Here is a 140,453-nt window from a genome sequence, read left to right on the forward strand (position 1 = left end):
GGCAAATCCCTTGGGAACAAAGGGACTCCAGTGTAGTCTCTGCAGAACCCTGTTTCTTCCCAGGGAGGGAGCACATGAGGCTCTCACCCTGCTTTGAGAGCCAGATGCTTGCAACATTCCAGCACTGGGCAAAAGGTGGGGCAGGGCTTAATTGCTCTTGGGACTTGTAAAAGGCAGATTTTTGTCTCTTGCCAAAAATGCAGAAACCTTACTGAGTCTGGAAGATCAGGGTCTTTAGCCTCCATTCACAGCTGGGCAAAAGTACAGCCCAGGGAGTTGAAGGGACATAAACCTGCTCCTCTGTCAAGTCAGGCACAGAGCTGGGAAAAGAATACAACCTTAAAAGAAAATGAAATCACACCAGTATCTACTTCGAAACACAACATTTAGGGCATTTCCTCAGCCAAGGCACTTAGAGTCTTGCTGTAACTTCTCTGATCCCCAGAGGACTTTCTGGTCCTGCAGTCACTGCTCTGTCTCTCAACACTTTTTCTTGTCTATCCTTTATCCCTCTCCATGGGGAGGGCTCAAAATTATTCACCAGGTGGTTGGCTTCTGTTTTGCTGGGTACCTGTCAAGGCTGCTTCCTTGGAGGCATCCATTTTCTTTATCAACCAATGGCACAACCAACTATCCCCTATTAATTGCTGGGAAGGGCTGAGATCCACTTCCTGAATCCAAACAGGGACTGTATACTCCTCCATAGAACTTACTTCTCTCAGATGATCAGCTAGCAGCTGGACATCAGCAAACAAGGAGCAGGAGATGTCCCTGGGCAGCACAAGGGCACTGTGGGTTTCTGGGAAGCCTGTGGATGGGGCAGCACTGGCAATGAGAGAGCAGGGCTGGAAGCAGCCACATAGGGGTCTGTGCTCAGAGTGGTGGCAGGACTGTGTAGAGCTGTCCTCTCTTCTCCCTGCCATCCCAAAGCCCCGGAGATTCGACTTATTCAAAGCTTCCTTCTAAGCTGCTGAGCAGGGGTGAGTTCACAGCCCACACACCTCTGGACAGATCTCAGACAGCCAATGTCTCTGTCTCCTCTGGGAGAGGATGACCCACTGGGAGACCACCTCGTAGGAGGCACAGCTGGAGGGTCATGGGTGTGGGACATGCCAGCCTTTGGGCTGGACACAGCTGTGCTTCCTCCTGGTACAACTCCTCTTGGTTAGTGCTGCCCGTTGGTGGAGGGAGTGTCTTCTGAGCAGTCCTATGCCCCATCAGACAACAGGCAAAGCTGGCACAGGCTTTGGGAGTGGGCTGGGTCCCTGGCCGTTGTCCCATGAACAGCCTGCCAGCACTCAGCCTGCTCCCAGAACAGCATCTCTGCTTCATGGGACGGCAAGACCCTAGTGCCCTCTCAGAGGCAGGCACAGGGGACAGAGCAGCCATTGGCACTTGCTCGTGCTCAAAGAGGCTGTTGCATGATGAAGGCTCCAAAGGATTTAGCAGAGAGCAGGAATGCTGGGAAGAAGGGCATATCCCTCTGGTACCTCTTCACAAGGTGTACAAGATTCGCTGCAAATCTTGCTCTGGGCATAGCACTGGGAGCTTACAGAAATGGTAGGGAAGCGAGAGGAGAGGTGGCCAGTCTTTTCTTTGAGGAGACCTTAACCTTCTGGCAGGGACCCCAGAGGGTGCTGGTGGTGGGGACACTGGTGGCACCCAAGCACCCAACCCCCGTGCAGGAGGAACGCAGGCCATTCCTGCCAAGGAGGGACGTGAGCACTATAAATAGTTTGTTTAACGCACTGCGGCCAGGCCCTGGAAAGCCCCAGCCCATGCACGTTCCCTGCTGTTGGCGCTGAGACAGCAGCTGTTGGAAAAGACCAAATCCAGCAGCTGCTGCCTGGTACTCCTGGCCCCTGCCCCATGCCCGAGTCCTCCCAATCCCCCTGTAGGGTGACTGAGCCCATAGCATCCTTTGGCACAGGTGCCGAGGCTTGCTAAGATGATTCCAGCTCTGTACTGGTGTTGGTGCTGCTTCCTGGGCTGGTGGTGGCTGCAGGATGCTGCTGGTGTCAGAGGGACAAGGAGGATGGGGAGAGGGCTTCCCTCCCTGACAGCCCTTGCAGTAGTGGACACGCCACTGAGCCTGGTGGGAGCTGTGGGGCCATGCCCGTGTCAGCTGCTGCCCACCCGTGTGTCCTCAGCTGTGGCTCTACCCAGCCCTGGCTTGGGATGCTGGGCTGGGCCCCCCACACCCTGTCTCCACTTGCACAAAGGCCCCTTGTGCCGACGACGGGAATGACATTCCTGAAGCCGTGGGCCCAGCGCAGAGTGAAGCATAGCCAAGGGGGAGACGGGGCCAGAGCCCAGCTGCCAGGGCAGCTGGTGGGGCCAGGTGGGGATGGGCTGCGGTTCTGGCCCCCATTCCATGCCTGGGGGATGGACATGAGCAGCTGGTGGGAGAAGGGGAAACCCCAGGATGAGCAGGCAGCTCTGGGCTGTGGGAGGCAGGGGAATGGGGTGCAGAAAAGACTGCGATGTTGGGGAGCTGAAGCAGCAGTGCTGTGCACCCATGGGTGCTGCTGGCCCACCTTATGCACTCCCACCCAAAGCAGATCTATGGGATACGTGTGGGAAAGGCAGGAGTGGATTGGGCTGGCTCTCACTGGCTAGTGCCCGTCACAGGACAAACCCAAAGCTAAGAGCAGTTTTGGTCACATCTGGCCCCCTTGCTCCTCACCTCACACCACCATTTAAGGACTCTGCTGGGCATCCTCCTTGTCCCATTTGCAAGGAGGAGGATGAGCCAGGCCACTTCTTGCAGCATTAGCTGGCAGCTGGGGAAGCCCCCCCTGCCTGCCACCCCCCTGTGATCCTGGGCCTGCCAGATGCCAGGCTGCAAGGGAAGGGATCTACCAGCTGGCACCCAGAGGGAGGGAGGGGACTTCTGGTAAGGCTATGCCAGGCGCACCTGTCATCCCAAAGCCAGGATGTCACCATGCCCTACAATGGGGCCTGTGTGTGTGTGATAAGGCCCTGCAGCTGGGACAGCAGTGACAGCTCTGCATGCCTGCTCCTGTGCTCCATCCCCACCTGAGCCCTTGTTTCACAGGGGCTTTGAGGCTGCATGGAGGAGCAGGAAGGCTGGGCTGGTAAGCCCTACAGTACTCCCACCCCACAAGGGGCAGCTCAGCTCACAGGTAGTCAAGAGACAAGTGCAAGTAGCCCACCTCTATCCAGCCCTAGGGAGCCTCTGGAGGAGAGGGCAGCCCTGGAGGGCAGCTGAGGGGTCATTTCTTCCAGCTGTCACACCTCTGCCATCTGTGCTCTGAGCCAGGTTGGCTTGTCCCAGGGCTGGGTGCTGCTATGCAGTGGGGAGACTGGTCCCAGAGAGCTGGGCTGGTCCAAAGGGCACCTATGTAAGGGATGTTGATGTTGGGATGGATAAGGTATGCAAGGTCACTCTTCTTCCAAGTGCTGAGCACCGCTGGGGCCATCTGGGCTTCAATGGCCTTCTGGGGTGTGAGCAAGGGGCAGGACACACTGACAAGTCCTGCTATGAGCCATGCTATGAAAAGTCTCACCCCACAGCACTCCACTGTCGTTTTTGTGGAAGGCTTTTGCTTCCAGCTATAACTGGCATGGCCTCAAAGAAAGCAGGGGAAAACATCCACCTCCCACAGACTCGACCCAGGGTTACATTACCTCTTTCAGTCCTTTTCCAGGGTCCAGAGTTCCTGGCTGCCCTCCATTCCCAGATCCATGGTTAACTCCATCCTATCCAAGTGGATCCTCTTTCCCCTCAGCTTCCCCAAGACACTTTCCTTTAAGAGCTGTGCTCCCTTCCATCCCTCTTACGTGGTGCTGCTCCATGTGTCAGTGTTAAGACACCCGTGCAAAGGAAGAGGTGACTTTTCTAAAGTCCTAGGAGATATGGGTCCCCTCCATCCCCACAGCAAGACCCACACCTGGCAGTGCTCCTCCACCCGTGCCCCAGGCTGGGCAAGCAGCATGACCTGGGCTTGGCTCTGCATCTCATCCCCCCAGCCCAGACCATGGTGAGCAAAGGGAGGACGTGATCCCCAAGTCACTGCCTGGACCACACATCTAACAGATCTGTTTATTTCTGGAGTACACAGTGAGCGGGGTGAGGAAGCAGAGCTGCCGGGCAGGCAGCAGTGGTTATTGCTGCAGGCGCATCCTCCAGTGACAACAGGGGTCTGGGGAAGCTATAACTGCCTGCCTGCCTCTACAGGGCAAAGGATGGGCCCTCGCCCACCGCCAAGCTGGAGCCACCCCATTGCCCCAGAAGGTGAGGGGAGTGAGGAGCACAGAGAAGTGCAAATATGTTGGCACTGGAGTCCACCTACACTGGGCAAAGGAGCGCAAGGGAAGAGGAGAGTGTAACAATGTGGGAGGATGATGGATTGGGAGAAAAAACCCAACTGTGTGCAAACCCCCCCTCGCAAACCACCATCCCTCCTCTCTGGAGGAAGGCATTTCTTCTTGGGTGCTGTGCCCCCCAGCCCTGCTGTGGGCCATGACCAAGGGCAGCAGATGTCCCAGGAGCTCTCAGGGATGGGAGGGGAGGCCAGGCTGCTGTAACCATGTAGAAAAGAGGAGCTTCTGCTGCGGCACTACAAGGTGGCATGTGTTCATATGGTGGGGGAGCCCCAAAACATTCAGTGCTTGAGTTGTAGGATTTGATCCAATGGTGGGCATGGGCAGGGGCATGAAGATGGGAGGGATGTGTTGAAGGCCACGCAGAAAGAGCCTGTGGGCTCCACGCTTTGGTCGCGCTTAGTGGTGATAAGTACAGTGCAAGGGCTTCAAGAAATAGAGCATGGCCACTCCTCCTACCAGAAGGCCATGACGGCTCCCCCAGGAACCTGCTGCCTGAGCAAGGCAGTATCTGCTGATGCTCCCAGGTGTGCGTGCAGGGATAGACAAGAGAGGATGGGACAGCACTAGAGCAAGCAATATGAGTGTCCTCCCCCTCATCTCCGTGCAATTCCTGCCTCTCCCTGCTCTGCAGCTGGCCCCCAGCCTGCTACTGTGCAAGAATTCACAGGTACCACATGATGCTTGCACTCTTCCTGTTCTGGGGTGGGAGAGAGGAGTGGGGAGTGGAAAGAAGCCCAGCCCAGAAGAGGAGAAGGGAATCCCCTGCCTGCCTTGACCCCTGGTCCACTGGAGAAGGTGGTGTGAGGCTTCCTGGGAGGCAGGGCTGGTGGCTCAGCATGGAATGGAGCAAAGGGAAGAGTATCCTGTGTCCATGGATCCAAGGGGAGGCACTTGGAGGGGGCCTGGCCCGTTGGGGTGTCCCAGCTGCAGCAGGTCTGTCATGGCTCCTAGCCACACATTGTCAGCAGCAGCCACTGCGAAGGAGAGGGAGAAGGGATAAACAGGGATTGGCGCATTTTTGGCATGCCCTCAAGTGCCAGCTTTAAAAGCTCTCCAAGAAACATAGGGCCTGCAGCAATCCCCTTTTCTTATCTTGATCTTTTATGGGTTCTTGCCCTACCCAGGGGGCTGGAGGGTTTTCTACCACCCACCCCAGGTGCCCCATTCACCCTAATGCCTTGTCCCCTTGTTTCCCACCCCACCTTCCACTGGGCTGAGCTCTCACCTCAGCGAGGTTCATGACAGCAGTCCCAGTGCCGTCAGGGTCCATACTGCGGAAGAACCCTGCAGGGACACAAGAGCAAGGTGAGCAACACATCCCTCTGTTCCTGCCCTCCCTGCCCCAGGGCCATCACTCACTGAACATGGCCTCCAGCTTCACAAGGCAGCAGACAAAGTTGTCAAAGTCCACACCCATGTTATCATCTGCATAGCGGGCCACCACCACCTGATGCAGCTTGTTGTTCAGCTTAAAACCTGCAAGGCAGAGAGAAGTCAGGACCCCCACAGGAGAGGAGGGTGTAACTGTTAAAGTCCATGCACCCACACAAAGGGTCTACCAACCCACCCAAGGAAAGGCACCGTATCCAGCCTCAACAGAAAGAGGGGATGCTCCCCCTGCAGCCATATGACTGGTTAGCTCACTGATCCACCCCAGGCCTCTGCTTCGCCAGGATGGGATTCTGCAGGTCAGAGGAGGACAGAGGCTGGGACCACCTTGCATGCGTCCCTAACTCTGAGTCTCCAGCACTTGGCACAGCTGGGATGGAGAGAGCCTGGTGCATACATGGGCCACATCTCACTACAGCAGGTTGGTTCCAAGCATGCAGTATAGGCAGGTTACACTCTTCTCCAGTTACTTAGGACAGGACTCTGACAGCAGGAGCCCCTTACCCAGCCCTCATCCCAGCCCCATCCGTCCCCAGACCTACCCGCAGACTCCAGAGCCATGCGCATCTCATAGGAGCTCATGGTGCCAGACTTATCCAGGTCGTGCTGGCGGAAGATTGTCTGCAAAAGCATCACAGAGGACATGAAGGACAGGCTCTCCTGTGGCCTCCAGCCTGGCTGTCCCCTCACCCTGCTGCCCCAGGAGGGGAGCTACCCCTGTGCAGTGCACCATGCCCCTCTCCTTCTCACCAGCCAGCTCCGGATCTTGTTCCACAGGATCTGGAATTCCACCAGCCCGAGGCGGGCACTGCCATCTTTCTGGGGAGCAGAGGGTCAAGGAGAAAGCAGCCAGCAAAGGGAGTGGTGCAAAGACAAAGCCATCAGATTCCAGCCACTTGAGGCAAGAAAAGCCTGGCCACACTTGGCCTGCCCAATTTTCCCTCCAGCTTCCCCTCTCTGTCCTGCAGCACTGGCATGATCAGGGACTGCAACCCAACAGGGAAAGGGCAATGCTTGCACTACCTGTCATACCACTCCCTGGGAGCAACTGTGCTGCTGCTATAGGAAGCAAATCACTGTCCTAGGAGCAAAACTGGGTTGGCCTGCAGCAAAAAGGGCTGTTGTAGGGCCAGGCGGGAGAAGGGCTTGGAGGTGCTCCTCTGTCCTTGCCTGACCCCTCAGCTGCATGTCCTTGTGCAAGCATGACACAGGCCATGGCTCCTGTCACTTTACATCTCTCATCTTCAACAGCTGGACAGGATGGTTTAGGTGAAAGAAGCCCAAGAGTCCTCATTCCCTTCCAGGAGTGCCTCAAAGTCTGGGTGGCATGGTAACACGTCAGGCTGGGGAGCCCGTGTGAAGGGAAGCACAGGGAGCTTCCTCCTAGCAGGGAAGGTAGAAGGGATGAGTGGGACTGGGCTGGGCTTCTGGTGGTGGCAGAGCCAGGACCCAAGCAAGCATGGGCACTCATGGCCCTTTTTTTTTTCCAAAAAAACCTGCTGCTAAAGCCAAGGGGTGGTGTGGTGGCCCTGAAGCCATAAGGACCCTTTCCTGTCTTCCCCCCGTTGAACAGCCTCAGCATGGCTGGAGAGCCAAGCCTCAGCTCCCACAGAGAAGACTTGCTGCTGGCAAGCAGCAGGCTAAGCACCAGAGAAGTTGGCCCCTGCCCACAGCACCAAGAGAATACATCCATCAGGTTGACCATGTTGCGGCAGGAGTCCACACTGAACCCATCTGTCTTCAGATCTTTGTCTGAGGAGGAAGGAGGAGGTTGAGCACATGAACCAAAACCCCACCTGCTGAGCAGGCCCAGGGCACAGGGAGCAGGGGGTGGGAAGGGCAATGCTTACGTCTAGCAATGACTCTGTTCAGAATAGTCCGGAGCTCAAAGACGCTGATTTCCATGTCCTGTAACAGAAGCAGAATTAGCATCACCCCTTGCTTGCTCTCCACCCTACTTGTGGCCATTCCCCCCCTCCTGTCTAAACATCTCTGCCTTAGTCACAAAACATGAAGGTGCAATTACATTTCTTGCATGCCCAGAAGAGTTTAGGTCACAGCTGGATGCCTCTTCCCCAAATCTGCCCCTGTCACACCACCCCTGAGGGCAGCTGGGCTGAGCTGTGGCAGAAATGGACCTGTCTGCAGGATGGGACTGAGTGACCGTGGACTGGGCTGGAACTCCCATGGCTAGGGATCCCATCTCATCCCCTCCCCAGGCCAGGGCCTCCAAGAGCTTGGCACAGCCATACTCACCTCCCCTGCCAGCTGCTGGAACATGTTCTTGAAGCCATCTTCTATGTCATCCTCAGTTATTTCCTCCTGGGGTGACACAGGCCAGAAGGAAGAGGTTAGTGGTCAAACCCAGGCTCTGCCCTGCCTCCCAAGCTCAGTAAACCTCAACTGGAAAAAGGAAGCTCTTCCTCGTTCTTCTCATCTTTGTTAATCCTCACATCCCTGTTGCCCTGACCCCGCCAGCCCCTCTCTAGCCACAATGATATCCCAAACTCAGACAGCCACCTCCTGCCTGCAGCTCCCCCTCCCAAGCCCCAGAGCCTCAGCACCAGCTGAACCAAAGTGGCAGCTCCTACCTCATCTGCCAGGTCTGCTGAGATCTCCTCATCCAGCTCCCTGGGGTAGAAAGGAGAAAAACAAAGCGATGAGCAGGGTCCCCAGCCAGCAGGCTGCCTGCAGTGGGGAAACATCACCCCCCCCTCAGACACAGGGTGTCCCCTCCCAGGCAGGGACTCACGCTGTGTCAGACTGCTTCTCAGTGAAGACCCGCAGGACGAAGTCGGCCTCCTTGTGTGGCTCGAAGGTGGAGGGCACGACGATGTACTCGCCGGGGGGCAGACGGATCTGGTTGCTCACCTCCCGCAGGTTGATGAAGGTCTCAGAGCGTGCCCGTGACTGGTTTCGCAGGAAGAAGTCCTTCTTCAAGTGCACGTTCTGAGTGCCCTGGGCCTGGGGGAAGGAATGTGCTTGTGGATCACAGCCCCACAGTGGGGAGCACCCACGGGGAGTGGTGGGACCAATGCCAGCCCCCGTCAGGCAGGACATCCCTGTCCTGCCCATCCCAGTAGGAGCCATCCCTCCCTCCCACATGGAGGTGCCCAGCACCCACTAGCACCCTAGCCACTGCCCATGACAGTGGGTGCATCCAGCCATTCTTGTCCACTCTTGGGGTCCCCTCCAAGAGGGGGTAGGCTCCAGCAGCTCAGGACATACCTCCTCAGGAACCTGCAGAGGAGAGAAAGAGGAAAAAATCAGAGTCCCAGTATCTGCCCCATCCCTTACAGCCGCAGGGAGCACAGGATAGGGAATATTAACTGATAGACTGGTCAAGGCAGGTGGAAAAGGTTTCCTTGAGGACTGGGGTTGAGGCAGGACTGGCAGGGCTGAGCCTGTCCCAGGGAAGTGGCATCGGGACTGGCAGGGGTTACCTCATAGACAGCAAAGCCGATGGTGTGCATGTCGCCTCCCACCCGCCGCTCCCGCCGCCGGTGCTTCTGCATCAGAGCCACCAGGAAGCTGCAGGCCACCTCATCATCCCCAGGGTCGTCATCTTCTTCCAGCAACTTGATCTTGAACTGGGGGTTGATCCAGAATGTGGCTGACAGGAAGAGGATGTGTGGATGAGACACTTGGCTTCATCACACTGCCAAGAGCAGAGACGTGGAGGCCAGAGGTACCTGGGTGATTCCTGCAGCCCCCAGCAGTGCTTCCCCGGCGCCACGTGCCCTCGAACACCTGTGTGTGCCATCTGCTGAGCTCGTCCTTGGTGAGGGCATCGGGGGTCAGGTTGCAGATCTCCAACCTGGAGAACTCCCTCATGAAGTCCCGGAAAGACATCCTGCAGGAGGTGGGTAGGGGATGAGGCCAGGGCACTGCTGTAGGGAGGGAGGACAGCACAAGCAGCCCTGGGCCCAGCCAAGATTTTGGGAGAATTAAGTGACAGTAAGATCTTTTACCCTAAACAGTGATAGCTTATTTAAAGCCTTCTGCTGGGTTTGGGAAAGAAGGGATGTTTACCCTTCCTAGGTGTTTATTTTGCATTTAGTTGGGCTGAATTTCCTTGAAAGGAGGAAAATTATTAACTAGATCAGATGAGAAAACACTGGCAAGCTCTCCAGTGCTGGAAAGTCAGCTCATAAAGGCAGGTCATGCGCTTCAGGTGAAGCATGACTGCAGGATCTCTTCCCAGCTCCTCTGCTCCTTCCCAGGCTGGCTGCTGAAATAGAGAAGCACTTTGCCCCGGCACTCACCAGAACTCTCCATCCTCCATCTTCAGCTGCAGCTCTTCCCTTTCATCAGGGTCAATGTTGTTCCATTCAGAGGAGCTGGAATAGCAGGAGAGAGACAATTAGATCAGGACTCCTCAAGGTGAACTGAGCACTTTGGAGCTGACCCTTAACTTCTCCCCTTTCCAATGCGAAGGGTACTGCACGCTGCCAGCTTCCCCTCAGCAGTGCCACGCGCTCAACTGCTCTGTGCACAGGGCTTGCTGGCCTGCCAATGGAAGATTGGCACCCCTTCTGTCCTGCTTACCCATCACTCCAGGCTCCAGTCCACTCCACCTGACCCCAGGGATTCCTGATGCGGATGAGTTGTTCCTGCTGACCCCGGTAGTTCACCTGCCAGACACCAGACACAGGAGGTTGAGCCCATTCCACTGTCCAGGCTATTATCACTATTAAAGTCTAATCTAGCTAACTCACGTCTCTGAAGGCTGTGACAGAATAGGCATGGCCCTTCACCAGCTTCTTGAAGGTCACTGCTTCCATATCAAAGGCGCTTGTGATCTGAGGAGAATGTGCAAGCTCAAGTCAACATGATTAAATAATGTAGTCCTATCCCTACCCCTTCCCTCCACTGTGTGGAGAATTCCCCTTGCAAAGAGAAGTAGCAGGTGGCAGCTGCCTGTGCTCATGGACTTCTGGCTGAGGACAATTTAAAGAAGTTTCCCTGCCAGAGGATCCTGAAGATCCATCAGGGAACCACCCAAGGAGCCCGTTCACAGCAACCGGGCTGCAGCACCACGTGCTGTGCCCCAGGGCTGCCACACTGGCTCTGGAAAGGGTGCTCTGCTAAGATGGGGAAGAAGTAACCTCCCAGCGAGGGGACTGCTGATACAACCTTGGGCTGTGAGGCCTCACTTTGGCCGCTGCAGCGGCAGAACCCCAGCTCATCCCAGTGCACCACTTACGTCGATGGAGCAGCCCAGCAGGGACCCCCTCTCCAGCGCCTTGCGGATGATGTGGCCCATGTTGCGCGGCGGTCGCTTCAGGTCGTACATCTCTGCCACGCCGCCCGTGAAGTCCTCAAAGCCTTCGGTGGTGCTGCCCCCCGAGAGTGACTCGTAGCAGCCGTTCAGCCTGAGCGGTGACAGGGGCATGTGAGGAGACAAGGAGGTAGCACACTGCTGCTCCCCAGGCACCCAGCACAAGACGGGCCAGCAACAGAAGAGACTCCCTTCCCTCTGCCCCGCACAGTGAGGTGCCCTGTCCCCCACCTGCCCACATGCCCACCACAGGGGTACCCACTTGGCATAGGCCTTCTCCAGCAGAGCACTCCAGAACTCGGTGCACTCCGCTGAGTGGACAAACAGAAGCTCCCCATCCTTGGTGGGCAGCTGGTCATCCACCACCACATCCACCCACTCACCAAATTGCCAGATCTGGAGGATGAGGAGAGAGTGGGGTGAGCTCAGAGCATCACATGGTTTGCTCATCCCTATCCCAGAGGGATGCCCTCAACCCACCACCCTCTCTTCCACCCCAGCCCACCAGCTGTGGAGGGCCAGGAGCCCCCAGCTCACCTGGAAGTGGAAGATGCCAGCATAGTCCTCCTGGAAGCTCTGTCCATGGGGCACCACGCGGTGCAGAAGCTCCTCATTGAGTGTGAGGGAGCCAATGGCAGCCAGCAGCCAGCAGTCACCTGGGGAAGGAGAGGAAGCCAGTGTGAGCACCCATCACCTCTCTATCTGGGAGAGTAGGCAATGGATGTTTAGGAGCCCATATTGTGCTCTCCTTGCAAATGTTTGGAGTTCCCCAGATCAAAAAGTACGTGGGAAAACCAGAGAGGGTCCAGCAAACAGAACAGAGAGGCAGGCTTGCTCATCCTGCCCTCAGAGAGTACTAGCTCAAGGCAACATGGAACAATCTTCCCTGACCTGGAGCCTGTGTCCAGAACACCACATAGTCAGCCTCAACAGCCCCTTCCTGCAGCCATATATCTAGACCCTCCTGAAACTCATTCATATGACTGCCCTCCATATCTCAGACAGCAAATTCTGCAGTGGAATTACACTTTGCATTTAAAAAGCCATTTTATCAAGCAAGAGGGTTAATGCTGCTGTCTCAGCTTCTCAATTGCAAGCAACGCCACCGCCCTTTTCCTTCCAAGTGCTCTTAACCACAAGTGCTGCTCCAGGCCAGCACTACGCTTTAAATTCTTTCCCTTGATTCCTATTTCTCTTTTGCCTTTGAAGCCTTTCACACCTTAGCCTTGAGCCTGGATAACCTGTAACTGGGCTGTGGTTTGACAAAATGGAGTTTCAGATTTTTTAATGACCAGTTGAACACTACCACAGTGCTCTGGGCTGTTATGTGCTCCAGTTACCACCTCAAATTTGTCCTAATTACTGTATACATTAAAAGGTCAGCCCTGAAACCAGCATGCTATGTGTGCTTAGGTATAGGATACTGCCAATCAAGTGATCCCAATCAGGACAACACTCTCGGTGGTACCAAGATCTGTTTCCAATGACCACTCTGCCAGCCTACATAGCCCATTAACATTTCTCTTCTTGTCTCAGTGCCTTTGCCTTGAGAGACACCCCTGGAGTGTGGACAAATCATCACTTGTACTCAATAGCTCTCAATTCCCTTCTGCCAGACTGCATTGCTTTGCAACCACTTTGTCACAAACAGCACATCCTCACATCAATTTGTTACTGCCATCCAGCTGCCATCCCTCATCATTTACCAAAGCAGGGAGCTCTTTGGAGCAGCTCCTGGCATTGTTGTCAGCATGTGTCAGGCATGGATCCACCCATCATCTTGCCTGACCTCAGCATGGTCAAGCTGTGCAGACATCAACCCATTTTCGTGGAGCCTTAACCTGGAGCCACCAGGAGGCACAGGATGTCCCACACCTTCCATTTTCCAGTGCACTAAATGGAAAGTTGGGCCAGCCATTCAACCCTCCCCAGTCACTACTCTCCCAGACCAAGGTCCAGGGACAGAGCTCAAACACTCACCCAGAGCCCCCTGGCAGATGTCCGTCCGCGTTGCACCACCAACGATGAACTGAGGGTCATCCACTAATTCCTGCAGAAGAACAGGATCAGATGCTGGAGTTTGGCAGGGTCTGGGCTTCAGCAGGGCTGGCACCCACTGCAGCTCTGACTCAGGAGAAATGGTATATGGTCCCTGCCATATACCATGGCACCCCATATGCCCTCTACTAGGGAAGGCTGCTTGACTGTAATTCCAAGGCCATCATGGTAAGGCAAGGCAAGATCTTCTGCTGTAGCCATGGGAAGACAAGGCTGGATAAACAAATGACGTTCCCCTTGCACTCGTGGCACCAGGGGATATATTCTCTCAAAAGCCCCAGTCACTGAGGGTGACACATCCATGCCATGACACCTAGAAGCAACAACAGAGCCTGCCTATTTTGGAGCCCACAGTCTGCTGTCCAGAGGAAGCTGGGCCTGCTAGGCACAATGCTTTTCTGAGCAGACACCCACAGGGCATTGCTCTGGGAGCTTGGGAAGGGAAGCTATGCAGCACTCCAGGCACTTTGAGCACTAAGGGGAGCCAGCCAGGGCCAGGCTGCAGATCAGCACACCATGTCAGTGCAGACATGCAGGACAGAGATGCCAGCCCAGTCTGAGAAGCAAGCCCAGAACTTACCGATGGACGCTTCCACTCCACCCCCCGTGTCTTGCTGGAATGAGGCCCCAGCTCCTTGAATCCAAGGGCAGTGGGGCCAGCTGGGAACTGGGGATCCCTGAAGAGGGTGCCGCTCTCAATGCATTGCTGCTTGAGGGCCTCATAGTCCTGGTTGAGGTACTTGATGGCGTTGTTGTGCTGGCCAAGCCCCTCGGCTCTCAGGCGGTCTCTCTGTAGACGGGCAGCCATCCCTCCAAAGGGCATCATGGCCAGGCACCAGCAGCGCTGACTTCAGCTCCACTCCCTGCAACAGAACAGGCATGGCCGGGCTGAGGCAGAGCCTGGTACCTTGCACTCCTCTGGGGACATCAGCCATCTCACAGAGCCAGGCTTGAAGGCTGGATCCCCAGTTCCCCACCAGCCTCACAGCAGGGACCGTCTCCATCACCAGTGCCCTGGGTCAGTGAGCCCAGCGGCACACAGAGCACCCCAGGGTGGGCACACGCACCAGGGAAACCTCCCCCGACCCCATTCCCTAAAGCAGCCCCGTTTTGAGCCCTGTCCTCCAGCCCGGCCATCACAGTCCTGCTGTCTTTAGGGGACTCCAAGGAAGCAGAGCGGTGTTGAGGGCTGGCTAGGAGGAAGTAGCCCACCAGCAGCTAGGTCACGGATCTCCCGTCCTGTCCCGTCCCTGCTGCTGAGCCCAAAAAGCTGAGCCCGGAGGATTTTCAGGCTCTTCCCGCCCCGTCAGCCTCTCCTCCCGGCGCAGCTTTCCGGGTCCTTCCCTAGTCCCGGCTCCTCCTCACCCGGGAGGGCGTAAGCAGCCGCCCGCAGCTTCTCCCAGCCCCGGGCGCCTCTCCCTCTCCTTCGAAACCCGCCCCAGCTGCCTGAGCACTGAGTCAATAGGGCCGGCTAGGGAGGAGCCCAGCGGGGCGCAGATAGCTCTATCTATGGGGCCGGAGGAGAACTGGGAAGGAAGAGGCGGGACGACCCTTCCCGGCACACACACACGCAGGCAGGATGACTCAAGGCTCGTCGAGGGCCAGTGGAGCAGCCTGCTGGGAGACACCGGGATGTGGGATGCAGCGGGGCACCCCGGCAGCAGGAGACTGGGGCAGGCCATACACCGCAGAGCCCCCACACCGCACCGGTCCCTGCCCTGGCCTTCCTCCCCGGGGGTTTAACCAGTAGCTCACGGCCAGGCGCTTCAAACCAGCAATGACACAGCTGCCAGGCATGTCTGGCCCTGCAGCCCTGCCCCACCGCTGTGGCGGCAAGTCCCAACTCCCCTCCCAGCACCCAGCTGCCATCAGCCCCGTCCAGGCACCATGACAGCAGCCGGCGTTCCACCCACTGCACCGCCCAGGATGGAAGGGGCCTCCAGGGGCCGTCTGGTCCAAGCCCCCATGCAAGCAGTGTCACCTGCAGCAGGGCCATGGGGAAGGTGCCACCACCATCAGCCCACCTGCATCTGCAGCTCAATATGCCACACTCCCCAGCCATCTCAGCTCCTGCTTGGCAGGGCTGGTGCCGAATACTTCAGAGGTTTCTCCCTGTGAGGGAGTGGAACAGTCCTTGGGTAAATAACCCTGGAGCCAGCAACCCACTCAGAGCAGCCAGCTCAGATGCCAGCACTGGCCAGCAGCCTCCCTAGCACCCAGTCCCAGGGGAGTGGGGCACAGCCTTGCTCTGAAGAGGTGGTTTTCCTTGTCCTGAAGTGCTATGATAGCTAAGGGAAGGCAGGGAACAGTGAAAAGCTCTTGGCACATGCACAGGGCATAAATCTGGCTGCAAACTCATGGGGCTGCCCTAGCCAGAAGCTTTTCAGAAGAAAAGTCTAGTCTTCCCCATCATTCCGCCTGCCCTGGGATGCTCTAAACCCACTATCCTTCTCCAAGGCAGCGCCAGCCCTTCTCTCCTCTACAGTGGCCCCAAATCAATGGAGCTCCTCCCTCCAGCTCCTGCTCCGCAGCCAAACACCCTGGCAGTCTCTCCAGCAGCAAGGCACTCATTGCCTGCAGAGCTGGTGGAATAGCTTCTCCAGTCCCAGGTGCTGCCCAAAGCCCAGGGATGGCTGCAGGAGGAGGAAACCCAAGTGCAGGCACCCGCACCGCCTCCAGTTCCCACCTCACCACCTCCCCGGCACTCACAACACAGCCTGCTGAGGGCCAGGGAACTTCCCCTGCCCGCAGCCCCTGACAGACTCCCTGCACCCTCTCCCACCCTACCTACCAGGACGGGCCATGGCTGCGGACATAGGGAGCTGTGTGCCGACACAGGAGCTGTATGAGTTATTCTTAGATCTGTGGCTCAAAATACTCGGAAGGCTGTGCTCAGCGGCAGACGGAGGTCACGCAAGCGCAGAGCAAGGAAAAGCATTTCAGAACCCAGAATGGGAGAGGAACCACATGGGTCCTTAAACGACAGGATCGGCTGCTGACACCTCCCCAGGATGATGCTGATGGACACTGCAGGGTCCTCCATGGAGGAGGAAGGGGTGTGATGAGACAAGCCAAGCCCCTAGGGCAGTTTTCCACAGCAGGTGACATCCAACTACAATAGGATGCTTTCCAGTATTGGAGGTACTTCTGATCCCTCCCAGCTGGGAGCAGAAAGATATGCTGGTACCTGCAGGGTCTCAATACCTCATGCACCTTAGCACACAATGCAAAACCCCTGCGCAAAATCACTGCTGAAGTCCAGCCAAAAATCTCTGCAGACCTCTGTTTTGTCAGCTGCTCTTGCAGATCAAAGAAAGCAGGAAGTTCCCTTCCTCGAAGCCAGCCCTCACACACAGTATCCTGCCGCATACTCAGCTCGGGGCAAGAAGCCACTGCCGCCCATAGGGTCCCACACGGCTCAAGCAGCTCTCAGGCCCTTGCCAGCTCTCCGGAAGACAAAGATCCTAATTTCCCACAAGCTTCCCTTTATGTTCCTGCACCCCTTCAAAGAGATGCGGCGTTGGCTTTGGGGTCGGCAGCGCATCCTGGGTGGCCGCGGTACCCAGTTTACTCGCCGCCCTGACTGGCAAGCTACTGGGTCTCTGCGGATGCGTCATCTAATGTAAAAATCCCCACGGACAGAAAGGGGATGGGATAGGCAAGCCTGGAGAAGCTTAGAGAACAGAGGAAGCAGCCGGGGGAGGGGGGAGAGGCCAGTCGTCGGGCGGGCAGGGCTCCACCGCCGCGGGGGCGTTCGGAGGAGCCCCACCTGCCCGGCCGTGGGGAGGGCCCCGGGTACTTAACCCCGGGCCGGGGTCGGATAAGGGTGAGGATGGGGGGGATGGACTTACGGGAGCTGTCGCTGCCGCCGCCACCGCCCTGCCCGCTTCGGCCCGGCCCAGCCCGGCCCAGCCCAGCCCAGCCCAGCCCAGCCCAGCCTGGCTCGGTACGGCCCCGCAGAAGGTGGAGTTTCGGTGGGCAGGATGTGCGAGCAAAGCCGGGAGGGCGGTGGGAGGGGGAATTAAAGGAGCAGTGACAGCTCACAGACACTAGAAGGGGATGTATCGGGGCTGCTGGTGCGGTTCTGTCTGTTGTCACCCTCCCCCAGCTCCCGGGGATGGAAGGGTACCGCCGGGATGGGCCCGCTTCTTCCACCATTCAGAGTAAAGTGTTCGGTGCACACGGAAACCGCGCCTGGAAGGAGAAGAGGAAGCAACTTTCCCGTAGGAATGGTTTTGGGGGTGACTGCCTCACACTGCTGGCAACTCAGCTTAGTTGGGTGAGCTCTATACTGCACCTTGTCCCAGGGCTTATTGACCTTCTGGTGCCATGGCTGACTATGGTGGTCCCAATGGGTTTCACACACTGTGGGGTCCCTTCTTCTTCCCTTATGTCCGGGAAGGCTGTGCCTGCACCACCTCACTCTCACAAGCCCAGGGACTCATGGCTGGCAACCCTGACACCAGCTGCCCTGGCTTCCCCCCCAGCCATGGCAGTCATGGCTGGTACCCATCCCACCAGCTGCTCTCTGTTGCCGGGTGCCAGCAGGGAGGTCCCCCTGCCCTGTGGCTTCCCGTAGAGGGGTTGCCCCTGCGTGCCCTCTGTGACTCATGGTGCAGCAATGCTGGGTGGTGCTGTTCCAGTGGGCATGGCCACAGCAGGGCTTGGCACAGCACTCTGCAGCCCTGTGTGGTGCAACATGGCTTTCTCTGGCATGGCATGGCACAGCTCGGCCTGGTGTGGCTCAGCACAGCATGTCTACCATGGCCTGGCCTGGCATGACTAGCTCAGCTCAGCCTCATTCCAAGGAAAGAAGCTCTGCACTGCCATCCTTCTGCTGCCAGGGCTGGACAGGATGATCCCAGCAGCCATGGGACTCCTCCTCCCCTGGTGCCTGCTTGCAGCTGGGGAGGCTGTGCCTGTACAGCCTCACTGCAGCAGCTGGCATTGAGCCTGTGGGAGCCCAGGCTTCACACAGCACCTACTTCCTTACTCACCGTGCCTTGCTCCAGGGGGTAAATCCTTGCTAAGCAGGGAGTAGGTTGCACATGGGTATAGGAGCTGTGTCCCTTGCCTGTGGGAAAGGCAACCAGGACATATAAAACTGGCTGTAGCGTGGTCCTGCTGCCACATCCAAAAGGGACCACTGCGGCCCTGGCCAGCACCCACCAGAGCTGCCCTGTCCCATCCCTACCTAAGGGGAGCCTGTCACAGGCAGGTTATTCTGCCCACCCTGGTGTAAAGGAGGCTCTGGGGTGCCCTGCTCTGGGTTGTTGCAGGGGCTGCTCCCTCTCCTCCTCAGCCAAAGGCAGCTGTGTCAGTGCCTGCAGGCTGGAGACATAGGGAGTTCCCTGCTGGGGTCACCCTCCAGCTCTGCACGGAGCTGCAGGCAGCACCATGCTTTCAGACAAGGAGCAAGAGGCTGGAGCAGGAACAAGCACATTGCCTGTGCTTGTTCCTCCTTTGGACTTGTGCCCAAACAGTTCTTCCAGCTTTTTCTCTGGCCTGGACCACCACTGACCACCGTGCCTGCTCAGCTCCACCCAGGACAGTGCCCCTCCTTGTTGTGACCCCATTCTCCTGTTTATCTCCTGCCCTTATTACCCCTCAGTGGCCTCCAAAGCTGCTTTCACAGCTGATTCCTGGAGCAGGAGACAGCTCCTACATAATCCTGTCACAAAGGCTGTCCTGCATCCTGCCCTCTGTGCTTGGGAGCAGTTTCCATAAAACACCTGCACAAATACCTGTTCAATTTCATTGTTTCCTTTCCTCAAACTTCCCTTTGCAGCAATGGCTGCAGGGACTTGGCAGCAGGCAAAGTTTGTCTTTCAGTCTTCAGTTCTCTTTGTTCTTAGGCATTGCCTCTTCCCTATCCTTTAGCTGTGGGCTGCCAGGAGGAGAGTCTTTTGTCCCCTGCTGATGCTGCGCCACTGGTACATGAAGCTACGGGGCTTGAACACAGCAAGGTGAGAACAGAGCTGGGGTCACTTGTCCATCTCTCAGCAGCCTGCCCCAGGCCTCGCCTCTCCATTGTGCTGTCCTCTGAGCAACAGCCACTGTACACAGTGTAATGAGCATGCAGCAGTTGCCTGGGAAGCATGCTGGATCCAGCCTGCACAGAGAGCAGCAGGGAGCATTCTGGGGGCTGGCCCAGCACTTGGGATGGCTGACCTACAAGCGGCATCACATGTCAGGAAAGTGCTCCCAGCCAAGCTGTGCTGCAGAGGTCTAGCACCCCTCATCTTTTCCCAAAGGCCTTAGCTGTCCACCCAAACCAGTGTCTAAGTTTCTGAATGGATATGGCAGGAGTGGACACGGAACTTGCTACTGGGACTGTAGAGGTGGGCTGACATTTGCTATTGAGGCTACCAGCAAAACTCCCCTACCACACCATTCCCACATCATCTTCCCCCATCCCAGCCTCAGTGCATGCAGCTCCCCATCTACCTGCTTTTCGCAGTGGTGCCTCTGCAAGCCAGAGGAAAAGCTCACTTGTGCCAGGAGTGCCTGTGATCCAGGGCTGGATTCTTGGCAGCAGGGCAGCGCTTGTGCTCATACATGATCCCCCACTCCTTTTGCACCACACATGCTCCTGCAGCCCTGCTGCAGCTGGGGTCCTCTCCTCCCAGGTCCCAGCCCCCAACCCGTTCCACAAAGAAAAGACTTCAAGAACAATAGCTCCTTTTTTTCCTTTTTTCTTTTGTACACAAATATATACAGGGTATTATACACATCTCTACACAGACAGTGCCACTCAGAACACACAGCTCTGCACGGGCAGAGCCCCGACAGGCGCAGAGGCAGCCCCGGGCCATAGCCGTACCTACAGAGACCAGAGCATCCCAGCCCACCTGCTGGAGGCAAGGGCAGTAGGTGGGTGCAAGAAAGGGAAGCAGGATCAACATCCCCCCTGCCCCAGCCTGAGAGTGGACCCCAGCCTGAGAGTAATCAGCTCACATGCTCATTTCATTCCTAGCCAATAGCTGGAGGGGATGGGCGACTCTCACCATGCTCCTTCGCACCCACGTGTGCTCCAGCCCCAGCTGAGCCCTGGGAGCTGGGGTGGCCTGCCCTCCCCATGCACTGAAGACCCACATCTCCTCCCCTCCATCCCCTTTCCTCTGGGCCTGGGATTCTTATAGAGGAGGCATACAGGAAAGTCAGCTACATCCTCCTTGTAACAGCCCCCACATGCTCTCTCTGTGTCTGGCTCCCTTCCTCCAGTGGGGAGCAAGGAGGGAAAAAAGCCATGGGATGTGACCACCCTTCCCAGCAGCTGAGGTGGGCAGGGCTGACATTTCACTTGTTCAGGCCTATTAAAGTGCTTGGAGCTCCAGGGCCAGCATGGGTGATAGAAAAAGTAAATGACTGTCCACTTTCACTCAGCCCCATGAAGCCCTGGAGGGCACTGCTCCAGCGAGCTGGTGCAGCACCCACAGATGACAGGCAAAGGGAGGGTGATAGTGTCTGCAATGAGCACCAAACAGGATGGTGGCAGGGTTGAGGGAAATAAATATAGCTAAATAGCAGGGGGATTTATTATTTTCCTTTACATTTTACACAAGGGGAAGGGGGAAGCAATTGAGGGCAACTGATCCTGACCACAAAAGACCTCACGAAGAGCCTTTAAACAGGGTCAGTCCTCCCTGCAGGTGCCAGGGGCTCCAGTCCACCTCTCCCATCCATCCTGTTCTTTGCCTGCCTCTGGGACAAAGCTATCAACAGGGAGGGGGCAAGGGCAGAGGTAGGAGAGGAACAGCCCCCCTCTCTGGCTGGGTGATGGCAGGGGAGCCTACACCAGTCAGGGCAGGTGAAGAAAGTCAGCACAGCCCAATGAGGCTTTTGTGCTCCTGAAGATGGTGGTCTTGGTTGGAGAGGGCTCCCAAGGGCTGCTTTCCCAGGGCTCCCTCCCTCTTTGACCACCTCAGCTGGGGGAAGACCCTGCAGCAGCTCAGGGAAGGCAGCCCATGGGGCCCTATGACAACCAGGCAGTGCTGACCTCACAGCGTGTTGAGGGTCTGCAGTCTGAGACCCTTTCTCCCCTCTCCCTAGCACCCAGGAGACCCCCATTACAGCCCCTCCACCCCAAGCCTGACCCTGCTGTGCAGACACAGGGCAGCAAAGGGAGGCTGCAGTACCACATGGGGGTCAGGTTGATTTCTTTGAAAGAGGAGTAAAATGTGCAAAGAAAAATGCCATTTAACATGATGCTGCAATCCCCTGCACCTGGGGGAGGAGGAGACAGGACCTGGGGAAGAGGCTGCCTGCGCCTCCTGCTGCCCATAAGAAATGCCCTCAGCACCCCTCATCCTGTGGGGCGATGCCTAACTCATGCCAGCCCTGCATCCCTTACCTGGGATGATGTCACCCTTGACCATGAAGCCAGGCTTTACCGTCCCTGTGGTGAGGGAGAAGTCTGTAACAACCCCATGCCTGGACCAACTCCTGGCATGCCCCACCAAGTGGATACTGCAAGGGGTTGAGAAAGGGCACACGCAAGCACAGGGAGAAGGTGCAACAAAAGCCACCCCCTTCCCTAGGTGGGGTTTCCAATACACTGATTAAAGTTTTTTGTTTATCACTTTCCTGCAAATCTAATACATTATTAGTGTTTCTCACCAGGATGACAGGCGACAAAGTGGCCTGCTAAGAAGACCCCAAATGTTCCCCTTATGCCCCTTCCCACAAAGCACCCAGCCTTGCAGGTCCAGGGCAGCACTGTAGGGGTCTCATTCCCCTTCCTCTCAAGCCCCTAGGATTCTGGGGTCCAGGGACATGTTGAAGAAGGTAGCTAGTAAAGAGCATGCCTGCTGAGCAGCCGGGCTGGCACAGGGGTGGAGGGGTAGGGAGATGGAGAGCTCGCAGCAGGGCCCCTGCCCTCACTGAAGGCAGCGTCCCTGGGGGGCGGGCGGGCAAGGGCAGCGGCCAGCACCCTCGGGTGCCTCTCCCCAGGTCTCCATGTGCACAGCCTGCCCCGCTCCTGGGCCTCCTTCCCCTCCCACCCTTTGAGGTCCCTACTGGTGGATCTCATTCTCTATCAGGCTGTCCTCACACGACTGGAAATCTGTGTCGTTCATGCCATCGGCATTGATGAGCTCCTCATCCTGCGATCCCTGCTCCGATCCCTGCTCCTCCGACTCTGTTGCTTCACCTTCTGGCGAGGAGTCCTGCAGCACTTGGGCGATGTACTTCTGTCAGGGTCCGGCATGGAGGAGGAGAAGGGTGGGGAGAGAGCAGAAACACAGGTCAGTCTGGGGAGCTCCTCCTGGCAGCAGAGCACAACACACAAAGCACCATGCACGAGGCTGAGCTCGGTGATACGCTGGGGGAGTGAGGAAGGGTCCAGACTCCATGGGATGTACCAGGAGAGGGGAGAAGAATGGGGCTGGCTTGGCTCTGCAACACTGGATGTGCCAAACCCCAGCATTCTAGGACAGGGAACCTGGGCTGGGCTCTTTGGAGCCCACATGGAAAACTGTACTGCCTTTTCTGCCAGTGGATATGTTCTTCTGAGGCTCTGTCTCAGAATCCCTCCTATAGGGATTCTCCTTTTGGTGATATGTTGCTGCCCTTAGGTATATGGAGATTAGGAAGAAGCCTGGATTACGTGTGCACACCCTAGCCCTGCTCTCCCGAGGAAGCAGGAGGGTCTGCTTTACCCCATCTCTGCAGCTCTGTATAGACCCCAACTGCAAAAACCTCGTGGAAGGAAGCAGTTGGAATGAGCCAGTGAGCCAAGGAGAAGTTCAGAAAACTCCTCTGGGATCTTGGAGAGTTGGACAGGGGAGAGGAGAGTCCCCAAAGCACTTCCACAGCCTTCAAGGCAATGCCCATGGAGACGCCTTTGCGTTGGCACTAGGAGCAGCCTGGTGGGTGACGGCCGTTGCTGGCGAGCAAGCGTGCAAAGATGCAGAATGAGAAGGGAGACTGACCCAGCTGGATTCACTGTCACAGCCGAGAGAGAGGCAGAAAGTAAACGCACAGCATCTGAGGAGCAGTGGGAAAGGGGTGTGTGTGTGGGGTTACACTTCATCACCCAGAGCAGGTGAGGGGCACAATGCCCAACACTTGCCTCCCACCCTCACTGGGAGGATCCAAGTGCTGATTCAGAAAAATGAGAAGTGAGGAGTGAGGTACCTGGACAGGGAGTTACCTCCCCCTTTCCAAACCCAGGTAAGGAATGTGCCAGGGCATGGAGATGGGGACAGTGACTCACAGCTGACTTAGGAGCTGGCAGATTGGTAGCAGGTCTCCCGTTCTGCCTGTTGTCCATGGCATCCACCTCTGTGTGGTCAATCTGGAGAGGAAAGAAGAAACTGAGAGACTGCCAGGGCAACACGCTTGCTGTCCCACCTCAGGAGCAGCACACAGGCAGCAGGGACAGCCTTGTGACTGTGTCCTCTGTGATGCCAGGGTTGAAAGGCTCTGCTGAAGGGTAGGCTGGGACACCCTCAGAGCCTCTGCTGTTTTAAGGCTGAGCTGCCCTCTCAAGAAGGAGGGTCCCACGCCCAGCATTCTGCCTCACCTTGTAGTTGTGAGCGCTGAGGTATTTGAAGTGCCCAAAGCAGACGTGACACAGACAGATCACAATGGTGATCACGAGGACCACAAAGGTGAACATGGAAGTGGGGGCCAGGAACCCTGGGACAAAGGAAAACCAAAGTGGTGGTGTCAGAGGGATTGTGACTGTGCTCTGTGGCTGGGGGCTGCCAGGACCAGAGCCTGACCAGGGAAGTGGCTCTTTAGGAGGCCAAGGGCTGGCATCCCAGCCCAGTGCTCACCTATGCGCACGGTGGAGAAGAAAAGAAGCCAGAAGAGGCAGAGGATGGGGGCTGCCACTACCTGATTCACAGCCCCTGAATGGATCTTCTTGTCTAGCTTGGCAGGCAGGTAAGCATAGTACAGGTTGTATCGGTCCACCAGGTGCTTAAGCAGCATGTACATGAGCCCTAGGAGAAAGGGAAGGATGGCAGCAGAGTGGGGAATTAGCTTCTTTCCTAGACTGAGAGAGACTATCTCCCCCACATCAGCCTTCCTGCCTCCTCTCTGTCTCTGACACAGGGAGGCAGAGTGGTATCATTTACCAAAAGGGACGATAATGGGGCAGGTGATGCTGTATGTCATGACCACAGTGAAGACGCACATCATCCAGGCGTAAGCAGCTCCAAACTGGAACTCATAGGCTTGGTGCTGCAAGAGGGAATGGAGACCCATCAGCAGGACCCTGGGAGCTGAGTGGGTATGTGTAACATGCCCAGTTCTACACACACCACTGGGCAAGCCCCATCAGGGTCCACTGCAGCAGTCCCATCCCTGGGTGCGGGCCACACCCCATCCCCTCATCCCCGTACATACTCGTTTGACGTTCCTCCGCTCGGCCGCCGAGCGGGCCAGGCAGAGGCGTATCATGTACATGAGCAAACCAGGGATGCGCAGCAGATCCATGGCATTCCCGATGAAGGCAGAGGCGATGACATAGTTGACAAAGAAAGCCCCATTGTCCGGCAGGAACACACACCTGGGGAGGTGCAGCAAGAGTAGGCTACAAGAGGAGCTCCCTCCTTGCAGGGTAGCAGCTGGGAGCCCCCAGTACCTTCGGGTGCCAACAAGAACCATTCCCCACTGTAAAGAAAGTCTTTCTGCTCAACTCCACTTACTCAAATCGCACGGCGGCTTCAGCGAGGAACTTTTTGTCAAACAACCAGCGGAAAAACACATCCAAGCTGTGGGATAGGAGGGCAAAAAGAAAAGAGGGACCATCAGAAGCAGCAATGGACAGACACGTACGTGGCAAACATGTGGAAGCTGCTCTAGAAGGATCAAAAGCTCTGACCATAAACTATTTTGTTCCCTCTTGGGACGTGTCGCCAGCAATTATGTAAATCAGACACTGGAAAACAAAACAAAGCAAAACAGTGTAGCACTCAAAAAGGGATGTAAAGCTTCCCGCTTGTATGTTCTTATCCCTTTGCCCTGATCCTATCAGTATCTTCCTCTCTCCTCTGTTTGGGCACAACATCCATGCAAGGAACAGGTGACTGACTCTACAGAAGAATGTGGTTAGGTACAAAATACCCTCCAATAAGAGATCAAAGAAATCCCTTAGGAGAAACAAATCCCATTTTCCTAAATTCTGATTTTTCAATATAAAACCATCCCATCCTCTGGCACTGGTGGAATATAGAGTTCCAGCGGCAACAGCAGGGGTATTGACTCCTCAGAAGGGTGGACAGTCTCTTTAATGGTCAAAATGCAAATCTTCCAAGAGCATTTACCCGCCTAAGTTATAAGGTTACATGCAACTTGAAACTGATGGGTTATATTTTAGTTAAGTTGTGGTTGTAGTGTGCTGGGTGCTTGAGTGAAATTCTTCTCCTTGGTTGTATGCTACTCCTGTAAACCTTTTGCCAAAATGCCTATTTTCTCACTAAATTAAAAGAAGTCTCTCAGGAAATGCATGTAGTGTATTCTCTTTATGTGAATTCAAGGTGTTAAAGAACTAAAGGCTCTGCAAGAGTTCTGTTGAGCATAATCTCTTGGAGTCTAAATGTAAGTCAGTCACCTGGGAAGAGTGTGGCTTGACCTGGGGCTTTACACCCGCAGTGTGTAAGGAACAAACTATCACAGTGAGAGTTTCCTGTCCCGCATCCACTCCCCAGTTTTTTCTTCCTCGTGCTGTTCCCCTACTTGGCCCCTGTTCAGTGCTCCAAGCCCACACCAATGGCTGGCAGGTGATGCAGTTTCCCACACGGCAATTCTATAAACTGTGCAGGAGATTTGGGGCCCACATCCAAACAGATGAGCAGTGCTGCACACCCACTATCCCACCCAGCCAAGCAGTGCAACCTACTCAAGTTCTGGCTCAAATAGAGAATTCACTAGCTTTGTGCAAAATTCAGAGTGCACACTGAGCACAGAAGTGGAGAGCGCCTCCTTCACCAGCAGACCCTGAGTGGACTTTTCATATGCATCCACCAGCCACGCCAACTTTTGCTGTATTATTTGTAACACCATGGCACACGTCACTGCACCTGCAGATTGAGTCAGTAAGGTCCTGGAGACCCAGACACGTATGGTCTGGCCTGTGCCCCCCAACCAGAACCAAACACATTTTCCCAAGGGGATGGTGGCCAGGGCACCAGTGCAGTGAGGAAAGAATGTAATGCATATAACAGGAGAACAAGCAAGGGTGCATCTCAACCCTCCCCATGCTCCAGGTCTCTGCACTTGCCTTCCCAGCACCCCTACCTGCTCAGGCCCAGCGATGGCAACAGCAAGACCATGAAGATGAGGAAGGTGTAACACTTGTGCATGGTTGTCCTATTCTCTCCAGACCTGAGGGTAGAGAGGAAGCCATTAGCCTTTCACTGTCACCCCACCAGCCCCATGAGCTGTGCTCCTATGGGATTTTCATCAGTACTTCCCAATCTCTAATCTGATTCCCATCCTGTCCACTATTGGTACATGAGTATGTCCCTTTTCCCTACAGTATGTTTGAAATCTGTTAGCAAGTCCCAGTTCCTTCCCCCTTGTCTCACAGGCTGTGCAATCATCTCCCTTGACCTGCAATCCTCAGAGCTGGTGACAACCTCCCCATCAGTCTCTGCAACAGAGGTCAGAAAACAAAGCTTACATTGCATGTCCTGTGGGGAATATGCTTCACGAGCAGCTCATTTCTAGTGATCTGCACTTTGAATACCTTCCCTGTAGCCAGAAGCTGGAGCAGTTGAAACAATTTTCCCTTGGAAAAGCTATGACTTACACATGGGTACAGGCATGCCACCCCTGCCTGCTCACCTGAGCCAAGACTTCCTTCTCTACTAGCATTTCTCACAGTGACCAGCCCCAACTCTTCCCAGCTTTTTCTTCTTGTAGACCTATGTAAAGCTCTGCTCAGACAACCATGCTGCACAACAGCAGCTAAAGACTGGCAGAATAGCTGTCCACAGCAGTCCCCAGGTGTGGAAGACAAAATCACAGAAGAGAAGTTCAAGCAGAAGGATGTACCAAGGAGCTTTACATCAGTGAGAAGTGTCTAGCAGCCACACAGCTTGCTGGTATGACTAAAAACAGGTGCTGGCTGTCCTTACCTGGTCCAGTGTGCTTCAAAGAAGGCAGAGTAGTATACAATGGTGGGCAGAAGAGCAGAGAAACACCACAGCAGCAGGGTGGGGAAGAACTGGGTGATGATTGGATTCTGCAACAAGGCAGAGAAGAAATCAGTGTTACATGGTGCTGCAGCTCTTGTGCCAACCACAGGTACACCTGCCTTTGCTGATGTCAAGTCCCCAGCACTGCGGCTGCCACTGCACCCTGGGCAGGTTCAGCACCTCCCTCGTGGTCAGGCCAACAGAATATGGGGAATGCTGACAATCTCTCTGCCTATCAGTGCTGCAGGGGATGTTGTGCCTTGAGGTGGTTCCTATGCTACCCATCCTGTACACATTTCCAAAGTCCTTACATTGAGGTACTCCACGGGCTTGGTGACATTGAATTTGTCCATAGTGGTGATGATGATAGCAGGGGTGGTGAGGAAGAAGAGTAGGATGAAGAGGATCACATTAATCACGAAGCAGCGGATCCACCATACAAAGCCCTGGACGGAGAGGTGTTCCCTGGGAAGGAGAAGGAGGGCATCAGGATGGCTGCACAGGGTAGAATACCATGCCACAGCCTGTCTGAACAGCACTTGGGGTGCCAGCCCAAGGCTTTCCCCCTCCCAGTCAGCCCTACAGAGCTGCTCACCAGTAGATGTTCTGTGGGTCAGGGGCATAGCTGACAGTCCAGTTGGAGACATGGAGGGACTCACTGCAGGAGGAGGCCCTGGGCTCCCCACGGCACGCACAGCCCTGGCACTTACAAGCATTGAAATCTTTGAGGATTCTGAAGAAGAGAAAGAAGGACATGCTGATGCAAATGGCTGGCAGGCACAGGCTGAGGGGGTGCCTTAGTGCTGGCATTCTTCTGATTTAAGGCAATAGCTGGGAAAGGTCACCTTCTTGGCGAGGGCAGCACCCTTTGCACTCACATGGCTGTGATAGTCTCATTGTGGAAGGTGACAAAGGCCATCCCCAGAGGCTTTTCATTCACTTTCTCCTTCTCCCGCTTGTAATCATCTTTGAGCTTCTCCTCCAGCTTGGTATAGTACTCGATGGCCTCCACCTGAGTAGGAGGACAGAGGTCAGAGGGGAGATGATCCGGGCAACAAAAGCCACCATGTGCTCCACCTGCTCCATACCTCCAGCTTTCCCCTACCTCCTCGCAGCCCCTAATGACACAGCAGCACAGGTGGCCGCAGGGCTTGGGGTTGATCATGGTTGTGTGGCTGGTCTTGCTCTTCAGGTTGGTGAAGTAGATTCGCCCGCGCTCAGCTTTCTTCCTGGAACAGGAGAGCGGAAGGGAGGGAAGGCTCAGAAAAGCTCTGTGGCACCAGACTTGTGAGTGAGCCAGCAACATTAGCCCACTCTGCCTTCTTTCCCAAACTAGGAGTTACCTCTCTGCATCCAGGAACATCAGCCGGGCCACATCGTAGCAGGGACGGGCCTCCAGGACAGTGCAGTTGGCATAGGCCTCCCTGTGGATGAGAAGCACCAGTTCATCACACCTGGCTCCAAAGGCCGTACTCTCAAGCAAATCCAGGACTTCTCTCCTGCCCCAAGAAGAGTGTCCTGGGCTGAGTGTCATGACACATATCAAGAGTTTGCAGGAGAGCCTGCAGGCTCTCTGCCCTTATAGCAGAAGCAACACATGGGGCAAACGCTATATCCTCTGGCCTTTGGCACAAGGAGCCTCTCTGGACTTCTGCTCTGTAGCAGCACGGAGCCTCTCTGACCCTACACTCCCTCTCTGCTTTCACAGGCTTGGGATCAGAAAGAGGCAGAATGGTTCACAAAGGTTAAAGGCATTTCTCTTCTACCCATGGTGCTTCTAAACGTGGCCTCGAGAGTTTATTGAGATTCTGACAGAAGAGGAACTTAATTTTTTTGTTAAAATTATATACAGGGACTGTGATCAGGGCAGCAGCACAACATCCCATAGGAACTGCTTGAGCGCCTCCTGCCTGTATCTCATCTCTGAACTTGGCCACATCTCAGGACATGCCCTGTCCACTGCTTACTACACTGACCCCCTATGGCTCCGCAAGAGATAGCTGGGCATATCCCAAGGCACAAAACCAAGGATACTGCACATTCAGGTAAAAATTTAGCACAAAAATAACAGCAAGAGGCCCAAAATAAAGGCATTTGCCAATTTTGCCTAGCATTCTCTATTATTGCTATTCCAGGTAAAACTAGCACTACCCTACTCCCTGTTATGGAGCAGTCTTTGGGGACACAGTGAAACTCACTCAAAATGCTTCTTGATCTTCTCTGGCTCAGCGTATTTTGAGATCCCATTGATGAAGAGAGTTCGCTTAACCTGGAAGTAAGAAAAGAAAGGAAGGAAAGAAAAGAAAAAAAGAAAGAAAGGAGGCAGGTAGGTGTGGATGGTGTAAAAGACCAGACTGCAGCAAACCCCCTCCCAAGACCTGAGTGAGTGATGAAAAAGGGCAGCCTCATCACTTCTGGCAACCAGGACTCCCCCTCTTCTATGCTTCCACTAGCTGTAGTCATCCTGTATCCTGGTGCACTGCAGATTGAGAGGCTAGGGACTTATACTGCAGCTGCCTGAACAGAAACAGGGCTACCCTTAAGAAATGAAGAAGGCAAAAGCCACTGCAGCACTCTTGAGGAAGAATGGAGTCCTTCCATATATTTACCCAGTGCAGGCCTCTCCTGTTTCCCCACAGGCAGTCAGAGCTGCTTCTCTGGAGGCAATCTGCCTTTGGCCCGGCAGAATAAAAGAACAGCCAAAACATGACAGTCCCAAATTACTGTGGGAAGTGAGGTGCTCAGCACTCTCTCCAAGGCTACCTGACTTGACCAGAGGGCATAGGAAAATGTGCCTGAGAGAGTGGCCAGATCCTGCTCACCAAGTCATCCTCTTTGTAGCGCATCTTGGAGGTGTGCCGGCGCATGCTGATCACTGTCAGCAGCAGGTACAGGAAGGCAAAGATGGTGTGCAACCACAGCAGGTGATTCCTGTTACAAGGGAGACCACAAAGGTAAATGTAGTGTTGCCACTACAAGTCTGTGTGTGGCTGGTCAGGCCCTGAAGGCACTGGAGCCACGAGCACACACATGCCTTACAACCATATTCCAGGAGCTCAGCTTAGAAAGTGGAGCAGGGATAGTAGCCTCACGGCAAGGGCAGAAATGCAGCCTTCAAGGAGGTGAGGCTCTGCAGCACATGAACCTTTACAAAACACCCCTTGACAACCTCAGTTATCCATCCTACCCCTGCCTATACATACCTAGAATTCAGGTTAGCAATTGTTGTCCTCCCAAAGCTGTAGGCGTTGTTTTCTAGGGAAAAAGAGCCAGACACAAGCACGTTCAGTTATACGGAATGGCACAGAACACCACTGGGGTGAGCTATGGCAGGAATCTCACCTGCAGAACACTTCAAAACCAAAGCTGCCTGGGGATGACCCTGTGGCCGCTCTACACTCAAAGTGAGGCAGCAGTCACGGTTTGTCTGTGTTAGTCCTATCCTGCCCTCCACTGCTACCCAGCGGTCTGGAACGTGGTGTTGAAAGCAGCTCCCCCAGCCAAGCCAAAGGCTCTTTGCTCTCACCTAGCAGGTCCCCTGAGAAGTTGACAGGTAACACAATGCCCACAGAGAGCACACCCACGACCACCAGCAGCCCGATGATGTGCCTCTGGAAGGACAGGTAGTGCACTGCATCAACCCCGCATTTGTCCCGGATCTCGTCATCCCTGCCAGGGAGAGAAAGGCTGTCAAGCAATTTTCTACATTCCCTCAAGTGCTGGGGAAAAGGACTGCTCCCCTCCTGATTTAAGCCCACACAGCACCCGTGGTTCTGCCTTGCAGAGCTGTAACTAGGTTCCAGGGTAGGGAACCCAGCACTCAGTCTTGAACCAGCCTGGGCAGAAACCTGCCTGTGCAATGCCTACTCAGGCCCATACCCCATGGTCCTTCCCTCTGTTCCCCAGGACAGGTAGCTGGACACACACAAACCCCACCTTATCCTCTGGGGTGGGCCTTGTCTTCTCTGCTAAGATACAGGATGGCTGATGCTATCCCACAGCACTCTGAAGCCAGGAAGTGCTTAGGAGACTACTTCTGAGCATTATTATGCTGAGGGCACCTCCCTGCATTCTCCTGTCCCCTCCTCATAGCCATTCCCCAGAGGAGTGCCCCTAGCAGGAGTCCCAGGGAGAGGAGAATCTCTGCAGAGCAGTGAACAGTGTTTCTGAGATGGGACTGAGGTGGAGAAGCCCTTGGCAGGGTGCTCTTCTGTCATTCACTGTGTGACCTTATTTTGCCTTTAAGACTCCTCATCTAGTCCCATCTTTAATTGTCCTCTTCAGAGAGGGGGCTGCAGGAAGGGCAGTGACTTCACTCAGCTGTACTGCACTGGGTGACCCAACAATCCCACAATGCCCCTCCTTCCCCACGTGGGTCCCTCAGGAAGGTCCTAGGGCACTTACTTTATCCTGAAGATGGCTGTTAGCCAGGAGCAGAAACCCTGTGCAAAAAGAAGACAGGACAGTCTCACATCACTCTGTGTTCCCTTATCCCAGGTCCCTCCTTCAAAGGCTCTGGTGACTAGGCTGGTGTCCTTGCACCTTCACTGACTTGGCTCAAGGGGACAGACCATGAGCACACAGATGTGCAGAGCCACAGACGGGTCAAGGTGAAGGAGGTGACAGTGCTACTCCATGGAGCACAGTACAGGTTGGACTATGCCATGTGGCTGGCCCCTACCAACTGGCAGTTCAATCTCCCAGGCAACCCATATGCTCCTGGCTAATATGGGAGCTCTTCACTGCCTGGGGACACCCAGAAAATCTACCATACAGGTACTTTAGCCATCATCCTGGACAAGAGAAGCTCTGCAGGGACTGGTAAGGCAGGCTGGGCCAAGGCAGTGCTCCTCAAAGGACACCAGGGGAGCTTTACCTCCCATCCATCACACCCCTGTTATCCTACTGAACTGTGCCTCCCCTTTAGCAAGGAAAGCTGCAGTAGAGGTAGACTGCAGTGTGAGGAGAAGCTGGCAAGTAAGTATTGTTTGTAATGCTGAGATTATAGGCTGGACAGGTGCCTGTTAAGTCACAGGGATGTACAGCCTATTTGTTTAAGCAAACATCTAGAAGCTGCATAGTTATGTAGCCTTGAGCTGCACACCATACTCACACACTACAAGGTGTGGGACTTAAGGCCCAGGAACGGGCAAAAAGTGTTTCTTCTGAAGAGCCCTTTGTTCAGCCAAGCTGTGGGCTCCTGGCCACTCAAAGGTAAAGCATCTGACTCTTGCTGCTACTCACGTTGTCCCTCTGGTCGAATTCCACAGAGCTGGAGACGGAGGTGAGGCGCTCATAGCGGTCATGGTTGTCAGAATGCAGGGCGGAGGCTACGCTAAAATGACAAGTGGGAGGCGAGGGAGAAAGTTAGAAGATGTGAGGAGGCAGCCTGGCCAGGAACCAAGAGCACCCAGGAGACGAGAGGTTAATTCAGATCAGTTTGCACCAGGTGAGATGAAGAGAGACAAGATCAGAGAGCAGAGGTATCGGTAAACAGAGACCCCTCCTCAGATGGCATGAGGAGACTGACAAACCCCATGGGCTTGGCCATGGATCTATTTTTTCAGCACCTTCTGAGAGGCACCCATGTTATGTGGCAGCCCCTGCAAGGAGAAGCTGGCAGAGGGTGCCACAGAGGAGAGATGAGGTCTGTTTAGCACAGGGTTTAGACAAAGGAGAGGAAGGGAGAACCAGAGGGTGCCGCAGCCCTCTGGCTCTGGCATGGCCAGAGAGGCACTGGCAGTGGCTCCTGTCCTGGAGGGCCTCACTTGCCTTCAGGAAGTGGAAGGGTAGGAGTCTGGTGGGCTGCATCCTGCTACATCAGTCCTCCTCACCCTTAGTGCTTCAGTGCAGGAGGAAGAATGCAGCTGCCTGGAGCCAGGCTCAGCACAACCTGCTCCACAGCTTCAGCTGAGCCTCCTGCCTGGAAATCCTTTGAGTAGGAGCAGGGCAGACAGCTAGAAGTGAATGCCCACATGCTAAAGGACAGAAAGGCAAAAGGGGTGAATATCCCAGACTACTTTACTGTGGGCAGAGGCAGAGACCTAGATGAAGAACCTGCAGCAGAAGCATCCAAGACTGACAATAGCCCCCTCTACAAATGGAGGCAGAGGGAAGCTGGCAAAGGAGGCAAGAAAATGGTCCAGAGACCTAAATTAAATAGCACTCGCAAAATGACAACAGCAGGCTGGGACCTCAGAGGTGCCAGAAGAGATATGGCTGACCTGAAGGCTAGAAACAAAGCAAAAAAATCAAATGAAAACATGGTCTCCCTGTAATCAGTACAGGCTCAAGGAGGATCAGATGGACAAGAACACCAAGAAGCAGCTGCTGAGAGACAAGTGCTAGATATGAGGTAGATGATACTAAGGGAAGGAGAACAAGCAGAGACCCTTGTGAATCTGCTGAAGGAAAGAGGATGGGACACGTGGCCTCCCTCAGAGCAGAGCAGCACCTGCTGAGTCCCTAGCTGGAAGTAACAGAGAGAGGGGAAAGGAGATTAGCTGAAGGTCAGGGGATTACAGCAGTGCAGACTAGACAGCGGTGTGCAACCTTGCAACTGCAGAGCCCAACACCCTGCTCTGCTGGAGGGACAGAGTGAGCTTCAACCCAGCTCTCAGACCTTCAGCCCTTTAAAATCAAAGGCCTTGCAGCTGGGCACATGGAGTGAGGGTGAATTGCTGCTGGGCACAGCCCTGAGGAGAGCCCAGCAAGATGACACTGTGGATGACTCTGTGTGCTTTTGGCTTCTCAGTACTGAAAAGGCAAAGGGCAGAGCAGAAGCCGCACTGGAGGGAACAACTGAGAGGAGTGCAATGTTATGAAATGACCAGGATAACTCAGCTCCATGCAGGGGGATGCTGAGACAATAATCACGATGACCTGCAGTGCTGAGGAGACAGAGGATGCCAAACCTTCCCAAGGATGGAACGCTGAAGAGGGAGCTCCTGCATCTGAATGAAGACTTTTTAACACGAGTGGGTGGAAACAAGACTGCCCTAAATCACAAGATTAAGGTGGGACCCTGCACGACGTCCTGAGTTTGGTGCAGACACTGCCCAGGGAAGGAGAAGTACAGGGTCTGAGGCATGAACAGCCTCAGGCCAAGGGAATCACAGGCTCTGAGAGGGGAGGCCAGGCATGGCATGGAAAGGGCTTGCTGCAGTGTGAGGCTGAAGGTGGCTGCATGGGTGGCAAGCCCCTCAGGGCTGTGATTACTTCCCTCACACACAGAGGTGCGGGTAGTTTGCTACAACCTCCCAGTGCAGACTGAGTCACCACTTAAGACTGTTGATGGCTACTGCAAGCTCTGGCAAGTGGCAGGACAAGGGTACTTGCTGGTTCTCATGAAAAGGGAACATCAGAGGAGGATGCCCTTCCCCACAAAGAGCGATGTACATTCAAGGTCTGGGAGCATCAGGTGACATATGTGCGTTCCTAACCACCTGTCACTGCACCCCAGTGGAGAACAGCTGGGATGGGAAGGTGCCATCAGCCTTGGAGGAGCACAGCCAGAACGAGCCTTCCTCACTGAGCTCCACAGGTTTTTGAAAGCTTCTGGCTACCAACGCTATCCCAACTCAAGCAATAGGTTTGGGGGTGGTATGTATGGTGTATGTGTGTCAGCAGATTGTTCCAGCAAGCTCAGATGAAGAAGAGGAGCAGGAAGAAGCAGTCCCCTGGAAAGAGACAAGCACTCACGATGACAACTGAAGTGGGCCCCCGAAAAGCCTCAATGCATGATGGCTCTGCCATCTCCCCTCACAATTTGTTAGCAGTAAAAAGTTGCCAGACACACCTGATGCAGGGCCAACCACTAAGTTAAGCACTCAAGCATGAGCGAGATGTCCCCTCTGTGCCATGTACCACAGCTACCATCAGTTCCACTTTCACAATTTCAATTGCTCTGCTACCGAGTGCAAGGAGCACCTACAAAAATAAGAGCATTCTTGTATCCTCTTAAGGCAGTAGCAGGCCCCTGCTTTGCAAGTGGTGAGGCTTTGTAAGTGAAAAGTGAGGCTGCAGCTTGCTGCCTTGGCCTCAGACACAAATCAGTGTGGCTGGAGCAACCACTGCAGGCTCTGCACTGCCAGCTGGTCACCTCCTCTGCAGCATGTACCATCCAGCCAGTAAGCAAGGCATGGATGATGCTCTTTTCTCAGGCATAAAAGCAGCAAGAAAGAGATAAAAGCAGGGAGGGACAGTCCATGGCAGGGCTTGATGGGCAATGACGGGCCAAGGTGCTGAAGGATGCTCTCAGGAAGTTTATTCTGCAGGGGAAGAGAGAAAATCAAAGGTGCTGCCTTGCTGGGCACAGGGGTAGGTGGCAAGGGACAAGGGCCAACAATTGCCCTGGTCCCAGGAGCCTCATGGGTTAAAAAGACAGAGAAGTCTTGCCAGATCCTCTCTGTGTACACAGCTACCCTTGCAGCTGGCATGGGAACAGCCCTTGTGGCACCCTGGCACAAGAGGGACCAGGCAAAGGAGCCTCCCCTGCACCTGGGTGACCTGAGCATGCTGTGGGCTCAGGCAATCAGGTTTGTTTTCTTCCATCATAAGGCAGGATAGCTGGACACAGGCAGATAGAGCAGGGTGTACGATATGGCACCCTCTGCCCAGGCCAGGACTAGGAGCTCGTTGGTACTGCTGCCCTCAGGGAGCATTTAAGGGCTACTAGGGGAAAACCAGGGTGCATTCAGCTGTGGCAGTGGATGACACAAAGGGGAGGGAAAGAGAAAAGCACAAATCCACCAAGAGGCACAAATCCATGCCCAAACTCCCAGCCATTTAGATTAGTTCAGAAGCAAGACAGAAAACTGCAAGAGAAAAGGAGAGAGAGAGGTTGTGAGCAAGAAAGAGAGAAGAAATGAGACCCTGAAAAAACAACATACTATTCCCGCTCCTCTCTTTCCGTCTCCCAGCGTCGGCGCCTGGGGGCACAGAAACAGAAAGGGAGAGGTTACAACCATGGGAGTAGGTGCTGGGTTTCCTTTGGGAGCTATGCACCCAACACGGCTCCATATCATCCTGAAGAAGAGAAACCTGCCAGTGGTCAGGCTGGAGAAGATCCTCCTTCCAGAGCCCAGCAATGCCTCCGGATCCAGAGCCCCCACTGGCCCAGGGGCAGAATGGTTTGCTGCCAGCTAAGGGGAAGTTGGCTTCACTGGGAAGGTGGCCTGGCTCCACACCATGGACATCGCAGGGAGCTCCTGAGGGGCGTAGGAGAGACTGTCTGGACTGCCTGGCTGCTGTCTGAGTTCCCCATCCATGTCTCCTTCCCATCCAGGCAACCAACACACTTGCATCCCACTCTCCCAAAATTCTCATCCTACCCCACGGATGGGCCAAGCCGCAGGGGCTTCTCCCTGGGATCCCGGTCCTGTTGATCCACAGTCCTTACCATGGTCATGCCGTCCCTCCCCCTGTGCTTATTGGCTCTCCCTCTCCAAACAGCTGGCACCCCTCTGCCTTTCTGCCTACAGCCACTGCTCCCATTCCCTTACACCCAAGGTGCTCAAGCATTGCCTCCAAGAAAGTCCAGCCCTCTCTCCTCACTGGAGGCCAGAGCTGTGCAGTCCCTGTAGCTACCAGTCAGCACCTGGGTCCAGATTGTTTAACCCTGAGAAGCTGCTGCCCTCTGCCCATGTGAGGTCTTATATGGCTATCCCTTTCTCCTCGTTTTCCCTGCATTGCCTCTGCAAGGCTGATTTCCCCAACCAGGCCAGGAGAGGAAGGACAGAGGAGCCACAAGGACACAGCTACAGCTGCTTATCTAACCCTATTGAGGACCACTTATCTAAACCAGGAGAGTTCCTGGTTCAATGGCGGAAGAAAATTACTCTTTCCACTGCTGTGCAGGGAGTGCTGAAGAGCAGCTTACTTGACCTTGTATTGTCAAAGGAACCAAAGTGGCTAGAGCTCAGCCCCATCCGAGCCTTTGGGCAAAATGAGTTCATGGAGCTGATTAAGATGAAGGAAAACCTACCAGAGCCAGCCTTCAGAAGCCACACTTTGTCTCCAGCATGTCACAAAGCACCACAGACACAGCAAATCTCTCCCCTGGAGAAAGCTGGACTACATGCACAACCCCTCTAGCTCAATCAAGGAAAGTTCCTTATTTCTGCACTGGAACAAAATAATCACTGTCCTTCCTGCTGCTGACAGCAAAGACTAGAACTGCATCTCACTCTGCTGTGGAGCTGCCATCCACAATGTGCCCTGGCTTTTCCTGACAGATACTGGAGCCCACAAATGCACCAGGCAGGAAGGATCCACATCCAAACCCGTTCCTCAGCACTCGGGATGCGAGCTAAACTCATGTCAGCACAGCAATACTGCACTTGGAAATGCAGCATACCACTTTCAAGTGCTCTTAACAAGAACTGCCCGCAGCAGAGTCACAAAGACACCTTCAGAGGCTTAACAAAGCCTTCACTGTGGCAGCCTTCACCCTTCCTGTGACTTTGTGTTCCTCTATCCTCCTTCCATCTGCTCTTCTTCTGTAAGGGGCCCTGCACACTTCTGTTACTGTAGGGACATAGGTGATATGGAGCCAGTGGGGACCACTCCATGTGTTGGGAGAAGGATGCTGTAAGAAAAAAAGCCAGTAAGCAGGGAATTTTTTCCTGTTCCAGTAGCTCAGGGGATGCAACCGGCACGTTTGCCTTTCCTCCTCAGCTGCACAGGCACACACAACGGGATTTCTCTCTTCTGCCTTGTAGAAAAGAAGGGTACCACTCATACCTTATTTCCCTGCCCCTTTCCCATGCATACCTGTCAGCATCTGTCACCAGGGCCAGGCGTCCGTAGTCCCAAGCAACTTTACGCAAAATTGAAAAGACAAACAACAGTACCTGGAAGAGACCAAAAGAGAAGCTGTGAGAAAAGGCATTGTCCAACTCTGTCCTTGTCCTCTGCATGCAGAGCCATGGGAACAGGGAGGGGACGGAGTCCTCAGCTAATAGCACACTGAGACTGCAGGACAGCACAAGTTCCCCAGGACTGTTAAATCAGACTGTCTGGATGGTTGTAGGAGGCAAAGGTACAGGATGCAACACACAGTAACTAAGGTAGCCTCACAGGATCAAAAGGCCCCGAGGTCTCTAGGAGTTGAAATTATGGCTATAGCATCTTTGGTCCCACAGTTTCTAAGGAGGAACAAGCAAAGCCATTGGGTGGGTAAAGTTGCAGGAATTTGGCACCATAAGTGGGAGTTCTGGGATGCGGGACTGGCCCACTTCCTTAGGGCTGCAACACCCTTCCATGAGGCTCAGTGTGGTTGCACTGGAGTTATGTCAATAGTGGCTAAGCCCGCAGTGGCTAGGGTACACGATCAGGGCCAGAAAGTTATCCAGCAGCAAAGTCAGAGATGGTATTTGGGGCCCTCAATTCTAACCATCTGACCACAGTCATCCATTCTTGGTTAATTAAGGGAGAAGCTGCTGAAGAAACAGCAGGCAGACTTACAAGAAAGCACATAAAGTCAAGGGCTAGGACGGTGGGCACCCCGCCGAAGGGCAGTCCCTGCAGGACAGTGCTGCGGATGCGCGCACTGTAGCAATAGTCCTTGGTGCTGTTGTTGTTGTTGCATGTGGAGGCTTTGCAGGTGGCCCCTGTTGAGCCCAGGGTGGCAATGACGTAGGGAAGCATCTCTACAGCTTCATCGTCTTCCCTGAGAAAAGGAGAGAAACAGTTGGTTAGACGCACCATCCAGTGCCAGCTGGATGACAATGTAGCCCTGCTGGAATTAGGGGCCAACCTTGCCCACTAGCTCAGGCTTCTCTGCGCTACAGGATTTTCCTGGGACCAGTGTCCAGGGACAAGGTCATCTGGAGAAGCCTGCTGAGTCTGGGAGCATGAGAAGAACCCAAGTTCTTCAGCAGCTGTGGTCCCACCATGCACAGTCACAGAGCTCCCTTCCTTGTTTGCCCACTCTCATGCCATATAGGTGCACCTCTTTCCCCAAAGACTACTCTTCTTCCTGAGAACACAGTGTCTCATCTCCCGCTCCTCAGCAGGGAGAATATTTAGGTGCAGGAAAGAACGAAAGGGTGGGGTGGTGGGAGCATGAAGTCAGGTCTGAATGATGGAAACAAACTGCTATGGGACAGCTGCAGCATGATGATCCCACAATTTCGTTTGCCTGTCTGCATAAAGCCATTAGCTTTATTAGGCTGAATCATTCACTCTCCACTTACTGAGGGCCTCAGCCTCAAGCTCCCAGGGTACCCCTCAGGGGTTGGTCACACCCCCTGCTTGGTTTCTTTCCATCCTCTGATTTGGATGCATTTAGATGGAACCACACAGGGCAGAGAGGAGGCTTAGGCTCCACTATTTAGCTGGTCAAATATTTTATTTATTTCAGTGCCCTCCCCAAACTGTTACAAGGACATGGGGAGATCCTCCTCCTGTACAGAGCAATTCCATGGGAAACACAGAGAAGACCATGCTAGGGATGGATAAATGCAAATTGAACATCACTGAGATGGTCTCATAAAAGGACACTAACCAGAAACACAACCACTCTGTGGAACAGGGGAAAGAAAATCCCATCAGCTGCAAAAGGAACAGTGATAACAGGAAGATCTACTCAGGCTGCTGATCCCTAAGCCATTCCTCTTATCTAGCATGCACAAACCACCCCAAATCCTTCACTACTACTATGAACAGTGCAGAAAGGCTGGATAGCACAGTATCATTTCTGGGCAATGTTCAGGGGTTTCTTGCCCAGAAATGTCATCCTGGTGGGCTAGGTAAAAGAGCCATCACTTGCCCAAAGGATAAGAAAGCTACCACCATCACTGCCCTGTGCCGGTTTCAGCCTCTCATCCCACCAGCCCTGCCCTTCAAGCTCTGCATTGGATGGTGACATTAGCAGAGAGGGTGCAGCTCCAGCTCACGGGTATATCCTGGCAATCTCCTGCCTGGCTGCAGAGATTTATCAGCATCACAGCACAATGCTAGCTGGATAATGACCACAAAACTATTTGCTGCGGTGACCTAGAGAGCTTGGCTTCAAAGTGATCCCTCCCAGCTCAGCTGGTATGGATGCACAGCTACAAACCAGCTGAAGCACTGATGACAAAGGGCAGACTGAGGAGCAAAAGCCCATCTCTGGGTACAGGCATTGAGAGGGGGGCGGCCAAACTGGAAAAACCACAAAGCAGTCTGTTAAGAGATAATTCACAGGTACAGAGCTGGAGCAGGGCTGCCAAGAGCAAAACAAGGGCGTAGAAAAGCAGGAGAAAAAACCCAAGCCATGATATCACAGTTGGGAACAAACTGGGAAGCCAGGGAGGATAATTTACCTTGTCTGAATTAACTTGGAAGCTCCAGGGGAGGGATGGGAAAAAATGGTGGGATAAGACTCAAAGGAAAGTCACTCATTTTGGAGCATGAATGGTTACACTCCTCTGTAAGTATAGCCTAGATGGACTTACTGAAAAGAGAAATACCTCTCAATCCTCTTTTGGGGAATCTTGTAAACTTCTAGGCTGGAAATAGTATTTTGCAGTAATGAGTTCCAGACATTGAATAAAAGACTGTAGTCCCACTACAACACCACAGCCTTCAGTTCTCCTTGCATAGTGAGAAAGGCAAAGAAGAAAAGTATTTGCTTTTTCTAGACCTACTCACTCTAAGTGCCTTCTCCTTCCCAGGACACAAGATGTCTTCTAGCTCTAACCACTCTCACCACATATCCTCAATATACCCTCTCTTCTGACCCTACAGAAAGGTGACCAGAACTGCATATAACATCCTGGGTACAGAAACGACCTTGACTGCCTGAACAGCAGATCCTGATGCTCTCAGCATCTCTCCTTATGCGCTACTCCTCGTGTGGCTGAGCATGATTTACTTCTCTGATGGCATCTTTGCATACTGAGGAAAAGCATCTTTGTAACCAGCCTGCAATCCTGCTGCCCTGAGTAGCCACAGTAAATTAGAAGCCAGCCATGTTCCAGAGCAAATCATTCCTTCCAATACAGCTGGTTGCATACTTGTCATCTTCTCACACCACTTTGCTTCACATGGTGTCACTCTGGAGTCGCTTCATTTTGACAAATCTGAATGACTCCAGGGTATCAGCAGATTTTTGGGTACCTTGCTGCAGATTACCTCTTCTGAATCATTAATAGTGAAGGGCCTCATCCCTCTGCTCTTGTCATACTGAAATTGCTCATTCATTCCTTGGCTTTGTTTCTTGGGACCTCAGCCAGTTTTTGATCCAGAACTCTACATCTCCTCCAGTGGACAGTTTTCTTAACAGTCTTTTGTGAGAAATTTCAGAGGTTTTCTGAACATCCAAGCAAGTTACACAAGTTTGCTGAATACTACCTATTATTTTACCACAGTATGAAAGACTTGCAACAGATCAGGGAACTATGATTTTCTTCTGCAGACACTCAACTATTTACCTCATTTCTGCATGTTTTATAGCCCCGTTTTCTGGTTGTCCTTCTTAAAAGAAACCAGGCTCATATGCTCACATTGCCCACAACCCTATCATAAACATTATTTATACAAACCATTACACGTTGAAGATAAATTTCGCAAGCCTATGGGTAATTTAAGCCACATTTCACAGAGGCAGGGCCCAGAGACATATTTTTCCCTGAAGCCTGGAGGATGGACTGGAGGTAAACCTTCCTAGCCTCTCCAGTAACCCAGCCAGAACACCCAGAAATGGGAAAGATGTGGCATATGCCCTTCCATCAGCCCAGTCAGGTGGCACAGCAGCAGTCAAGCACCATCCTTAGGTATGCAACCTCCCACCTAGCTGGTAAGCACAAGGGGCTCCCCACGGAGACTGGAAAAGCTCCCAGGAAATGTTCAGAACACTTCTGCTCTTCCAGCTCCGTCAGCTGCAGTAACATCTGGCAACAGGCTAGAGGTGACCTGCCATCACATCACTTTAGGTCAGACCCCACCAGGGTTATTCTGTGACTGCAACACCAATTAGACAACCAAGAAAGATACTTTGGTAACAAACTCTGAAGTCTTGATCAACAGTGCCTACCTATCATCCTTCACCAAAGGCCTTTCCCAAGAGCCTTTCAGCTGAGCAGGAGACTGGCTGCTTTTCCCAGGCACAGTGCAACCCATGGGCCTGGCAATACCTCTGTCCTTGCATCGGTTTGCACTTTGGTCTCAGATACTCACTCCAGGAGACGCTCTGCCTCCACCCTCAACCAGGCAGGGCACGCTGCAATGTGTCCTGTGCTGCAAGGTGCAGGGCTGGTCCTGGAGGCAGCTGATGTTGGGTGCAGTGTTTTGGGCAAAGCACAGGCAGGGAGGAAGGGCGGCACTTGCAGCAAGCACAGTCTTGTGGTGCAGCAGCATACTTCCCAGTTACAAAAGGAAATCTCTCTGCAGCGCAGAGGAGATGGGGATTTCTCAAGCAACAGCTACTCCCCTCCCCAAATACACATCTGATTCCCTGCCTCCACCAAAGGCAGGTTTTGCAAAGCTTTCTGTTCAGATCCCACTGCCTGCTTCTAGGGAAGGTCCCTGCATGTTTTCTTACACTTTATGCTGCCACCACAGGTAAGGAAGCCCCTGTGACAACACAAACATTGCTGCACTGAGACATGGTTAAAGGTGCCTTTCCTGGTCCCTCCTTCCCCTCAAAGGCTGTAGAGGTCAGGGCAAGCTTGGATCAGCTTGGGCTGAGATGCTAACATCAGCATGAGCTCCTAAGCATTCAGAGCCACGGCACAGGGAGCTGGTGGGAAGCTGCTCTGAGGCTGCTGCAGTGGGAACCAGCTCAAGGTGTCCAAGCCCTTTCCTGACCATAAGTGCAGCTTCTCACCACAGCAGATATTGGAGCCGAAGAGGCAGCAATAGCAGGACATCAAACTAAGTCCCATGTGAGCCTAAGTCTTCCCTTCCTGCACTCTGAACATTTAATGCTGACTTCCTCAAAACAGCATGAACAGCAAAGACAAATTTGCCAAAAGGCATTTGCAGCTCTTATTCAGCAATATTGGACTCCATCCCCTTCTCGTCCCTAGAGAAGCCTGCTCCCTGCCCTGCACCATAGCCCCTACATCCCCAACAGGACCAGCATGTCCTCACTGTCCCATGTTTTTACCCACACTTGTCAGGAGCAGAGGCATCCTGCTTCCTAGGTGAAGTACCTAGAGCACATCCCACCAGGTGCTGCAGCTCCAGCTCCTGCCTGCTAAGCCCTGTGCAAACAAAGCCCTGGGAACCACTGCTCTCGAGGGCTTGGTGGCCTCAGCAGGGCAGGGCAGGGCCTCTGCTCCTCGCCTTTGTCCTTGGCTTGCAGGTCAGCACAAATCACTGGGTTTTCCTCTTGGATGAGCACCCATCCAAGCAGCCAAGCAAGCCTCCACACTCCCATCCATCCATTGCAAAGAGAAAGAGGGAAGAAGGCAGAGTGAGGCTGGGAAGACCAGGATTACATGCCTTGGTCCTTTACTGCTGTGACTCAGCCTGCAGAGTGGGTATCAGGATGCTTACGGAGTCATCCCGCAGTCTGGGCAGAAGGTGACATGCAGCAGAGGTCTGAGGGGCTCTTGCAGGGCAGGAGACCAGCCTGTTGAGGAGGCTGCCTCTCTTAACTCTGCTGTGTCACAGTGTAGCCGGGGCACACATAAAAACAGCACTGCAGGCCCCCCTGAATGGAGCATTTCCAACTCTCCTCACCAGCTCACCCTGGAGTCTCTGCCTCTCGCACTCAGCACTCCAGTCCTCTGCCAAATCCCTGGCACCAGGGGGAAAGAAGAAAAAGAAAGCACATCTCTTGATGCAGAAGCTGGGCAGCCAGCTCACTGGCAGACAGATGCACTGACATGGGCAGGTGTCTATCTGTGTTCTTCCAGCCACACGACTGATGTCAGCCAGACGTGAGGAGGTGACCCGAGAGACACTTGCAGGAAAATATAAATCAATAAAGCATATGCCTGAGCTTGCAGCCGGAATGATGTAAGCACAAAAGCTACGTTCCTGTGTTTTCTCACCAGTAAATGTTAATAACTCCATCTGTAATTAGAAAAGCGAGATTGTGCTCTGGTAGAGACCCATTTCTTTATCAGAATGTGACAGTCTCACAGCAGGCTGGAGGTGCAGAGAGGGGCAACCAGACACCAGCAGGTCTGAGGTTACAGTACCAGAGATTTCCAGATTTAAAAAAAGCAACTCAAAACTTGCTAAATCTCTGGGGCATGGCATTCAGGGACGTAAGGTGTGTTTTGGTTCTCAGTCCCAGAGGGTGCTGCAGGCATGGCCAGTACCTTGCAGACCTGCTCCTCTAGGCTCCTCTTGGTCTCCCAAGCACCATAGGTAACCCTTACTGTGACCCAGGGGACCTGAGCCCAGAGGATGTGGCACCCTGAGCCCCTATCCGCCAGGGCAGCACAGACCTGTCTGCACTGGGCACTTGGGGACCCTCATGTAGCAGCTGACACCCAAGGTTGATGGAGCCTTTTCAACCCCCAAAAAGCCACCTCAGTTACCTGCCCCTCGATGGCACAGTCCAGCAGAACTCTGTACAAACTGCTTGCAGCCACAAACAGACCATAGGAAGACTGACTCTTCACAAGCAAGCAGGGAATGGCCTCTGGAGAGATGGGGAGAAGGAGGCTTGCAAAGTAGCTGAAAGCCTTTCTAAGAGTACAGCAGTTAAAAAAAGAGGGAAATAGCACTCTTGCTGCAGACACAGCAGTGGGAAAACTGCTCTATGCCATGCTTCAGACCTGGCATGGGGCTTCCAAGCAGCTGAGGGCTGGAGAAGTGCTGATGTGATGGGTGCAGCAAGGAGGAACACCATCTGCAGGCCAAGGGAAGAAGCAAATATGCTACCGGTGCATTTCCAACAAGCCTGGGCAAAGCACTGACAAGCATGCAATAAGGATCAGTCCTGTGTGACCAGGAAGGAAGAGGGCCTGCCAAAGTCCTATGTCTCTCTGCCTCCTTTCCATCTCCTCCAGTCAACATGCAAAGCTCCCTGCATACTTTACTGTCTGTATGAGCTAGCCAACCAGACACTAGGCCTCCAAAGCTTTGATCTGGCAGGCTTGGCTTCTTCAAAGCAAAAATTAAGTGCACCCTTGCCCTGAGTACAAAGTCCTTCCATCTGGCTTTGCACCAGGCCTCAAATATCTACAAGCAAAGAGCATTACACCTTTCTTTTGTGCATATCAGCTCCCAGCCCTGGTGTTGGCAGGTACCGTCACTATCACGGCCAGCCGGCCCCGCGCTGCTCGGAGCACTGCCTCGCGGCAGTCCTGCACTGCTGGTCGTGTGCATCCCGCTGCTCAGGAACCCCTGGTCCTGCTCCCAGCACAACTGCAAGCACTGCAGACCACACAAGTGACTCTGCTGGGATGGTGCCCGGCAGGGATGCTAGTAGACTGTAACAGCAGGGAGCATTTGGATCCATGAGAAATCTGGGCTTTAGTTTCTCCTAAATTCAGAGACCTCCACAGAAAACTTCAAGAGTAAAACAGGACCGAAGCATGGCTTCCCTACCTGAAAGGAGGAAGAGAACTTCTCTTTACATTTCATCCTGAACCTGATAAGAGGGTGATCCTGGATGGACACATACTTTGGATACTCTTGCTTACTTCCTGGGGCTCAGTACAGAGATGTTCCTTTGTTTGAAGAACTCCCCTCCCTGGGAAAAACCAATCCACAAGCTGGGGAATCCAAGCATCAGGCAAATCTTCAAGTTTCAGGTGAAACCAAGCCATTTTATTTCCACAACTTCATCTTGACAGTCCTCCTTTGACCAGGCCATGTAACACTTCTTATCCCTTGGAAATTTATTTTCTCATTCATGCTTTTCATTAAGAAGAACTTTTGAACGTTAAGTTTTATAAAGGTCAGGGAATCATTGATTTCACAACTCTGTCCCTTTTAAAATCACTCAGGATAATCAATCACAAAGCCTTGCCTTTGCCTTTGAACATCAGCAAAACCCTTCATGCTGCCTTCACCCACTGGAAACTGTCTACCTTGCCAAGTGATACGGATTTAGCTCCAAATAGCTACTTTTTTTTATGCCTGTTTTTTACAGGAACTCCCTCCAATCTGCTGGTAGTGCTTTCAAGTCGTATGGTGCCCTGAACATAATGTACCATGCCAAGAAGGGCTGTACCATGGCATGAACACTGTGGCTCATGCTCTTCTCATCTCAGCTGGCTAATCTGTCCTCAGCCTAAGGGCAATTTGGTGTTTTGCTCCCACATTGCACACTGCTGCCCTCCTGCCTCAATTTTCAAATCCCTTTGGACTGGGTGCTCCTGGCAAGGGGTCTCTGCCCCTGTCTGGCCATCAGGGAAGGGCTGATGGTGTCCCCTTCCCCTCCAGGGAGGTTTGGTGGAACAGTGGCACCCACACAACACCATGCTGCAGCTCTGCTGCAGAGAAGGCAGGCCAACTGTCTCCACCAGGCTGCAAGGAACCAACACAGCCATGGCATTTCTGCACCATGAAGGAGAGGTTCCTGGTCCCATGTTGTCTGCCTACCACTAGGGAGTCTTGATGCCACATGGACATCCCCAGTGATGTCCCATAGGGACCTATCCATGTTTCCCATCCTAGTCCATGGTAAGGACTCATCTCTTCCTCTGCCATCAAGAGAAAAACCCAAACCTATCAAACAGTTCTCCACATCAATCAGCTCTCTGCCTGCATGGCAGAGTCACAGTCACTGTGATTTACATTGAATTTTGAGTGTTAGATTTCATGAGTCACCAAATCAAACACTTTAGTTCCAAATATATCTACCTGTCACTTTCCCTTCAAGCTCCTGGGCTGTAAATCTTTCAGAAAGAAACCAAGAGTGTCTGCCAGCTTGTACTTTATAAAGAAATACTGCTTACTGTTTGGCTTCCCTTGTTTCCTGTAGGCATATGCTGACAGTGATCCAGCAAATGCAATAAATAATTTGAGCGGTAAGACTGACATGCTGGACTTCATGTTGTATATTCTGCAGAGCAGTGGATACATGGCGATCAAGTCACATGGTTGGGAGTAAGCCCCAGAAAACAGGGCTTCCTCACTTATCACCCAACACCCCAGCAGCAGCAACTCCACCAACTCCCAATGGACTTTTAGCAAACTCAAGGATGGAGACTTCACCATCTCTCTACACCAGTGGTTTTCAGCTTCTAGTTTATGGATTCCAGTAGCACAAGGGCTGTTCCTCAGAGGTTGCCTTCTTACTTGTCTCCTGCATGTCTATTATTATCACTTACACTACCTGCACATGGTTTGCACTTTCCCTACAAAATATCTGTGGGCCTGCCCCAGGCTGGCTCTCTCATACTTCACTTTTTTAGGTGAGAGTGAGTATTTATACCGGATATTTACTGCACAAATATCACTTTGGCTTTCAAGCACTGTTAAGGAGAGCTGTTCAGGTGCATGACACCTGGTTTGGCTGAAACATGAACCAATCTCCCTGGTGATCTTATTTACTCTGAATTTTTTCACGCCTCCTCCATTTCTCAAGTGAACAAATGCCATCTTGTCCCTTTTGCACAGGCACATATTTTTAGCAGGAGCTCTGCACCTCTTATTCCTTTTCCTTTTGTTTATCAATAAGCTACCTCATCTTAAGGCTTCTTGTTTATCTCTGATCTTAATCCTATTGTGCATAGGGGAGTATTAACATACTTGTCTTCCCTCAGGCCTTATATCTGTCCCCTACCAGTCACAGACTGGGTATTCTCATCTGCACCCAGCTTTTCCTCTTGACTGAAACATATGTGTGTGTCTCTCATAAAACCAGGTTTTTAGCTAGTCTCTCAAGGTCACATTGACTGTTTTCTCCTCCTCACTTCTACATGACAGAAGTCTTTACCTCCTTGCAGCACAACATTCAAAACTAGAAGAATTTTGTTCACTTTGCAAAATTACAATCACTTACCTATGCAGTATGATCAGCACTTCCCACCAAGGAAATCGTTTGGTGATGCAAGTCACCAAGTAGTGACAAGGAGCATCTCTCAGAGTAGTCCAAGTCACCTCTCAGGGCTCCATAGCTGGTTCCCCCCCAGGAGTGGCAATGCATCAGCCCTGGAAGCATCCCTACTCCTCACTCTGCAGCATGCAAACTGCTTGAGCACTCTGCAGTTATTGGGAGTAAGCTTCTTTCTTGCCTAGTCCTTCTGCCCCAAGCACCGACAACACCACACAGGATTAGGGCATTACCTCTCTTGGATGCTACTTCAGAAAAGCTTCATCTCTTCTTTTAGCAAGTGCTCTGTATGGACATGCAAAAATTGAAACCCTGCATCAATTCAGGAACAGTGGCAAAAAGTGGGTGCATGTGCTTAAAAGTAGCATCTCTGGAGACGGTGTTTAGTGGCACACACAAAAACCCTCCTACACATCAGGTGAGGAAGCTTGGCACTAGCAAGGAAGGGCCCACCAGCCTGGCTCTCTCATCCAGCAGCAACATCCAGGATGCAAACCAGGAAGCCTAGAGGGAAACCCCTTCCCTTTTGGGCACTGAGGGACAAGCTGCCAGGGTGTTGCCAGGGTGCTACCAGGGTGCTGCGCCCTTCCTATAACAAATAAAGGCCGACTCTTTTCCAAGGTCCTTAAGCAGATTGCAGCCTCAAGTGTTTGCAATTTGCAGGCTGGAGATGTTCTCACCTTTTCTCACCATCCTTATAGCATTCCTAAGGTAGTGCTTGCATTGCAACACTGATCTACAAAGGACCCACAGCACAGCCAAGCACCAAAGGTCAAGGTAATCACAGCCCTGCAGCAAGCAGAATTGAGCTCCTTTTACAACATCATGCTGAGTTGTAAAGAGATTTGGCAGCCACAGCAGGAGGAGGAAAGTCTTCAATTGTTCCTCAAGAACAGCAGACATCAGCAAAGCATGCTCACAGCGAGAGGTCTGGATACAGCCAGCAAACCAGGACAGTTATGGGAGAACATCTAGGAATTTGCTTTCTGCATCTGCTGGGGAAATCACAACAGCAGTCAGAGCTCCAGCAACAACAGTACAGCCCAACCCATGGCACAGCACCAGGGCAGTACATACAAGGTTGGCATGGCACCCAGTACAACAAAGTGCAGCACGGCAACCTTGGCCACAAGCATGTCCAAACTAGGACACTGTGACACTGGAAAAACCTTGAGGCTCTACAGCACAGAGTTCCCCTAACGCACTTTGTTCCAGCACCTACTGAACGCCATTAAGAGACAGATGTTGCTGGAGACCAATGTTGAGCTCCTGCTGGGCCCTGAATAAATAACAAAGGTAACAGGAGAGTGAGATGGAGTTTAAACAGTCCTTGCCCTGAAGCCCCATGCTGCAGAGAGATCTGCTGGACTTCACTGGCACATCAAGGCCCAGAGATGTCCCAGTTCTTCTTCTGCAGGATATTTGCTCTGATGCTGCCAGAGAGATCTAACATAGAGACATCTGCCCAATAACTTTTACCTGCTGGGAAAAATGAGAGTTGAACATCTACCTCTGGGTTTTCAGGGCAGCTCTGCCTGCTTCTGACTGACGGGGCTGGGGTCCGCAGGCAGGAGGCACTGGCACACACCAGGCTGGGGATGCCAGGCTCTCAGCCAGCCACCAGCACTTGAGAGATGCTGACTGAGCTCTTCTTTTCAATGGTTTCTCTCCACTCCATGGGGCTTGGCAAGAGGAGCTGGGCCTGGCTTGGGAACACAGGGAACAAAGCGCCGGTTCGACGCTGGGCACAGAGACGATGGCATTCAGCAGAGACCAGGAACACTGAAGTGGTACTTCAAGGCAAGCAGGCCGGCTCCCAGACCCGCAGATAAAGGTGTGCGAGATAAAGTGGCTGCTTGCGCTTGGAGGAGGACACTGAATTTTTGGCAAGACACGGCAGTGCGAGCCTCAAGTCATCCAGACTCTATCTCAACATTAGGACAAACAAAGAAAGAGTACTTTAACTGGATGAAGCTGCTCTGAGTCACTGTTTATCCATGAAGCACAGCTCTACAAGAGCAAACATCAAGCCTATGAGAGTCCACTGAAGACCTACAGTTAGTAACCTGGGTTCCTCTTGCCTGCAGCCCCAGCTCAAGCCAGGGTGCTCATGTCTACTAAGACCACCAAAATCCTAACTTGATATGAAGCAGATGGCTGGGAGGTCACCTCAAAACCAACATGGCGCACACCAAACACTGTGCACCAAGGGCTTCCAGAGGTGAGGCCATGAATGGCCCTCCAGACCAGACACACCAGCATCACACAGAAGACCAGATAGACAGCCACCTGACGGCCCCCTCAGGCATGCCTGCCAGGTGGCTACAGCATTTCCTGGGCTCTGCTGTTCCAGGCTGTTGTGCTGAAAGGAAAACAGAAGCAGGTGCTTTCTATGGGCTTGAGTCTGGAGAACACTCAGGAGCAGTTAAACATCGTGGCCTGGAGCTACTGTAAAGCAGCCTGCACATCTGAAGGCTGCTTTCCATAGAAAGCACCGCCCTAAACAGAGTGCAAATCAGTGGGGAACAGCCTGCTGGGAGCCATAGCAGCAGCCCTGAGAGGGACATGCTCAGAAAAGCTGTGCTATTCCCATCCTGCCACTTCCACTGCCAGGCTAAACCTTCAGCCTCAATCCTCATGTATTAGTGAGAGCCAAGACCCATCCCTTATTCTGGCCATGTTTCCTGAGACCCCCTTTCCTTCCTAAAGCCTTCTTTGTGCTTCCAGATGTCTTCTAATGCCGAAAGAAAACAGCACGGTGGGTTCAGGTTCCCCAAGCCTGACATGAATCTCGTCTCTGACCTTGCGTGAAGCCTTGAAGGTCACCTTGTACAACCCTGAACCTTCTCCGGGTACCAGCAGACAGCAAAACATAGGCAGGATGCACTGAAGCATGCCATAGATTTCTACCAAGGAACCACATTCCTGGCTGTTCATCTTCTGTGGAAGGGAAATCTGCCTGTATGGACTGATTTGAAGTGCAGCATCACAGAGACGGGCAGGAGGGGCAGTACATCCAAATAAAAAGGAACCAGCAGACCCCAAAGGCAATCAGGGTACCTTGAAACAACAAAACTGATTTTTGGTGGTTCACATGAGTGAACATGCTGCTCCATACCTCATTTGATGATCAAGACAACATAGCACATGTATTGCATAAAAAGACAAGCCACCCAAAGCTGTGGCTGAGGCCTCTGATACAACACAACAGAACGACAGGCAGTTCCTCCAGAATTTTCCTTATAGGCATGAAGTTTGCCTGGCCTTCCCAAACACACCACAGGAGCAAGAGCATAAAAACAATTAGTAGATTATGGCAGTCTGAGATAAATTACTAATTAATATCCCAGATGAGGTTAACACTTAGTATTTCTCCCAGTGCAAATCTATCTTTGGCAGCTTTTTAAGATATTCCTTGAAGAATCTTCATATAAAAGAAATGACCCCTGCTCAGGAAAGCTCCTAAGTACATACTTTTATTGGAACACCTTCACTGAACCCATTGTAACATAAGTACATGGCTAAATTAAAGTGTTTACCCAAAAAGGGACAGACTTGAGCACTGTGCTCTACTTCAAGCACCAGCTCTTTTTCAAGACTATTCTCTGAACTCTGGCTATGTGCACCAGTTACCAACCCAGCCCCAGCTGAGTGTCTCAGGGTAGGGGCAGCAAAGACCAAGTATCTTAATCAAAATTTTTCTTTGATGATGAGAAATAGGTTCCTGCCATACACATCACAGCAACTGGTTAAATGAATGATCCTAGACCAGAAAGCTTTCTTCCCTTCCTGGGGAAATGATTTTGGTAGGCTGGAAAGGCACACCATTCCTCCCAGTTCTGCTTCCAAATTTCATTATTTCTTCTTCTTGCTGCTCCTCCAAAAATACTTCTCCTCCCTTCTCATGAAGGGGATGGAAGATTCCTAGCTCCTGCCTCCACTCTCCTCAAGCTAAACCCTGTACACCTGTAACTTTTCCAAGCACACCTCTACAGCCTCTGTTTCCACAGCTGATGTCTGTGTGCTCAGCATCCTTCTAGCCATATTTTGCCCAAACATCCAAAGCACAGATATGGCTGGAGCCAGAGGGACAATGGTACTGTGGTCTCCTTGCTCTGCAGCGCAACCTCTTTGCATTCTGAGCCCGAGAGGCCAAAGGGTTCTCTTTCAGTCACATCGTGGCCAAATATCTAAAACCCAACACCCTGTCATCCTATCTCATCCTCTTGCTTCCCATTTCCTTCCGGCACAGCTGCTTCCCGTGGTGCCCAAACTGTCCACAGAGAGAGGAGAAAGCTAGCTTTTTTTTTTTGATTTTCAAATAAACATAGTAGTTCGACAAGTGTCAACTGTTATATGGTGAACTTCAGTTTTCCCATTTATATCAACAAACATCACACTTGTCTCATTTTTACAGAGAGGGACACACCTGAATCTTGTTGCCAGACTTGCAACTGATCATCAGCATCAGGGCTTGCCTGGCTCTTGGGAAACAAACACAATCAACAAAGCCTTTGTGTCTCCATTTTTGTTACAGGGTATTTTGAAAAGGTCTCCTGCACTAAAGCACTCAAGTTCCCTCAGAGTTACCCAAGCAGCTGTATGATCCAGAGTCTCCTGCACTTCTAATGGAGCAGGGAATCTACAGATACCAAAGGCAGAGGCAAACTCCATTAATGTATTATGGAGGAGAGACTTCCTAACATTCACTTTTCAGATCAGGGCACGGAAAGATGTTCTACACACTACAGATGAGGCAGAAGTCTCTCACATGGCATTTTGCTTTTTATCAATGGATAAAGTGCATGATACTGCCTCATTTCACATGCCAGTCAGGCTATTCCTGGGATGCCTTTTGCCTGGCTCTTCCATGTCCCAGTCAGCTCAGAAGAGGCAGATCAATACTTCACAGGAAAGCCCTAGGCAGATTTAGGTGTACATGGCTTAAAACACAACCCAGATAATGCAGACAACACTGCTTACTTGAGCAGCAGGCTCCACTCCTCAAACTGGGGAGCTTTTAGATTCAGTCTGCCCTGAATCTAAAAGCCACCACCATCACCCCCCGAGAGCTCCCTGGCAAGCCCAGCCGTTCTTTTCCCCAGTCACCCTCCTGTTTAATAGGGGGGAAGGCTGCAAAGTCAGCTGTCCTTTGCCTAAAATCACCCAGGCATACCAACTCACAGCTGCTCCTTGAATCACAGCCTCCTGCAGTGGGTACATCCTGCCTGCACCCTACGCTGCTGGGGCTTTGAACATACCTCCCAGACCAGCATCCAGAGGGAAGGCACGTGGCTGCCCCCAGAACAAACCTGACAGCCACACTTAGTCCTCCAGGGCCTGAAAGGGGAAAGTACAGGTATGCAGGAGAGCAGCACCTCTTCCAACCTCTCCTCCCGGGCAGCCAGCACCACTGCTGCTGCCCTGCCCACCTGTTTATGCCCAAGGCTTGCCACAGCAATCCTGCTACAGCCCTGTGAGTGAGGAGGCTGGAATTTCACAACTGGCACCCTGCCCTCTGCTTACGCCACTTGACTGGCATCCCAGTTAAAGACTCCGAGAATCCCTACATACGGAAATCAGGTCTCCATTGAAGCAGTGGTGCCAGCCACCAGGCATGGCTGCTGGGAACTGACTGCTGGGTCTGGTGGCAGGGACACACGTCCTGTCAGAGTCAGTGACGAGAGCTCTGAGATCAGCTCTGCCACATGCAGCTCTGCTGGGCTCCACCTCATGCACATACACAGGGCGTGTGTGTGTGACTCATTTACTGCAGCTCATCAGAAATCCACAGCCCCAGCAGTGTTTTAGGGTCAGCACTTGCTCTCCAAGTGGCACAGGCATAGGGATGTGTGTGTGTGACTTGACAGCAATGGAAGAGAGATCCCTTGCTGGTGCCTTCCACCCAGCAGCCCGGTGGGCACTGGAAAGCATCACAGGGCAGTTACCTGCTCATCTTGAGAGAGTCACACAGATGCTGGCTATTACACCTTCTCCCAAGTCAGGCACCATCTCAACAGGAGGAAGATGACATCTATCAAGCCCAAGTTTTACCCCATTGCTTGCCAGTGGCAGTACATCTGTCACTACATGAAACACCTGCAGACCCTCAGGGATAACTGTAGCCCAACACAGCCATATGCACCTCACTCCTTCCTCCTGAATCCTACCTGCTTTCTAGACTCTTCCAATACCCCATCCACACATCATAGATTCATAGAATCATTAATGTTGGAAAACACCTGTAAGATCATCGGGTCCACCCATTAACCCAGCACTGCTGTGTTCACCATTAAACCTGGTGTCACATTCACACGTTTTTTGAATACTTCTAGGGACAGTGGTTTCACCTATGGGCAGCTTGTTCCAATGTCTGGCCACTCTTTTAACAGAGAAATTCTTCCTAATATCTAACCTAAACCTCCTCTGGTACAACTTAAAGACAATTCCTCTTGTCCTATCACTTGTTACTTGGGAGAAGAGACTGACTCCTACCTGGCTACAAACTTCTTTCAGGAAGGTTCAGGTGTCTTGAGCCTCTGTTTCTCCAGTCTAAACACCATCAGCTCCCTCAGCCACTCTGCAAAAGATCTGTGCTCTGGACCCTTCACCAGTTCCATTGCCCTTCTCTGGACATGCTCCAACACCTCAACATCCTTGTAGTGAGAGGCCCAGCAGGGCTGGTAGGGGTGGGAAGCTGTGGATGGTTTCCCAGGGCCAGGGAAACAAAGCTGGAGCTCAGGAAGCATCCCCTCAGCCATACGCACAGCAGCCCCTTGATGAGGGGTCACCAGTGCCCCTGCATGCCTCAGCTGAGCTCAGAGCTTCCAGGCACAGTCCTTCTAAGCCTGTGCTCACCAGCAGAGAAAACTCCTTCCAATATAGCATCAGTTGCCTATTTATAACATGCTGTTTACCAACACCAAGCACTCTCTCCTTGGAAGCGGAGGATGAGATGACTCAATGGAGCATGAGCAAGGGAACTTTCTTCTGTCATGGGAAGATGATGGGACCATGGGAGGGTCACTAAGGGCTGGGTGCTGCAGCATGGCTGATCACCTGTAGCTCTCTCACCAATGCAAGGAAACTCAAGGGCACACTTAACCTTTTTTAACATTAGACTCTTAAGCTCTGGGACTATCTTCCTGTGAAAGGATGAGATCAGATCCAGCACAAATGACTGTGCCAACATCCCCTTGCTGCCTGCTCTGTGCTTGGGAAGCATTAAGTGCCAGCAGGTGTTGAAGTACCAATTCAACATGAAGTCTCTGAAAACCTCCTGACAGCTCCTATGCCCCTCTTCCAGCAGCTCAAAGCACTGCTGGTTGCTAAAGTGCTTTGACAGAGCTTCTTCAGGCAATACGCATCTCCAGGCGAACCATGACCCTGCCAGCCAGCTGTCTTCTGGCAGGTGGGTGGGAAGGCAGCCCCCACTGCTTACCCTCACCCACCTCAGCTCTGGATGGTCACTCTGTCATTCCATTTGCTCAGTGCCCCTCGGAAGAGTTAGATTAGCAGGGCTGTATAAAGCAAGGACACCTAACCGCTGAGGCATTAGTGATGCCAGCCTTCAGCAGTTGGCAGAGATGAGCACTACAAAGTTTGCTATGTGTCTCAAAGTGGGGTAGGGGGAGGAGAGGGATTACAACTCCAGCTCCCCAAGGCACTGTCCAAGAATACACTCCTGAGCAACAGCAGGCAAGAAACAAGTGCCTCCTAGGGCTCCTTAAATTTTGCAGACTTTCTCCTGTGTCCAAGCTATACCCCTTCCTGGGTGGCTAGGAAGAGACCCCACCAGATGTTATTGAACTGCACAACCATATGGTGGCAGATCAGTCTTGAAGTCCTTCCAGGTGAAACAAACAGTACCAATCCTGGCTCCTCCCAGAGCCATCACCGCATTTTCCATTTTTCCCTCGTGGCTGCATCCAGCCATCTCCTGATGCCAGGAAAATTTTTAGTGTCTCACATTTTCCCCTCTATCTTTAAGAAAGTTATTGCTTTCCTGTCCTCAAATAGCCAACACCTCTTCCATCCTACCAAACTGGTAATGGACCTCCTGGCTCCATTCCCCTCTGTCATTTCCCAGATCTATCTCCTATGCCATTGCACTTACCAGCCCCAAATGGGCTGACTAGGATGCACATTTACATTAAGGGGCTGGATCAATTTCTGAGTTTTTAACCTTTCCTAACGGACAAGGGAGGGTTGGTGTCAGGGACCTTACCAGAAAGCCTCAGCTGAGCTCTGGTGCATGTTCAGCCAAGGCCTGGAGTCCAGAGGCATGCCTGGAGCACACCACCTCAGCTGCAGGAGCACGGGGCATTGTCACACATAGGGCCCAGGAACTGCTGGTCAATTGCATAACAAGTTTTGGCTATAAGCCATTCACTCAGCTTGCCCTCATGTGCCACCATCCCTTCAGCATGGTTCCTCCTCACCAATAAGCCATGGGCTCAGTGGGGGTACAGGCTTCTGCACTCCATCCACTGCCAGAGGTGAAGGCACCAGCAGCGTTGCCCATGCCTAGGATAATCCTTTGCTCTTATTCATCCTCCTGGGTCACCTCGCTACCCGCTGCTGGGTCCCCACTCTCTGCCAGCTTCCCACACATCCATGTGGCAGCTCCCGGCCATCCCCACCCATGCCCCAGCCCACTCACTCCTCCCAGCACCGATTCACCCACCCCCAGCACTGAGTCACTCCCCACTGCTCATGACCATGCATTCAGCCTGCTTCTGGCATCCCCACCACCCCGAGACAGAGGGTGAGGTTGTCAGCACTCTGCTTTAGAGAGCAGCAGTGAAGCAGAGTGGATCCATGACACAGGAGAACCTGGCTGTGTTCTGCATCCCACACAGCTGCATGACTGTGGGCATGCTGGTCCATGCCTCTGTCCATCAGAACCACATACAACTCCTAGATAAGCAACACTTGTCTTGTAAGTAGCCACAGGATTATAACCAAAGATGGTTTGGGATTGTTTCCCAGTTGCTTGCCAGGGTAATTGCAAGAGCACAAGCTTCACGCTGCCTCCGCCAGCTCGGTCATCTCCAAGCACCCAGGGAGGTGCCAGGCAGGCAGCAGCACACCTTACAAAGTTTTGCCACTGCTAGTTTAATCTTCCATCCAAGGTCAGCACTTAGACTCTTCAGGACCAGGTAAACTCACTGCCTTCAGGGAGGGGGCAGTGGCACCAAGCAGCAAGTTTGACTTAAAGAATGAGAAGAATAAAACACTCCCTGTCCACCTCTGGCCTGAGTCACAGGACTCCCTGCCAGCCCTGGCACAGCCCCTCCTGCCTGCAGGCAGCATTCACCTTTGAGTATCTGCAAGGAGCAGTGGGGCTGCAGGGTGTTCAGTGCACCCAGCTGCTGCTCCCCATCCATGGACTTTTCATTGTACACATGGTACAGCTATTACATGTCTCCTCCTGCTACCTGTTGCTTGTTTCCACTGTCACACCTTCTCCCTTAGTTCTTTCCCACCTGGAGAGGTAGGGTTCAAGTTCACACTAGGGCCAGACCAGTCCCCAGCCCTCTGGGGGATCCCAACATGGGCAGCACATACACCTGACAATTTTTCTTTTCCCCCTATATCCACAACCATCAGATTAGGAGAGTAGAAACCACATCTTGGTTAGTCCCTCTGGTATTTGCTTTAGCACCACAGTGCGGGGGAAGGAGCGGGAGGTTCTTCCCACATAGCACCAAGCCTGTCTGAGTTCAAGTTTGGACAACACTCTCAAACACAGTGTGATTCTTGGGGTGTCCTGCGTAGGGCCAGGAGTTGGACTCTATGATCCTGATGGGTCTCAGCATATTCTATGATTTTATGCACCAGCAGGCCCTCCTCCTAGACCTTTTTGCCTGCCTGCTTAGCAAGGGATGGGACAGCTGTTCCTGTCCCACCCCATCCCCTACCTTAAGAAGAAGGGGCACATAAAAAAAACAAGCCAAGAAACCAAAAAAACCCAAACTCAAACCACCCCCCTCCAACCATATTTGAGTTTCAAACCCTGTTTGATACTGAAATCTGCCTGGCACATGGTTCCTGCAGGCAAAAAGGGTATGAAAATGTACACCTATCTAAGCAGGTAGGCAGAGCAGGAATATCAAGGCTGCCAAGCCCTGGTGCTGGGGTAGGAAGAGAGAGTGTTGCTCCAGAGCTCTGCTTGGAGTCTCCAGAGCCAGCTCAGCAAGGAGAAGCTAGTAGGAAGGGCGGGCTTCACTATCAGAAATGTACATTCCAAGTGAAGGGATGCTCTGAAATGTTGGAGTGGGCTGGGAGGCAATTAGAGGTTGATCAGGATGACTGACAGGATGGAAACAGCCAGGAGGCTCTATTTACCAGCCACACATTTCCAGCAGTGCTTTTCTATCCAGACATCAGTCGCTCCCATGTATTTTGAAAACAGGCTCAATAAAACCGCATACCTCCTCTACTTTGATTGCCCCATCTCTTGTCTTCCCTAGATTTCCAAGCTCCATCTAGAGATCCTGTTTGATCCTTTGTACCCAGCCAACCCCAGAGACATCTGCAAGCACAGCTGTGTCAGACACAGAGACAAAGACCCAAGCAATCAACATGTCTCCACAGGCATAAGTCTGCTGATGGAGGTGCAGTTATACTGGCAAAACTGCTTCTCAGTGTTTTGAGGTGGTGGAATAAAACCAGACATTAGAAGCAGGAGCATTTTTTGCTAAAATAATGTATCAGCAGAGCAATCAAAACAGGTAGTCCTACACATCAAGAGGCCAGAAGCTGCAGGTGTTGTAAAGGAGGTACCTTAGAGACAAGACCCAGCCCATGCTCAAGTACTGCCACCACACCACGTTTTTTATGCCTTTTACTTGCGAAGGTGCAATCCTCACCCCTTACCCATCAGAGGAAAGCTGAGCTATGGCTCCTACTCCACAAGGCCCTTCTGGAACAACTCCAGCTGTTCCATCCTGTAGCATTCGACTCCCCAGAGGAAAACACAAAGGCTTAGTGGGGTTATTCCCTGCAAACCAAAGCTCTGCTCTCATCAAAATGAACACAGCATTAAAGAAAACAAAATAAAGAAGTGAAACGCTGGGTTCCCCCCCCACCTTCTTCTTTAAAGCACATCAAAGCATTTGCTTTCCCCGACTTGAAACCATAGTCAGGAGCTATCTACTAGCTTTGAAATTCCCCTTCTACCCCAGGCAGTAATAAAACATGAAGACAGAGAGTGTAAGATTCCAGGAGCACTAGGCAGCAGGAGAGATACATCCTGTCAGGCACACTGGATCATTTTTATTTTTAACAGCATTACAACGTTAGTGGGTGAAAGGGAAATCACGGATGTAGCAAGATTTTAGTGAGCCATCTGCTCCGGCATCTCACCCAGTCTCCTTCTTGAGGTCTCTTCACTGGACTATGGAAGAAATGTCATCTCATGGACTGCAAACAGGCATAATGACCCTAAATAAACCAGCAGCTCTACGTGACAGAGCACTGCAATACAGGCTGTCAGGAACCAGAGGCAAGGGTGACGTTTGGTTTCATTCATCATTTTCACCAGACAGGGTGCTGAGTTTGGATGGGTGTTAGGTACTGGCTGCTGCCAGGTACCGGTTTGGCAAAGAAGCCACGCACCACAGAAGAAGGGATGCTATCAATCATTTGGAAGCAGATGACAGGCTGGGGCGAGGAGAGGCAGGGAACAATTCCAGAGGCACATACACAGAGAGCGGACATACGTTTGTCAGGGTGGCACCCTACATTAGCTGGGGCCAAGTGAGCGCTTTCTTTTACTGGAGATGTCTCCTCATAAGGTAGAAGGGTCTCAAAGAAAGACTTTAGACAGATACTATGACAGGAACAACAAGCAAGAAGAACAAGAAGCCCAGAGAACAGAGGTGCACTAAAAAATTAACAGGCAAAGACAGGGATCTCCACATGTGCAAAGGGAGAAGGCAGAGCTGGCTGCATGGTTCTGAAGGTGACTGCAGTTCTAGCATCTCACCACGGGTTTTTTTTTGCCACTGTTCACGGTCTGTCATTTCTACCCTACCAAGCTATGATACACAGTCATAAGGTATGTTATGCTTATGTAGGATAACCAAGTCTCACCTTAATCTTTTCCTTGATTAGATAAACAGATTGATCTCCTTATGATTCCCATGATAAAGCTATCTCTCCAGCCTCAGATTATCTTGTAACTCCTTTCTGCATTCTCTTCAATTTTTCAGCAGCCTATTCTGAGCACTGACACTGGATTTAGACAGCATATTTTAGTATCAGTCTCCCCAGCATCACCTACAGCAGTAAAGTCTCACTCTTAGGGCTGCTCACTGCTGCCTTTCCAGGTGTAAAACGTTTCATACAACTGTCAGGCTTGAAGGGTCCTTAATAGGTCATCTGACAAGATTCTTTGCTTGAGGCACAGTCAGTTGCAAGTCATCCATATCTACAGACTTCTAGCTAATTTGTCCCAAAACAAACACACCCCCTCAACTCCACTAAAAACCCTTCAAGATAGTCTCAATTTCCGCTTCAGTATCCCAACTGATATTACAGGAAACCATTAAGTTTGGACTCCTTCATTACAGGTAAAGTGAATTCCTACCCTGTCTTCATCACAACTACAGACTTCTACAAAAGTACATTGCTGTACATTCTTCAAGACCATGAAGTTCCCTCTTTCACCTTTTCTTCCTCAGGCTACACAGCCCTACTTATTCTCATCCGTCCTCCCACAACATACTTCTAAAGACCTTAATAATTTGTTGCTTTGCTGGATACTCTGTTGTTTGCACACATCCTTCTCCAAGAGTTGCACTACTTCTGAGTCTGGCCCTTCAGCAACACCTCATCTGTGTAAAGGAGAGCACTAATTGCTTCCTGCACCTTAGAGGTCACTCCTCACATGGCCTGGCACTCCTTGTGTTTTTCTGCTCCCCAGAAAAGCACTAATTCACCCTACTCCCAAACTTTGGCAATAACAACATCTTCCCCTGCCCTGCCTAGCCAGGGTCTCCTTATCAGATAGGAACCTTTCTGAGTACAGCTTTGCAAGTAGATGAAGGCCTACATAAGGGATGCTTCCCACCTCCTACCCCTTCCTCCTTTGTTTACAAGGCTGACACTTGGGGCAGTGACACAGACTGACTTAATTCAAGATCTATTACATCCATCGCCCCCGCTCAGCTACGAGGCAGGCCATTCTCTCAGGCAAGGGCGTTGACCGACCTGATACAGTACGTTCCAGACAAATGCATGCTGGTGGATTTTTAAGCAGCGTATTCTCCCACCTCCTTAACAGAAGAAACACTAACTACTTAACTGTTTATGCTAGATTATTTAGGCTGAATGTAGTCCAATTCTTTTCCCCTGCACTTCAAGAGATCAAACCTCAGAACCCCCCTTTACTAAATGGTGTCTCAGGTGGCTGCTCACCATGTAAAAGTTGCCTTAGTCTATAAATACTTTCAGGGAAATTTCATAAGGTTTTGCCCACATGACCACATCTAATTTACCAAAATGGTCTCGTCACCTGTTCTGATTTGTGCTTGGATTTACTTTTAAAATTAACACGTCACCCCGATCTTCTTTGCAAGGTGAAGACAGAGTTCTCACATTTTATTTGTTCCTCTTTTCCATGTAGCCAGGAGCTAATTCCTTCTTCTACCCAATAGTTGCTTAAGCTCATTCTGCCCTAGCTGGGAGTTCACATGAGTTTTGCATCCACTGCAAACCCAGTTCCTTCCTCTCAGATTTATAACTTTGTGACTAACGCCAACTCAAGATTGCCTTTTCTGCATTGTGAGTAATAGCAAGTCCCTGGGCAGCTACCGCAGTTCAGCAGACACACAATAATTCACTTCCAGGTCTATGCCTCAAACATAGACTTAAAGCCCAGCAAAATCACCAACTTGCATACACAGTCATCCTGGAGAAGATGTCAGCTTTACCAGCATCACCTGAGAGCCTCGAGAGCTCAATGGCTTCACACAAAGGCAGTATAGACCATTAGCACACAGAGCAGAGGGATGAATCCCTTTTAAGATCTTCCTTGGGACCCCCAAAGGCACTAAATTTTTGGCTCAAGAGCCCAAGTATCCTGAGGCCATCTGCAGAGACCATCCCCAGTCTGGTTCACTGCCAAGTACTCTCTACCCTCCAGCAGAAGACATCAGATGTTGATAATCATTTCAAGCAGAAGACAAGGCCTGCTGCCATCTGAGTTTCCTCTAAGTACAAGATCATGCCAAGATTCATCCCCCCACTTTGAAGGGACTTGCAACAGTCTACTAAAAGCCACTGTTTAATTGGCAAAAGCAGGGCCAGGCCAATACACAACTCTCCTACTAAATGCACTCTCACGCGAAACTGCACTTGTAAGAGTAGCATTCTTCCCCCTGACCCATGTCAGCAACACATCAGGAGAGAGTTGGATGATTTAAGAGAGCCTGTCAGAGCAGTTCTTCCATGCTGGTCAACAGGAGAGAGCACAACATCTCCCCACAGGCAATACCACATGATCTCCTTGCTGGCGTGACAGAGCCAGAGGTCACATCACTGGTGGCAGCTGGGTGTCTGCAGGGTGATGCTCTGCACTGAGCTGGGAACAGAGACCTGCACAGAAACCAGTGATGACATCCCTAGGGGAAAGGGAAGAGGGTGTCAGAGCAAGCAACTGCTCTGCACGCAGAATTACAGGGGTGCAGAGAGGATGAGCACATCCAAGGAAGGGATACAAGTAGCTCTGGCAGCATACAGTCCTTCTAGGAGGTGAGAGGGAACAGAAGGACAGGAAAGGTCTGCAGTAGCCACTCTTCCAGACAGAGAAAGGCAGGGAGGTTTTTCAGCTTGCTGCTCAGAGGTACGACGGCTGTGGTGGTTCAGGAAATCAACTGCAGAACATACTGAAAACAGGCAGCATGAATCCTGCCTGTGACCGCTTTCTCTTGTGCTGATGCAATGTGTCACCTTTCGAACACAGTCCCTTAAGAGATCCAGCCCTTTTCTTTAATGCAATAGCACAAACAGCCAACACAAACGGGAATCTTCAAAACCTTGCTTTAAGCCAGACCTGTACTACCAACTGCTAATTTCTCTGGGGAAAAACAGCATGCATAAAACAAGACCTCTCTCTCTCTTCCCAGCACAATAACCATGAGGGCAAAGGCTGCTGGCATCAACAATTACACCAAAGTACATCAAGAACAGGAGACTTTGCTCAAAAGATGCAGTGGGCTATGCCAGCATAGCCCTATCTTGCTCATATAAGCTGTGTAGCCACTCTTAAGAGTTTAGCCTGAGAAGAGCACTGAGATACTGGGAAAGCTTTTCCACTCCCTGGCCTGGCTTTATGAAGGAGGGGAGGAAGGGACTTGAAAACAAGAGGAAGAATGGCAGGCAGGCAACACCAACATGCAAGAGCCATGGGGAGAACAGAAGCCTTTCCAGCACTGCTTAGCACTGTGCTGGGAACACATAGGGAGCATGCAAAGATAACCCTGTAATGGTCAGCAAGCGCTGTGCAGAAAAACATGGAGGAAAGGGTTCTGCATCTCACAAGCAAGTCTCGCAAGCATCTCACAAGCAAGTGAGTCCTAGGCTTCCTGCAGCTAATCTGTATTTGGAGCAGAGGGCAGACACCCAGCTCCATGCTGGAAGGACATGAAGAGAGAAGGCAGTGCCAACCACAGGCCTGCAGACTCAGAGAAAAGCCATTTCATACTGTAAGCCTTTGCTCTACAAGCTCGGCACTGACTTCACGCATCTCACCCTCTCTCTGTTGCAGAGTGCGTACGCACATGCCTTTCTTTTTCCTTTCTTGATTTATATTTTTCTCCTTTTAACCAACTTTCTAGGCAATGCATCAGGCCTGCCCCCTAACTCATTACCCTGAACAAACCAGAGGGCTGCTGACAGGATGAAGGCTGCAGGCAGAGAGCTGACTCCCAAGAAGGCCATGCTCAAGGCAGCTCCTGCACAAATCAAGTCCCCATATGGATAGAGAGGTGAGCAGTCCTTCCCAGCAACAGCCTGAGCTGCACAAGGCACAGGAGACAGGGTGAGGGCTGCAGTTCCAGGCAGCAGGCACTCCCACAATGAACGCAGAGCTACCTTCAGAGAGGCCAGCTGCCCCACAGTGTGGTCCTTCGGAGCTAGAGCATCAGAACTTGCTAAGATCAAAGTGGCCGAGAGATGCAGGGACTCCCTCCCACCCCTCTCCCTTCCTGGAAATCTGCATTTCAGTTTGCAGTTCAGCCTACAAGCAAGCTCCAAGCTCCCCAGGTTCATTTCCAGAATAAGGAGGAACAGCAGACAGCTGTGTTGAGACCAGACATAGGCAAATCTTCCTCTGACTCACGCAGCATCTCAGAAGCCATGGCCCATTCGGGGCTCTGCCGCTCCCTGTCCCCCCTTCAATGCCTCTTGAGCCATCAGGCAAGGCCTGGGACCCTGCAGAGCCAGTTCAGCCAGTAACAAACCTGCTCCTTTGCTTCAAAGCTCCAAGCTGGGCCTCTGCCTCCTTGTGTGAAAGGCAGCATGGAGAAGAGGCAGTGGGCTTGGCACACCAGCCAGTTGCTGCAGGACCCACCAGGAGAGGGGACGGCTCCCAGGCTCAACACTGTGGGCTGCCCAGCAAGCTCTCAGTGGCAGGAGCAGCAGGAAGCAGAGTACCCTGCCACCAAGAAGTGCTTGGTTCCCAACCCCTGAAAAGGAGCACCTAGATTAAAAAAGCCTTTACGGTGCTGTCACTCAAGGACATGGAGACAAACTCCATTTTCCAAACATTCCGTTCATCTTCAGCCTACCACGAAAAGCCTTGAGGAAGATCTGGCCCCAGCTTCCAGCAATCCTTATCATCCTTGCCCATCCCTACCCACGGCAGAGCTCTCAGATGCTTTGATATGCAAATCATGCACAGTACCCATAACCAGCACTGCCTGCAATTAGCAGCACACACGGAATATCCTACATGCAGGGCCTCCTCCCTCACGAAGCCGGCGCCCCACGGCTGCGCACGCTTCACGTCAGACACAACGCAGGTCGCAGCTGCCTTTCCTGGGAGCGGGAGGTGCTGCCTGCGGAGTCCTTGGGACTTCAGCATACAGCCTCACCCTGGCTGCCAGGATGGGGCACTTATAGGAAGGATGCAGGCTGGCATTGCCCCTCAGTATGGACAGGAAGGTGTCAGAGGAGCCGCTGGCAGGACGCTGCAAGGCTCACCATGACAGGAGGCTCAGGGAAAGTGTAACTAGCAACAGACAAAAAGGAGGGCCTTGGCACTGCCAGCTCTCAGGCTTTTATTGCAAACCTTATGCTACCTGGGATTTTCTGACAGTTCTAGTTCCAAGAATGAAATAATTTCATGAAGATTTTTTTTTTACAAAAACAGTATTAGAAAACCCTCAGAGCAAGTTCCTAACCCACTCTGTTGCTGAAGAAAGCTAAAAAATATAACCAAGGATATTTTAAAAACCCAGAAAGAAAAAAAATTTTATAAACTCAAACAAACAAGAAGCAAAGCACACTCGGTATTTTTCTTTTCTTGGCTCAACTCATGGCTCCAGGACAGTTCAGGATAGTCGCACTGCACTCTGGTCAAAGGGCAAAAAAATGGAACATTGCAAAGCCTCACGGCAACGTCTTCTTGACAAGAAAACCGACACCCTCAGAAAATACAGTAGCTTCAGTTCCTTCCAAGGTTATTGAAGACAGGAACAGACAAAAATAGAGCAAACTTAGCGCAACAAAACATACTTATGAGCCAAACCAGAGCCTCTTCCCAACCCCCTCAAAGGCATCTTCTTTCTGTTTATTTTGCTCTTATGGTATCCAGGCGAAGACTGTAGAATGGACTTCTCTCCCCATAAAGATAGTGTATTCCTACTACTAAAAGGCTCGAGAGGAAAAAAGCCTTTCCTAGGTAGACACCAGCTAATTGCAGTCATTAGAAGTAGTCCTTAATGCTTTGCTATTTCTGGCCTGAACAGAGTCCTCCTGGAGTCAGTTAGGAGCCGAGTGGTTGGCTTTCCACTCTCTCAGAAGCGTTAAGAGAATAGAAAGCTATTAGGGACCATACAGCAAGAGTGTTTGGAGGGGAAGGGTACTGGTTCCTGCAATACACTTGCAAAGGCTCTGTCCCACACTCAGGCGGGGTGTCTGCAGGATCATCCAAGGAGCACTTGTGCCATGCAACCATTCAGTGGCTTTGCTAATGGGACTGCTGCTAACGGGATGCTCCTGCCCTGCAACCCCTGGCTTTCCATGTGTGCTTACTCCAGAGCATGACGTGATGCACAACTAAATTAGCCACCCTGAACACACACTGATAGGCCTTTTGCTTCTAACTACTTTCATGGGGAGAGCAAGGGAGGGAGGTGCTCAGAACCCCAAAACACATGGTCTCCATCCAGCTGAGAGCTACCAAACCTTCTATGGACACCAGGTTGACTGCAGCCACCTTGCAGATTTTTGGCGTGATGCCTTCTCCAGCAGGTAGCTACATACAGGGCGCACTCTAGGACAGGAGATAAAAACATGGTTTGCTGATGCGGAGGGGCTGGCAATCGAGACAAGAGCAGAAAGGGGCTGCTTGGCTACCTGGCCAGGGACACGAACCCCATCCGACAGCCCTTCGCCAAGTATTCCAGGGTAGAAGAAGCAGGGCGGTATCAGAAACCTGCTCGACACATCCCTGCTGCCTCGCAGCTGCTCGCCATGGCAGCGGCGCCCGGACGAGCGGCAGGGAGGGGGGGCAGCAGCAGCTCCCCGAGCACGCACAAAAGCGGCGAGAGCAGGCGAGACGGGGCCGGTGCCGCCCCGCGGGAAGGGGGCCGGTGACCCCCGGGGTGCTCAAACCACGGTACCCAGCAGCCGCGGAGCAGAGGGACGGCAAAGGACGGGCGCCTGCGAGGCGGAAAGAAGCCCCAGCGGGCCCTGGGGGACGGGTGGGGGAGGCCAGGCCGCCGCACGGGCGCCGCACCGGGCGCGCCCCCCGCCCCGCTCCGCCCCAAGATGGCAGCGGCGCCCCCCGCCCCGCCGCCCCCGACAAGGGCTCCGCGCATCGGCTCTGGGGCCCGGCCCGGCCCGGCCTCGGCGCCACGACCGCCCCCCCCGTCCCCCGCCGGCAAGCCCCCGCCAGGCCTAGAGGAGCCGCGGCAGCCGCGCCCCCCAGCCGTGCCGCAGGTCCCCGCTCGCTTACCGGCGGCCGTGTCAGGCGCGGACGGGCTCCCCCTGGGCCGGGCGCTGCGGTACCGCGCTGCCCCCCGCCGCGCTCGGCAGCGAGCGGCGACTGCCCGACTGCGCTAGGCAGGGTCCGACGGGGCTCGCCTCGGCTCGGTCCGGCGGGGCTCGGCTGCGCTCGGCGGGGGCGGGGCCCCGGCGGGGGCGGGACCCGCAGCCGCCGGCCCTGCAGCGCCGCGGGGGGCGGTGCCGCGCGTGCGCGCGGCGGGCTGCGGCCGGCGGCAGGGCGCGCGCTCCCGTCGGAGGTGCGCGCGGTGAACCCGGGACGGGACGGGACGGGACGGGACGGGACGGGACGGGACGGGACGGGACGGGACGGGACGGGACGGGACGGGACGGGACGGGACGGGACGGGACGGTGGGAGCGAAGCGCAGCGCAGCGCGCTGCGGTGCTGTAGCGCCTGGCAGGGCCGGTGCTCGGGAGAAGGGAGGGCCCAGCGACGGGGCAGTGCTGGGCCCGCCTGGCCCGGCGCGCTGGCCTTCCTCCGGCGCTGGCGCTAGGCCCTCACCCGGCCCTGCGGTCGCGCCTCTCGGGGCGCGGACAGCCCCTCTCAGCCCCCGGGCGCTGGGGCTGTGCCGTGGCCATGCTCGCCTGTATGCTCTGCGGCGCCGGGGCTGGCCGGGCCCTACCTGCCCCCGCGTCCCGGCCCTGCCGCCCGCCCCTCGTAGGGAGCCTCTTGCGGGGTGTCCCTGATACTCTGTGCACAGGGCCTGGAACGTGTAAACCCTAAGCGTGGGCTGCTGCTCTGAAGGGATTGAGAAACTCTCTCCCCGAAGATGCACGGGGCAAGTTTGAGTGGCACGTGACGCAGCAGAGTGGTGACACCGCGACAAAGCAGCTGGGAGCCGGAGCCTGGGCTGTGCCGAGCCTGGAGCCCTTGTGTCGCTTGCACTCTGCAGATGGCATGACTGAGAGCAGCACCTTGTGCTCCCTTGGGCTGCAGTCCACGCCCTAGCAGTATGGCCTGGGGGAGGGAGGAGGAAAACCCAATTCTGAAACTCCTGCTCGTTTGTCCTTCAGAGAGTAGAGTTTCTTTGCTCAGAATTCATGTGGGGCTGCATTGCTGGAGTTAGGCTTATGTGGGTATGAGTAGTCATGCAGCAAAGTTAGGACCAAAATTCCTGTGTCCTGACAAGTGTGGCATTTACTCGTGTTGTGTCATGGGGACTCGGGAAGTGTGGGCACTACTCTGCTTTGCTGGTTGTTCTCCAAAAAGCTCCTTTGGGGGTCCTGTGAGTAAGGGGAGGCAATTTGAGGGAGAAGAATGTGTGACAGATTTCTTAAAAGTGTGAATAATTCTGTAGTAAAGGCGGTGGGCAGCCAGCCTTTTTAACAGCGGTAGATAGATGCTCATCTGAGCTGTCTTCATTTACCTGGTTCAAGAGTTCTCCAGGCTTACCTGGGAGGGTCTTGTTTGGAAGGAGAGAAACCGAGTTTAGGGGAGTTTCTCACATTTAGGGAAGTCGCTGAGTGAGAAACAAGGCTTGTGCCAGCAAAGCTGCAGGTAGCTCTGTGCTGCCTTTGATGCAAACATGCCTTTGTCTCCAGGTCAGATTCCTCTTAAGCCTGAACTCTGTCATTATTAGACATGCTTTTCTGGTGTAGCTTTATCAGGAAGGCCCAGAGCAACTGCTGCTCTTTGTTCTGTGAACAACTAGCCTAGGTCAGTGGTTCTTGACTTTTTTTTTATGGTTGAGCCACAGCTGCCCACCTTCTCTTCCTTCTTGTTTGTGTCATTCTTCCTGCCCCAGCTCCCCCCAGCATGGTTACTGCTATCTGGGCACCTTGCTGGTTGGTTCCTGGTCACGCAGGTCAGGGCCAGGAACAGAATCTGAGCTTGTGGCTTTCCACCATTGTCCTGTTCTTGAGACCCCAGTACTTGTAAAACTAGTAAAGATACATTTGTGGGCAGCATTAAGGTATGGTAGTGTGGCTAGTTCTCTGAATTCATATGTAACTCCAAAGGCAGAGAGGGACCTTTCTGGGCTTCACCTTGAGCCCCACAGATCACACCTGAGCAGAGCCTCTGGGGTTAACCCAGCACCTGCTCTGCAGCTCATTTCCTTTGACTTCACACAGGCAGTTGTCCTCTCCGTAGCTTAATTTTGTGGTGGTGCACTGGGAATAATCCCTCCCTATTTTGGTACAGTGCTGTGAATGTGAATATATAGAATGGCTTTAGGTGTTTGAATACTAAAACAGTAAGTGCCATAATTACTTTACAAAAGTTGGGACTTCTGGATACTTAAAATATCAAAAGTAAGTTTTCTTTTAAAGGTATTCAGATCTCTTTTTATCTGCCATTCCTGATTGTGGTCTGGAAAATGAGGTTTGTTTTGCTTCCAAATTGTTAACACATGTACCTATAATGAGTTTCTGATGGTAGCTTGGATCAATAAATATCCTGTTTAATAGCTAATCCTATTCATAAACAGAGTTAAAAAAGACTTAATTCCTCTTTGTGAATCCTGGCCTATTTGTCTGTCATTAATGTAAAGCCAGTTATGTCTTGGTAATGAATAGCTTGTGTATTTTTAACACACAGCCCTTAATCACATTGTTTCCTTTATGAGGAGAGCTGTGAATGGATTGAGTCCCATAGTTCACATTTGTAGTTCACCCTGGCAGCTGGTCTATAAATAAACCTGCAGTGGCAGAGTAGGGGTTTAGGTATTTGCATTGCATGTACTGTCTTGGGTTTATTTCCTGTGTTTTAATGATGGATGACAGATGCAGTTCAAATCTTTATGGTGCCTGGAGCATCTGTTTTGGTCTTTTAGAAGGATAAAGGTGATGTTGGTCCCCACTGTTTGTGCAGATCAGGCTACTGCTATTAAAGTGAAGAATATTTTTCCCTGTTTTATTTTGTGTATTTGACAGTAGGCTTTTGGGTAGTAGGCCTCAGCATTTGCTTTGCAACATCCATTGGTTTTCCATGGGGCCTATTTTTGTGGATGAGTTACTAGCAGAAAGAAGGAAAAGAAACAGCCGAATGGTTATGGAGCTACAGGTCTTGGGAATATAGGGAGCAGGTGTCAGTTTCCAAACTTGTGATTAAAAAGGAAAGTAATACTCGATTGCTAGGCAACAGCACTCTTATTTAAAATTGCCTTCACCCTAGGATGCAGGCAGGGTAGGAATGGTTTTTAGGATATGCGCCACTGATAAGACCTTGGTCAGAGCTGTTGCACTGGCCTCTTGAGTGCTCAGACACAGACCTTTTCAGTGCTCCCATGGCCATGTTAGTAGTGCAGATTCATGCAGACCATTCTTGTGAAGCATGTTGGTGTTTGTGCTGTAATGAAAGAGATCCTTTTCTTGTCCAAATCTCCTTGTGTTTCTTTGGAGATACTGTCACCACATAAGCCTGGGTTGGCAGAGAAAGGAGAAGTCCCAGTCTTGTGTTTTGCCCCCAGCATTCACGTGGCCACAGGTTGAGTTGGATCAGGGAACTGATCTAGCTGAAAACTGTCTGATTTACATAAGTGCTAAAGCCAGCATAAGGGAGGTGCTGGAAATGTGTGATGGGGGGACACAGGTCTTCCTTTCTTCGTACTGTGTGCCCTGATGTTCATTCAAAGTGAGTACGTAATCCTGCTCTCCTTATCTGGAAGATGCCCTTGCTTTATATCAGTTCCCTGAGGTGATCTACTCATGTGTTTGCACACATTTGACGAAAATACTGTATGCGGCCCAATTCTGTTAGCTGGGATGAAGTTTTCCAGAATTTCTCCATTCAAAAACAACTAAAAATTGCAGTAAATATAAGTTAGCTCTTTAATATCAAGAAAAAAATAGTGAAGGCGATAGCTTTAGCGCTTCAAAATGGTGCAGTGGATAAATAACTTCCAGAGGTTTATAACTGGTGAAGAGTTCTTTGTTGTGCAGTGTTGGAATTTGATGTCAGTCTGTTGCATTTAATGCGGTAAGACTGAAGGGCCCTTGAGAAGGGAGTGTTTACCGCAGCAGGTTATTGAGTACTCAGACTTATTCAATGAAGTAGAAATTGGGTCATTTTAGTGAATATTTGATTAACAAATTCTTCACCCCTTTCCGAATCTTACTCTGAGCTCTTGTCTGAGGTCTGTGCTAACTTTTAACAAATATATGGAGAGGGGCCAAGTGTCTCTGTGATGCTGATTTAAAAAAATTAGTCTAACTATGAGATAGAGCCACTGCAGCAGGGTAGGAACTGGGAGAGAGGTTTCTCTGCACAGTTCTTTATCGCTGCTTTGGTGCAGCTATGAGTGGTCAATGTTATATCAATCTTTGTGTTAGGCCTCTCATTTGAGGATAGTGTCCATTTAAATACTGCCTTTGCCTAGCATGAACAACTTGGGAATTAATCCTGCTTGAGCAGGAGATTGGACTAGGTGACCTCCAAAAGTCCCTTCCAAGATAAATCGTTGGTCTGGGATGTATTAGTGACTAAGTACTAAGCAGTGGTGGTGTTTTGCCTGTCCCAGGGTGTTGTGGGCTGCACTCCTGTATCACTTGGGCAATACTGACAGAGGCAATACTCCCAGGCAAGACTACTGGGAATTCTTGCAAAATTTCCTGTGCTTGAAGGTTAAGGTGTTACTCTTCCCATACACCCCTGAGCACTGAAACCTGACGACCTGGGGAGAGCCACCTTCAGAAGCATACTCGAGTCACATGCATTCCCCGTGCCTGTGCTAAGTGCAACCTCTGAGCCTTTTTAAGGCCTACTGGTGTGAGGCAACATGTGTGCTGGGGCCGATGGCTGTCATCAATTTATAGAGGCTCTTTAATTTTGGCACCACCTCGGAGTGTTCGTGTGGCAGGACCGAGTGTGACAGAGTGAAGGGCCTCTGTGCCCTTTGGAGTTTAGTTATTTAGTAATTAGCCACTTCACAGAGGGGAAAACTGGGGGCAGGGGAGATCAAGGTCACAGCCACAAGAGAGAGCAAGTTGGGACTGGGTCTGGTTGAGGAGCACCTGGAGACAGACCCAAACTATTGGCTGTTCGGTTCTAGAAAGGAAACTGGCATGTTATGATAGCTGAAGTTATGACTCATTCTTTGTGAACCCACTTGCACCTTTGAATGCTGTACTCCATGCCACAGATGCATTTTTCTCTTCCCTCCACCCTGAACCTTCCTGCTAATTGGAAGCATCCCCCCTGTTTACTAAGTTCCTAACAGGATGCTTCATACCAAATAATCAATCATGTGAAGTTTCTTAGCTTGTGACACATCCTAACGTGCCGAGAAATAATTCTTAGCTAAGAAAGGGGTACTGAGTCATCTGGAAAAATAAACAGTCCTTAGACATTTAATGCTCTTGATGCTTCTGCTGGTAGTTTTGTAACTTAAAACCTTCACTGCTGCCATAGGGTAGAAAAAACCAGTGACTCCACCCAGGAACGAGGAGAGAGTTCAGAGTTTAAGCAGCACTTTAGGACATTTTAGATGTGCCTTTAGCATATCTGGCTATGCTGGTCCTGATGTTGCTGTCCCTTTGACAGCATGTGCCTGTGCGTGCCTTGCCATGAGCCAGCAGAACCTCTCCTATTGGTCTTATATAGTGGAGAGGATGAGCAGACCCATCCTCTCCAGCCACTAAGGCCACCTTGCCTGCCAGGAAAATAGAGACAGGTGACAGTAGCAGCTGGACTCCCCAAGAAGCATCCATCAAGGACACCAGAGAGGCTGACTTGCTGCTGCTTGTTTCGGTTTTGTATGGGGATCCAAATACTCAGTGTGATTCTCGAGGAAGTAGGAGCAGTATTACCTTCTGGATTTGAATTTCATATGGGAGACAGTACACCCAAGAGCAGAACAAGACAAAGGCAGACTGTGGGCTTAAGCAAGTCAACGGAGTTGAATTTGCTCAGAAATCCAAGCAGCAGCAAGGCCCAGGTATTGGACCTTGGTTGGCAGAAGAGCTCTAAATGCCCCAGGGCCTTGCTGTCGTTAGGATCATGCAGCTAGGTAAGGAACTGTGGCATAAACACAGCCTTCTTGGAGTCTCATTTCAGAGAGGGGACAGTGTGGGAAAGCTCTGAACTCATTTGGTGATCTACCCCACAGAAAAGTGGCTTTGTTTAGTAAACAAATCTAAGCTTTGGCTGTTGCTGTTCTCTTCCAAACCTGCCTGCATGACAGGCGAGATGGTTTGCTACACATTGTGTGCTTTGCTCAGGAAATGCTGCTCAAAGCTGCTGTGGTGCACATCTCATGCTTCTCATCTTGCTCTCAGGTAACACTCGCTCTGTAGAAAAGCTGCCAAGTAAGCAAATGCACTGGAGGAAAAAAACAAGGAAAGAGGGAGTGAAGATTTAGGCTGGACTTGGTTGTAATAAGAAGAGCTGTGGCATTGTCTGTCACAAGGCTCTGGTTAGTTTCTTCTCTCTAAAGAAGCTAAGCTTTGTTTTTAAAATAAAAGTCAAGAAAATGGCTTTATGATGTATTGCTATAGTTTGGCCCAAAATTCATCAGAACTGGCAAAGAGAGATATGAGGTCAATGGATTTTTAATGTTTTCTTTAGAAAGGAGAGAAGCAAAGTCTGTGTTGGTTACACTGCCAAGGTCACAGCAGTACTGTCACATGACAGTAGTTACAGTCAGGTGCAAAGTCTTAGCTGTACCTGAGCTGGCCTGAAAGAGGACTGGCTTTAGATCTATGTTTTCTCCATTCACTTGGATCTGCCAGCATAACCACCTGGGTCAGTGCTTCCTAATGATGTCTGGGAAAGTGATCCAGGTTCAGATAAGCCTTTGTGGCTGTGCTTGCAAGCTGGTCCCCGTCAGTCTGACAGAATGAGGTTAGGGAACTGCTGTAGATGTAGTCAGGTGTACTCAGGGTGTGGTACTCAGTCGGAGTAACCCAACTCAGCTGCATTCGGGGGTGGTGTTTTGCTCTGGGTTGAGTGAGCACTATAAAGTTACAGGGAACTGTTCCCCCAGGCAGCCTGAACAGGGCAAGATTGGCAGCAGTGACGCTGTGGTCTGCAAAGACAGCCTGCTAAACACCTTTATATGCTAAGAGGGAACATGCCCTCACCAGCAGAGCTCTGACTTGCTTCTTGTCTGGCAAATGTTTTTTTAAAGCTCTGATGCCAGTCTTCAGAGTATCTCGGGATTTTTGCTTGGTTTTGCAGATAACCCTGGTAGCATTTACAAGTAATCTTGATGGCTTTTACTGGACACCACAGCCACTAAACTAGTTAACATCTGAAATTCGAAACCTGCTTCTTACATGATTCACAGTGCACACAGAAGGGCCCTTACCTTTGTGCATAGGAAACTGCAATGCAGTAATACTGAATCCAGCTTTGTAGTATATATGTCTGAATTACACTGCCTCCTGAAGTCAGGCAAAGGTTGTAGATCTGCTTTGTAGCATGCTGTGAGCGCTGCTACCACTCTCTGCTGTGGATTGCAGCCTTTAAATAAGTGCTGAGGCTCTGGTGTGTGATTCACGTAAAGGAAAGGAAGCAAACCAAATTCCATCCATTTTCCAGAGTTCATAATTCTCTTCTTTCTTATGCAGGTTTGTTACCAGAATCCACATGGCTCTCTTGAATAGACGATTGGTTTTACCCTTAACCCATCTAAGCAGTGCTGTGCTCCAGCGACAGTTCAGGTAATCTTCAGATTTTGCTTTTGTTTTCTTCAGAGCATTTCCTGTTTGAAAGAGATGCTATTAAGTAGGTCAAGCATAAGATACAGTGTTTGTAATTCAAATGAATAATATAATAAATAAACAAAAAAAATCTCAGAGTTGTCCCTTCACTTGAAGGTTGAAAAGTAGGCCCAAACACTACTTTTACAGATTCTTGGCAGTCTGAACTCTGCATTTTCATATGTAGGGAGGCTTTTAAGCATTTGAGAGCAATGCATGGGCCTGCAAGCAGAAGTTGAAAGTGTCTGTGTTTCTGATGGACATGCAAAAAAAGCCAGCTCCTGCTGATGCAGACCCAATTACATCCTTAAAATTATTCAAGAGTTTATCATTAGAGTTATTTAGAACAAAAATAATCAGAAAAATTACTTTCTCATACTTTAACAGTGTGTATTTTGTTATTTTTCTTTAGTTTCTTGTTCCAGGCTCAAGGCATTTAAAGCTTCTTAAATTTATGGACTTCATATTTTACAATACCTTGTACAAAGCTTAGAGCCTAATCCCACAATACACTCATCTGGTATGGTGAATCTCTAGCATGTAACTCTTTGAAGGATGAGGACTTCAGTTTAAAGGATGAGAATAGTAATTCCCGTGACTGTGGTCTAGAGAGGGGATTAAGACAATGCTCAAGGCTAGGTTATGTGATAGTCCCAGGAGCTAACTCGAGGAGGTGACCAAGTCTTCCTGGCTTTCTCTGTAAGTGGGCTGCATGAGAGCATTGGCCAGTAGACATTTAAAACATATATAAAAGACAGCAAGACTGAGGCGAAGTCCAGTCCATAGAGATAAGCAGGACTTCAACATTCTTAATGGGGAAGCCTTTCTTTTGGGGTGGAGTTTTGCTCCCCACGGCAAAAATGAAGAAAGAAGAATAAGAAAAAGTACTCCTAGTGCAGGTACTCTGCATAGATCTTTGCTACTTCTGTGTAGCAAAGTGTGACACTCAGTCCCACCTAGGTTTTCCCTTCTCCTTCCTGTGACAACACTTCTCCCTTTCCAGCCTCCTCCCTTCTGTCTCCCCTGCTGTGCAGCCACAGACAGCAGGCAGAGGAGAGTGTGGTATACCACAGTCCCTGCCAGTGGTTGGAATGGGAGGGAGTGGCTGCTTGCAGAGGTGAGTGACTTTTGAGAGAGACAGGAAAGCAGGGGTATGCCTCTGCTGCAGAAAACAGATCTTGTAAGGCAGCGCTTGACCTCTGGAGCAGTTAGACTAACACAAACTGACTCAGCTGGCCTTCCCTCACTGTGTGTAAAAATATCTGCTTCAACTCATGTCCATCCACACTAGGTTTGGTGCTTGTCTTCTAGGCAGCTTTGCAAATACAGGCCCTTCATCTTCCGGAAGGGATGATGGTCCCTATTAGTCTTTATTTACTGTACAAGCTTCTGCTCTGAAAAACAAGGTGAATGATTAGGTTGATTCCATATGCTGTCTCCTGAGTAGTTCAGCTGACAGCAGTTTGGCATTCCTGCAGCTCTGGCCAGCATGTTTCTATACCTTAATGCAAAGCAGTCGTTTAGCAGTAGAAAGGATTTTTCTGCTTTTCCAATGGTCTGTGTTTGGGTGTCCTTTGAAGAGAAGCAACAAATCACTTAAGTTGGAGCTCACTGAATAGAAGAATAGTGGTTTCTGTAAGGGAGTTTATTCCTGCTGTTCTCAAGCATATTCTGAGTCAGATCTAACTATTTAGTATTGTGCAGTTTATTTCTGTTGTTCCTTGCTTCTGATAATCCCACAGAGCAAACACATACAGAAGAGACTGTATCTTTCTGGATTCCTCCCACATGGGAAAGGTGATGATCTCTTAGATTCTAGTTGGTGACAGCTTAGCACAGCCACAGCAGGTCCTCAGAGATCTTACTGAGAGTAGAATAAAATGGGAGACCCTCACAGACTTTACTGAAAAGAAGATTGGTCATAAAAGTCCTTATTGCTGGGGAACGTGTACAAGATTGAAAGAGCCTGACTTGAGTCTTAGCTTCCTGCAGGCTGTTTGTAACAGAAGCAAGCACATTTTTTTGCTTGTAAATTGAAGTTGAATCATCTGCAGTTGCTAAAGAGCCCATGAAATGCAAGCCACTCTTCACGCCATCTTTTAGTCGTGTTTCAGAGGAGAACGGTCGTTTTATGTTTGACATTTAGTGACGAGTGTGCAAAGCCCAAAGTAGCATCTGGCTTTCAAAGAGCACATTGAATGCAGTCAATGTGTCAGCCATATGGTATGTATTTATTGCTGGCGCCTTCCGAGTGGTTTGTGTAATGACAAGATTCTGTGCCGAGTTTGCCCTTTCTCCTCGAGGATTATTGAGGAGATCTGTCTCTTATTCTTTCCTGTCTTATGCTAGTACCACTGGAGCATGCCGAGCAATACAGAAACTCACCCGCGTGCGAGTGGTGGACAACAGCGCCTTGGGGAACACGTCCTACCACCGGCCACCAAAATGTATCCACGTGTATAACAAGACCGGAGTTGGCAAAGTAGGAGATAAAATCCTCCTGGCTATCAAAGGAGAAAAGAAGAAAGCTTTAATTGTAGGGCACAAGATGCCTGGCCCCACCATGACGCCTAGATTTGATTCCAACAATGTGGTACTCATAGAAGATAACGGAAATCCAATCGGGACTAGGATAAAAACACCAATACCCTATATCCTGCGACGGAAAGAAGGCGAGTTCTCCAAAGTATTGGCCATTGCCCGCAACTTTGTGTGAAAGCTAAGAGAGTTCTTTAGCAATCCTGTTATATCCTTTCATACAGTAGATGTTATTTGGTCCTTCTTTACAAACTGATGAAACATGAAAAAGTTGAGGTTCATCAAGAGTCTCTCCTTCTCTTTAAGAATTACAAGCAACCAGTTTAAATGTTGAAATAGTTTCTTTTTCTCCAAAAGAAGGTTGATTTATTTCACAGAACATCTGCAGTTTGTTTGGGAAATGGTCCTTCACCCTTACTGTCCCTGTGGTGTTAATTTGGTCTGTCATCATTAAAATGAGAACATGAAAATCCTTGTTCTGTACTGCTTATGCTCTCTTTTCCCTATTTCTACCTTTCCCAGTTCCCCACAAGCAAGACACAAAGTTCAGTTCCTGGTCCAGTGACACTGGGGTCTACAAAATGGATTCACAAGTAACAGAGTAGGAGAGATACAAAATGAACTACTGATGCCTTGGGGACATTCAATAAGATTAGTTTCTCTGTTTTTTCCTAAGAAAAGTATTTAGGAGGAATCAGGATCAGGAGGACATGGTGGCCTACAACTTCAGCAGCGTGTGGCTGAACAGGGCATGCAGAGGTAGGAAGGGGAGCTGAATGGGGTGGGTTTGAGATGCAGCCTGTGCTCTCCACCTGACCAACCTCTGAAAATTGTGTTCTCCGATTAATGCAAGGGCTGAGTTCAGATTGAAAGGTCCACAGAAAGAACCTTCCTTTTGTATTCCTTTTTGGGACAGTTGTCAGACATTGTCTGTGATGTTATTTGGTGAGACTGGCTGTTGTCCAGCTTCTTAAGCTCAGGTACAACAGCAGGCAAATGCTAGTGTTGCTTTCAGGGCCAGCTGTGATCCAGGAGCCAAACAGCTATGTTTCTGTGGAGCTGAGCAGAGAAACTTCGTGCTCATGGCTGGTAAAGGGACACTGGGGCAGAGCAGTCCTTGATAGAGCAGTGCTGGGGAAGAGGGTGCAGGGGGTGCAGTCAGCAGGAGTCTGGCCAGCTTCAGCCATCGAGCTGACTCCTCACAGGTCTGGTGGCTGTGGTGGCTGGCTCTGCCTTGCCCTTCTCTTCTGCTGGGAAAGCTCCTTACCTTGGCACTACGTTGCCCCCTGTGTGAAGATCTGAAGAGTGCAGTGCTGAGCTATTCCACACTCCACGCCAGTTACTCCTTGCAGATGTATCTGCCCCATGCTTCCCACTGTGAAATCCACATCACTCATGGAAAAGGCAAGTCCTGGATCCCTTTGAACTCCATTATTCCAGGTAATGCACAAAAGATGATACTATAATTTCAGCGTTAACCTTTAAGTTATAGCACTGTCCCACTCAGTAAAACTTCTCTGTGAACTCAGTTCTGTGGGAAAACAGAATTATCTGCTGCCGGCAGCACGTTCCTTGTTCGCTGTTGTCCATGGGCCAGGGAACATTGGGTCTGCTGTTCTGAGTCCTCTGAGCCCTGTGGGCATTGCCTTTAAGCCCTCAGCCTGCCTCCTCCATAGGTGTCTGCCCACTGGCATAGCAGCAGAGCAGATGCTCACCTGAAGTCAGTGTTTCCAGCCTATCTGAGTGCAGTCAACTTCCAGAACTGTCCATGCTCAGAGGAGGTGTTTATGCTACTTTTCTAAGTGGGACAGCGAACTCTGCGTGCCAGTCACCACGATAAGCATGACTGGCTTCCCTCCCTTGGGTGGGGTTTGCTTCTGTGTCACAGGGGCATGGCACAGCCTGATGTCTCAGACATTATCCATTGCCTTTTTCCCTGGTTAAATTTGTTCCTGGGTCAGCATGGGATGCTGCTGGTGCTCTTTTTTGTTTTTTTGGGATAAACGCTGGCACCAGCAAGGGCTGCAGGTGCTGAATCTTTCTGAGTTTGGCTAAGAGGTGGGAAAGGCAGCATTGTGCCCTGCCATCAGTGGATCAATCTTCACAGCCCACTTCAGGTGTGGTTTTAAGCTTTTTCAAAGCTCATCCCAGTAGTAGACTAAAGTATTTTGAGTAGAAAAAGAGTACATGATTTTATGCATTTTTAGGGGAAGTGTTTATGCCACTCAACAGCTCTGCAGTCTTGCTTTAGAAAACCTTCTACAACCTTTGAAACTCCTCCAGCCTTGATAAACACATAAACAAATACTTCTATAGTTTATTAATAAACAAATCATAAGCAAATTGAAAGGTCTGTCATGACCTTCCTGCCTATGACAGATAGAAGGAGCTCAGCCTCCTTCAATGTAAATCCTTTTGAGAACAGAAGAAGAAGATGGCTTCCACTAGCACAGCGCTGGAAAGTAGAGTTTCAAATGGCACTTGTATGGGGTATTTGTTTCTGTGCAAAGTCTGTTAGCAGAGTGGAAGTGGGGTCTATCCTAAGCTGGAATACCTCGGTCCCAGCTAGCCTAGTTTATAACACATCTAAAGGGATGCTTTACTGTGAGATTTTTGCTTGGCAACAACTCCACTTTCAAAGCATCTACCAGTAGGACCTGGGGGCCTGCAAACAATCCTTGTTTTTCTTGTCCTGATCATAAGGGCTATGAATCTCTCATGGGATGCACAGATCCTGCTGTTTGGATATTAAACAATTCACAGAATATTTGCTAATAACTTTCCAGCATTTTTCTGAGGAAGAGGTCATGGGGAGAGGGCATGAGAGGAAGTGGGCAAGACAATGCAGCATACTTGAGATTGAAATGTGAAGTGATGCTTTAGTTCTAAGTAAACTGATATGTGGAACTAAATCCTTAATCTCAGAGCTTAATAAGCAGACATGCAGACAGCTAAGCTAAGCATATCCTGTAGCGCGTCTCCTGCAGTTTTTACCTGTCTTGCCTCATGAGGAACATAACCTCAGCAGAAATCCCTGGCCTGTGCTTGGCACAGAGCCACAGCTCTGTGCTTGGCAAATTCCAGGCGCTGCCTGTGGCAGTATCTCTCTGAGGGGAAAGGGTCAGTCTTGTGGATGAGCCCTTTGCCTGCTCCCACCCATCCCACTGACTTTGGCTCCACCAGGGCTGTGAGACAGTCAAGCCCCTGACTGTTCCAGTACTGCTCCAGTGCTGCTCTGACTGCAGAGCCTGTGCAGGCAGGGTCAGGTGGATGGGGCCTTGCCAGCAGCCCAGGCTGATGTGGGTTCTCCAGGCTCTCTCTCTTTTTCTTTGAGCGGGTCCTGCTCAAGACTCCTCAGTTCCAGATCCTCTCTTTTGTTTTGGCCTAGGGGATGATAACCATTTGCTTTCAACTTCCAGGCTGCCCTCTGCTCTTCTCCAGATGTGCCCTTGCTGCCTTCTGAGCAGCGAGGCAATGATGCAGCTGCTGGGTTTCCTGGGCTTTGGCTTGTGGCATCCTTCTTTGGGATCTGCCGGAAGCCCAAATAGGAGGTTTTTCCTTGTGCATCCATCCTACCAGGAAAGCAGATGTGATTTCCTCTGCATAGCAGTTCTTCCTGCAGGTCCTCCAGGATGGCTGCAGGCAGGTGGTATGGTTCCCTCAGAAGAGGGAAAACAAACCAAAACACTACCTGTCTCAGCTGCTGCCAGAATGTCATTCTCTCCCCTGTTCCCTGTTTATGTTTATTATTCTGCCATTAACATGATTTTATATGTTAAATGGAAACATTTCTCTGTGTGAGACACGGTTAGGGGGAATTCCCTCATCTGAGCAGCCTCTGGGGGAGCTGCCACCCACTGCAGAGGGATGGGGAAGCCAAAGGCAGAGTCCTCCTAGGTTCTTCTTGCCCCACTGCAAATGTGCCTCCCTGGTCAGCTTTGACTGGGTCCCTGGGTTAGTGTCTATTCTTGTGCATTTGGATATGGGGTTTGCATCAGCTGAAGCTCCCCAGAGGGTGCCTGTTCATCTGGTGATGGTGGGGACTTTGTGTCCAGACATTCTTCCATGGGGGTTGGGGAAGAGGGGTCTTTTCTTAGAGCATCCTGCATGGGTAGGGAGAGATAGCCTTTGGGGACATGCTTGCCCAGAAAAGAGTTGTGATGAGGCTCTCTGGTGAGGACTGGGGTCTGGAAAGAGACAGGCAAGCACTGGGGATTAACTGGCTGTGAGAAGGGGTGTCCCTGAAAGGAAGTGGGTGAGACAGATTATCGTGGAAGGATGCATCAGGGAGCTGATGTCTTCCATCTGCTTGGAGACCATGACTGGGAGACAGGCAGCCCTGTCTCGTGGCCCTGTGCCAGCTGTGTGGATCGACCCCACAGCTGGGGGAGGCAACCAGTGACTTTGGGGGCTGGGAAAAAGGGGAGATAGCTGAAACCCCAGACGAAGTGGGGGTGATGCAGCCAGAAACAGGGCTTTGGTTTAAAGCGAGCATCACTGGGTTGGCAACGGTGAGGGCAGTGAGCTGCACATCCCAGAACAGGAGGCTAGATGGCAATGTGGGTGTGATGGTGTACCCAGCAGCCTGCCCTCATGGCCCCTGCCGCTCGGTGGGCCCCTAAGCCTGACTGACGCGCCGAGACAAAACCTCCCTTCGTCAGCATGTTCCCCAGCCTCCGACCCACAGCAGGGCAGCGGAGCCACAGCTGGCGAGGAGGAAGATGGAGACTTTGGGGTGTCTGAGCCTGACCTCATCCCTTGGGAAAGCCAGGGGCTCTGACTGAGGTTGAACCTTGTCTCTGGAGGGTTGTTGAGCTACTGGCGGTGTCAGGGTCACATCTGGGTCACTGTTTTAGTGAGGGTGAGCTGGGCTAGGAAAATTACTGGGAAGATGGGTCTGCAAGCAGCACTGTGACTCCTATGGGGCTGGTAGCTGCCTGTGTTGGGCAGAGGAGGGACATGATACCCTGCCCAGCTGGCTCATGGATTGCTGCAAAATAGGGGGCAGAGATGGGCAGCAGGGAGGCACAGCCTGGCTCTCCTGGGAGCCCCGAGCTGGGCCACTCTTCTGATGCAAAGCAACCCCTCAAAATGCATTGTCACCCCTTGCCAGGGCCTTTCACCTAGAGCAGATGCCAAATCCCCTTCCCTGAGGGAAAGGCATGCCAAGCCTCAGGTATGCAGGCTGAGCAGCATTTTCCAGCTGCTAACAGAGGCAGCAGCAGGACCCTGCCAAGCCCTTCTGATAGACAACTGAGGGCTGTCATTTTTTTAGCTGTCTGCTTCTCATCTGGACTTGGCTGTGCTGTTTAGGATCAGCATGAACCAGGGAGAGCAAAGAAGACAGGGAAACAGCTGGACCTGGGGTCTTGCTTGTTTATATCTTGCAGCTACTGTTCAAGATAGACATGGGCAGGGGAAGAGTGTCCATCAGGGAGACTGTATGGGCTAGACACTTGTACCGGGAAACCAAGAGGGGCTAGAGGGGGCAAAGAGCTGCTAGTGAGGGAACGGGGCTGGGTCTGGCACCACTGCCAGGGCAGAGCCCCAAGGTTGAAACTTGTGCAGTCGCTGCTCAAAGGGCTCTCCCCTGTGTAAGTCAGCACTGGCTGCAGCCTTGCCAACTTGTTTTCTGAGTAGTTTCTCCCATTCTCCAACATAAGAAATGGGGAGGTGAATGACACTGAATCGAGTCTTAATGCTGTTGCAGTGGTGAAGCCTCAAGTGAGCATGCTGGGCTGGTCAGCTTATCTCAGAAGCTGTCAGGGGTAGAGGATGGAAATTTTCCTAGGCTTGTTGCAGATAGACCCTCTAACAAAAAAATAGAATTGGAAAGCTCAGGAGTGTCTAGCCTGCAGCGAAGGAAGAGTAATGAGGGCTCATGACGGATGAAAAGAAGGATGTGGAGAAAGGACATCAGGCACATCCATTCACCCTCTCTGAGAGTACAGAAGCAACGTTCAATCGGAAGGGCTGTTGGAGGAAATAAAATTAGCTTTTTTTCATTTCTCCTTTTACCCAAAGCACAAGTTGCTCCACAGAATTCATTGCTCCAGGGCTTCACTGCTTAACAGAGCTCAAAATGAACCTGGACTCTCACCGCCATGCTGGCTAGAGTGAGTGTGCTCAGTATGAATAGTAAATGCCCTCACCAAGACACTGGGAAGTGATGTGCCCAGTTATTGTGGTGTAGACACCAGAGAAGGCTGTCACTTGGGCCTCTGAAATATGAGCTTGATTTGAAAATTTCTGAGGGCTGTAAACTCTATGAACCTAATGTGGTTCTTTAAAAGTAAACATGCAAACGTGAAGGTACAACATGGACTAAGGCAGAGGCTGTGAAGCACATCCAAGGTCTTTTGGTATAAGGCCTTACCCCAGACCCTGCTCGTTCTGTAGCTCAAATGAGCTGCTCTTCATAGCTATGGCTGTGGGTGTGGTGGGGCAGGCACTGGTGAGTATTCCTCAGGGCCAAGGCCAGGATGTGGTGGTCCCACAGCTCCTTAACAGTGAGACTAGCCCTCTGTTTGCCTGGAGGTGTGGAGGGGTGAGCTCTGCCAGCGTCCTAGCTGATGAAGGACTGCAGCTCTGGGAAGGGCTCAGCAGACATCCTGTCTGGGTACTGGGGGTACTTCCAGTGGTGACCTACAGCAGCTGTAGCCCAGACTGCCCATGGACTGTGGGGAATTGGGAAGCTGCATTGAGGGCCTACCTGCCCTGAAGCTGCTCTTTCTGCCAGGATCTACCAGGGCAGGGCGGGAAAACGAATGAGCTAGGGTTGGGCTATCACAAGAAAATTCTAACCTTGGGCAATGCTTTGTTGGACTTCCTTACTTCTGCTCTAACTTTCCAGTATGAATGTGAATGGTGGCTGACCTTCTGCCCTTGAGAGCTGGAACCTCCCTGGTATGGTAACTTCATCCTGTGACGTCCACCCCTGGCCAAATAGGGCCATCACGTAGCTCACAACCGTGGCCATGTGGCCCAGTCTCTGAACCAAATCTCTTCCCCTGATGGACCCCAGTTGTGACCATGGAATCCCAATGTAGTTTCCCATATTATAGGATTAAAGGATTTGTTGCTCTAGCTTGTAAGACTGCAAGCTGACCCTGGATAAGGAAAAAATAAATCTTCTTCACATTTCTGGGACAATATGGTGCAGTAATTGAAAATCATGGTGGTCCCTTGGCTCTGAAATGAGGAATGTTCTGTGAATTGAGAGAGCAGCAGTCAAGCATTCGGGGTGGCATGTACTGCTGGCGAAGGTGTTCCACCTGTTGCATTCAGAAGGTGAGAAGATCTCAGGTGTTCCCTGACATTCTGGTCCTGCCAGGCCTGGTCCTGCTCACTCAAACAGGCACCCTATGCTGGGACAGGATAGGGGAGGTACAGTGGGGTGAGTGATGCCTAACCCATGCTGCTTGCCCAGTAGAAGCTCCCTAGAGGCACTGACAACAGCAGACCACTCATTATTGTTTCACCAGGGATAGCAAAAGCTGAACAGGCCAGAGTGTGTTTCTTATCATCATGCTTCAAGCTGCTGTTTTGTCCTGACTTTCACACTTTTCCCCATGATCTGGTCCAAGCTGTCTGGGATGCACAGGAGGCTTGAGAAGGTGGTACCCATCTCCAATGCAGGAGGGGCTATTACTTCTGCAGGATGAGCTTTTGGGCTTTTGCACTCACACATGACTGGAGCAAAGAAAATGGTTGTGTGCTGCCCAACCACCTGAGCTTTGCTCCTAATTACATTTACTTCTCTCTTCAAAACAAGGCCTAAGATCCCCTCTCTGCATCTGGAAAGGCTCCAGTTCACTGGAGGCACAAAACTCATCGCTTGGAGGGGTAGATATAAGTAAAGAGATGGTAGGATGGTAGATGTTATCTTTGCCCTTGTTTTCTGAGCCTTATGTTTGGCTCTTAGCCCTTCTTCAGGAGGCCCTAGACAGCTCTAGAAACCCTCCAATCTGTGTTTCATAATGTTAACAGCAGTAAATAGCTGGTTTAACTGGCTTCACAAGTCCAACACTTTGCCACAGCTCTGCCTTGTGGAGGAAAGATGGGTCCCCAGGAGGCCTCACCTGCAGTGGGGTGAGCTGAGGACACGGGGACCTCCCTGGCGGGGAGAGGGAAATCGGGCTGGCCTCCTGCCTGTGGAAGAGGGTCTACAAGCATCTGTCGGGCTCTGCAGGGCAGGATCTGTCCTTTCCCTAGTCCCCAAGGTCCTTCACTGCTGGTGTCTCCACTTTGCTAGCCTGTATTGCTTGTGGGCAAACTCAATGGCAAAACACTCTGCCAATGCAGAGTGGTGGTGGTAGGTAGTATCTTCTGTTTCTGCAGAAATTTGAGCAAACCTTAAGACCTTAAGAATGGGGAAGTACAGAGTTCATGGGCTGTCCCATGCAAATTTTGGGCTACCTGAGGCTGGACTGAACTCCATTCTACAACTCCAGCTTCTCCTGCATGTGGTGGTTGAACAGCCCTGAGATCCTTGGCAGATGGCATCACACCAGAGGGAGTGGGACTGTAGGGACAGGGTTTCAAGTCAAAAGCAAAGGGGCTGCATAACCTCGGAGGCACATGCTGTGGTTTTAGGGCAGGTATAGGCTGCTCTGGCAGTGTGCAAATGCCAGGTTCTGCTAAGAAGTAAATGGACTACTACCCCAAGGAACTTGTGAGCTGGTGTGAGAGGTTTGTATTTCCTGCACTTCAGCAGCCAGACTTTTACTGACTGAGGACAACAGATCCCACCTGAATTCTGCCATAGCTCTGCTTTTTCTTACAGGGACAAGATGGGGTGGATAGGGACTGTTTATAGTGTCTGGGGATTATAGTTATGTAGTTTATGGTAGGGATGCTACTGTGACCCTTTAAACTGTGCAGAACTGGACACAAGGATTTGTGTGGTCCTTGGGGAATGTCTGAAGTACAGGAATGTTAAAAGAGTTGTAGATCGAAATCAGGCTGCATTTATGGCTCCAGAATCTGCCACTTTGTTACAGGGTGGTCAGTGGATTTTAGCATGTGAGTGAGACCTGGTGTTTGCCTTTCTTTCTCCATCTTTCAGCCCACCCCTTACCCTAGGTGCTTTCTTCTGCCCATCCCATTCAGCAATGAACACACTCAAACCAGGCTCAGGCACTGGTGGGACAAGCCTGTGTGATTAACCAGTCCTTCCTGTGCATCCCTCTGACCTCTGCTTTCACTAGGCTGTGCCTTAAGCCCACCCCATTCTCTCCCCCTCTAAATCACTTGTATCTAAGGGACCATTCAGGCAATAAGTCAAGTCAGATGGTTCCTGTACCCGTCTCCTGAGATGCACCAAATTTCAAGACAAGGTGAGGAAGGGTTACATTGCAGAGCACATTAAAGCATATACTTTAGCCTTGGGCTTTCTGGTCCCGGGGAGGGCAGCAGAAGTGCTGTGCTGTAGTTGTGTCCCCGCTGGTGTCGCAAACCTGGAGCAAGGCTCCCAGGGCTTAGCTGACTCAGTTTCACACACACCTGACACTGAATGTGAGGGGTGGATAACTTAGCTAGGGCTGACAATATCCTCAGCCTGGGGGCTGAGTTTGTTGACCCAATATCTGTAAGGTCAAGTGCTTACCTGGTGGTGTAATGTAGCACCACTCGCTGACAACACAGCCCCTAGCCCTGCCCAGGCTCTGCCTCTGAGCACTACTCACTGGCCTGTCTTTTTAATTAAGAGAATCTAGGCATTTGAATGGGCTTTGTATTGACTTTCTGTAAGGTCTCAGCCTGGCTTGGGTGCTGGACTCATAGGTGCTGACATCTGGTGGGGCTGTGGCAGCCTATGGCTCAGCTGCATTGAGACATCAAACCCAAGCCAAAAGCCCCTGGTGCCATGCAGAAGGGTTAACAGTCCACTCGCTGCCTCGCTGCTTCAGAGAGCTTTGTTCATTGGAGTATTAAATTCCACAGCTGTAAATAATCTGCAGCAGGAGAGATTATCAAGGCCTTGGGAAGAAGCAGCTTTTATTAATAAGATCAGTTCTCCCTGCAAAGCATCACGTAGTTGCTCTCGACCCTTTCCTCGCTGTCTCACCAGGCATTGGCAGAGTCTGGCAGCATAACTTTCCCACCTCCATCCTGTGCCACCCATCCTCCTGCCATGCTCCCTCAGTCTTGCTGCTGCTGGTCGGCAAATACGGCTCTTCACAGCGACCAGCAGTGCAGGCTAGAAATACTCTCTGCTTTACCTGAAATGAATTGTGGCTGACATGGCCAGGCTGCTGCTAGCCAAGGCGGGGAGGTGGAAGGACACATCCTTGCTGGGACAGGAATTTAGTGCTGCTTGCAGTCATGGCACCTGGCTCTGTGCTGGGCTGCGGGCTGCTCTGCCTATGACTGCTCCAGGGGTATGGCTTTGGGCAGGCACAGCATGCAGGGCCTGGATGTTGTTTTCCACAGCTGTCCCAGGAGCAGAAAACAGGCCTGGCAGGTATTTGAATGGAAACACATTCCTCGTGATTTAGAATCATGTTGTTTGGTGTCTGGGAGCTTTTTTCCAGAGCATCCTCTGATAAAGGCAGGAGGCTCACAACTGCCCAGAGTGGATTAGACTCTAGCCAGGAGGCCAGCCTGAGAGAGGCTTTTTAGGATGGACACCAGGGCTTGGCTTTCTTTCAAGCCTCCCAGTCCCTGGGGATTCCTCACTTCTATATGAGGAAGAATCCCCTTGCCTAATTCTTCCTCAAACCCTACTCTCCCTCATAAGTCTTTTCTGGTCTTCTTAGCACATTCCCAGCAGTGATGGATCCCCTCTGCCACCAGAGCTGAGAACACAGCACAGTTAGCGGCTCAACTGGAGGGACATCAGACCTCGTTGTCATTCCCACCTCCAGAAGCTTACTGTGGCTGTGGTGGCTCCCTACCGTGCTGCACTAACCCACCTGGTGCAAGGCCCTGCTGAGCTTTTATCTTTCCTTTTCGGCAGAGTCGGAGAGCCAACATGAGGCCCCTGTGCCCCTAAACATCTATAAACAGTGCACAGACATCCTCCTTCTCTGCTGGGAGAGGGATTGGTATCAGGGAGCAGTAAATGCTTTGAGTTTGGGGGAGGGAGTCCCCTAGTTTGCACTGGGCTTTCAAGACACTGTAGTCATTGCTAGGAGCACCAGCCCCATGGTAAAGGCCGCTGAGAAGTGAGCACCAGCTCATTCTGTCACTTCCCGCTTTCCTGGCAAAGCTGTTGAGTCGAGAGCTATAACCCTGACCAGGCATGTCTTCCCTCCTGCATCACTCACCCAGCTCACTCCTCCTCCCTATATCCCCAAAGAAGCTTCTGCCCTGCTGACCAAAGCATCACTTTTAATTAAAATGATCCTCCTGTGATGTGCCGTCTCAATGTCTCCGGCTCTCCCCGCTGGGCTCTGGCCAGAGGGACATGCGGGGGCAGAGTATCACGTCAGAGCCTCACCGAACTGCAGCCAGGGAAAGTCAGAGCAGAGAAAGCAGCTGATGGCCTCACTGCCCTGCTGCCAATGGGCTCTCAGCAAGGGCGAGCTCTGCCCTAAGAAAGCCTGGGAATGAGACACAGACCTTCTCCCTGCAGAGGCTGTGGATACCCAGGGGAGGCCGTGAATAAATGCTATGAGCAGTACAGTAGGGTTAGGGGTCACCAGCTCCCTGGGCATGTCTGATGTACCTGCAGGAGAACCAAGCTGGTGGCCATATGCAGTGCTTGGTGGGGTGTAAGGGTGGAACATCCATAACTGTAAACTGGAGAAGAACGGAGGCAAGTCAGTGAGAGTATTCAAAGGATCCCCTCCTAAATGGAGACACGCTTTTCTGTCAAGGTTACAGGGCTTCACTTGGGTACCTAGGTGATCACCTGGAGCAAGAGCTGCCTGCTCCAAGGTAGTTTAGCTCTTGCGCAAAATGCCTTCACCTCCCCCTACTCCTGGAGTCCTGGCAGCTTTTCCAGGGATGAGGGCAGACCTCAGGAGTCTGTAACTCCCCTGGGGCCCCACATGGAGCCATTCCTCCCACTTCCCTGGTAAGGGTGAGTGCCAGCTCCATCCCCAGCTGTTACTGGAACTTTCCTGGTCTGTGGTCCTGCAGTGTCACAGTTGCTGGTGGTGCCTCAGATATGCTGCAGGGTTAGCCGTGAGCACCTGAACTGCCAGGGTGTTTCAACTCCTACACGAGCATGTCCCCATCCTAAACTGTGTGGGACATCTGCCACATGTGGCCATTCTGACCCTCACACCTCACAGGTCAGTGCAACAAGTGGGCACCCCTTGGGGTTGGTGGGGTGCTGATGACCAAGTTTTACTCCAGCCCCTATAGAGACCCCAACCCTTGTGCTTTGGGAAGTGGAAATTCAGCCTTCTTGCAGGAAGTGAGCAAACCCAAGGAGGCGCAGGGAAAAGGCCTTGCTGTACATTGGGGAGGACTCTCTGAGGGGCTCAAAACCCATATGGGAGTTCTTAGGGGATGTGGGATCCCATCCTGTGTTGGATGTTCTTAGGGGCCTCTCATCTGTTGAGGCATTATAATAGCAGCCCCCCACTGTCACATGCTGCCATAGAGCAAGAGGTCTTGTGCACATATAAGCCTGTGGCATCAGTTAGCAGTAAATTGAAATTCTTTTCCTCCTGGACATGCTAGGCTGAATCCATGGGCACTAACAGAAACTCCCAGGACACGTGCATGCTGCTTTATGAAAGTATGTAGCATTTTATCCCTGGATGGCAGGTGGCAGGAGTCAGGTATGCGCCCGGTCTGTGGTTTCTCCCCGCTTCTGTCAGCTTTGTTCTGCCAACAGACCATGTGTGCCCCCTCCCATGCAGTCTCCTCACGGACTCGGTCCCCATCTCCCCATCGCGCTCCACGCCGTGTCCCTGCAAGGCGGGCGGTGGCCACAGGGTGTCAGGCGGGTGCCGGGCTGCCTTCCCATGGAGCCGGGCTGCGGGACCGCCGGCTGCCGCCCGAGGGACCAGCGAACCCGGCGGGCCTGGGGAGCACGCCTCGTAAAACTGCAAATAGGGGCACGGCTTGCTATAACAGACACCCCTGAGCGCGCCTCTCTCCAGTGGAAGGATGGCTTCTTTTCCTTTTCCCACCTAGGGAAGGACGTATTTTTTTTTCCAGGTGCTGTGTGAATTTTGCCTTTCAGAGTGGGGGGAGGAGGGCTGGTGGTCTTCAGTCTGGAGCACCCCAGGTGCGATGAGTTGTGCTGGGCCTCAGGCTCTGGCTGCGAAATGCAAAGGAAGACTTCCCAGCGAGGGGAACAAAGGGCCTTGGATAGCAGCACTAGCGAGGAGGGAGTGTTGGCAAACAGGGCTGCCATTGCTTGGGGAGGAAAGCGCCTGAGCAGGAGCATGGGGAAACGCTGAGCTAAAGGGAGTGTGGGTCCCCAGCAGGGAAATGGGATCAGGAGGTTTGTGCTGCTGAATACCCCCTGGGACCCAGGCAGGCACCAGCTGGACCTTGAATCAAGTTCAGTTGTGCCTCTCCCGGCTCTCTGCTTTGTGGCTGCACCGGGTGTGGGGGGAACCCATTTTTCCCATTGCTTTTTTGTGGCGGAGGCGGGGGAGCTGGTGCAGAGAGAGCAGGCTGGGGAGGATGCATCAGTGAGTGACGTGTGATGCTGGAGCGAGCAGTGGCCCAGCCTCACTCAGGTGCAGCTCTCCGTGCTGCGCCTCACGTACAGAGACACTGCCTATCCTCCAGCTATTTACCACCAGCTCATTTTGCAAACACTGCACTCACAAGATTTTTTTTTCCCTCTCTCCCTTCTTCCCTCCCTCCCTCCCTCCCTCTCTCTCTTCTACGTGGAGATGCTCAGTGTTTCCCATTCAGCTTCAAGCACAAGGTCTCCCACCTATACAGGCATTGCACACACTGACCCACCTGCAAGTTGTTCTGTTTGGCCTGTCCAAATTCAGCCCCTTCCCCTTGGGAGTCTGGGCTTTAATCCTGGCAAGGGAGACTGGTGAACAAAGAGGGAGGGTGGTAGGAGCTGAGATGCTGCAAGGGAGAGACTGGGTGACGGAGCCTGCTGCTCCTGCTCACCCACCCATGAGCCTGGAGGTCCAGCCCCTGCTGCCCTGCAGGGATGCTTTCTTCCCACTGGGGCGTGGGGTTGCCATCTTTGTTACCCTTTGCTAAGGAGGGAGGGAGGAAAGAAAGGTATGAGTGACTGAGGAAAGTCCCCTGATGTGGGAAGGCACAAGACTTTATTCCTATGGGGCTAGTAAGGGATGTGGAATATGACCCAACCAGGGATTGCCCCACTGTGTGCTGAGGAGGGAGAATAGAACCCTGTAAGGAGAGGGCAGTGGGAATCTAGGCCCTCCCCAGCAAGGAACTGGAAAGTGATTGCCGAGGGAAAGAGGCTGCCCCTCAGTGTCTCCTCCTGAAGCGGGTTTCTTGGCCCTGGGAGGGTTTCTTCCTGACCAGGGACTATGGCTGACAGCTAACTCTTCTCCTGGCGGGTAAGTGCTGCTTTCGTCTCTTTTTTAAAGCCTCATGCCCATGACTTGTTACAGGAGAAGCCGTAACAATATCTCCCCTATCTCCCCAATGCCTAGAGAGGGCTTTGTGGTTTTAAGGAGGTGCTTGAAAACAGGAGCTGGGGGTTTCCCTAAGAGTGGGAAACAGACAACGTTGGTAGAAGACTGCTGTGTCTGCCACCTCCCGATTTCCACCAGCTTGGTCGGTGGCAGTGGAGCTGACTGCTCAGCTCTCAGCTGTACTCACCCTGGCAGTGGTGAGGAGAGCCCCCCAAATACATCTGGGCACACCTGAGGGTGGGGTGAGGGGCTAGACAGAGAGACTGCAATTTGGCTTTAAGGGCAAGGACAGGATTGCCGTTCTGCCCCGTGGGAAGTCTCGTGTGGGCTTTGGAGGCGCTGCTGGGACGAGGGCTCGCGATGGGGCCGGGATCCGGGGGCAGGGGTCAGGGGTGCGGGCTGGGGGCCGGCGGGGCAGGGGGGACTGTGGTGGAGGGCTGCCGCCGGGGCCGAGCGGGGCGGCGGACTGGCCGTCGCACGATACAGTAGGTGGCAGTGCCGCCCGGATTTTATGAATGGAAGAGGAGGAGGAGGAGGGAGGCAGATGGATGCAGGGAGGTGGTGATGGAGAAGCGCGGGGGGGGGGGGGGGGGGAATTTTCTGGCTGTGCTCCGGCCTCCACCTCCGTCCCCCTCGCCCCTGCGCCAGGCGCCCTCCCCCCGCCATTAGCATAGGCCTGCCCGGGTTTACATGTCGGGCTGCACGTTGCCGCGGCCGGATCCAGCAGCCAGCAGCGCTGGCAGCCGCCCCGAGTCAGCTGCTTCCCCGCGAGGAGCGGCGGGAGCCGAGCGGGGCGGGCGGCGGGGAGGCGCCCGCGGGCACCGCTGTTAAGGTGTCCTCGAGGAGATGGATCCCGGCCCGCCGCCCCGGGGTCCCCCGCCGCCCCCCGAGCTGCGCCCGCCTCAGCCTGTAGGTTTTACGCCGGGCTGCCACCGTGACTTTGGTCCCCGCAGTGCCCCAGTGGTGCTCTCCACGCGCCCCTCGGAATGTTTCCGGCAGTCCCAGGGCCGGGGTGCTGGGGGCAGGCTGGGCTTTGGGGGGTACAGCCGCCTCGTGCTGTCAACAAACTCCCTTCTCCCTGCTGCCCATTTCTGTGCCCGGCCTCGCAGGGCAGTGCCGGAGCATCCTCTTCTGCAGCTTCTTTGTGCCCTGGGGGATGCTCACAGCGCCCCGTCCTTGCTTTCCAATGACCTGCCACTTGCATCAGAGGTGCCCTTTGGTGGGGAGAGCCGGGGGAAGAAGCTGAGTAACTCTGCCATTTTCTGGCAGAGAAGGTGGGAGCAAGGTCTGCTTGGTGCCTTGAGATAAGGAGAGGAAAAGCCCCCCTTTTTTTTTCTTTTTTTTTTCTTTTGTTTTGTTTTGTTTTGTTTTGTTTTGTTTTGTTTTGTTTCTGGGGCCTCTGAGGCTCACCTGGGACTGCATGTGTTGGTCATTTCCAGATGGATCCGGGATTTCCCACTGTAGGAACCAGGACAATAGCATCTCTGGCACAGCTGTGGGACGGATGACTGAGCAGCTAAAGTGACTGTGCACAGTCCCAAAGCCTTCCTTCTTCCTTCCCACCCTGAGCAGGTGTGGGTCATGCCTGCACTGCAGCACAGAACAGCCCTTGCTGTTCCCAGGAGGCAGTGGGCTGGGGGGATTGCTGCTTTCCTATCCACTGCCCATTCTGCCACATGGGGAATAAAATTTCCCCTGGAGGTAACTTTGTCTGCCTGCATTGGTGAAGTGTCTTTCTGGGGAGCATTGGATATTCAGAGATACTCAGGGAGAGCTTTGGAGGAGACCCCCAGGCATGGTGCTTCTCCAGGAGTAAAAGTCTAACCTGGCTTTTCCAAATAGCACACTGACCCAGTTCCTGGTGGAGGTACCTACCCATATGCTACCCCCATGCCACTGTGCAGGAGCAGAGCTGTCCTGCAGTGTGGACCAGGGATCCCGCAGAAAGCCTCAGCACAGTGCTGGACTCCATGTTTCAGCAGTGCCCACATTATTTATGGGATAGACAAGGATGGTGCTGCAGCACTGATCCCCCCCAGCAAGGTCAGCTGCGTCCCAGGGGTGGTATTGTGCAGATCTGGTGTTGGCTTTGGAACTGTTTGGGCACCAGTTGAGGCCCACTGGTCCCACTTCAGCCTGGATGCTCCCACCTGCCTGACCTAAATCCCACAGTGGTTTCAGCAGGACACAGGGTTTTTCATCACCCCTTGCCTGAACCAGTTAGGTAGGATTGCTGTGTGCTGGGAGGTGGTTACTGTGTGACACTCTAAAGGAGTCCATGCTTCAGTGGCATCCTGGATCCTGCAGGACCCTTCATCCAGAGGACAGGCAAGAGGAGGACTCTCCAGCCAGTGGAGTGAGGTGCCCCTGGGGCTGGGGGGAGATGCAGGGGGAGGACAGGAGAGCCTGCAGTGACATGGGTGCTTCTACCTCGTGGTTGGCAGGAGGTCCTGCCTGGTTTTGCACTTTGCGGCACCTCCAAGGCAGCACAGGCCTTGATGGAGCTCAAGCCCAGAGATGACTAAGGCACACCTTACTACCATCGATATTAGCCTGGCTTGAGCAAAGAAGAGCATCTAAACTCCAGAGCAGGCATGGAGCAGAGCCCAGCTGCTCGGCTGAGCCTGCAGTTTCTCACCTCCACCCTGTGACTAGCATTAGCTCTCGTTGCTTGGCTGCCAGGCACTCGAGTGGTCCCTTGCTTGGACATGCTGTCAGTCCAGGGATTTTTGTTTTCATTTTAAACCAGCTAAGTATTCAAAATCGGTTCCAGCTACCGCCACGGGGAAAGCAACTCCAAGATACATAAATCCCTGCCAAACCTGCCTGTGCTACCTCTGAGACAGCAGTGCCGCTGCCCTCTGGTGCTGCCAGGAGCGGGTGTGTGGCAGGTCTCTGACACACTCCGGCACCCACACAGTGTCCGGCTGAGCTCACGGGGAGAGCACCTCCCTGCAAACCTGCCAGCCAGTGCACAGGAGCTCACCCTGATACCACTGTGTTGAGGGGCTTCCAAAGGCATGCCCAGATCTCTGTCCTCAGCAAGCGGTCGGGAAGAAGTCGGTCATGCCTGCCTACAGCCCAGGTTCAGGGGAGCAGGATGGGACAGCCCACCTGCTGGTGTGCATGCCACTATCCTGTGGCCAGGTCTCTATGGATAAGAGAGACTCAGTTCACATCCATACATGGGGCAGTATGAGAAATCACCATGTAGGACAGTCACACTCAGGCTATTTGCTGCATGCCTGGCACTTTGTCTTGCTGTTTTTCCCCCATGTGGTTTGAGGGACCTGGAGCTGGTTGGCCTGCCGGGCACACCACACAGCATGTCCCTTTTCCAGGGTGAGCTAGTCTGGCTCTCCCAGTCCCATTTTGGGAAGCAGGGATCAGGGGAGTACGCCCTGCCTGGCACGTAGGCCATCCTTGGGTGATGACTGAGTGTTTGGCCGTCTGATGCAATGAACTTATTAGGAATTTGCTGCCACCACAGCTGGATTCACCTGGCTTGTACACTGCAGCCGGGTGATTCTCACTCCGTGTGACAGTCCTCCAGCCTTGTCAGGCACCAGGAATAGCAGTGAGGGGATCACATGGCCACTCTGGCTGTCCTCCCCTGCACTGTGCCAGCCTCCTGGAAGCCACACATGCAAGTGTCATGAGGTGGCTTCAATGGCCATGGAGGAACGTGCTCCTCCTTTCCAGCCCTGCAGACAGGCAGGTGACACGTCTCCTGATGTGCCGGCAGCACATATGCCTGGGGTGCAGCCCTGGCATCAGGGAATGGTGCCTGTGGCACCCCTCCTTTCTGGGATTTAGCCAAGATAGCCAAGGGCACTGTGTGACCCAACGCCTTTGGAAATGTCTCCTTGGTGGTTTGCCTGCCAGGCAAAGAGCTGAGCAGGGCAGACCTGTGCTCCTTGCAGCAGGGGAGCATCCTGCTGCCTTTTTAGGCATGGCACTCCACTTGTGCTGGCCCCATAGTGGATGCCTAGCAGTTGTGAGGTGGGAGCACAACATACAAGGATTGCACTTCCTGAGTAACACACAATACAGAGAATCCTTTGATGCCAATGAATAATTTGGATACCTACCAAGGTGGCACAGGTTGCATACTGGGCCTTCAGTGCTTATGCTAACTCAGGGCATGCCAGCATCACTGGGTTTTCCCACAGGGAACCTCTGGAAAGAGCTCACTCCCAGCACGTACCAAGGGCTGGCATCTGTGAGTGGACACGCTGAGAACCACCGTCGTGACTGTGAAGGTGGGGGGTCCTGGGGAGGACATGCTGGGCATGAGCAGAAATCAGCCACAGCTGCTGGAAGAGCCTTGGAGAGGAAAAGTGTTCAGCCCACAGAAAATGAATTAGTGTTGATGTTCACTGAACATTTGTTTAGATTAAGCAATATGGCTCAGAGTTGCTCAGCTGTGGTGAGCCAGTCACCACAGCACTTACTGGATGTCTTTCGGTGTTGCTGTTCATGGCAATGACCAAGTGACTGGGTAGTGGTGGGGAGGGCTGGCCCCATTCTCGTGAACCTCCTCCTCCACACCACACCTTCTCTCCCTGGTTTCTCCTCAGCCAGAGAGCTGAGCCAATGGTGGTTTTCCTTCCCAGAAGTGAATGCTCTGGGTGATGCCCTCTCCCAAAAGGCATTTGCAGCATTTGCAAGGAGGCTGCAGTGATGGCATCTGGTGCAAGGACCTGCTGAACTTTCCTGTGGATACTGGAGATCAGGAGGTGACAGGCAGCCTTGCCCCAGCTCTGTCTGGGCTAGTGATGCTGGGGTCCCTCAGTCATCAGGGCATCAACTCTTCCACATGCAGAGTTTAGAAAAAGCTGTGGCTGGGGAGCATGGGCTGCTCTCCGCTGGCACCAATGCCTTGTAGCTGCTTGTGTGTGTGGCTCTGCCAGCTGGTGATAGGCATGCACAAAATACCTCAGAGGAATGGAATAAAACATATTTATTTCCTAGAAATCTATATAAATTGGAACCATCTCCCAGCAAGAAGTGCTGAGTTTGGTTTCCCGATGTAAGGTGGCAGCTACAATGAAGGAAAAAAAAAAACAAGGCTGGACCACCCACTGTCTGAGGAGAGAGTGCCCTGGGCCCCCAGGGTGTTTGGAGGGGGAACCATCCAGGCCCTGGGGTCTCTGCAGGTGGGACGCTTGCTGCCTGCAAATGCAGGGAAGCCTTCCTGCAATCCTCCCCAAACCCAAGAGAGCCACCTTAAGAGCTCTCCCTCCATAGGACCAAACGGGATCCGCCAGGCGTTTCATATACCATATTCTATAGCCAAGGAGACCTTAACAAAGAGCCATACGCTCTCACGTTTCGCTTCAGGCTTCTCCCTGCTGCAGCTGGAGCTGAGTTTTTTAAAATCTTTGTGTCATTATTTCTTTCCTCTTTTGATTCAGCCATCGAGGGACAAGGAGATGCCAAATGAAAAGAATGGGCATTTAAACAGAACTAGATTGAAGAGGCAGTGTGTGTGCTGAACAACAAGTCTTTTTACATTTCATATGATCTTATACATGGGCTCCATTCAGTATATTTCCCCTCTGTTTCATTTGAATGTACAGAATTAGCCATTCACATCCTCTGGAATTACGGCTCTTTAACATTTCCATTCTGAGCTGCCTCCATATTTTGGGGGTTGGGACTGTTATTAGCTCAGCTGGGGAAGCTCAGGCTGAGGTCAGAGTCAGTCTTGCAGGCTGGAAATGAGCTTTTTCTTTTTTTGGAAAGTTCAAGATTTGATGCTTGATGCCTCTGGTCAGAAAAATATATGAGCATACACAAATATGTATATGTGCTGGAGCATGCATGGATCTGGTTTTGGTGGAGGGGGGTCTTTTTCATATTAATCCCAGTGAAGTTATTTCTTTAGATAGAAAAGCAATCCTCAGTTTTTGGATGTGTGATGTGCTTTGTGATTGCCTGAAGTCGTACGCGTGGCCGTGTCCTTGTGCGTGGCTGCTGCCTCATTGTCTTTTTAAAAGACAAATATCGAAAACAAATATTTACTGTGCTATTTACTAAAGCTCCCTGGATACTGGTACAAATTTAGAAGAGTTGGCCCAGAAAACTCAGTTGAATTGAGCTTAGAGTCACAAGAGAAAAACCATGAGGGATGTGTGCGTGCAGTCAGTCCCGCTGAAAAGCTCAGAAGCTGGCACCACTGCCTCGAGCAAAGATGGGACTATGCAGTGGCATTGGTGTATCCTGCAGCTTCACTGCCTTCCCTTAGAGTGCTGCAGCATACCTGTTCTGTTACTTCTTGCATATATCACCACAAGAAAGAAGGCTGGCTTTGGAATGTTTCTCTTGTGAATCTGGCTTTTTTCTAGCTTTACATGTCTGCTGGCACTCCTAAGTCAGTGTCCTCTTTGGGGTTGTCCCCCCTTTCCCCAGCATCTGCAAGCAGGAGGGTTTCTTGCCAGACAGCTGGGATGTGAATGTCATAACAACCTGCAGAGACAAGAGAGCAGGACCCACCATGTCTCTGCTGGCTGCTTTGCAATGCCTGAGTGCTGCAGAGAGGTGCTTTCCTTGGAGGACCTCCAGGGTGTGGACCAAGTGGTCCACAGGAACCAACATCCCAGAAAGAAGTCTCTACCTTCTCTGCCACTCTTTCTTTGCTATATTTTTAACCTTTTCTATCTGTGTCTTCTGCATCAACATCTCCTCAGGCCAATTAATCTGATTGTTGTGGAAATGAGGACAAGGTGGCAAACAACAAACATGGGCCTCCAACAGGGCAAATAAACCCAGCAAGGTCGAGTGTGGCTCAGAAGGCAGCAAGGTTCCTATTTTCCCCCTTACCCTCAGGGTTTAGCTTGCCTTACAGAAAGGAGCTTGCCTTATAGAAAGGAGCTTGCCTCAAGGGCAGGAGCACAGACCTGGGGGCTGGCACATCACGCTCTGCAGGTGATCGTGGCCAGCTGACTTTGCTTTATTACATAGCATCTGCTAGAGAGGGCTTACCTGACTCAGGCACAAATCCCAAGTCCCCAGTCGACCACCCCTGAACCAGTCAGACAAAACCAGGCTGCAGGCTTTCCCAGAGATTCCTTCAATCACAGCCCCCTGCCTTAATTTAACCAGGTTATTTATACCTTTTCCTGTGTGTGTTTAATTATAGTAAAACCTGGCAATACTGCTGTGCTTAACGGTCTGTTGGCATTTCCATTATGAGCCCAGACTGGAAGGGATTATATAGCCTGAGTGTTTGAACTGAGCCTCAGACAGAGACTTGGCATAGATTTGCAGCCCAAATCCAAAGATTTTCAATTGGCTAATGGCAGTTTTGAAAAGGAAACATTTTTCACATGCTTAGGCCCTTCCGTTTGCTTAAGCTGCCTTCCTCTGTTTTAAACTCAGCAAGCAAGGAGTTGTAATTCAGCCTGTTACGGCAGTGACTCACGTTTGTTGCACAGTGATGCCATAACCAGCCAGGGCAAGGCCTTCTGCCTTAAGAGAAATTATGCACAGAAAGATGACTGGGGAAAGGCAGCTCTTTCACTGGAGTCACACCATCTGTACATCCAAACTGCAGCTGCCATGGCCAGCACGTGTTGTCTGACCACATCCCAGGCTCTGACTGAGATGTCCTGGGCTTCATGAGCAGCCAGAAGCACTTACAGAGCATCAGTTGTTTCATCCTCAAGTAGAAAAATGAACCAGGATAGCTTGATCAAGTCCTAAAGATGCTTTTTCTTCCCATCATCTATATGAGAAGCCTGGGGTAATTGGCTCAGGCAGCGGCATACACACCGGGTATAGTCTGGTGGGACCAGTCACACTTGGAGGGAGTCTAGAGTAGCTCCCATGATGGGATGTGGTCCATACATCTGTCTCCACAAGATTTTTCTCTAACAGCATGGAAGGCAGAGCAAGAGCAGGGGAAAAGGTATGTCTTTTTTTAATGCACGGGAGTCTTTTGCTCAGAAGAACCAAGTAATTTGCCCATGGTCTCACAGAAGGTCAAAGGGAAGTCTTCCCTGGGAGCAAACCTAGATCTGCACTGCACACTCATGCCTCTGCAGTGGGCCTTTCCCCATCTGAATGCATTGAGTAAGCAAGTTGATAAAACAAGCAAGAGAATATCATGTGCTGGGAAGAGTTGTAAGTTAAGTTGGCCAGGCACCAGCAAAGAAGACTAGCTAGTGAATTGAAGAGGAGCTTATAGCAATGACTCTGTGTTGCAAACAGCTTTTATCCCCAAAAAGTTTGCTTTTGACATCAGTGGAAGATGCTCTGAGCCTGTGTCCCCTGGAGAACAGGTCTTTGGAGACATTGCTGTCTCCAATCTTTTGCCTTCTGGAGCCTGAATGGAAGGAGGTGAATACGAAAACTTATACTCAGCCGAAGGAGAAGCATCAAGCCCCAAAGCTGCTGCATTTGCAGCCTGGCCCTGGAGGAATGCTATGCAAGGTGCCCTGGCTGCTGCTCCCCTGGAGTTGGGGCCACACTTTGTTCCTCATCTCAGGGATACTGGAGCTGGGTGAGCTCACCCAGGCTGCACCGGGCAGCTGCACATACTGACCTGGGAAGGGCTGGTGGGCACTAGGCAGAGGAGACATCTCTGTTCCCACCAGGACTGTCACCATGGGAACTTTAGGGATGGAGGCCATTTACGGCTGGTTGTAAACCCTGACTCTGACAGCAAAGCCTTTCTTCGCCTTTTTCTCTGGACTTGGCCCTGGCTTCTTAGAGAAAGCAGGCTCACATTCTACCTCCGGCTGGCTCTGCACACACATCCCCTGGCACTGAGCGCTGGCCCGCTGCGTGGGAGCTGCTCAAGCTCAGGGAAGTGTCCTGGCTCTCTCTCCCACAGAAAGTGGAGCAGACGCCTGAGGTTGCTGAACACTACAGGTCTGATATCTCTGCAGACACCTGTGGATGCAGGGGGAGAGAAATAGTGGGTTCGCTTTTCTTCTGTGGTGCCATTACCCCTTGGAGGAGCTCTCAGATCATTTGTGAAGCAAAGGATCTCTTCTAAGGTCTAGCTCCCTTCATCAGGCTCCCAGCTTTGAGGCTGGAAAGGCTCATCTTTTGCCTTGGCCAAAGCTGAAAATGCTGCAGACAGAGGAAGAGCTGGCAGGAACCAGCCTGTGGAGGAGAAGTTGAGGGCAGAAGGACTTCAGCAGTCAGATCTCATCTGGTCCTTATTCCAATGCCAAATGCTTCTGTGAAGACACTTGTGCCGTACAGTATCTGAGGTCCACCCCAGTTTGGATGCCTGCCTGGCCTTCCTCTAGAGAGAGAGAGGTTAAAACACAAAGCTGATCAAGAATTGCTCCTTCTCCAGCTGATCAACTCCTGTCAAAAAAAAAGTCACACACACAACTTCTTGATGCTGCTCCGTCTCCTGGGAGCTGCAGTCCAGGTAGCTCATGACCCTCTTGTCCTGTTGCAGGGCCAACACCCTAGTTGGACCTCTGATCTCACCATGAGCCACAATGCCCTGCTAACAAAATGTGGTGGCGTGACCATGGTGCTGAATGGGAGCCTCCATGGCTGGGGGGCAGTCTGGCAGGGCAGGGCAGAGCCTGGTAGGGCAGGACTTGGGGACCAGGAGGCAGCCCCGGTTCTTCAGGGTGAAGGCCTGGGGAAGGGAGAGTGTTTGGCCAGACTGCCTGGCTTTCAGGAGTTCAGGTTTGTGTTAAAACCAGTTATAAGTTCTTCTCCCTGCAGAATCCAGAACCTGGTGTTACAACAGGATAAAAGATTCAATACTTCAGTATTACAATTTGGACTCAATGATCCCTGTGGGTCCCTTTCAACTCAGGATATTCTAATAGGAAGAGAAAGTTCCAAGAGATATCCTCCAGCCACTCTGCAGAGGAAGCCTTTCAGTGGAGAGCTGCCCACTGATGCTCCCTTTCTCAATGGCCCTCGCATGCACAAACACTATCCATCTCAGTTTTCCTCACACCTTGAGGTCCAACTCTGCCTGTTGTGCTTGCCAGGACCTGTGACTCCACCTGCATAGGAAGACATCTCCTGGCAAAGTGGTGCACTTGGAATAACATGGACCACTGCTTTCTCCATTCTTCTTATGCTTCACGTGCCCTGAGTTCCGTGGCAGATGAGCCACTGGCTGGTACCCTGGCTGGAAGATGGATGAGCCACCCCCATGCTCCTGACACAGCCTGAATGCAGACTTTCTGCTTTCACCTAGGTTTGAGACCAGGAAGAGGAGATGTATTTCCTGAGAAAAAGTGACAGGGTTTGTCCTGGTCTTCCTGTTGGATTCTGGGAGAAAAATCGAAAGGCTTGGCTGCTTTGTGAGGGTAAGCGTGTTTGTTTTTTTTTTTTCCCCTTTGTATATTGTTTTGGCATTTTTTTTTATTTTTAAGACAGTGATAGGAAAATTTTCTGCCTTAAGAGAAAAAGAAAGCAAAAGCAGAGACTGGTAGTGTTGACCGCTTGTCCATGGACAACAGTGGTCCCAAGAAGGGCTAATGTCCACATGGAGACTGTTTGCAGTGGTGCCTAGAGCTAATGAAGTATGACTTCGAAGGGGGCTCCCAATGCTAGTGCAAAACAAGTCTCACAAGTTTCAAATGTTTGCCTGGATAGTCTCCAGACCTTCTACCCTCCTTTGGGCTACAGCTGAGGTTGGAGACCTTGGAGCTGCAAAGACTTCAGTGCGGCTGCTTCCAAGCAAAACCAGAGCATCACAATGAAAATAAATAAACAAATGGTGCTATTCTGAGCTTCAGACACATTGGAGGGTTTCATTTGCACCACACCAAGCAGGATGAGTCCCTCTCTGTTTGGAACCAGTGTCTTGATTTACAGTTTATTACTTTTTGATGAATTCCCTCCTCTGTCTTCTGAGCGTGGAGCCTGCACACCATTAGGACACTCTCAGCTCACACTTAAAGGGCTCTGCTGATTTCCACTAGCGTGGTGCAGGACTGATTCACCCCCTATCAGGATGAGCATTCACAGTATATTTCCATGACATGCAGCTACTTCTCCATGCCTCATGTTAAAGAAACCTCTTCGCAGACGTGGTCTTGTCCTGACACCTCCAAAGTCACCTCTTAACACTCCCTGCACACGTTTTGGCTGTCACCTCTGCCTGCAATGCCGGTCCAAGACCTCTTGGTTTAGCCGGGGCACTTGCCTCATTTATTGCTGGTAATACTCAGCAGCTGGTGGCCCCCCTCCTCCCGCCCAACTCCTCATTTCTTCTGGTTTCTGGGATGCTCCAGCTTTCTCCAGGGCTGCAGCCTTGCAGGATTTTCTGCATCATTGTGCTGCACTCTCAGCTGGTTGCAGTTCTTCATGCAGAGTCCTCATGGAGATTCACCTTTCTTTCCCCTCCTGGATCCAGTCCAGTCAAATTCTCATCCCAAATCCTCCCTCCTCCCAGCAGTTCCTGTGTTTATGTCTCTTGGTCTGGTCAGCCCCTTTCCCCACCTGCCTGTACATGCATTGCTCACTCTGCCTGAACCAGGATGGGAAGTGTGAGGGGGCGGGAGCTGCCTAATCTCAGGGATAGACTGGACTTGTGATTTGGATCCACAGCTTCGCTTATCTGGAAATCCTGCTCAGTCCCTGGCTGGAGCGCATCCTGAAAGGGGAAAAGTTTCAGGGAATTCAGGCGGTAAGCACTATAAGACTGCCTTAAGGGAGCACATGTGAAATGGAATATTTCAAAGACTTGGCTAAGTTTGGCGGCAGCAAAGGGCACATCTGGACTAAACCAAAGGCCTTCCCTGCTTCTCCTTTTGCCAAACTTCAAGTCCACATGCCAAAGACATGCAGCTTCAAGAGCTCTTTAAAGCAAAGGTCATCAGATTTCTCTGTAACAAAAACAAGAGAAACCAAAGCATTTCCCCTTACAATGTTCTTGGAAGTAGATTAATCATTTTGGCTGAAAATATATATTTTATATTTACTTAGATACTTCAGCATTAGGCAGCTAACCAGCAAGATCAAGTTCAACCCAAACAGTTTTAGCACAGCTGAGTTAAAACCAGCTGAATAACGACACTTGGCATGGGAAGAGTGACCTCAGGCTCACAGTGCTGGGCAGGAGCAGACTTACCTGCAATGCCTTGTGCCTCTGCTTTCATAGAGCTGCTGGAGTGGAGGTCATGTTTGGTCAGGGTGAAGGAAACTAAAACTTCCAACCTTTTTTGCCTTTACTTTCTTTCTCCCTCAAGCCAAAGTAGCAGTGCCCAATCTTTAACCTGCAAGTGGTACCCAGGCTCCAAACTCGGTTTGGAGATGGAGCTCAGGGTGGACAGGGTATGGTTGCTTATGTACAGGAGAGTTGGTCAGCTTATACCAGTGCTTTTCAGCTACCTCAAGCTTACACCTCATGAGAGCTATGAATGGTGGTGTATGCTGCAACATACCCTGCATCAGCAGGAGGCTTTGTGGTCCTCACAGCAGGGCAAGAAGAAGGGAGAGGGGAGCCAGGCATCACAGACCAGTGTGCTGGGAAGTGTGGCTGTGCAAGAGGAAATGGCAGAAAATGAGGGCTGCAGGGGCAGGCGGGACTGGACAAAGCTGTACCATTGCTCAGGGCTATACAGTATCCTCTCCCATTTTTCTGCAGTGCAATGCAATGGTGCTTCACTAGCCACCCTCCTGGTGCTCTGTGGCATGTCTGTGTTCTGCCAAGCTGGGGAATCAGCATCCGAAACAGAACTGATGCTGCCAGGGTCTGGGAGGAACTTGTACTGCAAGGAGACCAGCACTGGGATGTATAGCTGTGCCATAGCAAATGGCATAGGGCTGCATTGCAGCAGTGGAGTTGTTGCAGAGGATGGAAGAAGCTTGAAGTCCCTGCTTAGCACCAGCCACTGCAACACCATGCACTGAGAGGTGGGTATGGATGTTGCATCAGTGCAGGATCTTTTTCCCTCCTTCCTCTCCTGCCCCACCGCTGTGCCCTGGCATGGACCACTGCTGCCACAGACAAGGAAGCTGACCCTGCCATGGTGGTGCTGCTGTGGGTGTAGGCAGGGCTGGGAAGCAGTACTGCCCTTTGCAAAGGTGCTCCATGTCCTCAGAGGTGCTGGTTTTGCTCTGCTGACAGTTTCCTGTGAGCGTTCTATTTCCTCTCTGGGAGACTAAATAGCCTCTAAGCAAGGAGAATCTGGCAGCCATCCCAGGCCCTGCTGTGCCGCTGGGGTGTTTAGGGAGGGGAGAGCATACCCTGAGAACAGGGGCTCATGGTGTAGCTGCAGTTTTCACAACAGCCTCCTTGCTCTCCACCTCTGCCATGGGAAGGGCTCTCCACATCTTGTTGGTACTCAGCTAGGAGCAAACTGTACTTTCCATTCTGCCTCTCTGCTGGGTCTGTGGCACCAAACAGTGTCTCCCATTTAAGTACTTCTTGACACTGGTGATATAGACACTTTTGACAAAGGAAGAAGGAAGGAGGGACATGTCAGGACCTGGATAAGGAAATAAATATTTAGACTCAGACCCACAGAAGATAATGTGATGCTTTACATCTGTCACCAAGATGTGTTAAGCAGCCTCTGAGGTCAGGAGAGTTTGCCCATCCTGTGCTCAGGTGGCTTGTGGGTGCTCAGCATAGCTCCAGCATTGTGGTATCTCCTGCCAGCCTCAGTCATCTACTGATGTTCCTTGGTCTGAAGCTGATGGAGGCCAGGGATGTGAGTCACTGGCCTCTGCTGGACTTCTTCCATGTGCTCCATTTGGTGCTGCTTTGTGTGTGTGAGAGTGTGCTCCCCTCTCCCAGCTGTGCGTGTCTGCCTGCCAGCGCGCTGCTGATTGAATTTGCAGCTGTGCTGGTTTTCTCCTCTCTTCTAGCTTTGAGAGTCTCGTTCATGGGTTAGGGGGAAAGAAGGAGGAGGAGGGAAAATGAAAAATAAATTAATAAAGTAACAGAGGGAGAGATGCCTAGTAGAAGTGGGTGTTTTCCCCCCAGGCAGCATAGTGTGTCATCATCCCCACTGTGCCTTCACTATTAGCAAGGAGAAAATGCCACCTCCCCTTCTGCCTCCTAGAAGACGAATTGGGGTCCCCGTTGGAAGGTTGGAAGTCCCCCCACTTTGCTGGGGGACTGCTAGCTCCTTTGGGCACCACGTTCATTCCCAGGAAAAACCAAGCCACTATCTCATGGCTTTGCACCTTGTTCTGCTGGGGCTGCTTCCAAGCTCTCCACAAGGTGAGGGGTCACCCATCCTGCAGGAGGTAGATGGACTGGACCTTCCTCAATAGGCACCATCAGCTCTTCATCACATTGTACAGCCCATATAGTACAGAGGTGGTGAATACAGAGCTGGACAGCCCCTGCAGCGGGAGCTGGCTGGCAGCTGCAGAGCAGGACAACACAGCCTCATGACCCTGTGGCTGACAGCCTTCTTCATTGCAGAAGCTGCACAAGAAGTCTCCAGCTGTGACACTTTGCAGGGGAACCATCAGACATCCCAGTGGGGAGAGCACCACATGTCAGGAGGAGTTTGGAGGTAAGTTCTGCTCTTTGCAAATGATCAGGGTGGGCCTTGGGGTGGATTGGGCCCAAGATCCTGATTCCTGTGGCATCCTACAGCATAATTGCCAGAGGGTCTTGTGAGTCAGGAGATGAACCAAGAGACATTCCTGAGAGCTCGAGAGGCATCCTCCTCTCTCTAGTGGAGTGCTGGAGACTTGGGTATGTCAGTCTGAAGCTTTCCTCTGCATATCACAGAAGGGTTTGACAAATGATCTGTACCCCAGTGTGCCCCACAAAAATCTGCAATTGGTGATGGCACCCATTGCATAGGGTCTTCCAAGGATGAGCAGGACTGTGGGAAAGGGGTCGACCAGCCAAAATGGTATGGGTTGTACTACACACTGTCTTGCTTCTCTATGTTTTATGGTTGATGGATATGACAAAGACCCCACAGCCATCAAAATATTGTCCCCTATCCTGAGCCTTTCCTTTAGCAGACAGTTTCTGAAAGGGTTAATTTGGATTCCCTGTTGCTTGGCCCTGTTAATCCTGTCTTTTCAAAGGGAAGAGCAATGGCCTAAAGCTTGATTGTGCTTTAGCTGGCATGGATGCAGATCTGTTGACTCCAAGGGTTCCTCATCTGTGCAAACGAGATTAGGCAAAGCCCCAGGGACACGGGTCAAATCAGGACAGAGTAGTGGCTTCCCAGAGAGGGGCTGGGAGGGCTGTAGCTTCCTCAGCAGCTGTGAACCCGCAGATACGATGGGGAAGGCACTCAAAGGGTCTGGGCTGGTGTTTAAGCAGCCTGGAGCAGACCCAGGCTGACTTTACAGTTTACAGCTGAGGTGTTTCCTGCAGGCAGCAGAAGGTATTTTCCCAGCTTTTCTGGCGGTCCCCACTCACAGCTGGAGAAACGCTTTGGATTTGAGTTTCCCAATGAGATATCATGCCCATGTGCTCTGTGGCAGACAGGTGCTTGGGCATGAGAGAAGTGTGGCCACAGCAAAGACCTCCTTGCTTTTCACTAAGGTGCCCAGGTCTGTGGGGGAAGGACATCTTGTGCTCTGGTCCCCAGGCTAAACCCTGCCCTCAACCTGACCTTGCTCATCTTATAGCCTATGGACTTTCCCTGGCTTGCCAAGCCCAGGTGTGATTGTGGCACACCTCTGATCAGGGACTTTGCCTCCTGATCCAAGTGCTGGTGCCATCCCTCAACCCAAGGCTCTCCCTGCCCTGGCAAGGCTGGCACAAGGAGTGACCCCTCCCTGGGTTTAGGGGCCGGCAAGGGTGGGTGGGCTTCAGTTGCTTGCAGCATGACTATCAGTGCCGTGGGGCAGGGTGAAGACCTTGTGGCACCAGGCCAGAAACAAGTTTGTGGGTAAAGAAGGGGTATCTGCTGTGTTGGGGAGGGTGAAAGTGAGGAAGGAGTGGTTGGAGAGAGGGGACCCCTATCTTCTGAGGTGCTCAGCATCTCACAAGATAAGCCCTCAAAATTTCAGGGGGGCTTAAGTTTCCCTCAGATTCTGCATCCTCTGCCATTGTCCACAAGCAGCAATCTGGGCATGCCTCAGATAGGGATCTTGGGCAGGAGCATCCTTCCTCATCTCCTGCCCCACAGCACAGATGGCTGCCACCTGGGACGAAGGACAGGGGCAGCAGCGCCCAAAGGTGGCTGGGCTGGGCAGCAGGCCTAGGGAGGGCGCAGCAGCAGGCAGCTGCCCTGGCAGGCTAGCAGCACCCTGGTGGGTGCAGAAGCCAGAGGGGCAGACACGGCAAGGGAGGCAGACATTGTAGCCTTCGTCCCACCCACCACACTGTTCGAAGAAAAGTAGAGGGTTGGGAAATTTGTCTTCACCTCCCCTGTCCCCCGTTCTGAGCGGTGAGAAAGCACACATGGTACCTCACGGGGAGGGGGTCACAGCTGGCACCCCAGCTCAAGCAGCAAGACAGGATGCTGCTGGGTGAGGAGCCGGTCTCCCGCAGCCCCCGGCGCTGGGAGGGCGAACAGGAGCGGGACCTCCGGGCAGCCACTGCAGCTCTGCCCCCGGGCTGCCTTCCCGTTCGGAACGGCGCTGAAGAGGAGCGGCGCAGCGCGAATCCCCGGGCAGCGCCTGACTCGGCGCTCCTCCGAGGCGCCCCTGCAGCACAGCCTCCACCGCCGGCGGGACCCCCGCCACCTGCAGCTCGCCCCGCCGCCCCCATCCCGCGTGGATGTGGGCGGCACCTTCCTCCCGCCTGCAGCTCCTCCGGCAGCCCCTCCTCCCCACCTGGGAAACAGGCTCCCTTCTCTTCCCGGCCGCTGTGCAGACACCCGGCTCTGCACGTAGCAAATGGTGGCGATTTCCTCCTTAGAGGCACCACATGGAAAGTATTGAGCCGTCTGTGGTTTGCTTTTGTGGTTTATTTTTTTCTCTCTCTTTTTTTCCTTCCTTCTCTCCTTTTCTTTTCTCTCTTCACCCCCCCCCCCCCTTCCCTTGCCTGACACGCTCTCTGTGTCCTATTGGATGCAGTGTTAGATCTCCCACACTTCTCTGATTGCTCATATACATCTGCTCCCAGTCACCCTGCACCGTGCTGAATGTCAGGAAATGACTGACTTGCACAGTGAGCACAGCTGGGCTGACCCCGCAGGGGCAGGGAGCAAGGGAGCAGGGGCAGTGGTAGGGGCACTGGGAAGCAGGGTGGAAGAAGGTTTTTGGAAGCCATGACATGGCCAAGATCTCCTGTGCTGCTGGTCTCCCAGAAAGAAGAGCTGTGAGGGTCCCCTGTGTCTCACCACTCCAGTCTGCATGGTGTCTTTGGGGTTAGTTTGCTAACAGAGGGGACACAGGGGTACTTATTCTTTCACTTTTCCAATGGATTATTATTTCCCAGTGACCAAGGAGAGTGAAACCACCAAGCAAACCCTGCAGAAGAGCCTTTTCCTCACCCTGCTCAGGACCTGGGGCCAGACACAAATACACTGTGTGTGCTGCTTGTGTGAGGTGCCCACCAGCCAGTGGGACTGGGATGGCCAAGGAAAACTTGTACTGACTGGGAGTGAGTCTTTTTAAATACCCAGTGCTTGGCATAGTCTGCCCTGACAAGGAAAGCAAAATGCCAGGGACCTAGAAAGGAGAGGTGCTCTGGGCCATGAACTGAGGGTGGCAACCAGCATCACTACTTGTACATAGTGCATTATAAAAACTTCTGCCATCATTGTTGTCTTGGGATAGAGTCATAGTTCCTACAGACTACAATCCTATGATTCTATAACTGGCCACAACACCAGGGAAGGGAGAACTGCAGCCCAGTGATGCTGCCCGTCAGCCAAAGCAAGGGCAGGCAACAGAGGTCAGGACTTGTGCGGGACAGCACTAGTGGCTATTTGTGTGTGGGATGACTTTTCTCTTGGAAAGGTTGGAAGCTGGGCAGGTATAGAACATATATAGGCACCTCAGAACTAACAGTGCCAATAGTTAGTCATCACAAGGACATGGTCCAGGCTCCATGCTGGGGGTAAATGACTCATTGAAGTCTGTGGGACTAGAGTTTTGTTGCTCTTGGCACTCAAGCCAGCTGGATTTAATGCTACGTTGGGTACATCCTTCGTGACTGGTAGAGTGTCCTTTGCAGCATGCTGTGCCATTTGCAAGGACAGCACATATGCTCTCTGGGACAAACACCCTATTAGCCCAAGAGCCCTTCCTCTCCATCCGTACCCTGTTGTGTGTTTGAGGGAGATGCCAATGGAGTCAAGAAATTTGCCATAAATTCTTACAGGGAATTTTTGCACTGGGCAGCTCACTGGCTTGTCTCAGTCGCTGCGCCTCGTCTCCACACCTAGTACTGCACACTGTCAGGGCTGCCCCTGTGAATGTTCTGAGTACACACACAGATGTCACTGGAGGGCAAGGGGCGCGTGGTGGGCAGGGTATTTTAGAACGTGTTCACAAGCTGAGTATCTAGGCTGCTATGTTCTGTTAAACAGCATGCTAAGGAGCTCCCCCATTTCTGTTGATCTGAGCTGGGCAGGTGGAGTGAATCCCTTCCTCTAGGTAATGCTGCTGATTCCTCCTGCAGGAACCCATAGTGTGTGAGAACCACAGCAGTGGTTCAGGAGAGGAGGTGGTGGCTCTTCTCTCCACCTGCCTGCTTGGTTTGTCCTCTGGACCATTTCCTTCCTCTAAGTAAGCATCCACCTGACTCACGTTTGAAACCCTTTCCTGCTGCTGCTCCCAGAGCTCACTGCACACTGCATACAGGAACTGCTGTATCTGTGCAGACCTTGCACCATGACATCCCTTGGAGCACGTTCCCTGTCCTCCCACCAGCTGCTTACCCTGAGTTGGTTACAAACTTTCTCTCTTCCTTACATCTAAGCCTGGTCTTTTGTCTCCCAAGATTTTAACACTGTTCAAGTTCTCCTTAAGATCCAAGCCCTCTTCTGCAAGCTGCAGTCCCAGCACGGCTGGTGCTTGCACAGGTTTGCAGGCATGCAGAGCGTGAGGGGTTTCAGAAGGCTGTGGGGCTCTTTAGACATTGGCGATGTACTACCTTCTCATTGTTTTGGTACCAACCTAACCCCTTGGTGGGGTGCTGGGAGGGTGAACACAGGGTGCTGTCTGCTGAAGAAGCTCAAAAGTGGCTGCATCTTGCTTGCAAACCAGAAGGATTTTGCTCTTGGAGCGTGTGGAGAATCTTTGGGCGGTGATAGGGGGTTTCCTTTGTTACCAGTTCCTCAGTAGCATCCCTGGATGGATCAGCCTGAAACGGGCTGATCCAAACAACACCAATAGACTCGACTCTTGGTGGCCAGTGGTGGAGGAGGTGACTGTGGGGTGACAAGAGATGCGGCCCATCAGGAGCCAGGGAAGGGTGCAGGAGATGGGGCTGCCTGGGGGAGGTACCCTGCAGAGGGGAGGTCTAGATTCCCCTACCCCTCACCATCTCCACTTTTTCAGGAGCTCAGGCCTGTTAGTTCAGGCAGCCAGCTCTACTGCGAGCTCAGGGATGTATTGAAGTGGGACTAAAGGCTTTGGAAGGAGGAAGCTTCCCTCAGTGTGGCCCTGGCAGTTGGAACAGAGCAAACACATCCCTATTTACAAGCACCCCTGTGCCTCAGTATGCAACTGCAGACCTGTCAAACCCAGCATGTGATACCTCAACTCGGTCCTTGATGTCCCTCCTTGCTTTACTCTCCATCTGAGAAGAGCTGATCTGGGTCCTCTCTCCTCCACATCACCTGCCAAGACCCGCCATCACTCAGACCCTCCACAAATACCATTCTGCTCCTGGAAGCTATACAGCATTGCCTCAGCACCCTAGCATCCCCCAGCTCTGCTTGGCCCCATTAACCAGCAAGCTGCATCACACAGGTCACCTGCAAGGAGCTGGCACGAATTCAGAGCAGGTCCTATGGGTGCAGGTAAAAGGCACAAATGGGCTGCTGCCACCCTCCTGCTCTGCCCTGCCTGCCAGGCTTGGGAGGGGGCACCGAGCCTGGTGAAGGCAGCCAGGGTATGGAGATGGGAGTGTGCTGCCTGGGATCCCTAGCCAAGCCTTTATCAGAGCCCTTCTTCTGTACGTGCAGCCTGGCGCTGAGACAGGAAGTGCACCTCCCTGAGAGGCAGGGAGGGAGAGTGGTGATAAGTAAGACTGTGGAATTAATCCCACTCTTGATACATGTTTGTTCTCCCAAATGTGTGTGTTGGCTTGGTCCCGGGCAGGGCTTGGCCTGGCATCCAACTGACTCCTCCTTTTATCTTGGTTACTGCATGAAACCTGTTAATTGTATCTATCTCCAGCCTTGAGCGCTGGATGGAGATTTCACATCAAACAGCAGCGCTCATGAAGTGGATCCGAGGAGGGCACTGAGCTTGACTCTGAGGCTGCAAAGAGGAATAAGAGACCTCCAAGATTTTGATTTCATCCCAGGCTCTCTACAAACATCCTCCTCGCCTGGCTGGGGCAGATGGGGTCTGCAGAAGGTTGTCAAACCCAGCCTTTGGCAGGCTATGCAGGGGAGGAGGTGTTTCCCGTGCTGATGAGCTCTGCTAAAGGATGTCCCAACCTTGCCGGTGGCAGCTTGGGGAAAAGTGGCCACCTGAAGTTTGGAAACATGTTACATCTACAGTGTTTTGAAATTAGGAGCAAGTAATCTCTGTAAATCCTTATCTGGAAGTCAGGCATTGGGGCTCATCCCAAAATACATGGGCTTGCTGCCAAAGCTCTGTGTGTAGCACTGACACGAGGGTATATGATGTCCCTCTTGTGGGAGCTGGCCACCGCCTTTCAGGAGGCTCCCAAGGCTTCCAGCCTGTCCTGCACATGCTCTGTAGACAGCTCATTTTCTATTCCACAGCCCAATCTCTTCTTCCTCTGACACAATTATTTAAAAGTTTCTTTGCAGCCTCCAGGCATCCCACCCTCTTGCTGGCTTCCCTTTCCACAGCTCTCTCCAGCTTGTCTCCACAGGACTTTGCCTTCAGAAGAGCTTCACAGCTGGGGCCCAGGATGGGGGTATATGGTAAGACCATGGGGGTTTTCCCTACTGTATAGACCAGACTTGTATCTTCAGACAAAGATGTGAGAAGCCCCTAAAAGGAGCATGGGAGAAAATTTGGGCAATGCCTCGTTCCCAAGGGAAAACAGTTCTGGTCTCTTCTTAGGAAGGGCAGCATCCCAGAGGGCCTCTTGGGGCTGCTTTTTGATGAAGGACTTAAAGCCAATGAGCCGGGTCAGCAAGCACAGCCTTGTTTCTCTTGTGGAGTGCTTGTCTCATGGTGAAATAAGTAATAATAAAAGACTTTTTGCCTTTGGTGTCCTGCACCACAGGGCCATGCCTAGTGTCTGGAGTGCAGGAGCTGATTTTTGACCAAGTAGAAGCATCTTTGACCAAGTACACTTTGTGCAAGCAGAGTTCCTTGTGTGCTTCTGTGTCCTGCTGAGATGCAAAACCACAAAAGATGGCTCCTTCCAAAGATGTACATCCCCCAGAGCAGGCAGCCAAGCAACAACCAGGGATCTGGAGAACACCAAGGAATTCAGTGAGGCAAGTTTACAGCTGGGATAAAGCAAGTGACCAGTCTCCCTATGCTCTAAATCACCACGGTGAAGAAAGAGGTTTGGAGGAGGTATGTGGGAAGCCTCTCCCTGGCACAAGTAGGTGAGAAGGGAAGGAGCGAGCAGTCACTTGGGAAAGCAGGCGAGCAGGCGGCATTGATCACCTGGTAGGGCTGGCAGAGTGGAGGCAGGACCTGCTTTCTCCCAAGAGCTTAAGAAGCTGGGAAGGGACATGTGGATGCTGGAAGTGGAGATGCTGTATGTGATGGGTGGGAGGGAAGACTGGTGTCTGGCAAAGCTGTAACTGCTCACTATCATAAGACATCTGTGGCTGTCCCATAAGCTCATAAATCATCTCTCAGCTGGTCAGTGCTTGAATTGCTGCAGTGGCACAGCAATACTCTGCAAAGCTTTGCCTTTTCCCTACCCAAACAGGGGCTGCTCCCTTCCCCCAGCTACCCTGCCCACATTCACCGAAGGAAAACCCAGCCCTTTAATTCCAGTCACAAATTCTGGAAATGATTAGTGGGCTGTCATCACTCAGCCCCACCGGATATGGGGCACGGGGCATTTCCGTCCCCTGTAATTGATCGTGTGCAGGGCTGCCTGGCTCTGCAGTGGGCAGGGGAGAAGTGACTGAGAGCTGGGTGTAGTGTTTCCCTCTCCTTGCCTTGCTCAGTGCTCAGCTGGGAAAACCGCTGGACCAAAAAGCAGGGCAAAGAATAAAATCATTCATAGCTAAAGGTAAGGACAAGGCAAAAGCATTCCCCAAAGAATTGGGCTGATCCTGTCTAGGAAAAAAAATGGAAAATAGTGCAGTTTGGGGCAGGGGGGCAACGCCGGGGCAGCTCCTTCACTGATGCGCAAAACTGCACTTTGGGAAAGTGCTGTCGCATCCCTCAAGGAGCCTGGGAACTCGGTGGCCTGTTTGTCCAGGGTACCAAAGGCAGCTGCCAGCTCCTGCCTGATGGAGAGGATGCTGATCAGCATCACACCCGCAGCCACCCAGCAGCCTTTGTTCCCTGCTCTGCCTGCCCCTTTCCCAGGGCGCTCTCTGGCTCCTAGGAGCTGCCCGTTTGCCAGCTGCCTAGCGAGACCTGCTATCTGCCCCGTGTGAATGTCTTGCATCCATCCAGCAGACTCCCAGCCTTCCACTGAAATGCCTCATTGTGCAGCTGGCTGGACTACGTGAGCCTGACTACGTGGAGCCTGCTTTGCTTTGAAGCTAACTCTTCCTTTTGAGTCAACAGAGCTGTGTGGTGTAATTGTAAAATTTCCCTTCATTGGCCAACCTCTTGATGTTAACAAAAGCTCCCTGCTATGTAAACAGGCCAGATGCTGCAGGATGCTGTCTGCAGGCTCACGTGTGCTCCTCATCCTGCAGGAGGTGCTGGACTCGCACCTGTGGGCTCCCTGAGCCAGGCAGAGAGGTTGGAGCCATGTGCCCCCCAAATGGGGCAGAGTCACTGGTTCCCTCATCCTTTTCTCAGTGACCTCAGATGTATGTCTCCCTTCCTTTTAGATTATCTGGCTCTGCAGAAATCCTGGCTGAAACTGTCTTAAATGTGGTAGTAATTATTTTAAGAAGGGGTGAGGTTCTAGCTGACTAGGAAAAAAAGGCAGAAGGATAGTACCCGTTTTTAAACAAGTAAAGGAAATGGAGCCACTGGACATCAGAACTGTCAGGCTGCTTTCATCACCAACAAGGGTCCTAGAGCAGACACCCTATTTGTAAGGCTGACCAAGATAGCAAGGTAAAGGGGAAGAGGATTGGATTTGGCAACAGCCTAATTTCCTTCTACAACAGGGTTGGAGGAGACGAGGGAGATGTGTCCTGACTCTAATGCTGTGATGTACTTCTATGATCAGCCTGGGTGTTGTTTTCAAAGATGCATATTACATTTCATAGAATCATAGAATGTTAAGGGGTTGGAATGGATATAAAGATCATGTAGACCCAACCTCCCTGGCATGGGCAGGGACACCTCCCCCTAGACCAGGTTGCTCAAGGCCTTGTCCAACCTGACTTTGAACACTGCCAAGGTTGGGGTATCCACAATGGACCTGGGCAACCTGTTCTAGTGTCTCACCACCCTCACAGTAAAGAATTTCTTCATAATATCTAGCATAAATTTCCACTCTTTCAATTTGTACCCATTATTCCTCATCCTCATCACTACAGTTCCCAATGAAGAGTCCCTCTTTGGCTTTCCTGTAGGCCCTATTCAAATACTGGAAGGTTGCTACGATGTCTCCATGCAACCTTCTCTTCTCTGAGTGGAACAGCCCCAACTTTTTCAGTCTGTATTCATAGGGGAGGTGCTTCAGTCCTCTCATCAACTTTGTGGCCCTTCTCTGGACTTGCTTCAACAGTTCCATGTCCTTCTTACCTTGGGAACACCAGAACGGTACACAGTACTGCAGGTAGGGTCTCACAAGAGCAGAGTAGAGGGGGAGAATCACCTCCTTCAATCTGTTGGCCACCCTGCATTTGATGCAGCCCAGGATTTGATTGGCTTTCTGGGTTGCAAGTGCACACTGCCAGCTCATGTTGATTTTTTTGCTGACATTGATTGACCATGTGGTGGTTGCAGACACTTTGGAGCTCAGGAGGGAGTTCAGGCAGAGTGTGACACTGGCGATATGGATTTAAACAGGATGCAATTCGTAAGGGCAAATGCAAGCGACACACAGCAGGATAATTTGCTGTATGCATATACAAGCGGGGCAACAAGGCCTTTGGAAAATGCATTGGTGTCATTGAGGTCATGTGTGTCATTACCGAGGGACTCGGTGACACATAGATATGAAGAAAAACAAACACTGCTACTAGGCTATATAAACAAAAGTGCCATAAGCACCATGTGTGCTGCAATCATTCCACTTTACGCAGTATTAGGAAAGCCTCATACTTTCTGGATATATCCAGTTTGGGCAATACAGTTCGAGAAAAGCTTACACCTATTAGAGTCCATGAAAGATGATCAGCAGACCAGTAACCACAGCCTATGAGTAAAGGTTGAAAGAACTTCATTTGTTTAGTCTGCTTATGAGAGGAGGAAAGGGAAAATGTGGCAACCTTCAGATTTGTAAAATGTGACTGAAAAAGAAACTGAATGGGTTGTTCCCCATCTACAGGAGATATAATATTAGACATCCAGAAAACCTTTTCAGCTCCTTAAGCCCTTAAGGGCTCCTGTCCTCTTAAGGCAGAATGTCTTGCAGGGACCACACAATCACAGAATCAGAATGGGTCAGGTTGGAAGGGACCACAGTGGGTCATCCGGTCCAACCTCCCTGCTCAAGCAGGGTCATCCTAGAGCACATGGCACAGGATTGCATCTAGATGGTTCTTGAATATCTCCAGTGAGGGTGACCCCACAACCTGTCTGAGCAATCTGTTCCAGTGTGTGGTCACCCATACATTAAAGTTCTTCCTCATGTTCAGTGGAATTTCCTGTGCATCAGTTTCTGCCCATTGCCTCTTGTCCTATTGCTCAGCACCACGAAGAAGAGCCTGGATCCATCCTCTTGGCACCTTCCTTCAGATACTTACATACATTGATGAGGTGCCCTTTTAGTCATCTCTTCTCAAGGCTGAACAGGTCCAACTGCTTCAGCCTGTCCTCATAAGAGAGATGCTCCAGTCTCCTCATCATCTTTTTTGCCCTCCTACTGGACCTGCTCCAGGAGCTCCATGTCTCTCTTGCACTGAGGAGCCCAGAACTGGACAAGGCATTGCAGATGTGGCCTCACCACGGCTGAGTAGAGGGGCAGGATCACCTCCCTTGACCTGCTTGAAATGCTCTTCCTAATGCACCTCACAATACCACTGGCCTTCTTGTCCATAAGGGCACACTGCTGGCACATGGACAGCTTGTTGTCCACCAGATCCCCCAGGTCCTTCACTGCAGAGCTGCTTTCCAGCAGGTCAGTGCCCGGTCTGTACTGGTACATGGGGTTATTTTTACCCAGGTGCAGGGTACCCTGCATTTGCCTTTGTGGAATTTCAGACAGTTCTTCTCTGTCCATCTCTCCAACCTGTCAAGGTCCTTCTGAAGGGCTGCACAGCCCTCTGGGGTATCAGCCACTCCTCCAAGCTTTGTGTCATTAGTGAACTCACTGAGGAGACAGCTGTCCCTCCATCCAAGTCATTGATGAATAAGTTACACAATACTGGTACTAGTATTGAACCATGGGGGACACCACCAGTGACCATCCTCCAGCTAGACACTCCAACTCCAACCACACAGTCTCCTTCTCTAGAAATTTCCAAAACCAAGATGCTACTTGTAGGCCTGGTTAGATAGCAGTATCCCTTCTTGGCAGAGATATATATCTAGATGATGTCTCTAGCGCCCTGTTTTAGATCATGCACCATTACATGGTAAGGCACAGCTGGTCTTTGTGGGCTGACGAGGGCATTGCTGAAAATTGATGAACAGTGATTCTTCTGACATCACCGTGTTGTCTAGACACCACATCATATTGCCTGTTTCAAAAAGTGAATAGCCTTGCAGGATACATGACACAACACCAGCAAGCTGTCAGTTGCTCAAATAAGCTGTGAACAGCTTAACCTGCTGTTCACACAGACCTGCCGTTTGGCTGATGGAAGGCAGCAGGCTCCTATCACTTCCTGATGGGAAATGCAGTTGTTTAGTTGCGCCATGGAGGCTCCTAACTTTGCAGAACTGGGAGTCAATCAGAAAGGTGGATTACATCATTCCTGCCTATGAGAATCAGATGGGAAGACTTCTTGAATGGGTCCCTTATCTGGTGCTGGATAGATAACAAGTGAAGATTTAGAGAAGAGGTGGAGGATGCCTACCCTTTTTTGTGGCTGAAGTTAAACCACTCATTGAGGGTAAGCTACAAGCATAGAGTAAACATCAGTCCTTGAATGAGCTTTCATGACAGCAGGAGAAAGAGGACCCAGTCTCCACCAGACCTCACAGCTGCTCTTCAGGAGGAGAGCCCACTGAAGCTGGCAAGTCCTCCAGGAGGTCAATGGGAAGGTGCCCACAGGAGTCCTTCAGAGCCGTGCCAGACCTCTGCAGAAGGCTGTCAAGAGCAGAACTGAGCTACCTTCCTTTTCATGCAGACTTGGTGCCATTTTCTACATGGGGAATCCTCTCATGGCTGTGCTGGTTGAGCCTGGTGCTGAAGCGTACAAACCACCCCTTCAAACTCAAATGCGCTTTGAGAGCTGGCTCAAGCAATGGGTGCCTCTGCCAGAGGGTAAGCGTGTTCACAGAAGCTGGATGGAGTTTGCATGGAAAAATTAGACACTAAGCCTCACTAACACAGAAAATCCAACCCACCACACACACTAATGGAGGCATTTGCAATGAACGTGCTGGTGGTTGTCTGGATTACAGTACTGAGATGAGAGAGGCCACTGGGGTATAAACATCTGTCAAGAGCAGATGAGTTCTGGAGCAGAGACATTCCCCATAGGTTTATATGATTTTCAAGGACCTGAGGGCAATGATCTGTTTTCTGCTTCTTGGTGATTTCACAGATGAGTGACCTCAGTGATCTCATGACCCATTAATAAATAATTCTTCCAAACTCCTTGGCTGAATTGCCCTTATGTAACATGCAGGATGAAAACAAGGGGAATACCTTCCTCCAAGACTTCATATTGCAGCTCAAGTGTGTTTGATAAAGCCATCCTGCAGAGATTACAAACTCCCCTGTGCTTGGAAAGGAGGAGAAAGGGGTCACAGTGGATAACACAACTTAGATCTTGGAATACTTTCTCTGGATGTCCTGCCCGGCCAAGATGAAACTTCCCTGGCAGTTAGGTTCAGTTCTGCTGGATGAAGAGTTACGTGGCCCTCCAATCAACCCTCAGAAGCTACAACTGGCCCTCCAAACGTTCCCAGCTTTCATTGGAAACCAAGTAGGTTGTGTCTACACTACTGTTTTCTACTAGCCAGCAGAGCTTTGCTGTTTGAGGGCATGAAGCAGGGAAACCAGCCACACCAGCCAAACATCTCATAACATCTCATTTTTGTATCTGGCAAATTTGTTCTGAGGGCTGAGCTTGGAGGAATACCACAGCCTCCTCCCCTCCCTGTCTGACTGTGGTGCTCAAGAGAGTGAGTCATCCATTTTTCATGTGGAGCTCCCTGTCATTCCAAGGAAAAAGGCCATGCTTCCGGCATCCCTTGGTGTGTGGGTTTCCATTCATCTGTGGATGGCCAGGCAACATGCCATCCCCAGGAAAAAATGGCTGCTGCTTAGTTCCTCTGCTATTAGTTCATCCCTTAGGATTTTGCTAAATTTCTCCATGTCTTTTGGACGGTCTGTCTGAGGAGAAAGTGCTCAGCGTCTGGAAGTTTTGCACTGTGTTCAAGTCAGAAAGGCTGCCTGTTCTTTTTCCTTGATTCCTGCAAGTCCTGCATGAGGCAGGAGTGAATCAGACCCTTTGCTGCTGCATCTCCACTGTTCTAAGGCAGCAGAAGCTTATCTGTTCCCATGACTTGTCAACAGGCTCTTTTAGCATGAGACCCTTAGTAAAAGGTTAGGGAACACCCCTCTTGCCTTCTGGTGGGGAGATTATTAGATGAATAAATATCTCAAGGCAGGCCAGACAAATCAGGGCCTCCCGATTTGGAGAAGTCAACCAAAGCAGACTGGGTGGTCATCAAGTGGTCCCCTCACTCTGGGGAGCATGTAATGCACCCCTTCATGGTGGGATCTGCTGGCGTTCTCCTTGGCGTGGAAACACCCCCCCCCCCCCCCAGTTCACAGAAGGTGGTAAACAAGCCCTGGACCTCATCCCTTGGCTCCAGGGCATACAGTTGCAAAGCTCCTCTGATCAGTGTGGGAGGAAGTGCCTCCACCCTCCTTATGGCTGCCCGATAATGATCCCCAGCTGTAAGCCTCTCCCTTCCATGCCTGGAAGCCCAGGCTGGCTGGAAGGGGTGGGGCACAGGCTGTTTAACCCATTCTCTGGACAGATGGACAGATAGATGGATGGATAGACAGACAGATGCTCCCGAGCTGCTGCTGAAGCACTGGAAGCCTCTCTCTGCTGGACTGCCTGGTTGGGTTGCCAGACAGGTGCTGAAAGGCTGGGGGTGCAGAGGTGTGTGGGTTCATGTGCCAGGGGGAGTAATGATGGTTGTGCTTGGCATCAGGGAGCGATATCTTCTTTGGTCTAACAGCTCTACTGGCACTGGAGCGTGACCAGGAGATATGTGGCTTGGAAGCGGGATGGGTTCTCCCCAAGACCTTCTTCACAGGGCTGTTTCCAGTGGCTCCTGCCAACACCACTGGGCCAGGGATGTCCATCCGGCAGACATGCAGGTCTGTGGGTTACTGCAGGGGGCCCTCTCCTCCCACAGCCCGGCATCCTGGCTGCACCTGGGGCTTTGGCTCTGGTTTTTAAGCAGCTTTTGTCCCTTAGAGAAAGTCGGCGGCGAGGAACCATCTCCGGCTGGCTCCTCCACGCAGACTGAGGTGAGTGGCCAGACAGCTGCTGGTGTGATGCCTACGTAGCACCAGACCACAGACGTGGGGCAGGGTATTCCTGAGGTGACGGGACTGAAGTGCGAGAGCAGCGAGGCTGGATGGTGAGAGACTTTCTCTGCTCATACAGCTAATAGACTAATTAACAAGAGGCTTGAAACTTGGCCGTGTTTGTTGTCAAATGCAGGCCCCTTTCCAAGTGGTGTTAACAGCCTTCCCTTTTCACTCTGGGCACATTGTACAGCCAGGGCTTTTCTGCTGCTTCACAGAGGATTCTTCATTTAATGATGGATATAGGCTGAATAGCTGTTGCAGCTATAGGTGACACCAGGGTCAGGAGAAAGGAGTGGCAGGGAAGGGGCAGTAAGGGGGCAGGTTCCTGGGGCTGGGAGAGCGGTGGGAGGCTGGGAGATGCAATGGAGGGGACACTGACCCAGCAGTGTGTAACACACAGCTGGGCTGAGGGCAGCGGGGGGCTGCGGGCATGTTCCAGGCTTCCAGGGTGGATGGAGGAACTCAGCCAGCTGAGCTTCCCAGGGACCTGTGATGGGAGGGGGGTGTGTCTGTAGGTGAGAGAGGAGTGCATGGGCAAAGATGTGTTTCTAAGCCAAAGGTATGGCTCCTTGTGCCATTTGCCCACTTCTAATTAAGATGCGTTTAAATTGTTTAAATGATTCCTTTGAAAAACACTCCCCTTTCACACAAGAGACAAAAAGTTCACAGAGGCGAAAGGCTGCCGGCACTGGCAGGACGCTGGCAGCATACGGGCAAGGGGCGGGCGAGCTTCCCCGCCACCCTGCTGCCAATGCAAATCTCCCAGCGCAGCTGAGCCGAGACCGGGGGAAACCGGGAGGGTTTCCGCCAGGTTCCCACAAGCACAGGAGCCGAGGCTGTGCCTGCAATCACGTCTGCCCACAGGCAATGGCCTGTGTAGGCGGCCTGGCTAATGGTTATTCACTGCCGACCGGAGCAGGGACTCTTGTCACCCTTCCATCCGGACACCTGGCATTTCAGCTCACTCCAGTGTCCCAAAAATGATGTGCCCCTCGCCCTCCAAATTCAGCCCCTCCTCAGAAGCATTGTCCCTTGGTTCTCCCTGGGGTGCCCGAGACTGAGGCTCCTGGGGCTGCCCTGTCCCCCCAGACCAATGCTTTTTGCAGGGAAGGCAAGGGAGGGAGATGAGGGCTTTGCAGGAGCTTGCCTGCAACCCCAGCTGGAGGCAGGGCAGATGCCTGCATCCTTAGCTATCCCTCAATGCTCCACAGTGCCTGAAACAGGGCGTAATTCACACCTTCACCACACACTCAAATTCTGCCCTAGCCAAAGTGAGATGAGCACCTGCCAGCCACACACAAATATTATCTGGGTGTCACGGCAAATATTAGGCACAAGGCCTGAAGCACGCCCAGCTTTCCCCTGAGCTCCATGAAGACTGCTTGCCTGCGGCAGGCCTGGCTTTCCCACAGACACTTGCAAAGACATGGCACCGCTGCTGCTGTTTTCTTTGGATTGGGGCCAACTGCTTATGAAAAAGCAGCTGAAGCAGCATGGACAGCAGGTAATGCAGAGCTAGGTTGAGGGCCCTGCCAATGCAAAGGCTGACATCCCTGGCATGGCTTGGTGGAAGTTGCCTAAAACCTCAGACATATGATGTTGGTTTGGCAAAATCATGACTCCGTGACAAAAGCCATGACTGAAAGTGTTTGACATATCCACACTCATTCATGTGGTGCTTGCAGCCAGAAAAGTCTCCTGAAAACATGTCTTCTCCTGCTGCCAGAGACCCAGGAGGAATTAACTCCCTTTAATAGCAGCTGGGGGACCTAATATTAGACCAGATGTTTGAGCCCTCTTACACCCTTGCCACTTACTGTCAGGCTTTTGCCCCTGTAAAATCTCTTTAAAGACCATCCAGTGAGCACTCCATGCCAACCCAAAGTTAGCCAGTCCATGCCTGCCTGGGAGCTGGTGAAGTGTGTGGAGTGTGACTTGCCACCGCGTCATGCTGGCTGTGCTTGTCTTCCCCAACTGAGCCACTGACCCATCTGCAACATGGCCAGAGACACTTCTGAGAGGGCTGTGTAGCCTGACAGAGTGCTGAGCACTGGCACTGACAAGCTCAGAATCTGTATTTGGACTTTGGAGCCAAAGTTTTCCATGAACATCAGCTTCTAGACTGGAAAATAAGTTTGGCAACAGGGTAAGGTTTCCTGCTAAGAAGAAGGAAGTAGACTGGAAGTCTACTAGACCAAGTAGAATATTTCCAGAGCGACATTTCTCAAATGGAGTACTCCAGCGCTAAGCTCCTCTGAAGCAGCACCAGTGGTAAATAGCAGGGCCAGGCTGTTTTCCCATGTGCCAGCTCCGCTTCGTAATTTCATTTGCTTTTCCTGCATATGTTAGGGATTTCAGTGCAGAGACCTGGCTGCTTTTGCACTTCCAGCTTCTTTGTATATTTGCCTCTTTGGGTCTGGATGTCTCCTCAGTTTTCTGAGTGTTGGTAATTCCCGCCCTTTCATCTGCCTTCTAAGATCTGTTTTGAATTCACACATCTATTAATTTGTTGCTCATTTGGGACCCAGGCCTAGAGGTTGGGCAACCATGGAAGCAGTCTCTGTCTCAGGTAGTTCTCAGTTTAAACAAGCCCTGGTAATACCCTTTAAGCAACCTCTTCCCTTCTAGTCCCTTCTGTTTATTCCTTAACTTGTCTTTTCCTTTCTGCCCCTTCCCTTATCTGACCCCATCACTTCTTTCACTTTTCATACCTGCTTGCTACTCATCCCAGCTTCCCCCCTGCTACTTCTTGGTCCCTCTTCTTCCTCTCCCCTAGTGACCTGTTTGCTTCCTTGGTGGCAGTGACGTTGTCAGGTCACCCCAGCACCGTGCCCAGTGATCTGAAATGAAGTCCAGTGGGCTTTTGTTGGACCTTGTCATGTCTTGACCAACAGGCCAAGATGCCTTTCCGCTAGAAGTACAGCACTGAACAGCTCCCCCATTTTTAGAGCTCTCCAGAGCTGGCTTGGACCCAGGAGCTTGGTCTTTGTTTGCATCTCTACCCATCTTAGCTGGTCCGCTCAGGCTACCTGGATTGAAGGCTCACCCTTCCTCACTGAACACTGTAAAGGCAGTTTGCGGGATGCAGGGAATGAAGAATGTGATTAGATCTGCCTCCTCTGCCTCTGTTCAAGGGAATATGATGGCAGCCTATCGCCAATCTAGCTTTTTCCAGTTTTATGTCAGTGTCATCATGGCTGGGCTTCACGAACGAAGATTTGGGAAGGGTTCTACCCACATTTGTTACAAGCACGCTGGTGGCTGAAAAGGCCAATATGAGACAGGCACGTTCGGTTGCAAAAGGCACAGCAGAAAGACTCCTTAGGTGGTATATTCTGCAAGACACGATTCTTTCTGTGTTGTCTTTTCTCCTCAAGGGTGACCCTGTGTGCTTTCTCAAAGGCATCAGCAGTGTTATAGATAGTGTGTCTCCAGACCTCCCGATTGGAGGCCAGAGTAGACCAGTTATGTTGATCAATGTGGCCAAGGCTGAGATGTTGTTTCAGGGAGTCCTTGTATCTCCTCTTCGGGGCTCCTCTCTTGTGGAATTCCGGTTTTATAGATGTGTGATTATTCATCTGCTTCAAGAAACCTGGATTTGGCGCCTCCTAATTTGCTGGGACTGGAAGTATAAATTACAAATCTGCTGTGTACACAACGTGTTAGGAGGCTGTCAGGCATGCTGCAGGTCTGGGGTGAGGGGCAGGGGCAGAGCCAGGGCCTCAGGGCGGGGCTGGCAACCTGCAGTAAGACCACGAAGATGAAAAGTGCTGCCTCACACAGCAGTTGTTATGTGTCAGGCCTGCTTATACACTTAATGCTCTTAAATACTTTTGCTCTCTGTTAGCCAGAGGCTGGATAATGGCCTGCTACAGTGAATAAATGAGAAATGAATAAAATATTTACAAGCACAACTGATGCGAGCTCAGAAGCTGGTGTTTCTGCCTTCACATGACATTTGCCTCTTCCTGCCTGCAGCCTTTTTCATGTTTCCCATGAGAAGAGCTGGGGCTCTGCAGCAATGGCCCACTGGTCTGGTCTGCAAGTGACACCCAGCAAGGGAGGTATCCTGCCGCCCAGGAGCATCTCAGTACCCTGAAAAGGCACCAGTCATCCCTCCACCCCAAAACCCATACTCTACCACTTCTGATTGGGTTTGTCTGCTGCAGGATGATACCTTCCTCAGAGGATCTCAGCTGTTGAAATCCCTCCCCTCTGAGGAGCAGTTGTTTGGGTTGGCTGTACAAAAAATGTGCAAATGCATATATGAATGGCAGAGAAACACAGGTGACAGCCATTGGCAGGAGAGTCGTGACCCACAGAAGCTGCTGCGGGTCTATCCCTGCATAGCTACACTGCTGCTGCCTCCCCAGAGAGCAGAAGTACTACGTGCTCCCTGGGACACAGGAACACCTTGGTTGTGGTGCTGGTATATTCTTAGTCGTGCCAAGGATGGGTTTGAGTAACCAAGTCACTACGTGCCTGTTGTCTGGTGTGTGATATTATAGGGACTTTCCCACCCCAGCAGTGTCACCCACGTGTGTGTAACTTTTACTGACAGCTGCTGACTCATGGGTTCAGCACAACTCTGGTCTCCAAAATATCTGGAAACCTCATTCGTTTTCAGGAGAGGAGGAGAAGAAGGAGACTAAGACTTAGCTAACTCCCAGCTGGCTCATGACTTAATGCACAGAGGTGCACAGGAAGAAGCCATGTCTTATAAAATGCTTCACTGTGTCAGCCCCTTCCCTTCCCTTCCCTTCCCTTCCCTTCCCTTCCCTTCCCTTCCCTTCCCTTCCCTTCCCTTCCCTTCCCTTCCCTTCCCTTCCCTTCCCTTCCCTTCCCTTCCCTTCCCTTCCCTTCCCTTCCCTTCCCTTCCCTTCCCTTCCCTTCCCTTCCCTTCCCTTCCCTTCCCTTCCCTTCCCTTCCCTTCCCTTCCCTTCCCTTCCCTTCCCTTCCCTTCCCTTCCCTTCCCTTCCCTTCCCTTCCCTTCCCTTCCCTTCCCCTTCCCTTCCCCTTCCCCTTCCCCTTCCCCTTCCCCTTCCCCTTCCCCTTCCCCTTCCCCTTCCCCTTCCCCTTCCCCTTCCCCTTCCCCTTCCCCTTCCCCTTCCCCTTCCCCTTCCCCATGAATGTAGGGGAAACTGTCTCAGTATGGAATATGAATTTTGGGTGCATTTGGGGAGGCATTTTTGAGTGGGGAATGCAAGTGAGAGCTCTTTTTGCTCCCAGGTTGGTGAGTGAGAAGTGGGAGCAGAGCAGGATACTCCCAACTAGGGGTGCAAGATGTGGTCAGGACACAGCTAGTTGAGCTTCAGTGCTCTGTGGGAGCCATGCCAGGCTGGGAACCACTATGAAACTGCTGACCCAGGAAGAAGGGAGCAGCAGCAGTGTGATCCCCAGCATAGCTTCGGACATGGGCCAGTGGGAGTAGGCATGTGGCCTTGGGACAGTGGAGGTCACAATTTCTCTCTCTTAGGTAAAAATTGGCAAGCAGGCTGGTGAGATAGAAATGCACACCTGCCTGCTTGGAAACGTGCGATCACCTGGATGGCAGAGGCCAGGGATGTGCTTGGTGGCACGTGCTGCCCTTGGGGCAGGTGCAGCCCTCTCCAGGGCTGGCTGGGGACAAGCAGTCCGTCACCCACCAGCTGCCCTGCTGCCTGCCAGCTGATGGGGGCTGTGTGCAGGGAGCCCCAGCGCCCCAGCTGAGGGGCATGGCGTCTGCCAGCCCGGGCGCTTGGCACAGCCGTGCGTGTGCCCGGCCCGGCACACACCAGCTCGCACGTTGCTGGCCGCACGTACATGCCCACAGCCCTGAAGGCCCTGGCAGCAGCCGCGTGTCCCGGGCTCCCAGCCGCCCCTGCCGTGCTCCTTGTCTGCCTGCCAGCCAGTGCCCTGATCAGCTTCCTCCCTCCCTCACTCTTTCTTTCTTTTTGCTTCTTTTTTTCCCTCTTGCCCTGTTGCATAAGGAGAGGCAGGGGCGCAGAAAGAGGGGATGCCAGCAGTGAATGGGAGGCAATAGGGAATGGGAGAATGGATGGGGGCATCACTGCTCTGTCTGTCTGGAAAGAGATGGGTGCTCATCCCACCACACAATCGCTTCCAGAGAAGTCACTTCCTTCCCTCCCTCTGCTCTTTGTTTCGTGCCACAAAGGAGGAAAGGACGGTCTCCGTCTCCGTGCCAGGCAGGGAGCATGTCCCCCATGGGGAGGCAGCGCACTCCAAGCAGCTGCTGTGCCTAGGACTGTGTCTTTGTCCTGGCTCCTGCTGCCCAAAGCAGACAAGTTCTGCTGCCAGATGAGGCTGGGACCCCTGGGCCTCTCCCAACTTGGACTAAATCATTACTTCCCCTCCTTCCCTGTGTCACCTCAGGGTCCTGCTGTGACACATAGGGATGAATGGCCTGGCCGAGCTTTTGGGGTAGATGGTGAGCCTGTCAGGAGATCGTACAAAACACAGTAATGGCTGGTGACGAGGAGCTCTGCAGCAGAAACACTATCAGATGAAGCTTGCAGGGCCTATATGCTGTCTACTGGGGACAGCTTAAAGGGTGGATGGAGGATTAAAAGGGAAACACCAGGACCCTTCTGGACATTAGCAGTATGCAGCAGTTGCTTGCATTCATGTTTGTTAGTGTTCCCTGTGATGTCCAAAATTATGTTCCCCTCCCCACTGTTCCTTCAAATTCCTGGCTCTTTTCTACCTTGTGCCAAGTCCTTTCCCCCCAGCTTTCTAATTCACAGCTTGTCCAGCCTGAGCTCTTTGCACTGAAATCAGCAAAACCTACTCCTGTATTGTTGTGATCCCAGAAAGGCAAAGAGACTAGGGCAGACTCTTAGCCTTGGTGCTGTGCAAAGCCCTCTGATGCATTTTTCTCCATCTCTCTTTTGTGTGTGGCCCAGGGCAGAAGGCAACCAGGTAGGCTCTGACTGCAGGTTTGGGGGGGATCTATGAGTTTTGCTTTCATTAACCTGTGAATACCGCTCACAGCAACAGAACATTTGGTACTCTATTTCTTTTTTTCTTGACTTCCATTTGTTTCCTTTCAAAAAACTCTGTCCTATTCCCTATCTCTGACTGGGAACAGTGAACTCATTCCTCATCCAGGCAGGCTCCAAGTTCTCATGGTCACTGCCTTATAGTTCCCAATCATCCTACTGTTCATAGTGACTGTCTACCCATTACTAAGAGAAAGGCCCAAGGGCATGATTTTCTCTTTGGACCCTCTCATTGTGAATGTGCATTTCTGACTGTACCATATGGTATTGCCTTTACTTACCACAGGAATGTCTGCTTACATCCAACATGCCTACAGATGTTGGGGGCAACTTGCCTCAGTGACACCTCATGCCAGCAGCACATGTTGTGCCAGCAGCCTCAGTGCACTAGTGGGGCTCACTCCACAAGCATGTCCTCCCCATCAAGTCTGCGCTGGCCACGCTTATGGCGCTGGCTCCCGCAGCCAGACACATCCTGCTGTCACCTTCCCTGGTGTGTGTCTGCAGGAGATTTTTTCTTGCCCATTTTATTCCTGACTTGTTTAGAAATCAGAATGACTGTATTTCCCCAGACATACTTCCTTGTGCTGGCCTAGCGGTCTTACATGCACACAAGCACTTGTGGGTACTGTTGGATATAGCTCTGTGTCCTCAGTGTGGAGGTGCATCTCTTTTCCCTCACCCATGTTTCTCCTTTGGTGTTTGCCCCTTGGTTCTTTACCCCATGGATTTCCTCCCTGAGCTCCTTGCTCTTGATCTGTCACCCTCCAGCATTATCAGCCCCCTCTGATTCTCTCATCTATGGAGGTGGTGAACAGTGAGGCCACAGGGCTGATTTGGTGATGATTGTCACACATCACAATGTGCTTCACCTCGTTTTCTCCTGAGGCTTCCTAACCAGCCGAAGTAAGTGGTTTTCACCTTTTCATTCAGTTGCTTCCTGTAAGAAAAGACACACCTGTCGTCTTTGACTCCAAATCTCTCAAATGGTTCCAAATGTCACACATGCCACCACTGGTTTTCTTCTGTCCGCATTCCTAGAGGAGAATTTCCTGGCCTGCATTCACCTTTGGCTCTCCAAAATCATATTTAAATGTAGAAAATCTTCCTTCAGGAGAAGGTTTGTGCTTTGTTAACAGAAGGAAATCCCTGAATTTGTTGATGTTCTTGGGAAACTTCTGCAAGACCTTTTCTCTGGTACTGCAAGGACATTTTGGACAGTGCTGATTTCTTTATGTGAACCCAGCGTGTCTCAAGCCATGCTTGAGGCTGTGGGTCGGTAATGAGGTCAGTCATTTGTTCGGGCTCCTGTGGATAATTCTGTCAGGGCCAAGCAATGTGCCAAGTGAGCTTCTTTTGCAAACTGATTTTCTTCTACACAGTCGAGATTCAGACAGCCTATTATTAACCTCAAAGCTGATGGCTTGCTTTGCATTGCCATTTCAGTCTGTGCTTTCACTGATTCCAACACGCAGCTGCTGTACTTCAATGCACTCCTGTTGGTCTCCATGCACTTTCTTTGAGCCCCACCTAACCAGACCGCCTTTGCCAATGTTGCATCTCAGTGAAACTTGTCATGTCCTTCACTCATGCACAGAGAAGAGGCCCTATGAGGACAGTATTGAGTTTTCCGTCATCCTGTCCCAATTACTTGTCCCAGCAACCCCACGGAGGAGGGAAATACGGCCTTGCTCTTCTAGATGGGCAAAGGGACAAGACAAGCAGGAAGCCAGTAGCAGAGACAAAACTTGAACACAAAGAATGTCAGGCTAAGGTCAAGACAAATGTCACCATCCTGAAGGAGAATAGCAGGCACGAGTGTGTATTTTGCCCACACCCAAGCAGCTGTGTCACCACTGATAGAAGGAAAGGATGAGAAGGGTTTTTTTAATAAGGACTAATAATGAGGCTGTGCCTGAGCTCAGACCTTCTGCTTAAAAAGTCCCTCCACATCTGAGGAAGCATACAGTGGTGGACTTAGTAGGGCAAACCTCAGAGAACATGGGAGGTCTGAGGGTGCCAGGGAAAAAAAGGGACAAGCCTATGCCAGCCCATCTCTGTGGAGAGGTGAAGCAGGCATCCAAAAATAGCCCACCACCCTGCTGCCAAGAGCAGTGAGCCTTTGATAAACAGATTAAAAATAACCTCAGTGGGAAAGACATCGCAGCTCCCTCCATCAGAATCGTATTTGTGTTGTGTTTGCCTTTCCGTGCCCCTGCCAGCTCTCTGTGGAGCGCGTTGCTCACGTGATGCCTGCTGCCTGCGGAGCCTGGCCCAGGCTGGGACGTGGGTAACCATGAGGGACTGGGGAGATGCTTGGCTATATTTTTCTGCTGCAGCCAAGGGTTTGTCCTGGCTAGGAGCAGGAGTGGGGAGGCAGTCTGATGGGGACGTGCCTGGTCAGGGCTACAAGGTCCTTTTCGTGTTGTGGCTTCCCACCCTCCTGTTGACACAAGAGAATGGCTTGTGCGGGTGTCAGGCGGAGAGGGGAAAGCTCAGGGAGGTCTGCCACAGGAAACTGGATCCAGACATGCCAAGGCCCAGCGTGTCCTGGAGAACCCTTCCTGGGAAAGGGGGGCAGTGGGGGCCCTCTGCATCACGTGTCCTCACACAGCACTGGGACACGGAGCAGGGACAGAGAGGAGCCCTCCCTGCTGCTTCTGCACACTCCCAGGATAGGGCCCCAGTACAGGCCATAGCCAGGAGATCACACTGGGATACAACCCCGTTCCCACCTGGCTGCTCCAGGACAGGGGCACCTCTCCCTAGGGAAAGTGGGATTTTGTGGGCTTAATCCCCTGGTATGCTGGTTCTGCGTAGGGGATCTCAAAGCTCTGGTCACCTGCATAGGCAGCCCTGGCACACAGCAGAGCAGCAGGGCCCACTGCACCCACACATGCTCTTGGGCAAAAAGGTCGCAGTGCTATATGAAGGGACAATGCTTATATCCCTCGTCAGCTAAGGGCCACCACACACCCCCTTCTGAGTTCAGGACACAGATCCTGCTCTGCTTCCCCCTGCCCTGGCTGCCTGGCAAAGTCCCCTCCAGAGCAGGGCCTGGAAAGAAAAAGTCATGTACAGACAGAAAAATCTCATACTTAGAAAAGTTACTGTATTGCTCTGGTGGGTGTGGGAGAGTGGGAGGGAGGTGGGGCAAGGCAGGGGCCGCCAATCCTTCTCCAAACGTTGTCACGCTGGTGCAGTGATCCTTGGAGAGCCCTTGCCGTTCTGCTGCCAGCAGGCAGGAGCCAATTAAGGGCAATTAGGGTGGAAGCAGAGAAGGCGCCCCTTTAGCTGCCGCCAGAGCAGCCACTGGGAGCGCTGGCAGGGCTCCACACTGTAAGGTTATTAGAGTTCTCCCCCATATTGTCCTTGGAAGAGATGCTTCGGAGCCGTCTGCTCAGAGCAGTGAGATGAAAGGGAGACATCCTTTGATGTGTTCAACCAGTGCCTCTGCTGTGGCACGGGTAATCAACACTAGCACTTCTCCAGCACCTTCCTCTGCCGTTAAACACCCAGGCTGATTGCCCTGATATCTGAAGTCTCCAAGGCAGAGCAGGAGGCCCCAGGGCACAGTCGTGGCCAATGCCCCACATGAGGGGTGGGGGTGAATCCTTTTCCATGAAACAAGATGCAGCAAGCAAGCACAGAGAGCAGTAACAAGGAGAGAGGATCTGGGGCAGAGGGCTAGCTCCTCTCAGCAAGGAGAGGAAGAGAGGCACAGCTGACAATGAGTGGGCTTGATCACAGCCACACAGATCATAGTATGGACCCAGGGCTCTTCCTGGGGGCCTGCATGCTCCACAGCTGGGTAGAGGTGATCTCAGAGCCTATCTGCACGTGCTGCCACAGGGCACCAACCATATGGAATTATAATGGCTGAGCTTGCAGCAGACTTGTTACTGATTTTGTCCCTACATTTACAAAATCTCCTTCCTTGGCCACCCCTTCCTCCCCTACAGTCCGGCAGCTGAGGAACAGCAGAGGCAGGAGAGGGGAAGCCCTGTGATGTGTCATGAAGACATCTACTTGGCTTTCTGGAGAGATGGTTCCTCCAATCCTGCTCTGCAAGCCTGAGTACTCAGTGCCTCTGGGCACCAGTGTCCTGCCAACACAGAGATCCCACCACGGCACAGAGTTTCCTAATATGTTGCCCACAGTACCCTTATTCCTTTCCCCTTTCCTAATCTGTTCTTGAACAGTCCCTCTCCCTCCCTAGGGGTCATACCTCTCCATCCTTTTTTTCTCAGACTTTACTGCTACCAATGTCACCATGTCCATCTTGTGTTGCTCCCTGCATTATTCTCACTGCCAGAGGACCACAGAGGGGGTGAAGCCAGAAGAGGAAAGAGGTGCAGCTTTTACTACTGGGCGTGGGCTGTGATGGGACAAGAAGAAGGTCCATGGCACCTCACTATCTTTCCAGAATTGGTATTTTTCCTGCATCCAGGAGCTGTTGCTGGATGGACTTCAACTTTGTCTTGATGTGGAGGAGAGCAGGAATGCTTTCAATGCCAGGCATCAGTCTTTCTGTCTCCTGACTGGGCATTGTTGGTTTGGACCAGTTCCCCACGGTCTTTTGCAAACTAAGTGGTCCTACCTAGGTGAACTTTAGGGCAGGTCTGTTGTCCTGCCGTTCTCCCTCTTTGGCTGGATGGCTCCTTGCATTTCCCAACCAGCCAAGCCTGCTGCCTAAAGCTGCTGTCTCCAGCATTGTACACAGCAGCACAGTGGGAACAACAGGCTCTGAGCATGCTGCTTCACAGCTTCCAAAGCAAAGGTGGCCCCAGGGCACTTTCCATGGATTTTCCACCCACAGGTGCCACTACCCTTCCAGAAGGAAGCAGTCAGCCTTGTTTTAGCAGCTGCCTTGCAAGTGTGTCCTCTCTAAGCAGCACACAGCTGTCTGACCTAGCACAAAGAAACCTGTGGCCTCAAGGAGTGAAACACAGCATGGAAAACTAGCAGTGCTGCACACAGTCAGAGATAGCGATGCTCTCCACCAGCTTCTGTGACAACCACCCTTCTGCTTTTCAGTCTCTGTCAGGAACAGGAATGATCTCTGTAGTTTCTTTTCCTGCATGGTGCTGACCTTCTGCTGCACAGCAGAAATTCAAGGCTATGGATGCAGACCTTGCCCTGCTTTGTGAAAATACTTCTAGTGTCATCAGGTTTGGTAACAGTCTTTCATTTACAAATCCTACCTGCTGACCCCAAAGCATCTGAGATCCTTTCAGAATTTTTGCCAGCATCCCTGACACTTTCGTGTAGCTCCACATGTGTAGCTCCACAATGCTCTTGGAAAAGCTTTTAGTAGCTCCAGAATGGGTCCCTGGAAACTTGATGTGCTAGTTACAATGCAGAGCTCAGAAGTTCTCTTCCCACATGTGCTACCTCTTGGAAGCCAAGGAGGGATTCCTAGGGCCAGGCAGAGAGAGTGTATGCCACCATGTGGCAGCAGATTCCCAAGTGTGGAGCTCAGTGGAGCTTCAGGCAGGCCCAGATCATTGCTCAGGCTGGAGGATGGCCTGGCCCTCATATGCAGAAATTCAGCAAAGAATTATGACCTTCTGCAGACTGACAGGGAGGTGGTCTACTGGCACCTTGTACTATCTCCAAAGGCACCAGCCACCCACTCCATGAAGGTAAGATTTATTCTGTAATTCAGCAGCCCTGGAATTTACCACAGAAGACAGTATTCATCTGAGAATTGTGTTCCAGCACCAAAGACCTATTAATCACAGTGACAGCCTGAAGAACTGAAAACAAACAAAGAACAAAGTCAAATCAAGTAGCTTTGGACAGAAACCATTCCGCCTCAAGGCAGAAGACAACTTCTGAGCAAGAGAGACAATTCTAAGGGAGAAACTCTTTTGGCAAGCACGTTATCCCACTGTTGCAAAGCTTCTTGCCTTTCTCTCAGAAGCAACTGAAAACTGGCCCGCCAGAAAACATTGGGCGAGATGCAGGCTTAATTTGATCCAGGCTGCTCTTATCTTCTACATTTCCACTGTAAAAGGAAGAAAAAAAGAAGAAGAGAAGTTTTGCATCTTTCTGGCAATGAAGAAAGCCCTAAATATTTCAAGTTAATCTAAAAAGATGCCACTGCATTGTTTGTGGTCTGAATTATGCTGCAACGAGGACTCTGAGCTGTCATTCATATCAATACGCTCTTAACTCTAAACTCAGCAGTGGCCACTCAAGCCATAGCTTCCCTCACTATTGCATGTTGCCTGAGAATGTTCTTATCCCCTAGGCTCTGTACTGCCCTCCTAGACATCAAAATGCCTATTTCTGCCTCCTCAACAGCTCTTCCAGGGCGTTGTGGGTAACTGCTACACTGTATTCTATAAATACAACACTGTTAGCTTAAAACACATTTGAATATCAAAAGGAGTAGCACGGGGACAACGACCTAGTTGGGTTACTTACTTGAGTATTTCATTCTCTTCGGTGCTACACTTTAATTTGAAGGTGCGAATTAAGCTATTGACAAGTGTGAGGTCTTTTGCCCTAGAAATCCAGATAGTCCAAAGGGCCCTGTTCCTAAAAAACTTGGAGTAACCTGTCTTGAGCAGCTGGATCAGTGTAAGTTACTGGTATATCAAGGTTTAGCTGACTTTGGTTGCTGGGCCCTGACCACTGTTTTCCCAATTCTCCAATTGTTTGCTCTTCAGAGCAAATGTGTCTAAGTGGATAGACTGTGCTGCAGACCTCCAAGACCCCGTGCTGATTTGCCCTGGTGGAGGCTCCAACCTGTTGTTTCTGTCTGGGAAAACCAGGTCCATGTGATCTTTAAAAGAGCACATAGAAGGTTACAGTCTGGAGTGGGGCAAAATGGAGCAGATCTACCACTTCTGCTTCCCTCTGTGTTTGCACAGGGTAGAGCAAAGCATCAACACAGGAGGCAGGATGAGCCTATGGAAACCAGCTGCAGCACAGAGGAGGAAGAAGGACCTGAAGTATCATGGGATGGGAATAGGGGACCCCAGTTTGCAGACATCACCCAGTTGGGCTCACACCAAGGATGTGAAAGGCAGCTATAACCATGCTAGAGTGCTGGCTGGAGAAACAGGTCTTGATATACAGCAGCAAACACTCATAACAAAGAAAAAGCATTTAAAAATGTTGTACTGCTTGGCTGCTCCAGCTGAGTTTTGTAGTAAGGCTGTTGCCTGGTGTGCTGCGCCCCCACTTTGCTGCCTACTGCATGGGAGCAGAGCTTGTCACTGTGGGTCACCAGGGACAGTCACCTTAATTGGCTTAAACCACAGATTAACTCAGGCCTCCAGCTGTGCCACCCATCCCAAGGGAAGGTCTCTGAAACAGTGACCGCCCTGAAAATTCCTCCTGTGGTCACTTTTGTAAAGCCCTGCTCAGCTCGGAGAGGGATGGAGAAAGCAGTTAGTGGCATTCTGCTTCTAAAAAGCAGTCATGTTTCAGCTGTGATTCATGTGTCTGGGGATTCAGCCTGTTTTGGTAATTTGCGGAAAGCCAGTTCAGCAGAATTGCTAACCAGCTATTTACTGATGCCGCCAGTGTGATGGAAGGTTGTTGCTTCCCCACCTGGAAGACATGGGGGATACTATTGCCGGCAAAGATTGGGGCACAGCATCATATCCTTCATAATGTTGTAGGAGATGTGCAGAGATGGGGACCACTTGTGACTGTGGGGCTAGTCTGGGTTGGTGTTTTTTTAACTTTATTTCTTTGAAAGAGCAATAAACACCTTTGGACCTCCCTGCAGAGGACTGAGTTGTAACACATTGTCCTCAATTTGCCTTCTCCTCCAACTGCCTCTTGTCTTTGCTCCTTTTTTTTTTGGCATGTGTGAGGATGGATATGTCTATCCCCAGAAATTGTCTGCAGTCATTTTGCAGTCTGTTTGACATCTGACAGACCACTTGTGGCCCACAGACCACAGGATGAGAAACACTGTGTGGGGTGATGTCTATTGACCTCAGGTTCTCTGAAACACATAGAAAACATTCCCTGTCCTGGAAAAAACATTGCCTTGGGCAGACAAGCATGGGGGAAGCAAGGACAGGGACAGCCCCACCACCCAGCTAGGCTGAAGGCTGTCACTGTCCTGCAGGCCAGGGACCTGACACACCAGAGGTGGTGTCTGAGCAGCCCAGATGAAGACTTACAGGATCCCACTTGCAGTTGTGGTGTGACATGGGACCAGGATGCTGGCAAAGGGCAGTCAGGTAGAGGAGGTGCAGTGTGGGTTTGCAGTGGGAGGGAGCGGAGGGGGAGGAGAGAGCTCTCACCAGTCCCACCACACTCCAGCAATCAAAGCCCAGCCTCTGTAATTAATACTATTTAGCCCACGTTAGTGGCAGAGGAAAATGTCTCTTGTCAGCCTGGCTTTGCCCACTGGCCCTGATTTAGCAACATGAAAGCATTTTTTCTGATTAACTGCTCACTGAAGGAGATAAAAGAGATGACCATGAAATGTTTTCTTTAATGTGATGAATGTAAAGGGACTGGTAGAGCTGGGAAGGGTGAGAGGAGAGAAGAGAGAATGCTCCGATAGCAGATGGGGTTGGAGTTGGAAAGGAGTGTAGGATAGTGCTGGGGGGCTGGGGTGGAGTGGCCTGTGGGGTAGGGGCAGAACTGGGGGGGGTCCAGGACTAGGCTGGCAGGGGCTGCAGAACAGGAATGAGTGGGCATCCAGGATGCAGGTTGGTAATTGAAACATTTCTGAGAAGAGAACTATTTGAGCAATTGTAACTGTTACAGATGTATATAGATAGATAGATAGATATGTATATATGTATGAGGGTTTTTTAAGGCGTTTATGAATTTGCAGTCTGAATGCCAAATTTCACTGATTATCTCTACTACTAAGATAAAAAATTGTTGGTAGCTAGGAAACAAAAGGAAGTAGTAAAGCTTCATTTCTAGCATGATGTGGTTAGGATATTTTGGGGAACAGTGATGCTGCTCCTACTTTGTAAAACCATACCAGAGTGTTGAAAAGCTATATTTAAAAGCTAAACACGGTTTTCTACCAGCACTTAAAAGACATTTCACTGTCACGTAGTCCAAACTGGCCTTCAGTGGCTTCCAATGTGCTTTTATACATTGTTGAGAGCTTAGATTTTAGACATTTCACAAGCTGGACAATGAAATTGGGCTGACATTCTTAAGATTAATTTCTGGTTCTCACATAGTATCAAGTAGCTATTAGGGAATTGCATGGGTTCTTGCCAAAATAAAAAAGTGCTGATGTGGAAGAGAGAGGGAGAAAATCCAATGATCATCCCCAGTCAAGCTAGTTTTTGCAGTTTTATGCAAAAAAATATTTTGCCCTGATGTTTTTATGTATCCCAGGGAAGAAAGAAAGAGTGTATAAAATAAAAGGGTTTCAGTTAAGAGTATCCTACAGAAAGGTAATTTGGCACAAGGTAGAAAAGGAAAGTCCTTATAGATAAATATCGAGTCACGCACACTGATGTGTCTTGGATAAGCTCATCATGCCAAAGGGGATGTAACTTTACAGGCAAGTAAGTAATCATGTTATCTTCCCAGGATGCGCAGTAAGAAGCTCAGACATGCACAAAGGCATTGGCCATGTTCAACATCAGCTCGTCTGGTCTGTCGGAAGATCGGATGTCCTCACACCAAGCTCTCCTTTTGAGTCAGCTCTTCTCCTTTCTCATAGGTCAGAGGAGACATAGGAAAGGTCCCTGAACAGGCAATGGAAACCCTGAAAGGGAGGTGAGCCTTGAATGCAGATAAGAGGGGCGAAAACTAATTGATCTGAAAAAGCACTGTGATTGTGGGGTATAAAATAATGACTGGGAAGTCCCTTTTATTTACTGTGAGGCAATATTAGCAGAGGGCAGTTGATAACACTGAAAGGGTGACATTTTAGTGCTCTTTAATCTAGGAGAGAGAGACATAACAAGCAGCAGGGATTGCAATTTAAAGCCGGTCAAATGTAAATAAGGAATGAGGCGCATCACGCAGGGGGTGCTGGCACACATTGAAACAGAATGTGTCTGGGGCTCACCATCTCTTAATGGCTTTGTGTCCAATCAGGATGATTTTCTGAGAGACAAAAACAAGTTACTGAGCTCAACTGCAGTGATGGCTGAAATTTGGTTGTGGAGCATTAGTAAGGCTAAGAATTCTTGCCTTTTCTTCATTCAGGCTGTGCATCCCCCAGGGCAGAGCCCACCATACACTCCCCCATCTAACCATGCTGCGTATCCCAAAATCTCCATTTCTGTGTAATGTCCTAAGCCTCCCACAGTTAATGTGCCATGACCCATCCTGCTAATCTGCAGGCAGCTGCCCAGGCTGCCAGCACATCCCAAGAGTTTGCGGTAAGGGCAGTCTGTACCAAAAGCCCTACCTTGCCTCTGGCATGCAGAGTGGGTCAAATACTGCACAGGAGGTAGAAAAAATATCTGCCAATGATCACCAAGTATTAATGTTTTCCGAGAAAACATTCCTGTCAGTCTGGAGTCCATCATTTGTTTTGTTTTTGTTTTAAAAGCAAACAAATAAACTGGTGGAAGTCTCCCAGCAGCAGGTGCTGCCTTTATGCGAAGCCCAGCCTCTTAGCCCATGATTCACAGTTGCCTGTTTATTCTATCTGCTATTTATAGCTGGGCAAATCTCTCCATCCCACCTTGTGCTTTCTACTTGCTCTATTTTACTAATTAATGTATTTACTGTTAGTATTTTAATAAAATAAACAAAAAATTGAATTAAAAATGTTGTCTGTGGCCAGGGTGCTGCTGACTTGAGGTGTTTGGGAGGACACAGGCCAGCTGGGGAGGCTTGTGCTGTGATGGAGGTTGGAGAAATGGTGATATGAGAAAAGAGGTGGTGCACATACAAAGCAAAGGACAGAACTCAAGAATAACGGGTCTGTGTCTGTCCCCATGGTGTGAACCACAGTACTTTCACTGACTTTGCTTGAATCACCCCTCATTTCATGCCAGCTGTGGTGGTTGTCCCTAGTCCCAGGTAGGGCGGCCCCTGTTCCAGCTGTGGCAAATTGGGCCCTGGCTGGAAGGCATGAGAGACATGGGAAAATGGACATTGTGTCAGTATAAAGGGAAAGCCATTTAATGAAGAGACTGGCTGGCCATGGTTATGGAGAAGTTTGGCTGGGACACAGATGCTGCGTTGATTGCAGGCTGGCGGCTGCGGCTGCCTGGTGAAGGTAGACAGCGACTCTGCAGCTGAAACTACTCCGAAAACCTGTGGCAGAGAAGAGCCCTGAAACCTTTGGGATATGTGACATTCATGGAATAAATGAATGGAACAAGCCATGTATCAAAAGACACCCACATGCCACTGAACCTCACTTTATCTTCCACTCTTTTGCACTCTCTCCATACTGCTGCTACATAAGCCATGACTGCAGCCGTCTTGCTGTGTCAGCTTCACATTTTTCTTCAGTAGGCTTGTGTTTCCTTACTTATGTGTAAGTTTAAGCACTGCATTATAGCCTCAAGTGGACACCAACCATGTGCTTCTCCCTTATTTAAATTCATTTTACCTGCCAACAAAGCACAAGGTTCTGTATAGTATGGCTATAACTGAGCCCCTGCTTTGTGGGGAGGTGTTTTGGTCTGTGTTATGAACTATGCAGCCCTCATTGGCCTTAAAATTAAAAAATTTCTTACCCAAACTGCCACTGTTTTCCTGAGAAGGGCGGTTTCTTTCATATTGGATTATTTAGGCAGCAAGCTCTAAACCTGACACCTGCTTCTCTTTCTTGAGAAGCGCATGATAAACACTTGTTCTGGATTTTTTAACACATGTATTTTGCACCCCTTTGTTTAGGGAGTGTAGCCTACTTGGTTGTTGCATGAGTGGATATTTTCTCATTTTAGAGGAGATGGTATTGCAATCCCACTGCTCAACAGGACACACACATCCACAGCCTGGCATGATCCCCTGTATGATTGCAAAGATCCTCTGTCCTCCTCAGGAATCTCCATATCTGGGAAGTGGGGAGAGCCTTGCAGTGAAATGCTAAAAATGGTGCTATCTGATGGGGCATGCCTTTGGTCCCAGAAAAAACCTAGGCAGGTAAGTGAATTGGGTATAAATTGTAGACAGAGAAAGCCCAGCGAGTTTTCATTTTTTAGATAGTTGTCCACCCAGAATACAAATTCTGAACCCTCTAAAAGGCCAGTTGTTGCTATAAATATTTATAAAAAGAATGTAGCTGATCTTAAAGGAAGTTTAGGGTGTGTTTTGTTAATTTTAGGATTTATTGCGTATTTTTACATTGGGCAAGTTTCAGGCTGGTTTTTTTTCAAGAGGGCTGCTAATG

The 140,453-nt window shown here is 51.6% G+C and overlaps 3 protein-coding genes and 2 long non-coding RNA genes across 9 annotated transcripts; 3 read left to right on the forward strand and 2 right to left on the reverse strand.

The window, feature by feature from the left end:
* Positions 1-4,052: 4,052 nt before the first annotated feature.
* On the reverse strand, positions 4,053-16,948 carry CAPN11 (calpain 11). Of its 2 annotated transcripts, none has more exons than XM_064651053.1 (22): positions 16,930-16,948; positions 13,659-13,941; positions 13,001-13,070; positions 11,558-11,676; positions 11,283-11,416; positions 10,946-11,114; positions 10,458-10,541; positions 10,288-10,373; positions 10,005-10,079; positions 9,432-9,592; positions 9,183-9,352; positions 8,968-8,979; positions 8,492-8,703; positions 8,331-8,370; positions 7,996-8,061; positions 7,590-7,647; positions 7,427-7,491; positions 6,490-6,558; positions 6,282-6,360; positions 5,710-5,826; positions 5,576-5,634; positions 4,053-5,324 (listed from the first exon to the last, which is right to left on the reverse strand). In XM_064651053.1, the coding sequence occupies exons 2-22, from the start codon at positions 13,902-13,904 to the stop codon at positions 5,298-5,300; spliced, it is 2,118 nt and encodes a 705-aa protein (XP_064507123.1). In that variant the 5' UTR covers positions 13,905-13,941; positions 16,930-16,948; the 3' UTR covers positions 4,053-5,297. The 2 variants fall into 2 exon arrangements, with proteins under 2 accessions (XP_064507123.1, XP_064507122.1); XM_064651052.1 differs by lacking the exon at positions 16,930-16,948 and adding an exon at positions 15,870-15,983.
* Positions 16,949-19,757: 2,809 nt separating this feature from the next.
* On the reverse strand, positions 19,758-67,526 carry TMEM63B (transmembrane protein 63B). 4 transcript variants are annotated; one of them, XM_064651048.1, is made up of 25 exons: positions 67,368-67,526; positions 38,695-38,899; positions 38,002-38,081; positions 36,120-36,158; positions 32,473-32,563; positions 31,633-31,670; positions 30,755-30,897; positions 30,432-30,483; positions 30,051-30,159; positions 29,427-29,497; positions 28,572-28,652; positions 28,334-28,457; positions 28,107-28,240; positions 27,824-27,961; positions 27,540-27,693; positions 27,169-27,275; positions 26,327-26,413; positions 24,736-24,801; positions 24,434-24,596; positions 24,163-24,268; positions 23,860-24,027; positions 23,604-23,719; positions 23,295-23,375; positions 23,011-23,065; positions 22,168-22,269 (listed from the first exon to the last, which is right to left on the reverse strand). In XM_064651048.1, the coding sequence occupies exons 2-24, from the start codon at positions 38,875-38,877 to the stop codon at positions 23,027-23,029; spliced, it is 2,370 nt and encodes a 789-aa protein (XP_064507118.1). In that variant the 5' UTR covers positions 38,878-38,899; positions 67,368-67,526; the 3' UTR covers positions 22,168-22,269; positions 23,011-23,026. The 4 variants fall into 4 exon arrangements, with proteins under 4 accessions (XP_064507114.1, XP_064507117.1, XP_064507116.1 ...); XM_064651044.1 differs by lacking the exon at positions 23,011-23,065 and having other exon boundaries at positions 19,758-22,269; positions 67,368-67,524; XM_064651047.1 differs by lacking the exons at positions 23,011-23,065; positions 36,120-36,158 and having other exon boundaries at positions 19,758-22,269; positions 67,368-67,524.
* A 36-nt stretch (positions 67,527-67,562) lies between these two features.
* Positions 67,563-78,066, forward strand: MRPL14 (mitochondrial ribosomal protein L14). Its single transcript, XM_064651089.1, has 3 exons — positions 67,563-67,653; positions 74,925-75,017; positions 77,406-78,066. Exons 2-3 carry the CDS (start codon positions 74,944-74,946, stop codon positions 77,770-77,772), a joined length of 441 nt encoding a protein of 146 aa, XP_064507159.1. The 5' UTR covers positions 67,563-67,653; positions 74,925-74,943; the 3' UTR covers positions 77,773-78,066.
* Positions 78,067-92,697: 14,631 nt separating this feature from the next.
* On the forward strand, positions 92,698-93,839 carry LOC135411207 (uncharacterized). The gene is made up of 2 exons (XR_010429045.1): positions 92,698-93,043; positions 93,574-93,839. It is a non-coding gene; the product is annotated as an uncharacterized LOC135411207 (long non-coding RNA).
* Positions 93,840-100,634: 6,795 nt separating this feature from the next.
* LOC135411206 (uncharacterized) lies at positions 100,635-135,908 on the forward strand. Its single transcript, XR_010429044.1, has 3 exons — positions 100,635-102,432; positions 106,509-106,602; positions 135,028-135,908. It is a non-coding gene; the product is annotated as an uncharacterized LOC135411206 (long non-coding RNA).
* The last annotated feature ends 4,545 nt before the right edge of the window (positions 135,909-140,453 follow it).

Source organism: Pseudopipra pipra, chromosome 3 (genome assembly GCF_036250125.1).
Source record: "Pseudopipra pipra isolate bDixPip1 chromosome 3, bDixPip1.hap1, whole genome shotgun sequence".
Lineage (NCBI taxonomy): Eukaryota > Metazoa > Chordata > Aves > Passeriformes > Pipridae > Pseudopipra > Pseudopipra pipra.

Coding starts and splice junctions, on each gene's coding strand:
- CAPN11 (XM_064651053.1), bottom strand. CDS start 13,904: ATGATGCCCTTTGGAGGGATGGCTGCCCGTCTACAGAGAGACCGCCTG. Junction 11,115..11,282: donor CTGGAGAAGGCCTATGCCAA/GTGGGTACCCCT, acceptor GTCACCGCTCAG/GCTGAACGGCTGCTACGAGT. Junction 6,559..7,426: donor ACATGGTCAACCTGATGGAT/GTATTCTCTTGG, acceptor TCTGCTCCCCAG/AAAGATGGCAGTGCCCGCCT.
- TMEM63B (XM_064651044.1), bottom strand. CDS start 38,877: ATGCTTCCCTACGTCATTGCCACCCTGGGCTCAACAGGGGCCACCTGC. Junction 38,082..38,694: donor TTGACTTTATGTGCTTTCTT/GTAAGTCTGCCT, acceptor GGTCTCTTCCAG/GTACTGTTGTTTGTCTTTTC. Junction 36,159..38,001: donor CTGGTGACAGATGCTGACAG/GTATGCATGGGA, acceptor CTGTGCCCCCAG/GCGCCGACGCTGGGAGACGG.
- MRPL14 (XM_064651089.1), top strand. CDS start 74,944: ATGGCTCTCTTGAATAGACGATTGGTTTTACCCTTAACCCATCTAAGC. Junction 75,018..77,405: donor GTGCTCCAGCGACAGTTCAG/GTAATCTTCAGA, acceptor GTCTTATGCTAG/TACCACTGGAGCATGCCGAG.